Source organism: Macrotis lagotis, chromosome X, assembly GCF_037893015.1.
Source record: "Macrotis lagotis isolate mMagLag1 chromosome X, bilby.v1.9.chrom.fasta, whole genome shotgun sequence".
Taxonomy (NCBI): domain Eukaryota; kingdom Metazoa; phylum Chordata; class Mammalia; order Peramelemorphia; family Peramelidae; genus Macrotis; species Macrotis lagotis.
This window is the reverse complement of record NC_133666.1, coordinates 123,983,323-124,097,138: the sequence shown is the minus strand read 5'-3', so window position 1 is coordinate 124,097,138 and position 113,816 is coordinate 123,983,323. Positions and strand designations below refer to the sequence as shown.

The window sequence follows — 113,816 nt, the reverse complement described above, 5'->3', positions numbered from 1 at the left end:
AGAGAAAAAATACTAGAATTAAGAGGTATTAGAGAAGGCTTCCTGTAAAAATTAGGATTTTAATTGGTCTTTAAAGGAAGTCAGGGAAGTTCAGAGGCAGAGCTGAGGAGGAAGATAATTCTAGGTATGGGGGATAGCTAAAGAAGATGCCTGGAACTGAGATGTTGTTTAGTCCCTGGATTAACTAGGAGGCCGATATTTTTGAACTGAAGGCCACATGTTAGAGAACAAGAAAACTGGAAAGGTAAGAGGTTCTGGCATGTGAAGGGCTCTGAATATCAAACCAATAATTTTGTATTTGATCCTGGAGGTAATAGGGAGCTACCAGGTTTATTTCAAACAGCTGAGGGTGGCTAAGCATAGAGAAAAAATTTGGGGAGATTTATGAGAACTGTCTTCAGGTATTTGCAGGTTGTCATATGAAAGAGGGATTGAACTTGTTATGTGTGACTTCAGAGGGAAGAATGATGACTACCTACATCTCTAACCTGATCCCACCCTACAAACCCTACGCCTCCATTCTGGGCAAATGTATTAACCTTCATCATGTTATAAACATTCTTGACTCTTTCACTCTCTTCAAATGGATCTTCATTTCTTCTCTTAATCTGAACTCTACCTTCCCCTCAATAATTATAATAGCTCAAATTTCTTTTTCATTAAACTTTTCTCAAATAATCTAGTCTGAAATCATAGACTCACAATCCTTTAGAGTTGGAAGTAACTTTAGTGATTATCTTCTCCAATCCATGTCTGAACAAGACTACCTTCTTATCTATTCTTCATCTGAAGATTCCCTTGTAATAGGGAGTCTACTTTGTCTTTAGGCAGCCCAGTCTACATTTGAGTAACTGTGTTAGAAATTTTTTTCTCTTTCTATCAAGTATAAATTTGCAAACCTGCAACTTCTACTCATTGCTCCAAGGGGTAAGGGGGCTGGCAATGGCAAAGAGAATTAAGTCTAATCTTTCTTAAAGATGACAGTCCTTCAAATACTTGAGCACAGCTACTACATTCTCTTCAAGTCTTTTCTTCTTAAGGATATAAATTCACAGTTCCTTCCATTAATTTTTACATGGCATACACTTAGGGCCCATTTGGTTGCCTTCTTCTGGATAGTTTCCCACTTACCAATATTCTTGATAATATCTAGTGCTTGCAGAACTACATAATATACCAGATATGATCTGATTGGGGCAGATTATGTATAGTAATATTATCATTCCCTTATTCTTCAAAGCTATGCCTCTTAGAGAAGTCCAAGCACTCATTTGAATTTAGGGAGATGAGAAGGGGCTGGCATAATTGCGCTTTTGTTGAACCTGCAGTTCACTATAACCTCCAGATCTTTTTTTTCAGGATGCCATTGTCTAAAGATGCTTCCCCTATGACCTCAAAATTTCTTCAGCATTTATTACTTGAACATCTTATTTGGTATTTAGTTTATACTAATTGATTTTGGTTAGCTTTTTATAGCTTTAGCCTCTCCCTTACTGTACTATGTCTTCTGGAAGTGCAGGGTAGGGGCATGGCTTTAAATCAGTATAATTCACTGAGCCATCTGTACTTAGTATTTGTTGATAGTGGTGGGTAATGAAAAGACTTCCATTAATCACACATTGTTCCTTCATCATCTTGTGTGGAATGGAAAAATCTCTTCTAGAAGCATATGTGCTTGGGTTGTCAACAAAATTTTGTGTGCACACAACTTGGCAAAGGATATAGTTGGCCCCATCCTCTGGAAATGATGCTGCCATATGCTGTTCCTGCCCAGAGCTGCTTGCCCCAGACTGGGGAGAATTGAGTGCTACATTTGGCTTTACTAATAGTCACAAAAGTCAAATAATGGACTGATGGCAATTATCTTTATGACTAGACTATCAATAATGCTGGCATAAAAAGAAAGCCCTATATAGCTAAGAAAAGCATGGATCCCTCTCCATTTAGAGAGAAAGGGAAGAGAAGAACAAGCGCAAAGAGAAGGAGATGGGGGGGGATGATTTCACTTTTTTTTTTCTCAATCTTTCTTTGGACTTGAATCAAAACTGAATCTGTGATTAGGAGCACTGACTTTCTGGTGTTCTGAGGAACCCTCCCTCCCCCATGGTTAAAAAAAATGAACATAAATTAACTGATGAACTGGATAAATGTTGGCATTTCTAATGTAATAGGACTGTGTAGGGTGAGTAACTATTTGTATGATCTTCATTAACATCCATCTATTTGCTAGGGGAGCAAAGTTGATGGAGCACCAGCCCTAGAGTCAGATGAGTTTAAATCTAGCCTCAGACATTTACTAGCTCTGTGATCCTGGGCAAGTCACTTAATGCTGTTTACCTCAGTTTCCTCATCTGTAAAATGAACTGGAAAAAGAAATGGAAAACCATTCCAGTACTTTTGTCAAGAAAATCCCAACTGGGTTGACAAGTGGAACTACTCAAGCACAACCACCACAACAAATCTCAATGAAATGCTGAAATGAAAGCTTTCATAACTTTCGAATAGGAAATTCTTATGTTCTAGAGACATTGTTGTCTTATTCTAAATAGAAAAAAAATTAAATGAATATACAAATCTATTTCTTGATTATATTCCTCTAACGAAGAGATAGGTCTATGAAACAAAAACGCTTGCTTTCATTTCTTCCTTAAGCAAATGTCACTGTACATTCATGTTCTGTTTCTTAATAAATTACGGGATTAACATAACCACATTTCTGGAATTAAATATTCTAGCTTAATCCAAACTGAATTCCCACTTCTCACATACAACTTAATATTTTCCTAGAAGAACTGTGCAAAACGATTATAAAAGTGGCATTGAGTGATTGCCAACATAGACTTTCCAATAACCCCACATGGATTTTGACATTTATATAGTATTTCAGCTGAACTTTAATTCTAACCAAAAAATTACTCTTTCTGCACTGAGAGTCCAGTTTTATGTTACCTTAAACTCAGAGTTCCTTTTTTATTGCCAATTCAACCAAAGTATTAAACTACTATCTTCAATCTTCTTGAAATATCTGGTTCATAACTGATAGCCTGAAAAAATATCTTGAAGACATGGAAAAACTAATTGTGAAAGCAGTAAAAGTTGGTCTTTGGCTTGTGAGACCTTGGAATTTTGTGAGAAATTGCAAAGATTTTGTGATAAAACTAGTTGAACAAGTAGTTTACTGTTTTATATCAGTCTATTTTGGGGGGTAGAAGTTTTAATACAAACAATTCAGTGAAATAATTTCTAAAACCAGTCAATTTAGGGAAGAAAATACTTAAACTTTTTAAGTGGATACCTTCTAAAAAGGTGAGTGCATTTGGAGATTCGGACTTTAGGAATTCCACCTAGTCTAAATTTTTTTTTGGAAAGGGCCCAAGAGTCCTCATGAGTCTGAAAAATTCCTCTTCTAGAAAATATCATTTAATTTTCATATTGTTCTTTGAAAAATAACAAAGCAGTCTACTTCCATATCAAAGGGGCAAGGTAATGAGGATTGTATCTATGCTAAAAAGAAGTGATAGCTTTCTTGTATTAGGAATGCCTTAGGTTTAAAATCTTCATCTAGATTCTTCTATGTATTACCTAAAAGAGTTTTGCTTACCAGGAATTGTTACTGTAGGTTGAAAAGATTGCTCCTCCACAAAGACCCTTCTCTGTACAAGTCAGAAACCAGTTTCTTTTTTTCCTCTGTGTGTAAATTGTTGTAGCCCTGAGCCTCTGGTGCTCAGTTGGGAGGACTGTCCTCTCTTGGGAGTAAGGCTTTTTTGTTTCTCTGGACAACACGTGGTTAAAATGACTCATAAGGCAAAAAAGGTGAGAACAGAAAGGGAAAATATAAGGCTGGCCTCCCCTTTTGGCTCAGTGCCAAAACATGAATAATCTATTTTACAATAGGTTATTATTTTCTTCAATGGAACTGATATCAAAATTTAAAAACTTCTCTTATATATTTATTTCCTATATCATGATTTTCTTTCTTTTCCCTTAATCCTAATTTCCCCATACCAAAAATGACATCTGTAAACATGTTTAACACAAAAGTATATGTACAATATTTCCTGACTGTTCACCTCTGAGGGAAGGGGATGGAAAGGGAGGGTGGAAGGATATTATGTAACTTAAAAATATGCATATGCATGCGTATGAATGTTGAAAAACTTTCATAATATATATAATTGGAAAGACAAAATAAATATCAAGTTAAAAAAAATTCAGCTCAAATTCCATCTTCTGCAGAAGGCCTTTCCTGATCCCTCCAATGGATAATGCCTGCTCTTCTAAGAGCACCTTCCATCTGCTATGTATATACTTTGTATGTATATAGACATTTACATATTATTTTAGCTATTAGAATGTGTGCTTCTTGAGGATAGTATATAATATATAGTAGTACATAGTACATAATATGTAGTATATAATAAACACCTTATGAATACTAACTGACTGACAGCATATAAATGAAGAGAGAAAAACACATGATTGTCATGAGAAGGTGCACTACTCTACTAAGAATTGGGCAGAAAAGTTGAGACAAAGAAAAGATGTAAAAGATATGTATCTTCAGAAAAGAAGGTGAGGGTGATTATGTTGATTCTTTCATCTATTTCCCATGTAGAATAGCATCTTTAAATATTCCATATTTATTCAATATCTTCAATTTATTCCATATCTTATCCTTTGCCCTTTAATTGGCATTGATATTATTCTTTGCTTTTACTTTTTTCTTGCCTGGGACCAAACCTCCACATCATTTCTTACCTGTTCATCATTCTCATTCTCTTAAAATTCACACTTTGCCCTAGGGACCCTGGGTTCTGATAGATGAACTTTCGTCTCAACTTGATCCTGGACAGGACTTCCATGCCACTTCCTGGATAGTTCTACACCATGCCAGCCCATGCCTGCTTTTGATGTGTTGTCCTGTTCCATTAGAATGTTACTTCCTTGACATTCAGGGAATATTTTGTTAGGAAGGAATTGTCTTGATGGCTTGAATGCATATTTAACACAATGTTTAGCACATCACAAATATTCTGCCTTTCTATCTATCCAATCCATAGTCTGACTATAGCAGGTATTCTTAACATTTTCCTGTGTCATGACTCTCTTTCACAGTCTGGTGGTCTATCAAACTCTTCTCAGAAGATTATTTTAAAATTAATAAAATAAAATATATAAAATTTAAAAGTAAACCAATTATATTGAAATAAGAATGTAATGTTTTCCCATCCAACTTAATAGAACCCCTGAAATCTATTGATGGTCCTTGGACTATACATAGTTAGCTGATTCAGAAATGGATCCTACAAAAACAACCAACTGTTTCCTTTCTGTTTTCCCTTTCCAAATGTTGTCCCTTTCTGAAATGATATATGTAACAGGTATGGAAGAACTCGCTCCCTCAACTCTACAGGATTTGAAGGAAAACTAGACCCTCAAAGAGTATATAGAGATGTTGAAATCTGGGGAGATATATATGTATCTATATAGCTCTTATAGGAGACATTTGCACAGAGAAAAAAGAAGTCATAAAGTCATAATATGGAGAAGAAACCCAAGAACCTCCCTCTTGCCTGCTAGAGAGGTTGGTATAATAGGGAATAGTAGGCACTAAAGAATCATCTAGAGAGAGCTATCTTCTTGTTGATATTGTATCATGTGGAATATATGGATACTGAAGAAGGGTAAAAACTGTAAAGGTGGATGGTGGCTTGATTTCCTATACAAAGAAGAGGTTTGTTCCCCCATGGCTAAGTCCTTTTAAAATTTTTCTTGTATTAAATAAGCCTTTCTATATTTGATGTCTTATTATGTATGTACAGGTAAGCTAAGTGTCCTTTGAGAAAGAAAAAAGACCCTATACAAATGTTTCCAGGTTTTTCCTTTGGGGAGACACGAGTTAGACAGAACCAGCCAGAAAAATTTTATAGGAGTTGTGAACCAGACATTAGTGTTCCCAGGGTTTCCTTGAATGAAGATATAAGCCAGAGAGATTGTATGAGAGAAGAACCCTCCCAAATTGAACATGGATACTTGTGCTATGGAGTGATATTTTGATATCTATGTACTATTTGGGATATCATCTGTTTGTGGAAATCCTTCCTCTAGGAGTCTCCCTTTTCCAGACTCTTCATGAAAACTTCCACCTGGAAAGTTTTGGACTGAAACCATTGAACTTTGCTTACCTAAGGCCCATGTGGCTGCACGGGCATTTCTAGGATGTTTCTAATCCTCATTTAAGACTCAAGAGAAAGATGAAGAATAGACACAGTTCTTGATTTTGTGCAGTGTTGTTCTGACACCCTGTGGGAAAATCTTGTCTGCGTTGAAAGCTAAGATAACAAGTCACCACAGGATTGTTCTAGCCATCTAATAACCATTTTAAAGGGATCAGGTGCTTCCAGTGACTAGGCTAGTGCATCTGGGGCCTTGTTATAAAGAAAACCCAAGGGAAAGTGTGGACATGGAGCCTGCATCATTATCCAGTCCTTTAAGGACTACAACTCCTTTGTAACAAAATGGGAAACAGATTTACCATTACAATTCTACAATGGGAAGTCAAGAGTTGTGACACAGAAGAAATTTTTACTTAATCCCTTAGTCCTGTTCCTTAGACACAATCAATAGAAAGAGGTTGTGAATTCTGTCTGGGATGATTAGGTACTCCTTGATTACACCTAGCTCCAAACTAAACAATTGAAGAAGCTCAGTTTTTAATTTCTTTGTTTTAATGTCTATGAGGATTGTATTGAAAGATGAGGGGCAGACCCACAGTTGTGTTCATTTCAACTGTTTTTGGTTTTATTATTGGAAAACAAATCCTCTGATTGCAGTTTATGGGCCTGAGAGATAGAAAAAGACCTGTTGAAGTTGAGGGGTGTTTTCCATAGTTGTCAAAATGAGATTGGCTAAACCTAGAATGGTGTAGACTGGTCAAAAGAAGATCTACTAGCCTGTATTGAACTAGTAGAAAGAATCTATGATTATCACTGCAGACCACATCTTTAAAGCCATACCACTTATTGGAACATGAAGAGAAAATAATATTTATCTCTATTTCCTTTTTTTTAGGTTGACCAAGGCCACACAGCTAGGTAATTATTAAGTGTCTGAGGCCAGATTTGAACTCAGGTACTCCTGACTCCAGGGCTGGTGCTCTGTTCACTGTGCCACCTAGCAGCCCCTGTATTTACTGTTAATGAACTTTTTTTTTTAAAAAGCATTTGACTTGGTAGAATAAAATGTATCCTTGAAAGTACTCTTCAAATTAGAAATTCCTTATTTCTGTGGAAATTATATGAGACTATGGTAGTCACTACTCTAGAGATAACTTTCCTCTGTAATTTGCTGAGTTGGACTCATCAAAGAAAGTACTATAAAGGGAAATGGCTTGTTGTGGCATATGTATTCCAGGCTAAGAGCTATGAAGGGTTAACACAGAAATAGTTATGTGCTTTAATGAGCAAGATGTACTTTAGAGCTTAGATAAGGGAGTAGCTGCATGTCTGAGCCAACTAGGTGTATTCCCAGGCTCAGATAGATAGCACATTCTGAGATAATTACCTTCTGCACTTTGTTTATCAAATCACTGTTTGGTTCTCAAAACAATCTTCTCTCTGTTTAGCAGAACACTGTTTGGTTCTCAAAACAATCACCTAAGACATATACAAGTTATGCATGTGAAAAAATGCTTGCTAAAACATTTATGTAATTGGTTACGTAAATGTAGAGTATAAAAGTATGTATCCTGTGATCAATGAATGAACCAGCTTATGCATCATATTGATGTCGGCCTGGGTTCCCTCCTCTGGACTCAACAATGGCTTGTCAGCATCATGGAGATATGCTGTTCGTATTTCCTATTCATTGATGAGATATTACTGATGCTTCTAGTCACAGAGGAGATACTGCTAATGGCATCAAACCCAGAAAGCCTACACAGAGAAATCCACATCAATGTAAAGAGAAAAATTTGGCCAACTATATTAGAAATGCAAAGCATATGGAAAATGCATTTTGTTGATTATTTATTACTAAGCAACATAATTTCATGTATATATGCATATACATACACTTGTATATGTGGATAGTGCATAGATAGGTATGCATATATGTAGGTATGTATATAAATCAACAAGCATATATTTAATACCAACTATGTTCAAGGAATTGTGCTAAACATAGGAGATAAAAGGAAGCAAAAGATAGCTCCAGGAATTTACCATATATTGGGGGAGACATAGGCAAGCAACTATTTAGAAGCAAGCCATATCCTGGATGAATAGGTAGTAACAGAAGGCACTGGAATTGAGAGGAGTCAGGAAAGACTTCCTATAGGAGGTGGGATCTTAGTTGTATATGTATGTATATATAAATGTAAATATGTATATGTGTGCATAGACTTGCATATTTATGCACCTGCACAGTATGTATAGGCATGTATGTGTGTACATAGGTATGCAAAATTTGTATATCTCTATCCAGTGACTTTGTCCTCCTGACTGTTCTTAGAACAAGATGCTTCATCTCCCACTTCTCTGAATTATTGACTAAATGTTCCCCATGCCTGGACTGCTCCCCCTCCTTATCTCTGCTTCCAGGCTGCTCTGGGCTTTCTTCCAGACTCATCTACAATCTCACCTTTTGTAAGATTTTTCATGCCAATGTCTTCTTTCTCAGATTGTCTTCCATTAACTTTGCCTTTTTTTTCTTTTCGGTTTTTGTGGGGCAATGGTATTGAGTGACTTGCTGAAGGTCACACAGAAAATAAGTGTCAAGTGTCTGAGGTCAAATTAGAACTCATTTCCTCTTGACTCCAGGACCAGTGCTCTATCCTCTGAGCCATTTAATTGCCCCTCACTTCCATTCACTTTGTATGTATCTTGTATATAAATAGTTGTTTACATATTGACTCCTCCATTAGAATGTGAGCTCCTCAAGGACTGGGCCTGTATCTGCCTCTTTGTGTATCCTCAGTGTTTAGCACATATTTGAGACATAGGCAGTCAGTCAATGAATAAATATTTATTAAGCACCTACCATTTAAGTGCCAATGGGCAGGGAAATGGCTCAGTGGATAGATTCCTGACCTTGGATTCAAAAAGATGTATAAAATCTGGTCTCAGACTCTAACTGCGTGACCCTGGGCAAATTCCCTAAACCTGTTTGCCTCAGTTTCCTCATCTATAAAATAAGCCAGAGAAGGAAATGGCAGACCACTCCAATATCTTTTCCAAGAAAACCTCAAATGAGGTCACAAAAAGTAGGACACAACTGAAAAATGACTGAACAGCAATGTTAAGTGCTTATTAAATTCTTGTTGACCCACTGACTGACTATATGTATATGCTTATGTGTATTCATAGGATAGGTACTGTATCTATGATTTCATTGATATAAAAAACTCCCAAGTGAGGAAAGTCTCTTAGCTAAAGCCAGTTAAGTTTCATCTCTGAAATTTAGTCTTGAAGAGTTTCCTAGATCACTGAGAGATTGTGATTTAGTGTCACACAGGTAGTGTGTTTCACAGGTGAGACTTGAACCCATATCTTCTTATTTCTAACCACTATAATATGTTGTTACTCATGTATGCATGCACATACATGCATTTGTATATTTACACACATGTGGTTACATAAGCATATTTTTATGGAACATTTTTACGTGGATAGGCAATGCAATTAACTAGTGGTCTTGACTCAGAAATGAGGACAAGAAAGTGAATGAAACTGGGTTGCATCACATTTGAGAAAACACAAAATTTTCAGTGAACTGAAATTACACATTGCTACAAAAGTCCATCTCTTTAAAACCAATATTTTCTCAGTGACAATATAAGACTTTAGATTGGATCTCAGTAGAATCAAAATTAGAAATAATCCAAAGGGTAATGTAATAAAATATGGTGGGTATAAGGAGGTTTTAGGATTTCACCAACAATATACAACATATGAGAAAAGGTCAACGACAATATTGAGGCCATATATACCAGAATAGGAGATTGGCTTATTATATCATGAGAATACATAAAAGATAGTCTAAACAGTAGTTTGTGTGAAGTATAAGTATGTGTCCATCTGCTATATATGGCTCAACCCACATATGACATGGATGATAATATGGTCTGGGATCTAATCCAATCTGTTCAACCCTTAAGGGAAACAGTAGCAGGGTCATTGTTGGAAATTTGTTACTTTACTTGCCTATTTCCAAGAGGAGAGTAACCATATTGAGGGTAAACAGTCCTCAAATTTGTCAATGAGTTGGGGAGTTTCTACCCCAAGCATGTGAAGACTTTCCCTGGCAATACAGGCAGATGAGAATAGTTTGTTCCAATGACTATGAAAGTGGCTAAAGAAGGTGTTTTAGGTCTTGACCAGACATCGAAGACTCCAAAGTCGTCCACTGCATACAGGGTTATCACCATTTGTCTTGACTTTTGTCTTGCCACTATACTTCGATAACTCTGGAATAGAAAGTAAAGCTGATGACTTTGTGCAACTCTGTTTCCCTTAAATCCAATTCTTGCCCAAGTCAAGATATCACTCATGAATAAAGAATGTCTTCCTTGAAAATGAATCAAACAATAGCATATCTATTTGTCAAATATTGGTAGTCCAAGGGATAATACTTTTTGACCCAGAACAAATGCCATTTTCCTTATTGCTTTCTGGGAGAAGGTAAAACTTTAACATACTATTATTAGCTTATCTCTTTTCCACCAAAAACTGGTTATACAAAAAATCATCTTGTATAACTAATAAGTAAAATAGTAAGCAGAAATTGGTGAAGTTACACTGATTGGAATAGACCAAAGAATATACAATAATAAATGAACTCTTTGGCTGGGAGAGAGATAAGATCTTAGTCCAACAAGCAGACAGACAGCATTTTCACTGAGAGGAAGTCTATGCTTAGTGATCTTTAGAGAGGCAGGCTCTGGAAGTCAAGGAATGTTTTGGGGGGGATGGAGGAGAGTCCAGCTACTCTTACTTCTCTTTCTCTAAGGTTCTAAGGGATTACCTACCTTAGATACTTATTAGTTTTGAGACCCTGAACAAGTTATTTAATCTAATCCAGGCTCATTTTCCTCCTCTGCAAAATGGAATAATAATAATGATAGCACCCAACTCCTAGGTTGTTTATGAGGATTAAAAATATAATGCGTTTTCCTTTAATTTTTCTTTATTTTTCCAATTATATTTGAAGATTGTTTATGCTTTATTTTTTAGAGATTTTTTTCCTCCCCACCCTTTTCTACTCCTAATCTAGTTATCTGAGTAGGTTCTACATGAACAATTATGTTACACATATTTTCATATTAGTCACACTGTGAAAGAACAATTAGAATAAAAAGGGAAGTAGGTAGTTCATAGTTCAAGGGTTTATAGTTGACCTTATTAACAAAATAAAAAGTCTTATTATTTGTTAAATATTCACCATTCACCTATGCTACAAAGTATGGGTAAAGGTAAAGTCAATCTAATTAACCACAAAACTCATAGGAAATCATCTTTATCTTTTTAGATTGCTAATATTAAAGTTTGTGCTCTGAAATAAAAATTATCAATATAAGCTACTGATAAACTCAGTAGAGCTAATTTAATAGAACTTAAAAATATAATAAGATTAGGTTCAACATTAATTTATATTCCTTATGATATTTCCTTTCTGGCACTGAGTCTAGGGCTAAGTATGCAAAATAAACTTCTAAGGCAAATGGAAAAAGATTTGGCACTTTGTAGTATCACATAGTTTTTAGGACATTTCCCACTACCACCACTGAAAAAAAAATTCAATGCATATTTTCTTTTGATTAAGGCACTAACATGAAATATGCTCTTTTATTTTTTCTATTTGATGCAAAGCATACTAGTGGTTTTTCACTTCATAAAACCTGGTTAGTAGAATATATCTCAAAGATAAATATAAATATTAGCTAAATGCTTATTATTTCTAATAATGATAATAATAATTCTCTGAATAACAGAGCTGACTTATATAAGACTGAGCAAAATTTTTTATTGTCAAACTCTAAATGAAAATTCAATTAAAAATTCTAAATATAGAAATAGGTTATTAAATTTTGTGTAAGGCAATGAACAAATGATAGAACAAATTTTCTTTAACTTCTGAATTGGTTTCTTCTATTAGATTCAAGCTCTACCCTCAAATATTTAGTAATTTCTAGCCCCAATCCTCATTTTATTCCTCTTTTAAATTTCTAACCCCAAATTATTTTCAAAGAAACCAGGTACTTCCACCCAGTGTTAGCCAAAAGTATCTTTTCCTCCATTAAGACTACTTGAAAAAGATATATCCATATATCAAGGAAATCAATCAGATTCTAATTTACTGAAACCATTCAAAACTTTCTCTTGAAAGAAACTAAATCTTGCAACATAGTCTTAGTTTCTAAATAAACTGTTTCAGGATAATAGCTTATGTTTAACAGTTGCAGTAGTAGGTGATATATCCCACTTGAGACTTCCCTGTCTTAGAAGTTGAATTAACTTGAAGTATGAATAACTATGCATGTTACCTCAGCAGTTCAAAGTAAATATTATAAATAGCAAAATCAACCTACTTCTTAGTATTACTTGTCAATAGGATGGAGTAAAATCATAAACCAAATTACTTGTTTCTTAATATATTCCCTTTGAGGGAAGAAAGACATTTAAATAACTTAATATATTAAATAACTCAAACACTTTAAATTCAAAGGGCTTGGGGGAAGAGGGAAAGGAACACCCAGAGTTGTGGGGTTTTTTTTAACCAATTATGCTGTATTTTATCTTCATATGTATATTGTTTCAGCAAAAAAGTGAAAAATTGAATTTAAGTTTGACCAACCAATTAATCATTTTGTATATATATTTGTTTAATGCCTGTATGTTACAAATTTAGATTGAATAAAATAAGTTTGCTGTGAAAAGAAAGAATAAAAAGGGAAAAAACATAAGAATAAAAAAGCAAAAAAAAATTTTAAAAGGTGAAAATAGTATGTTTGATTTGCATTCAGATTTCATCCATTCTGGATGCAGATGGTATTTTCTATCATGGGGCTTTTAGAATTGCCTTTGATTAATGTATTGCTGAGAGGAATTGAGTCAATCATAGTTGATCATCACATAATTTTTCTATTAAGGTGTATAATGCTCTCCTGGTTCTGCTCATTTCACTCAGCATCAATTCGTGTAAGTCTTTCCAGGTTTTCCTGAAATTTGCCTGCTCATCATTTCTTATAGAGCAATAATATTCCATTGTATTCATATATCACAGTTTATTCAATCATTTCCCAAGTGATGTGCATCCCCTCAATTTCTAATTCTTTGCTACCATAAGAAGAGGTTATGTAATGTATTTTTCAGTCTTAGATCATATATATAATAGCTATCATCAACATAATCATCACTAATACTATTACTGAAGGATACAACATGAGCACAAATTTGTATAACTTGAGGTAAATTGAAGAGGTTATATATAGCTAATTGGAGGGATAAAGAAAACTTTTTCAGAATATATGATAACTAAATTGAACTGTGAAAGAAGGGAAGGATGCTGAAAGGCTGAGATTAATAGGGATCTGGATTTCAGATAACTTGTGATAAAGTACTGAGGCAAGTGGCAGGAGATGAAATATCCAGTTTGGAGAATAGTGGCTTTGAATGTAAAGTTTGTGAAAGAGAGGACCATAAAGCAGAGTTGAAAAGGTAAACACAGAATCACAAAATTTGAGATCACTAGGAGAGTTCTGTGTTCAATTAGTCAATTCAAGCTGTTTTTGCTTGTCTTTCTTTTTTTTTAAGTTTTTTTGCAAGGCAAATGAGGTTAAGAGGCTTGCCCAAGGCCACACAGTTAGGTAATTATTAAGTGTCTGAGGCTGGATTTGAACTCAGGTACTGTATTTTCAAAGAGGACCAGTGACATCATGGGTATTATTTTGACTTGCTCATGAAAAGATTTAAGTGAGTCAGAGTTACACAAAGGCATCAGTCTCACTCACTCTTCCAGACTCATCTAAAGTCAAGACATCTGGTGATCTCCTGGGAGGCAATAGACCTTGGCTACTACTGTCCAAGTTCTAAGCATCCTGCAGCTATCTTCATAGCCATTGTAACAAATTATTCTCATTTACATATTCTGCCTGGGGAAGTCTTCAAATGTTGGGGGTAGATATCACCTCCTAATTTTTTTGAGGCCAGTTGCTTACCCTTAACCTGGTTTAGCCCATTGCTGAGATGGTTTTACTGCAATGTGGTCACTGTGCATGCTTTAGCTTCTTAGAGCCACAGGGAGAGTTGGGTGAATGGTAGTACCAAAGGTGGTTGAGTTACTCTGAAAAGGTTCAGTAAGCCCCTATAACAGAGTTGCTAGCTCTATCTGAACATCCGAATTCATACTTCTAAGGGATTAAACACTAGAGTATACTCAGCAAGTCTAATCTTTGCCTAAATGCATCTTATAAGAAGGAAATCATTCCTTCTTAAGGCAAACCATTCCAGTTTTGGACATTTCTAATTGTTACAAAGAGTTCTTAGATTAAACCTAAATTTACTTCTTTGTAACATTCAACTATTTTGTTCAGTTCTTCCTTCTGGGGTCAAATGGACCAAGTTGAATCCTTTCTCACATGACATGAAATGGCAATCCTTTCAAAGTTATTATACCATCTCTCCTCTGTTTTGGTTTCTATAGTCTAAATGTCTCCAGTTCTTTTGGCCAATTCTTATATATCATGAACTCATGTTCTTTCACTATTCTGAACACTTTCTAGCAACAACATTGTGAGTTGATCAACTATGATGGCTGTAGCTTCTCTCAGCAGTTTAGAAATATAGGACAACCCTGGGATTTCTGTTGTGGACAAAGTCATGCACGTGAAAATGAAACAAACAGATGAAAAAACAACAAACTTCCAAACCACTTTCTAGTTTATCAATGACCTTCTTAGACTGTAGCACACAGTAAGCTGTAGAACTCCAGATGTTTTGTCTAAATAATTAGGGTAGAAGTTAGTAAGACTAAAATCTCACCATTTCTGGATGCTTTGCCTCTGTTAATGCTTCCCCAGAAGCAATGGCTTTTTTCTTGAAAGCTGTATCACACTGCTGATTTATATGAAAACTTTGGTCCAATTTATTACACATTTATTATATTCTACACAATGTGCTAAGTTATGAGGATACAAATAAAAGCAAAGTAACTTCACTAAAACTATAGCCTTTTTCCCTCAGAAAAATTACTCTTTAATTATGACTCCCTCATCTTGTACTTGTGAAGTTGATTTTTTAAATATAATATGAGGTTTTACACTTATTCTTCATTAGAATCAACTCTATATTCTAGTTGTCAAGATCTCCTTGGATCTTTGTCCTATATGATAACTCTTCTTTCCAACTTGGTATAATCTTCATATTTGACAGGCATATTGTCTATGCAAATATCAAATAGTTTTGAGTCAAGCAAAGATTCCTGGGATACACCACTGGGCTCTCCTATCAGATTGCCATTAAATCATTAATGACAATTCTTTGACTTTGGTCATTCAACCCCCCCCCCCCCAAAGAATCAAGGTAAAACTCACTGACTTATTATTTGCCAAATCTGTTTCATCCTTTTTTTAAAAAAAATCAGAACATTTACCTTTCTTTAATTCGATGGCACCTCACCCATTTTCCATGTTCTTTCAGGTATTACTGACTAGTGTATCAACAACATTTTCAGCATTTATATCATGGCAACTAATCCTGTTAATCTGATCCAGTACTCTTTTTTTTAGTCTTATTTATTTTATTTTATTTTACTTTTGGTTGTGTTTTGAACTTTAAATTGTCTTCTTCCCTCCCAACCCTACCCTAGAGAAGGACAACATTTAATATATAAGTGTGGTACCAAACAACACACACTTCCATATATTAATTCTTTCTCTGGAGGTGGATTTTCCTTCATAAGTCCCTTGTAGTTGATTTGAATATTCATATTATTCAGAACAGCTTAGTTATTAATAATTTTTCTTAAGATGATATTACTATTACTGTATACAACATTCTCTTGGTTCTACTCATTTTCTTACAGCACAGTAATATTCCATCATAATCAAATACCACAGCTTATTTAATCATTCCCTAATTGATGGGCTTCCTCTCAATTTCTAATTCTTTGCTACCACAAAGAGAGCTGCTATAAATATTTTAAAATATATAGATTCTTTGCCTTTTTCCCTTATCAATTTGGGAAACAGATGTAATAGTGACATTTCTGGGTTGAAGAGTATACAGTTTTATAACTCTTTAGGAATACTGTCAGATTGTTCCCCCAAACAGTTGGATCCAGTTCACAGCTCCATCAACAGTGTATCAGTGTCACAGTTTTTCCACATCCTCTCCAATATTTACATTTCCTCCCTTTATCATATTAGCCAATAGATATGGTTCTCCCACCTTGAAGTTAAAAAGTTATTAGCTTCTCTGTTTTGAGGGAAGAGAGAGAGACAGATAGACAGCTAGATACAGAAGGGAGGGAGAGAGACATAGATTGACGGAGACACAAAGAGAATGTTTCAGAAGATACCCAAATCTTTGAAGTTCTATCTCTATTATAAAATCACCATGGTAGAGTGAATAGAGAAATGACCTTAGAACCTAAGGTTGGATGATGTCCTGCCTCTGAAATATATACTGGCTTTGTGATACTGGCAAATTGTTTAATATCTCTATTATGCTATGAATACTTCTGAGTCACATTGAAGTTGCTGACCAACATTTTGCATTGGAAGGGGGAACATCCCTATATGGAAGTTCTGTACTAAGGAAATCATAGGTCCAGTCTGTGTCCCTATCATTACTGTTTTCCACACATCTTTCATTTTTATATCTTTGTCCCTGACATCTCTCTGCCTGGAGTGCCTTCTTTCCTCACCACTTCCTCTTAGAATCTCAGATTCCTTCATGACTCAATTCAAGAGCTATCTTCCACATGCAACTTGTTCCCTTGAGTTGTTCCATCTACACAATTATTTTATATTTATCATTTATATAACCCATGTATACTTCTATATGCACATGTCCTCTCTCCCCTAGGAAAGGAAACCCTTTGAGAGTAGAGATGATTTGACTTTTGTCTTTGTATTTCTGGTATATATTTTGCAACATGTGGGATTTTTCCCATAGCATGATACCTTGGACATAATAGGTACTTAATAATTTGCTGATTGACTTGATTTCCTTTGAGTGCCCCAATGGTATTATCTCAATGGCAATAAACTACATTGAAGTAAGTTCATTTCATCTAGACAATAATAGTGAAAACCCCTGAAGTTCAGGGGTGGGGGTAGATGTAAAGGATGAATGTATGAGACTTGGCAACTGATTTAATATGGGAGTAAGAGACAGGGAAGAAAAAAGTAGAAGATGACTCCAAAGGTGGGGGAGCAGGAGTGAATAGAAGAATAGTGATGTCCTCAATAGAAATAGGGATTTTTGGAGCAGGGAAGATACAAGTGAAGGAGACAATGAGTTCTATTTTTAAACATGGTGAACTTGCAATGATGACAACATATCCCAATGGAAATATGTAGCAGATCGTTGTTAATGCAGGCTGAAATTCAGGGTGGGAAATCATGTCCATCATTTCTATGGAGATACTAATTGAACTCTTGAGAGTAAATTAGATCACTCAGAGGCATTTTAAAGGCAACTGGATATTATTTTTGATACTTTTATCCTGTGTAATTAGATTTGTAGAAATCAGAACCCACAACTTTGTTCCCTACCACCCAATGTAAGTGATGCAGGATAGGAAACATATACTTTATATGTGAATTGACAAATAATTAAATGTTCAAATGATTATAGGAGATAAAACTTGCAGATCATCTAATCTAACTGCCTCATTTCACAGATAAAATGGTTCAAGGAGATAAAATGAAGCCACAGAGGCTATGAGAAATAGTTGTTGTTCATTCCTGACTATTTACCCTATTTGGGATTTTCTTGACAAAGATATTGGAGTGGTTTGCCATTTCCTTCTCCAGCACATTTTACAGTTGAGGAAACAGAAAAAAAGGGTTAAATGATTTGTCCAGGGTCACATAGCTAGTGAGTACCTCAGTTCAAATTTAAACTTAGGAAGATGAGTCTTCCTGACCTCATATCCAACAGTGATAGTTTCAGGTTTCAAATTCAGATCCTTTGACTTCAAAGCCAGTGTTTCACTCACTGTAGCACAGAATCATCCTCTTTCATCACTGGGTTAGAAGTAGGAGGGAGAAACGAAATGCACATTCCAGATGCAAAGGTGAAAACACCACTCATTTTCTCCATTCAGCAGATAAGTGCACAGGATCAGGTGGTTGTTATCGAAAGCCCCACAGGTGCAGTGAAGGGAGAATGAACCTTTGTTTCCCATGAATAGAAGCTGAACACTAGTATTTAAGGGTTTAAACCAATAGATCAGTCTATATTTGGGGGGGGGAGCCCAGAATATAGGTTGGATTTCAATATTGATTTAACTTTATCAGTACCTCATGCACTGTTTTGAACTTTAAGATGCAAGTTCTTGGCATAGGTAGCATAGCTAGCTAGTATATTATTATTTCTCATTTACTTAGCAAAAATCTCACTTAAATTTTTTAGAACCTGGGGCTTCTTTCTTTGGGTATTGGGGAGTAGAGTGGGAAAGAAGATCTCATAGTCAATCTCATTATATGAAAAGTCTTCTTTTGGTGTCCCCAGTTTTGCCCTTTGCTATTATTTATTTTATTTTCCCAAGAAGGGTAATGAGTATTTGAATTGGAGTCATCATGGTGTAGAGGAGAGAATGCTAGAATCAGCAGACATCTCTGTTCAAAATCTGCCTTGGATACTTCTTTGCTGTGTGATAATGGTCAGGGGAAGATCACTTAACCACTCTAAGTCTGTTTCCCCTTCTATAAAATGAGGATTAAAATCTATAGTGTCCCCTTGTTGGGTTATCATGAGAATTAATTGAGAATATATTTGAGGGGTGTCTAGGTGGTGCAGTGGATACAGCACTGGCCCTGGAGTCAGGAGTACCTGAGTTCAAATCTAGCCTCAGACACTTAATAATTATCTAGCTATGTGGTCTTGGGCAAGTCACTTAACCCCATTGCCTTGCAAAGCCTTAAAAAAATAAAGAGAATATATTTGAATGCTTTACAAACTCCAAATTAATATATACATATAAACACACAATGCATGTATTTATGTATGTCTATGTTTTTAAAATGTTAACTATTATTATTATTATTCATGAGCTTCAAACCATACCAGCTCTGTTGAGTCATCATCTCTACCTTATCTTCAAGGGAAACTTAGACTCCAAATCTAGAATCACTGGAATAAGTGATCTTTTATCTTTTCTTGCCTAGAAGCACTTTACTTTTTGGTCATCAGATCCAAAACATCCTGTGTGTGGCTCCCTCTCTTTTCCACTTCCAGTTCCTTTTTATAGTTTTTTTCTTATTAGAATGTAAGCTCCTTGAGGAGAGGAACTGTCTTGATTTTTATATATTCTTGAGCATAGCACAATGCTTGGAACTTACAGTAATGACCTAATAAATTCTCTCTCTCTCTCTCTCTCTCTCTCTCTCTCTCTCTCTCTCTCTCTCTCTCTCTCTCTCTCTCTTTCTCTCTGTCTTTCTCTCATACCTGATATAAAAAGGGAATAAGAATGAAAATCATAGTCCTTTCTTATATTCTGTAAAGATTATTTTGCCTTCAAAGTGACTAATATAGAAATGTTTTACAATATTGCAAATGTATAATCTATGTCAGATTGCTTACCATCTTAAAGGGGGAGGAGAGAGAGAGAGAGAGAGAGAGAGAGAGAGAGAGAGAGAGAGAGGAATAGTCTCTGAAACTCAAAACTTAAAGAAAAACAAAACTCTACAAATGCTGAAAATTGTTTTTGCATATAATTGGAAAAAATGAGATATAATTTTAAAAAAGAAAAAAACACTAAATAAAAAAAGATAATTGTGTTTTGGGAACCTTGGAGATAGTTTTGGTGAGCTCTTTGTTTAGCTCCCGCCCCTTTCCCATGGAGCCATAGTGGATTTCTTCAGACTATAAGGTTAAAGTAAAATTTGAAAAGGACAAGAAATGGGAAAACACATTCATAAGCAACCATAAACAATATTAGTATTCATAAGATGTCTGATAATTCAAGGAAATAAAGGATCATTTGGACCTGGCATTATTTTATAACTTACTACTCCATTTACTCATGTCTTCCTCCTCTCTTTTCTGATGATAAAGAGGCTCTAGAACATGCCCAAATAACTGGAGATAGAATCTCTCATTTGGAGAACTGGGGAGCTTAGTTCTGGGAGAATTGTGATGATATGTCAAATCAATAAATCAACAAGCATGATTAAGTATTCCAGGCACTATGCTTAACACTAGAAATGCAGCAAAAGATAGAAACAATTGCCATTCTCAAGCAACTTCAGGTGTTAGGGAAGTGCCTTTGAGAGACTGACTGTGGAGCATGATTAGTCATTCCTAGCTGGTTCTGGATATCCAAACATGTATGGAAGAGGAGGCATGTTGATTGGTTGCAGAAGTATTCTAAAAGGCCTGTAAGCATCAGCTACAGTTTCTTGGTCCAAGTGTTCTAGGAACAACTTGGTGATATGGGGATTGAGTGCCTGGCCTGAAGTCAGGAGGACCTGAATTCAAATTTGGTCTTAGACATTTATTACTTGTGTAATCCTGGGTAAGTGATTTTACTTCTATTGGCCCATATGTTCAATGCTAAAATAGGGAATAATAATAATAGTAATAATAATAGTGATGATGATGATGATAGTACCTATCTCCTAGAGTTGTTGAGGAGCAAATGAAAAAATATATATCTCCTAGTATAAAGCTAGGTGTTTCTGTGGATAGAGCACCAGCCCTGGAATCAGGAGGATCTGAATACAAATCTGATCTCAAACATTTGATACTTACTAGTTGTGTGACCTGGGGCAAGTCACTTATCCTTATTGTCTCACATCCAGTCATCCTGATTCATATTTGGTCATTGAACCCGGATTGCTCTGGAGGAGAAAGTAAGGCTGATGACTTATCTCAGCCCCCCCCCCCCCCAATCCAATTCACTTGCCTGTCATGGCAGCACTTCCTTGATGTCATGGTCCTCTCCAAGAATGAAGGACAAATATCATAGAGCAGAGGTAAAGGTAAAAATATCTGTTCAGCACTCTCACAGTATCTCACGATATTTTAACACTTTTAAATATCAACTTTGTAGGAGTATGTAATAGTAGTTAATGGGTTACTGTTTCATAGTAAGTATTTCAAAGTTCACTTATGAGGTTTTTGTTGTTGTTGAATTTCACTATCTTAGGCAATGGACTAACACTTCTCTTCCTAATCTAATTTGTCCATTGAGTGTTTTCTGAAAGATACTCTGGGAGTCTTTTGGAGAGACCCTAGACATAAGTCATTCCTAAGCTATACTTAAGAGATTTCTCCCAGTTATACTCTGAGGTGGGAGCAGAAGCATCAGAAAAGACTTAAATTCACTCTTTGGAGATTGTTCTCACTTCAGAACTGAAGCTGTTTTTTCAAAGGGTTGTTTTGTGCTTGTCCAGGATTTAAGCCTAGGATCTCTCATATTCATTAGCTTATTGTCAAGACAAGGCAAGAAGCATTTACTAAACATTTACTTTGTGTCAGAACCTAGGTGCTAAACTTCCAGAAAATAAACACAAACAAAAAGGAAGATAGTTCCTGAACTTAAGGAATTTATATTCTAATGATAAAGACAGAATACAAAAGGGACCTGAAAAGTGTGAAAGTGTAGGGGCCGCTAGGTGGCACAGGGAATAGAGCACCGGCCCTGGAGTCAGGAGGACCTAAGTTCAATTTCGGCCTCGGACACTTAATAATTTCCTAGCTGTGTAGTCTTGGGCAAGCCATTTAACCCCATTGCCTTGCAAAAACCTTTAAAAAAGTGTGAAAGTGTGGGTATGTGGCAGAGAGGTTTGAAGTCCAGAAATTCAGGGACAGAACTAGGAGGGGAATGAAGGTTGGACCTCTCCACAAAATAGAGGTCCCAGGAGGAAATCAATAATGAAACAAATGACTTTCTGATGAAAGAATATAGCAGGGTGAGAAGACCCTAGGTCTTCAGTATGCTATATCAGCTGAAACAGGCTTTTGAAGTCCAGAAGCTCAGGGGGCAGAGACTGGAGGAGAGAAGGGGATCATCCATGATCAGAGAAAGAAACAAAAAACAGAATAGCAGGCAGTCAAAACTTTGAGGACTAGTCTCAGGCTCATCTAAAAAAATTTGCTTTTACAGCCATCTGTGAGCAGTTGCTCTACCTGCCTGAGGCAGGGAAGTGAAAGGCATCTCCTTTCTACCCTTGGAAGTTCAAGGAAGAGCTTTTGGAGTACGATCTTCAGAGGAGAGGAAGGCAAGAGAGCTATGGCAGAATAGTTTTCTCCTTTTAAGCCTTCTGAGTGGACAGCTTTTTCTGCTCAATGGCCCTCCCACAAGAATCAATCATCATCAGTAAGGGATAGCTTTGTCAACTCAAAGTACAAGTTCTTCACACTTGAGCTAGAACACTTGTCTTTCAAGAAGTGGGGAAATGGTGGTTCTTCCTTCTGTCCTTCCTTCTCCTCTTTCTCCTTTTTTTCACATTACTACAATAGTCATGGTGTAAAAGCAAACATAATTTCCTCCCAACAACCCCCCACCCCGCGATCCCAAGAAAGAGAAACCTCAAAAAATAAAATGAGAGAAATAACAGTGTGCTTTGAACTGTATTCAGATACCATCAACTCTGTTTTTTGAATGGATAACATTCTTTTTTAAAAATTGTATTTCAAATTTTACAATTTTTCCCCCAATCTTGCTTCCCTCCCTGCCACCTTCCATAGAAGGCAACTTGATAGTCTTCACATTGTTTCCATGCTATACATTGATCAAAATTAAATATGTTGAGAGAGAAATCATATTCTTAAGGGAAAAATTAAATATAAGAGATAGCAAAATTACATAATAAGATAACTTAAAAAAATTAAAGGTAATAGTTTTGGTCTTTGTCTAAATTCCACAATTCTTTCTTTAGATACAGATGATATTCTCCATCACAGATATCTTAAAACTGTCTCTGCTTGTTGCACTGATGAAATGAGCAAGTCCATTAAGACTGATCATCAACCCCATGTTGTTCTTGGGTATACAATGTTCTTCAGTTTCTGTTCATCTCAGCATCAGTTCATGCAAATCCTTCCAGGCTTCTCTGAATTCCAATTCCTCCTGGTTTCTAAAATAACAATAGTGTTCCATGACATACATATACCACAGTTTGCTAAGCCATTCCCCAACTGATGGACATTTACTCAATTTCCAATTCTTTGCCACCACAAACAGGGCTGCTATGAATATTTTATTATGTGATTTTTTTTTACCCTTTTTCATGATCTCGTCAGTATATAGACCCAGTAGTGGTATTGCTGGATCAAAGGGTATGCATATTTTTACTGCCCTTTGGGTGTAATTCTAAATTGCTCTCCAGAAAGGTTAGATAAGTTCACAGCTCCACCAACAATGTATTAGTGTTTCAGATTTCCTACATCCCTTCCAACATTGATCATTGTCTTTTCTGGTCACACTGGCCAGTCTGAGAGATATGAAGTGGCACCTCAGAGATACTTTAATTTGAATATCTCTAATCAGTAATGGTTTAGAGCAATTTTTCATATGACTATGGATCATTTTTATTTCCTCATCTGTAAATTGCTTCTGCATATCCTTTGACTATGTGTCAATTGAGAAATGGCTTTTTTTAAAATAAATTTGACTATATATTTTAGAAATGAGCTCTTTGTCAGAAATACTAGTTGTAAAACTTGTTTCCCAATTTACTGCATTTCTTTTGATCTTGGTTATAGTGATTTTGTTTGTACAAAAGCTTTTTAATTTAGTGTAATCAAAATTATCTAGTTTGTTTTTTAATGATGTTCTCCATCTTTTCCTTGGTTATAAACTGCTTCCCATCTATAGATCTGACAGGTAAGGTATTCCTTGATCTCCCAGTTTGCTTAAAATATTGTCTTTTATGTCTGAATCCTTCCCCATTTTGATCTTATCTTGGTACAGGGTGTGAGATGTTGGTCTAATCCAAGTTTCTGCCATACTAACTTCCAGTTTTCCCAAAAGTTTTTTTTATTGAAGAGAGAGTTTTTAATACCAGAAGCTGAACTGCTATTTCTTTTAGCATCTAGTCCATTCTACTGATCCACCACTCTATTTCTTTATAATATAATTTTAGATTATAATGCTTTATATATCATATACATTTTTAGATTCTGATGCTTTATAATATAATTTTAGATCTGGTAGGGTTAAACCACCTTCTTTTGCACTTTTTTCATTAAATCCCTGATATTATTGACTTTATTTCTCCATGTGAATTTACTTACAATTTTTTCTAGCTCATTAAAGTAATTTTTTGGGAATTTGATTGGTAAGGCACTAAATAATAGTTTAATTTAGGTAAAATTGTCATTTTTATTTTATTAGCTCAGCCTGTCCATGAGCAGGATAGCATTCTTTATCATAATCCATTAGAGAAGTTGCTTCAATATTTTTTCCCCACAGTTACTATTGCTAGCTGTATTTCCCCCATCCTATTCTTCCTCATCCTCATTTATTCTATTCTTATTATATACCCTCTTCCATGGCTTTCCCCTCTCTCTTCTACCATCTCCCCCTCCCCACCCCTCACCCTGTTCCTTTTCTCCCATCCCTTTCCTTTCCTATTTTCCTCGAATAGGATAGATTTCTATACCCCATTGAGTATATATGTTATTTCCTCTTTGAGCCACTTTCAATGAGAGTGAAGACTCACTCACTCCCCCTCACCTTCCCCCTTCCACTTCAGTTCAAAACCTTTTTCTTGCATCTTTTATATAACCTAACTTATCCATTCTACCTCCCCTTTCCCTTTCTCACAATACATTCCTTTTTCACTTATTAACTTCATCTCTATAATATATTATACATTCATATTCAGTTTCCTCCTGTGCCTTGTCAATATATACTCCTCCTAACTACCCTAATAAATGAGAAGGTTCATATGAGTTATTAGTATCATCTTCTCATGCAGAAATACAAGCAGTTCAACATCATTAAATCCCTTGTAATTTATCCACAATTATGCTTCACCTGAATCCTGTACTTGAAGGACAGACTTTCTATCTCTGGTCATTTCAACAAGAAAGTATAAAATTCCCTGTTTCATTGAATATCCATATTTTCCCCTGAAAAAGGATGTTCATTTTTGCTGGGTGGTTGATTCTTAGTTGTAATCCAACCTCTTTTGCATTTCAGAATATCATATTGCAGTCCCTGCAAGCCCTTGATGGTAAATCCCTTTTGATCCTGACTGTAGCTTCATGATATTTGAATTGTTTCTTTCTGGATGCTTGTAATATTTTCTTCTTGACTTGGGAGTTCTTGAATTTGACTATAATATTCCTGGGGGATTTCATTTTGGGAATTTCTTTCAGGAGGTGATCAGTGGATTCCCTCAATTCTATTTTACTCACTGCCTCTAGGAAATCAGGCTAAATTTCCTGGAAAATGAAGTCTAGTCTCTTTTCCTAGTCATAATTGTGAGGTTGCCCAATAATTTTTAAATTATCTATCATAGATCTGTGTTCCAGGTCAGTTGTTTTTCCAATGAGATATTTCACATTTGCTCTAGTTTTTCATTCTTAAATTTAATTCATTTATTTATTTTCACATTATTACAATAGTCTTGTTGCAAAAGTAAACATAATCTACCCTTCCCCTATCAAGATAGAGAAGCCTCAAGAAAAATAAAATGAGAAAGGATAAAAAAAGTATACTTCAGTCTGTGTTCAGATACCATTAGCTCTGTATCTAGGATGAACAGCATTTTTTATCTTAAGTCCATAAGAGAAGTTACTTCAATATTTTTCCCCATAGTTTCTATTGCTAGTTGTATATCCCTCCATTGTATTCCTCCCTACCCCTATTTATTCTATTCTCTCTCTCCTTTCACCCTGTCACTCCTCAAAAATGTGTTGTATCTGACTACCCTCTCCCATGATCTTCCCTCTCTTTTATGACCTACATTCCCCTCCCCCTTCCCCTTCTTCCATCCCTTACCCTCCTATTTTTCCTTTGGGATAAGATGTATTTCTATACCTTATTAAATGTGTATGTTATTTTCTCTAAGCCACTTCCAATGACAGTGAAGGCTTACTCATTCCTCCTCAACTTTCCCCTTCCACTCCATTGAAAAAGCTTTTTCCTTGCTTCTTTTATGTGAAGTATCTTAGGTTATTCTACCTCTCCTTTCCCTTTCCCCCAGTACATTCCTTTCTCCCCCATTAACTTCATCTTTATAATAATATATTATACCTTCATATTCCTGTGCTTTGTCTATATATGCTCCTTCTAACTACCCTAATAAATGTGAATATTCTATGAGTTATCTGTATCATCTTCCCATGAAGAAATACAAACAATTCAACATCATTAAATCTCTTTTAATTTGCCTTTCCCTTCCACCCTCTCTATGAGTCCAATAATTGAAGATCAAATTTTCTGTTAAGCTCTGGTCATTTCCACAGGAAAGTTTGAAAGTTTCATTTCCCATTTCATTGAATGTTCATCTTTTCCCCTGAAAGAATATATTCAGTTTTTCTGGGTAGTTGATTCTTGGTCCAAGCTCCTTTTACCTTCCAGAATATCATAGTCCAAGCCCTACAAGCCCTTAGTGTAGAAGCTGCTAAATCCTGTGTAATTCTGACTGTAGCTTCACAATATTTGAATTGTTTCTTTCTGGTTGCTTGTAATATTTTCTCCTTGACTGGGAGTTCTGGAATTTGGCTATAATATTCCTGGGAGTTTTCAGGAAATCATCAGTGGATTCCCTCCATTTCTATTTTACTCTCTGCTTCTAGGATTTCAGGGCAATATTATTGGATTATTTCTTTAAAAATGAAGTCTAGGCTCTTTTCCTGGTCATGACTTTCAAGTAGCATCATAATTTTTAAATGATCTTTCCTGGATCTGTTTTCTGGGTCAGTTTTTTTCAGTGAAATATTTCACATTTTCTGTTTTTCATTCTTTTGGTTTTGTTTTATTGTTTGATTTTTCACAAAGTTATCAGCTTCCCTTAGCTTCATTCTACATTTGAAGGAATTATTTTCTTCAGAGAGCTTTTTTATTCCCTTTTCTATCTGGTCAATACTGCTTTTTAAGGCACTCTTCTCATTGATCTTTTGAACAGCTCTTTCCATTTGACCTAAACTGATTTTTTAAAAAAAATTTTTTTTTCTAAAATGATTTTTAACATGTTATTTTCTTCAGTATTTTTGGTATCTCCTTCACCAAGCTGCTGACTTGGTTTTCATGATTTTCCTGCATTGATCTCATTTCTCTTCCCAAATTTTCCTCTATGTTCCTTTCTTGATTTTCAAAATCTTTTTGGAGCTCTTCCATAAACTGAGACCAATTCATATTTTTCTTGGAGTCTTTGGATAAAGAAGCTTTGGCTTTGTCAACTTCTAAATGTGTATTTTGATTCTCCATGGGGCCAAAGGAATTGCCTATGGTCAGATTCTTTTTCTTCTGTAGTTTACTCATTTCCCCAGACTATGACTTGTTTTTAACTCTTTGTTAAAAGGAGGTTCTGCTTCCAGGGTGAAGGACACATTTTTCCAAACTTTTGAGGGTTACCTCAATTCATGAGAGGCTCTGATAGCTCTCCTAGCTTGTGCTCTGGTCTGTGAATGACCACAAACACTCCTCTCTGCCCTGGAACTGTAAGGAGGGCCCCTGCTCCATTAGGTCAGTAACGCTCAACCTAGATCTGAGTATGGGTAAATCAACAGAGTTCTGCCCCAGGGAGAGTGGAGAGACTTCAGCAGTCTCTCTTGACCCTCTTACCATCCATGGACTGAGCACTCTGGAAGCAGCTGCTGGTTGACTCCCTGATGAGCATAGGCCTACTTGCAGTTTCTGAGTTGGACTGGACTCTGCATTCACTCTGGTGTGGCAGAGTTTTTCTGCAGATCTTTCAAGTTGTCCATGGCAATATCTGGGCTGAGAGGTCTGGAAACTGCCCCCCCCCACTTCCCCAGACCCAGGCACCCCAGGGACCTAGGTGTCCCATGAGCTGTTCTTGGAGGGCTGACCGGTGCAACCTAGGCTGTGCTGTGGCCTTTTCTGACCCTGTTGTTACACATCCTTCTAGTGGATCTTCCAAGTTGTCTTGGGCTAGTAAATTGTTTTGCTCGGTCTTTTTGTGGATTCTGTCACTCTAGAATTTGGCTAGAGTCATTATTTAAAAGTACTTGGAGTGGTCTGAGGGAGAGCTCCTGGGATTTCCTACCTTTACTCTGCCACTTTGGCTCTGCCCCCTAAAATAGAGTCTTAATAAATATTTATCAACCAACCAACTGACTGACTACAGAAATTAGCAAGCAGGTAAACAATTTAGACAATATAATTTATGCAAGTGAGTGAATCAGGAAAACAATTTATACAATGATGTTTTGGTTGGTTGTTTCAGTTTTGTCTCATGGTCTCATTTGTTTCATGATCTCATTTGGGGTAAAAAAAAATCCTGGAGTGGTTTGCCATTTTTTTTCCAGGTTCATTTTATAGATAAGGAAACTGAGATAAACAGGATTAAGAGACTTGCCTAGGGTCACAAAACTAGTAAGTGTCTGAGGCTACTTTTGAACTCAGGAAGATGAGTACAATGTTGTAATGGAAAAGGGCAAAGAACTCTGGCCAATGCAGTCAATTATCAAATGGACTGATGATGAAAGATGTTACTCTCCTCCTCCTGGCAGAGACAATGGACTCTAGATGCAGAATGAGACATACAATTTTGGACATTGACTATGTTGTTTTGTTGTTCAGTCATGTCTATCTATGTTTTCTTTGCAAAGAGACTGGAGTGGTTTGCAATTTCCTTATCCAATACACTCCCATTTTCCAGATGAGGAACTAAAACAAATATGGCTCAAATGATTGTCCTAAAGTCACATAGCTAGTAAGTGTCTGAGGACAAATTTGAATTCAGATCTTCCTGATTCCAGGCCCAGAGTTCTATCCACTGCCTTAGATAGTGAACAACAGAGCTGAATTTGAATCCAGGTCCTCTGAGTAAAAATCTAGTGCTTTCCCTTTTAATTCCAAGACCAGTACCATATCCATTTTGTTCTGCTATCTTTCTAGAAATGATTGTCTTAATTTAAACAGATATATTAGAATTTTCTTCTCATTCTTCTCAACCTGAACTTTATAAGGCAAACATGGTTTCCCATGGAACCCAGCTTTATTTTAATTCTTTTGGATGTAACACAGATCAGTCCTTTTTTAAACAATGGGTGAAAGAAAGTGGAAAAAACTCATCTGTACATTTTAGGGAGATAGAGGCAGACCTCATTATAGGAAAAGAGTATATTCTTAAGAGAAACATATTTCTGAATAGCAAGGAAGAACTTTTCCAAAGCTTCTTCTTGTTTCTTTCACCCTCCCTAACATGGAGAGCCTCCTGAAAGAATGAACATAATCCTTGCTCCATAATGCTCCTTTTAGACCCTCCCTCTGCCATAGTCATCAGTAAACACATTTCCTTTAAAGTTCATTGTACCCTGGTCAGATCCTTGTTGCTGTCATCTATAGACCTAAACAAGGTCAGCATCTTTCTCATAGTCATTATCTCCACCCCTGCTCTTTTCATATACCTTGGTTTTCCAGTCCCTCAATTATTCAACTTCAATTGGCATAACCACACATAGAAATGTCCTTACCTTACAATACTAAAATTGTTCCAGAGACAATAATTTCTAGTTAGGCCTCAGCCCTTTCTAGTCTCCCAGTTGTAAGCACTCTATGTCTTTCTAAATTATGATTCATTTACTTACTGACTGGATATATGCTATGTACTCAAAGTAGACTGGGAGACAAGAGACCCTTTTAGTTTTTCTCTTTGTACCCCAGCACCGAAAATATTGTCTTATTTATACTAGGTACCTAATAGAAGTTTGTTGAATTGAATAAGGAAGCAGAGTTCCAAAACAGGTCAAAACTTTGGAGATCCTTTAACTTGTCTAGTAACTAATAGGACAAGAGGAGTGGGTTTGGTCCTAGTGACTAGGTATTCAATATCCCAGTTCTGGTTTTCTTCTTCCCAAGCCATAGAATAGGACTCTGAAATGCTGTGTTTTTAATTTGCAAAATCCAAATTCTAGCCATTTTCTTCTTGAAGACAATGTAGTGATTGAAACAGGTTGTTAGAAATTTACCAGCTGACAAGTCCGGTAGGTTTTGTACTCTCTTTGCTAGCTCAGAGAAAGAAAGCAGAACTTAAATTTGAAGTAAGATAGAGATGGGTCACTGTGGAGAAGAAGCTTGACTGAAGTCATTGAATCAACACAGAATTCAAATTAGAAAGTATCTTACTGGTGCAATGACTCCATTTTACAGATGAGGAAACCAAGACCCAAAAAGGTGAATTGACTTGAACAACACCACAGAGTTTTTTGGTTGTAGAGTTGGGACCTGAACCCATGTCACCTTTCTCTCAGGCCATTGCTCATTCTACTAAAACCTGTTACTTCAACAAAAGTGGATCAGTAATATAGAGTAATATAGATAGTCATAAGTACATTCCAGGACCAGATACATTGTAGACCCAATGCAAACAGGGATCTTCGGAATGTAGCTTTAGAGATGAAATGGATTTAAAAGACAATCTAATTCAAGATTTTATAAATGAGGAATCCAAGAACCAGTGAAGGACAGCTAGCTGACTCAATGGATATAGAATGAGGTCTGGAGTCAGGAAGACAGTTAAAATTCTTCTGACACTAGTTGTGCCAGCCTGAGTAAGTCACTTTAACATTTGCTTCAGTTTTCTTATCTGTAAAATAGAATAATAATAGTACCTATCTCCCAGTATTGTTGTGAAGATCAAATGAGATAATAATTATAAAGAGTTTAGTCCTTGGCACATGGTAAATACCACGTAAAAGTTAAACATTAGCTATTATTATGAAGGGAAATGATTTGCCTAAGATCACACAGATAGCAAGCATGAAAGGTAAAACTTGAATCTAGTTCTTCTGACTCTCTAGCCAGTACTCTTTTCATTATCTCACTCATACTCCTGCTACTCACAGGATGGTCAAGGTTAACCACTGCATCCTGGTCCATCTGTTGTCTGGCCACTGGACCCAGATGGCACCAGAGAAACAAATGAGGGTAATGACTTTGCACAGCCTTCCCTCACTTATTCACATGCAAATCATAACATCACATCCTGGCAGAACTGGAATTTGAACTCAAGCCCTATGGCTCAAGTTCTATATGTTCTTCTATATTAAGCTCTTCCAATTTATTTGACTTCAAAATGAAGTTGTAAATACAAAAAGAGTTTAAACATATATATATATATATGTTTAACAATATATATGTAAACATCATGTATATATATGTAAACATGCATATATAGGCATACATACTGAGAGCGAAAGAGAGGGGGACAAAGAGAGAAAGAAAAGGTGCTATTGGAAATGAAGCCATATCATTACTAAACATGTATGAACCTAGTGGTATAGCATCCAGATTCCTAGAGGAAAAACTGAGTGAATTACTAGGAGAAATATATAGCAAAACTACTACTACTACTACTACTACTACTACTACTACTACTACTACTACTACTATTATTATTTCAATTTTTTCAACTATCTGTTTCCCCTCTTGCCATATTCATGGGTATAATTCTTAAAGTCCTAGTAATGCCAGTTCAGTGAGTCAGGGTTCATGTCTAGTTTAGAGATGCAGCTAACTAAATCATCACAACATTGGAATTTTAGGTGAGATACATTTCAAGAACATACATGCAAGTCACATCATTTAGCATAGTATCCTAAGAGCATAGAATTCTTTGAACATAGGGTACACAGTGGGTATTACCTAATGGAAATGACCCAACATGATTAAGGCAATGATGCATAACCGAGTGACCTGCTCATTTTGGGAGTGAAGAACTTTTATGTCCAAAAGAGAGGCTGAGAGGGGAAGTACTCAGCACTCTGGTGGTCCTAGCTGGGGATTTTATTATTATATTTCATATCCTTTTGTGCAAAAAAATTTAGGGGAGACTGGAGCTCAGGATAAGTGGTATATTTCTCCATACCTGTGGATATGTAGTCATATACTGGAAAAAAGGGCAAATAGTTCAATTTGTCTGATTCATAGATTTTATAAAGGGTAGTAATGTGAAATAAAGCTAGAAAGGTAGGGTGGGTCAGATGAACAGGACCTAGAAAATCAGGTTATGGAGTCTATAGTTTCTTGGGCAAGTTCCAAATACAATTGGCAACTTGTGAAGGTTTTTTGGGTAGGGAAATTATGTAATATCAATCATTCATTAAGGAAATTATTTTTGGCAGCAGTATTAAATATAGATTAGAGGCAGTTGAGAGACCAGACAGAATGGGATCAGGTAAGTATTATTTTTACTAGCGGGTGGGTGAGTGCAAAAAGGTTTTGTCTTTGGTTAAAAGAGTTTCAGGTGACAAGGAATGTGATGAAGAAAGATTTATTGGGTGGGGAAGATATTGTTTTGTTCCTGAATTGTTATTATGCCTAACTGCAACCCTGAGGATAAGCCTTCTTTAACCATTTTGGTCTAACTGAATAAGAAATAACTGGTCTATCTTTCTCTCTTCATATTTTTTTATTCTTCAGTTTTTCTTTTCAATATTCTTCAAAATTTCTTCTCTCACTCAGAGTTAAGCCTTTCTGACTCAAGGGATGTAGAATTCTACTCCTGTTCTCCACAACTTCTATTTTGAGTCTCTCCTCCCTTTCTGTAGCTTGATTATTTTGCTGTTGTTCTCTCTGAATAGGCCAACAGTCTTGGCTTCCCTCAAAATCTTGGCTCCAAGTCTTTTTTCCTATAAAACTCTGATCTACAAACATTACCAGTATTGTTTATTGGTTCTGTGAAAGCAGTGGATTAGGAAAAATAATGTTTCAAGGAATAGTTTGTTCCATAAGAACAAAATTGAGTCAAACCTCAGTGAAGATGGCATTATCTGGATCATAGACTAAACTAAGAAGGAAGAGAAAAAGCTGCATTAGTAAAGACTGGGTTAAGTGGGTGGTCTAATGTTATAGTAGGGGTGAAGAATTAATTGATTAAAACTGAATATAGTAACAATGACTTTATTGTTAAAATACTTTTTTGGTTATTTTTGATTTTATCTCTTCTTAGACTTTCAGAAAGTCTCTTTTTGTTTCTACTTGGGTTTTTTGATTTTTTTGTTTTTCTGCTTTTTTGAAATTTATGAGCCCAATTCATTAATTTGTTCTTTTTTAAAAAAAGGTGCTAATAAAAATGATTATATATATAATATACATATAATATATTTCCCCTTAATGATTACTTTGACTATGTCCCCCAAATTTTGTGTTATCATCTTATTATTGTCATTTTCTTGACTAAAATTATTTATTGTTTTATGTCTTTTTAATTCACAATTTTAAAGAATTATATTATTTTTTATTTAAATTTGCATCTTTACTTCTAATACCTTTCACAAATTATAATTGCTATTGCATTGTACAATAAAGGATGTGTTTAAGTATTATACCCTTCTGCATTTGCATGAGATTTTTATTCCCTAACATATGTTCATTTTTTTGTAAATGTGACATGCAAAGCTGAGAAATATTTATAATCCTTTCAATTAGGATTCAGTATTTTCCAGAGATCTATCAAATCTTACTTTTCTAAAATTCTCTTCAGATCTTTAATTTCTTTTTTATTTGTCTTTTTGTTAGATTTGTCTAGGTATACACAGAAGTATTCAACTATTATAGTTTTGCTTTCTATTTCATCTAGTTTATTAGCCTTTTCTTTAAGTACTTAAATACAATGCCATTTATAGCACAAGTATACTAAAGTATTGATGTTATTTTATTATCAATGCTATCTTTAAACATAATGTAGTTTCTATGCTTATCTCTTTTTAAAAAATAATTTAAAAATATTTTTTCCAGTAATATGCAAAGGTGTTTTTTTACATTCATCCTTTTGTAAGCTTCTGAATTCCACATTTTCCTATCACCCTGCCTTCCCCCTGACCCCCTTCCTTTGGATGAGGATAGCATTTTCCATAAGTGGTCTCACAGGACTGACCTTGGTCTCTGAACTACTGAGAAGAGCTGTGTCCATTATTTCATAACCATGTCTATTTTTTGTGTTCTTTTGTCTGAAATGATTACCTTTGCAGTTTTAAAAATCCAATTGAGACATATAATGAATTCTGTATTAATCCCTCATTGTAGACTTTTGTTTCAAATGAGTTCCTTGTAAATAATAAACCGATGGATTGATATTGCTTTCTAATCTATTCTACTACCTTCCTCTTTTTATGAGTGAATTTATCCCATTTATATTCATGGTTATGATTATTGTGCTTTTTTTCCTCCAGCATATAATCTTATATTTTTTTCCCTCCCCTTTCTTTCTTTCAAAGCAAAACAAGTCGGGGAAAGAAAAAATGAGATAGACTCTAATAATTATAATTGAAACAGTCTATACTTCTTGGCCCTTTTCTTTTTACTCAAAACTAGGAGCTGATCACTGATTTTTATATTTTATTCCCATTTCCCTTCTTCACTCCTCCCACCCTCCAGTCCCCTTTATGATTTATCTTCTGGTGTTGACATTTCTTCTACATGTGACTATTTCTTGCTTGACTCTACTCTTTTTCTCTCATGCACCACTCCTTTTTTTCTTGTCTATTTTTATGTTGAATATTCTGAATCCTTACATCAAATTCTCTCCTCTCTGCTTTCTCTCTGTCTCTATCTTGGTATTTGTCTCTCTGTTTCTCCCCATCTTTTCCTGTGTTTGTGTGTATTTATGTGTCTGTCTCACTAGGTGTGGTTAAAAATGAGACTCTGGAGATGGCCACTCCCTTTTCTCCTTCCTTTATGTTTTTTTACTCTTCTTTGTTCTCCTTTTTTTCTTTTGACTAAGTTGAATCAACATCTGACACTTTTTTTTTAAACCAGATGGAGGGAAAGGTGAGGAAGTTATTGAGGTCAAAGACTCTCCAGCCTTGGAATCCCTATCCTAAGGTTAGACAGTCAGAAGGTAGAACATCTCAACCTCTCTTCCTCCTTATTTTACATGTGATTGATCAGAATGGGTGGGGGTGGGTTCTGGTAGAGTAACTGCCATGGAAGTGGGAGAGGGGATCCCAAAATAAGTTCTAGGCACAAGCCTTCAAGTCAGTTTGTATTTCTGTTATGGGCATGATAATCCTTTAAAAATCAGAGTTCTTCAGTGCTAATTAATATGAGTTTTTACTTTGTCTAGGTTTTCTTTTTTCTTTGTTCTTTGAATTTGGATTGATGGGAAATGAATAAGTATTTTAAAAATACTGTGTTAAGTACTTTGAATGTCTCATTTGACCTCACAACAATTCTATTTAGTGTTTTTATTATCTTAATTTTTACAGTTGAGAAAAGTGAGGAATCAGATGTTAAATGACTTGCCCAGGGTCATATAGCTAGTAAATGTCTGAGGCTGAATTTGAAATCAGGTCTTCCTGACTGCCGGTTCAGTGATCTATCTACCACACTAACTAGCTGTCTCTACATTTTGCTTAATAGCATTTTTTCCCCTGAGAATTGAAGAATTAAAATGTTCAGAGAAAGTAGATAATTCATCATTTCATTCTATAATATATGGTTTTATAGTATAGGTTATTTTGATTGTAAGCCTTTTTTCTTTTGCCTTTGTCAACATTAGATTCCAAGATTTCTTTGTTAGTTGCAGCATAGATTTTTGTGTTTCTGACTATAGTTTCTTGATACTTAATTTCCTTCTGTTTGTTTGCAGAATTTTTTCCTTGATCAGGAAGATTTTGGCTATGACATTCCTTGGTGTTCTCATCTTGGAATTTCTTTTGGGAGGTGACCAATTGCCTCTTTCTATTTTTATTGTGTCTCTAGTTCTAATAGATCTGAGCAAGATTCTTTAAAGATTTCCAAAAATGTAATATCCAACTTTTTTGTTGGGTTATTGTTTTCATAGAGCCTGATGAATTTTAAAAGACATCTTTCTTATGTATTTCATGATCAGCTTTTTTATGAAATATACCTTAAATGTACATAAAAATTTTCAGTCTTCTGACTATCCTAATATTCTTTGTACTTTCATGAAATTATTGAGTTTTATTTGTTTTATTCTATTTTTCAGAAAGCATGCTACTTGGACAAGAGTTTCTACTTTTTGTTCAGTTGTTTCTTCTCTTTCCAATTTTTCCCCTAAAGAGCTTCAATTTTGTTTTTAAGTTTTGGTTGAGTCATTCTTTTGGTTCTTATGATCAAACCACTCTTTTTTTTGGGGGGGGAGAAGTTCTATTTGTACTTTATGTATAGTTATTCTGATGTCTCAGACTTTTCTTAACTCATAGTATTTTGTCATTATATTTTAAAGCTTTTTTCATTGTATGTTTATTTTCCATTCCCAGATAGAGTATATTTATGTTAGGGCCTATTTACCCCCCTCTCTACTCAGACAAGTTGATACCCATCAGAAGTCAGCCCTGTCTCCCAGTTTGTTTTCGAAAGGAATGTTAGTTTCTGGCTTCTTTGAGGATCCTAACATGTGCACACACTACTTGGCCCAGTTACTGTACCTAGTGACCTACTGGGACTTGGCTCTATACTCATTTGTGGTTATGGTAATACAGAGCCAAGATCCTGCTGGCTTCAGATCTGTTTACTGGAAATTGGGTTTGACACCTCTTTTCATCACAGCCCCTTCTAGAGCACCTAAAGGTTTTTGGAGAGATTTAAGAATATCATTATTCAGACAAACCTAAGATTTAAATGTGCTTGCTCTCTCTGAAAGGGTCAACAAAACAATGACCTTCAAAGGCACTAACATTTATAAGACATTCTAAAAGAGATAAAAATAGTAACAAGTGGTAGAAGATAAAGATGAATTCTGACTAAGGCAGATTCAATAAGGCGGTGACATTTAACTCAGTCTTTAAAAATCAGTTATTAGTAAATAAGTATTTATAAAGCACCCACCAGGCATTGTGCTAAGGACTGGTTATACAAAGAAAGGTCAAAGATAGTACATGCTCTTGCAAATAATTATGTCATGTAAATACATTAATAATATGAATTCAGAGAAACTTGGGAAGACATGAAATGATGCAGAAGTAAGTAGGAGAACAGAATATGTAATTATCTTAATTTAATTATCTTAATTATCTTAATAATTTAAATAACCTTGCATACAATTCCTTCAGTAACATAAAGAAAAACACTGAAACCCATTAGAATTTTGATCCATACAGTGACCAGTCATGACTTCAAGGGACTGATGGTGAAGCATGTCTCCCTCCTCTTAGCAAAAAGGTGGTAGACTTTAGGTATAGACTGAGGATTTCATTGTCAGGAAAGTGCTGATTAGTTCTGAACTATGATTCTTTGTTTCAAGGTGGAGGTGATCAATCTGTGTGTATTGGGCAAGTTCTTAACTTTTCTCTACTAATTACCACCTGGGTGATATGGACCAAATATTTAACAACTTTGGGCCTCAGTTTTCTCATCCATGAATGGGTGTGATGGATTGGATATCTTTTTGGGTCCCTTCCAGTTTAAAATGTATGATTCTAAGTGATGTAAATAAATAAAAAATGCATCAATAAAACACTAACTTAACACAATTATCTGTCAAAACCTTTGCTTGGCTGAATAAAGTCAATGATCCAAATCTAGCAAATATGTTGATGGAGCTACAGGAGCAAAAGGAACAAAGTCTTTTTTCCTGCACATAAATATATCATGTGTCAGAAATAAGGAATGGAATGAAGGTTCTTGTGTACTAAAGAGAAAATTTTTAGGCTAGAAGGAAGTCATAATTAGGTACCAAAGCAAGATAATGAGTAACTTTGACTTTTTTGTTTTGCAAGGCAATGGGGTTAAGTGACTTGCCTAAGGTCATACAAACTAGGTAATTATTAAGCGACTGAGGTGGGATTAGAACTCCGGTCTTCCTGACTCCAGGGCCTGTGCTCTATCCACTGTGCCAACTAGCTGCCTCCATAACCTTGGCTTCTTGCAGCAAAGCAGATACCAGTGAATAGAAATTTAAACTAAGAAACTTAATAGAACTGTGACCAGATGGTTCAATTAAGAGCAGTGTGGCATAGTTAAAAGCACATTGACTCTGAAATCAGATGATCTGAATTCAAATTCTGTCTCTAACACTGCTTTTGTAACTTCAGGCAAATTGTTTAACTTCTCTAGGTCTCAGGTTCCTCATTTTTAAAAATAGGAGGTTTAACCAGATAGTATCTGGGGTTTCTTCTAGTTCTGTACCCATAATCTTATGAACTCCATGCATCCTCACTGTCATCATTACACTGGGTATCCTCACCAAGTCCCCAAAGCCTAATTCAATTCAACATACTTTATTAAGTACTAAACACTGGGTCTATAAAAATCAACAGGTCTTTATCCTCAAGGATTGTATAGAAGGGGATAGATACAGTGTGAAAACACTTTAGCAAATACTAGATTATTTGAGGAAGTATAGAGGTTTCAGCAGAACAAGGAGGCTTTAATTAAGGGGTATTCTGAAGGTATTTGAAGATTCTAAGTCAAAGAGGAGGGCATGCATTCAAGACATGGGGACAGTAGGTTGGATAAAAAAACGAAGAAGCAAGGAGCTGTGGAGTTTGAACAAAGTTCAAGGACTATTCCCTATAATTTAGAAAAAACCAGATATCTTATCTGATCTTGTTACCTCTTAGACTTCTAGTCTCTTCTCTAAGGATATGATTTCTCTCTCATCATACCCAATGTGGATCAAGGTAACAAAGTAAAGACTGACAAATTGCTTTCCGTGGGGGGTGGGGTTGGGGGAGGGAAGTAAGATTGGGGGGGAAATTGTAAAACTCAAATAATATCTTTAATAAAAATTAATTAAAAAAACGAAGGAGCAGGAGGTGGAATACTGAGTTTGAGGAATGGTTATTCAATGAGTTAGGCAGGAATGGAGAATTAAGTTCTCTTGATGTGGTTAAGTTATGACTTGATGATGAACTCCCTTTCATGTATTCAAATAACCTTTTTTCTTAACTGGTTTTGTTGTTCTTGTTCAGTCACATTTGACTGTGATCCCATTTGGTGTTTTCTTGGCAAAGACAGTGGAGTAGCTGGTCATTTCCTTTTCCAACTTATTTTACAGATGAATGAAGTGAGGCAAACAGGAATAAGTCATACAACTAACTGGTAAGTGTCTGAGTCTGGATTTCAACTCAGGAAGATGTATCTTCTTGTCTCCACACTCAGCATTCTATCTATTGTACCGCCTAACTGCAATATTATAGTCAACTTTTACTAAATATAAAATCATTGTGGCACTCTCACAATCACTAATGGAAATGACCATAAACGATCAATGATAAAGCTGGGAAGAGAACAATTGCCCTGGTCTCTTTTATTCTAGCCAAAAATTGCTTAAGTGCTTGCATATAGCTGATAAAGACCCCACTTAAGAGAGATACAGGTTCCAAAATAATCTGACCGGAGCCCAGAAGAAGAATACAGATTAAGCTGTTTCTCTTTCCCGGAGCTGGCTTCTCTTGATCTTCCCTGTGATGGTTTTGGGTAGGTCTGGAACAAACTCCACCTGGTCAGGAAAAGACAAAATCTTTTCAGATTCAGTACCTGCATTTTCCATCTCCTTCAGTGAGTTGAAGAAGTGACTGTTAAAGTTGATGAAGAATGTGCATTATAGCAACTATCACCATTTCACAGTCATAGTAGTTTGAGGTTTACAAAATGCTTTCCTCACAACAGTCTTTTAAAAAAATTTTTCTTTAATTTATTTACACATTACTAAAATATTCTTGTTTAAGAATAAACATAATGTCCCCTCCCCCACAAAAATATAAAACCTCATGAGAAATAAAGTAAAAGAAAGAGAGAAAAAATGTGTTTCAGTATGTGTTCTGATACTATCAGCTCTGTCTCAGGTGGATCACTTTCTCTATCATAAGTCCATCATAGTAGTTACTTCCATATTTTTCCACAGTTGCTGTTGCTGATTGTAATTCCCTCCATCCATTCCTCCCCACTACCATCTATTATATTTTTTCTCTCCTTTCACTTTCTCTTCAAAAAGGTGCTGTGGGGCAGCCAAGTAGTGAAGTGGACAGAGCACTGGCCCTAGGGCCAAGAGGCCCCAAGCCCACATCCTGCCCTAGAGACCCAGCAACCACCCAACCTCACGGTCCTGGACAGGCCACCAAAACCCAGCACCTTGCAAAAAGTAAAAAAAGAAAATGTGTTATATCTGACTATCTTCTATGATCTACCCTATCCTCTATCACCCACATCCCTCCTCCCCTCCTCCCTGCCCCTCTTATCTCCTTTTTCTTCTAGATGTCTATACCCTATTGAGTGTATATTCTGTTTCTTCTTTGAGCCATTTCCAATGAGAATGAAGGTTCCCTCATTCCCCCTCACCTTCCCCCTTCCATACCATTGCAATAGCTACATGAAATATCTTAGTCTATTTTACCTCTTCTTTCTCTTACTCCCAGTACATTTCCCTTTACCCATTGACTCCATTTTTACAATTTATTATATCTTCAAATTCAGCTCTCTCCCATGCCTCATCTATAAAAGTTCCTTCTACCTGCTCTATTAAATGAGAAGGTTCATATGAGTATTATCAGTATCATTTTTCCATGCAAGAATACATGCAGTTCATTGTCATTAAGTCCCTCATAATTTACCCTTCCACTCTCTATGCTTCACCTGAGTCCTATATTTGAAGGTCAAACTTTTTGTTTAACTCTGGTTGTTTCAACAAGGAACATTTGAAATTCCCCTGTTTCATTGAAAGGTCATCTTTTCACCTGGAAGAGGATGTTCAGTTTTGCTGGGTATTTGATTTTTCAGTTTTACTGGGTAGTTGATTTTTCAGTTGCATTCCAAGCATTATATTCCAAACTCTATGAGAACTTAATGTAGTTGCTGCTAAGTCCTGTGTGATCCTGACTGCTCTTCTACAATATTTGAATTGTGTTCTTCTGGTTGTGTGTAATATTTTATCTTTGCCTTGGGAGTTCTGGAACTCAGCTATAATATTCCTGGGGATTGTTTTTTTTTTGGATCACTTTCTGGGGGAGATTGGTGGATTCTCTCAATTTCTGTTTTACCCTTTGCTTCTAGGATATCAGGGAAATTTTCCTGTAGAAATTCTCTAAAAATGAAGTCAAAGCTCTTTTTTTGATCATGACTTTCAGGTAGCCCTATAATTTTTAAATTAACTTTTTTGGATCTGTTTTCTATCAGTTGTTTTTTTTCAGTGAGATATTTTACATTTTCTTCTAATTTTTCATTTTTTTGGTGTTGAATTATTGTGTCTTGATTTCTCACAAAGTCATCAGTTTCCTTTAGCTCCATTCTACATCTTAAGGATTTGTTTTCCTCAGAGAATTTTCTTATCTCCTTTTCCATCTGGCCAATTCTGCTTTTTAAAGCATTCTTCTCAATAACTTTTTGAACTGTTTTATCCATTTGACCTAAGCTGATTTTTACCATGTTGTTTTCTTCAGCATTTTTTTGGATCTCCTTGACTAAGCTGCTGACTTTGTTTTTATGCTTTTCCTGCATCTGTCATTCCCCCCCCCCAATTTTTCTTCTACCTCCCTTACTTGATTTTCAAAATCTTTTTTGAGCTCTGTCATAGTCTGAGCCCAACTTCTATATTTCTTGGAGTTTTTAGATGCAGAAGCTTGGACTTTCTCATTTTCAGTGTGAGTATTTTTGTTTTCCATGGGACCAAAGTAATTGTTCATAGTCAGGTTCCTTTTTTTTTCTGTTTATACTCATTTCCCCAGCCTGTGCTTTGTTTTGGGGTGCTTCCTGAGCTTCTGAGTATTATTGGGAACCCTTGCAAGGACCTCAATGTGTGAGAGTCTGACTGCTCTTCTAGTCTGGGAATGACCACTAGCTCACCCCACCCCCACCCCGGGGCTGTGACAGGGTGGGGTCCTTGCTCTATGGGGGGCCTAGATTGCAACCAGGGTCTGAATGTGGTCAAAGCCCCAGAGTCCAGTTCCAGGGACAGAGGACCTTGGCAGTCTCCCTCCACTCCCTTATCTTTGTTGGGTTGAGCACTCAGGGCACAGCTGCCTGGAGGCTCCTGCTGGATGGTTCCACAGGCCTGCTTCCATTTCCTGGCTCTGGATTGTGCTAAGTGCCACAGGCATGGCCCTGCTGAGGGCCTGGGCTTCATGCTTGCTCTGGCAGAGGTCTTTCTGATGAGTTGAGCTTGGTGCTCCCTGGGGTGCAGGTCAGGAAATGGCTTCTGCAACTATGAGCCAGTGCTCCCAGGTACCTTGGGGCTGTTCCCAGGAGGCTGAAGTTACTTCAGTCCAGTGTGATGCTGCCCTTCCAACTCCATGGAACAGAGTCTTCCCACTATTTTCCAGGTTACTTTGGGCTGGAGAATTGCCTCACTGGATCTTTCTGTGGGTTCTGTCTCTTGATAATTTAGTTAGAGTAATAATTTTAAAGTTTTTGAAATATTTTGGACAGAGCACCTAAGAGATGCTGTACTTTTGCCACCATCTTGGCTCTGCCATCCTCCCGACGCAGCCTAAGATTCTTGAACTAAAAATTAGAGGGTTGGAGTAGGCTAGTTCTAAGGTTTCTTATATCTCTAAGTGTTATGATACCATATTCCTACTCCAGCCTCCACCATGAACTTGCATATAGCTAATCTTATCCTTAGTTTTCCCATAGAGAAAAAGATGGTTTGGATTAAATACTTCCTAAGGCCACTTTCAACTCTCACATTCTGAGATTCTAAATCTGGTTCTACTGCATCTAAGTATCTTTGTAGAATTGACCTGTATGGGATTTTGATATGCTAGAGAATTACATTAAACCTTCTCTCCTATGAATAAACTCCTCCCATGCTCCCTCCCTTGGCCACATGGTTTTGAGAAAAACAGAAGGCCAGTACAGGTCCAGATTTCCTCAGAGAGTCACTAAATTGAATTTCAGACAGGCTGGATGATGATAGAGGATTATACCCTCCCCCAACCCCATCCCATCCTGATCTTACCTTTCTGGGGTATTTGTAGGGGGCAGTAACTTTCTTAACATGTTGCTGCAGCTCCTGAGCCAGTTGGTCATGGTCATGGGATCTAAACTTTGGGTTCAGGACTACAAATGCCTTCACCACCTATAGGATTGGAGCAGGTGAGGAGTGACTTGTGGGCAGATGGGCCAGGTATAACATAGGACATGCATCTCACTTTGAAGCCAGAATAAGGAAGATCTGTGTGCAAAGAACTATAGAGTTGTTAAAGAGGTCAGTTGATTAGGCATTGGGCTAATGGCTAAGTATATAAAAAGAAATAAAAGAAATATCTTCCCTCAAGAAGCTCACAATCTAATGAAGGGAATCAGAGGATCTGAGTCTTAGTCTTAACTAATTAAAATTATGATGTTAGGAGATCATGCCATTTTTGTGATCCTCAGTTTTTAATCTATAAAATACAAATAATAATAATTGTGCATCTATTTCATAGGGGTACACTGATTTTTAATTTTAACCCTTCTATGTCATAGGATCATAGATTTAGAACCAGGAAAAAACCTCAGAAACCATCTAGTCTAACAATTTCAGTTTGTAGAAATTGGCCAAAGCCCCACAGGGAATAAATATGAAAGGCAGAATTTGGACCCTTGTCCTTTGACTCCTTATTACCTGAAAAATAGAGGTGATCTGTCCTTTGTTTAGTTCATAGACTCAACTGAGACTCATTCGATATAATAGTTGTGAAAACATTTTCCCCCAGGAAAGGGGGAAGGAAAGTTTTGATCCTTGTATGGAAATTTCTCTCCCAATGCAGACTGGCAAGTCAACTGAAATTATAATCTTACCAAAATTCTATGGGGTCATAAAACTATGTTAGAGTTTGAATTATTAGAGGTTGAACTTGAACTCAGGTTTTCCTTATAAAAGCCAGTTTCTATGCACTCTTTCACCATGCCTGTAATGAAAACTTAAACTATAGTACTATCCAAATGTAAGGGATTAGAGGCAACTAGGTGGCACAGTGTTTAGAGAGCACTGGTCCTGAAGTCAGGGTGGACCTGAGTTTATAATTCATCCTCAGAGACTTACTAGCTGAATGCCCCTAGATAAGTCACTTAAGCCCATTGTCCTTAAGTCAACAAAGGTTAAAGGATTATTATTATTATTATACAACCCATCACTGTGTCTCTAAACCTTTCTGTGTTCCTTTAAAATGTAGACAATAAATATGGTTATAGACAGAGACAAGAATCAAGATGGACAAGTATTAAGTCACCTTCAGGAATTGTATAGTCAAGTTTGGTTAATATAGTCCATTTTTAGCTCTTAGTTTCAGTCAAATCACTAATTCATTTGCTGAAAATGAGCCAACAATATAATTCGGTTGTCAAAAGTATTAATAAAATCTTAGATCAAATGAATAGAAACACAGTCTGCAGATCAAGGAGGATAATGGTTACATTATCCTCTGGTCTGAAACCTTATCTGGAGTTTATCTTGAGTCCAGTTCTGGATGCCACCTTTTAAGAAGGGCATTGCTTTAATGGCATGTGTTCAGGAGAGGTTACTGGGATGTTGCAGGACCTGGAAACTAGGTCATAAGAAAATAGATGATGGAACTTGGGACTTATAGCCTGGTAGAGAGAAGACTTGGAAGGACATGCTCATTGTCTTCAAATATTTAGAGAGTTGTCATTTGAAAGAAGGATTGGACTTGTTCCAAGTGACTTCAGAGAGCAAAACTAGTACCAATGGGTGGATAGTAAGAGTCAGAAAATAGATCAACATAAGAAATAACTTCTGAATAATGAATAATCTTTACCAGTGAAATTATGGTGTTAGAGTCAGGAGGATGGGGTTCAAATTCTACCTGTCATGCATGTGGTACCCCAGGGACAAGTCACTTAATCTCTCTGTAACCAAGGTAACTCTCAAAAAAATCTGTATTGTAGAATAGATGTCAATTTATATCCTCAAATAGAATTTCCATGAAAGGGGTTCCTTAGATCAGTGGTGTCAAACTCAAAAATAAGTAGTGCCACTAAACTGTTGTACATAAGGATCCCCAATCTGCATATTGACTTAGAAAACCACATATTAACATTATTTAAGTTGTATTGTATTTTAATTTATGTTGTGAAGTATTTCTAAATTACATTTTAATTTAGTTTGGGTTATTCTTAGGAACACTATAGCTGTGATAGTTTTCAGACCTCTTGGTTGGCACAGATCAATTTCAAAAATAGAATGTTGTAAGAATTTTTAGGATTATAGATTAAGAACTGGAAGGGGCCTTATACATCATTTTACCAAGTCTTATTTCTTATTTCTAAATAGGAGGACACTGAGGTCCAGGGATATGAAATAATTTGCTCCCAAAATAGTAAGCAGGAGTAGAAGGAGCTGGAATTTCAATGCAAGTTCTGCTGTCCCTTTTCTTTGACGCAAGACTGGTTAGCAATTTGTTGAGGGTTTTATAAAGAGTGATATATATATATATATATATATATATATGTATATATATGTACATATTTCTACCAGGATGGGGAGCTAGATGAGGCACTGTTTAAGACTATTCAGATTTAAGATTTTCTGAGTACCTACTTGGGACATACATTATGCTCTGGATGCAAATATTAAATCCAAACTAACAGATGCATTTCCTCTTACCATTAGAATAATAAAAAACCTTTGTCTACTCCATCATATTTTACTTGGACAGATATTAAAGTCAATTCATTCATTATTAGAATATATTCTACCTGTAAACAGCACGGAAATGGGTTTCAGGAGATCTTGATTTGAATTCTAGCTTAACCAGTTGCTATATACCTTAATAAGTAATTATACTTTAGTTAATTAATTTCATCTCTCTGTGCCTTACTTTCCCCTCTTGTAAAATAGGAATAATAATGCCCCTACTGCCTGTCTTACAGGGTTGTGAGAATCAAATGAATAATGTGTATATATATATATGCATATATATATATATATATATACTTTGCAATTATAAAAACATTTTTGAGGATCATTTGAGATAAGTAAAAGTTTTACAAATATTAAAGCACTTTATAAATGTTAGCCACTATTAAATTATGCCCACCCAGCAAAAATTCTGTCTCCTGCTTAAATCCTTCCTAGATTGCATCAGTCCACAATATTCTGGGAGATCCTTTTCAGATTTGAAATTCTAGGATGTATCTTGGCTCTAACTTACTGGCTGAATGGCCTGGGGAAGTGTTAAGGGAATTTCCAGTCATCATGTATGTGATCTTTAACCAGATTTGTTTTGTAGAAGGAGAAGTTAATAAGCCTTGAACTGTTATTTAAATGTGAATTATTATAACCATTACTAAAATAATTCTCTTAACTCCCTTTGCTTCTATACTCATATGGTTTAGGACTTTGTTGCTTTTTGAAAGTCATAGATGGCCTAAATCTACCTAAGTTGCAAGTTCTATGAAGGTAGAAACTATGTCTTATACATATTATATCAATTATACAATGCCTAGTCCAGTATTAGTTGCATGATAGGTGTTTAATAAATGCCCATAGATACACTGGAGGAAAAAAAAGAAAAATCAATCATATAAGATGCAATACTGCCTTTTGGTCACATGGGGGAACTATACCCATGGCCATGCCATGCCCCCCCCCCCCCCCTTCACTCTTGGGCTTTGGTTGGAATGATTTGACTTGGAAATTCTGACCTCCAAGTTAATAATTATTTAGATATACAGTATGGGCTTCTATGGACTCTGTATGTCTCTGGTCTTTTCTCACCGCTCCTCGGAGTGGGTCTGGGATGCCAATGACTGCTGATTCTGCCACAGCTGGGTGTTCTGCCAAGGCATTTTCAACTTCAGAGGGACCAATCCGGTACCTGAAGGAGGAAAGAGATTTTCAGAGACTCTAAGGCTATTGTCTCTACCACCATGTCCCAATACTGTCCTGCTAGACCCACCTTCAAATATCCCTCTTCCTTTAAATCTGTCTTCTAAGAGAGGACACTAGCATCCTAAGACAAGGACTGACTCCTTCTCTATTCCCATGGTCAAAGACAGATGAGATAGATTGTCTTGAGCTCTGTACATTGTAAAGTCTTATGATTCAGTGTCACAGGGATGCATCTGATGCGGAGGAGAGGAGAAAGGGATGGCTTTGGATCAGTTGCTAAAAAACCAAAATCCTTAGCAAGTACTTAATATAGAAGGATTCTTTTTCCTCATGTGTTTATTATGTGACATTTTTTTCCTCTTCAAAAGGTCAAGTGATGTCCATTTTAATCCAATTTTACTGTGATAAAAAGTTTGCAGGGGGATCCATACAAATATATTTACCATTCTTTGTAGTTCTCTAGAAAGAGCTCTGAATCCTAACAATTTTCCTGAAACAATCTCTTAACATTTAAGTGCAAATCCAAGACTCATACCACCTAGATTGGTCTTAATTCTAGCACATACCCTTAGGAACTGGTAAGGCTGTAACTGTGAAACCTGAAAGCCCTCAGCAAACAGCCTACCCAGAAGAATTAATGATGTCATCCATTCGACCAAGGAACCAGAAATAGCCATCTTCATCTATGGTGCCTCTGTCACCTGTGAGGTAAAAGTCACCACGTTCTGATAAGGAGGTCTTCTCTGGATTATCCTGAATGGAAGAAAACATTTTTTTTTTGGAAAAGTGATTTAACCCTAGGAGAGGATTAATTCATGGTAAAAGTTCCCAGACCATTCTCCAGCTAGTCTGTCAATTCCTAGTCACTCCTTTCTTCTGTTAGTAACCTGAACACTTTAAGGAAAAATAGACCTATGACTTCATTAAGGCAGGAAACCCCTGGCAAGGAAATACTCTTCTTTGATTTAGATCGCCAATTTTTCTGCAACTTATAATTTTAGAGACTTGTTTGGGTTCCACTAAAAGTTTAAATGAGTTACCTGGGGTCATGCAGGAGAGATCCAAGGAAGGACTTGAAATCAGGTCTTTCTGATTCCAAGGCCAACTCTTTGAGCAGTTTTAAAGCTTAAAATGTTTGTGTGGATAGCTCCTTAGTGATCCTGTTCTCCCTGTATGATCCTTTAATGCAAGGACTGAATCTCTTAAGTATACTTTCCATTCCATTATATATTTTTGCTAACTGGGATCTCTAATTAAAAATCATTAATTAAATCACAAAAGATTCTGTCCTTTACATAGAAGGAAGATGCTACAGTTATGTTGGTAGTGTCACAGGTTCAGGGTTTTTTCAGGAATGGGGATGGGTAGAAATGAGCCAGTCCTCTGAATGATCAACAAGATAAATTTTTTTTTTAGGATTTTGCAAGGCAAATGGGGTTAAGTGGCTTGCCCAAGGCCACACAAACAAGATAAAATTTCAGAAAAGCTGACTGACATCTGAGATAGATCAAAACTTTCATAGAGTTAGTCTATTTGACTGTTTGAAGTTTGAGCCTATCCCTTCCAAGCAACAGCATGGCATAATGGGCAGGACACTAGACTTGGAGTCAGTAAGACTTGAGTTCATATTCTGACATGATTTTAATACTTATGTAATCTTAACTTCTCCTAAGTTTCTTCATTTTTTAAATGAGAAGATTGGCTTCTAAAATACTTCCCAGCTCTAGTTGGTACCATACTCTTTTCAATTGACTTTTCAGACTGTTGATCTTCTTTTATCATTAATTTGGAATTGAAAAAGATGTACCCACACTCATAAGAACTGGTTGGATACTTTTTCTCCATCAGGGTTCTGCAATATTTTTAATGAAGGATTGAAAACAGAATAGGATATAGATAATATTCTTGATAAACAGGTACTAAATTGTTGCCTGAACCAGATTAAAATGAAATTGTGAAATGTTTAACAAAACAAATAAAAATATAATGCAACATGGATAATGTTAATTTTTGGTTTTCTAAATTGATATGGGACCTGCAGGCCATTTCTTTTAGAGTTTGACACCAATGTTCTAGAACGATAGAATAGAACCTTGAAAAATAGATTAATTGATTAAAATTCTTCCTTCTTTAAATCATTTTCTGCAAAGTTTTAGTGTTTCATTATCAATAATAAAATTTTGAGTGGCCTGTTAATCTGTAAATACTATACTAAGTCCTTAGATTAAGTCACGTTGCTTATTCTCCACTTAGGAGTAGAACTGAACCTTAACATATGATGCTTTCCTGGGTCTATCCTCTAAAATGACATTTGCACCAGCTCTTGTCATTAGAGAGGTGGTCAGGAACTGAATAATCTTAAGTCCTATTTTTAATTTTTGTCTTAGATGCTTAATAGCTGTGTTGCCTTAGGCAATTTTCTCATCTTTTTTTCCCCATCTGTGAACTGTGAATACAAGCTTCTCTTCTTAGTCTCTGTAATGGAGATGACTTGAGCTTTGGAAAGCAAGAAAAGCAAGCACTAGAAGCAAGAAAAGCAAGCAGACTGAAGAAAACCCAGAAGGATCTACAGTAGTTCATACTTTGGCTATGCCAAATTAGAATGGGAAATTGTTGAAGAATGCTATAAAGAAGCTGCCTTAAGTTTGAGGTCACATTCCCCAGAGGCGGAGAGAGAACACTAGGAAGAAATATTTTGTAATTTTTATTCTTGATATTTTTGCAATAGATATCTCGTTGTTCAAGCTAATTGATGTTCATTGGGTAAATGATACTGAATCACTTATCACTAAAAGGTTAACATTGTTGGTATGGGGATTCAAGTAAAGGGGATGGAATAATGATCTGAGTTTGTGGGGCCTATTAAAATTTTTCTTACATGTATTTATATTTCTTTTATATAAAAACAAATTATTAAAATCTGTCTTGGAGGCAATAGGGTTAGCATATAAAAGAGAGGAATACTGTTATGTTCAGATAGGAAAATGATAAAGAATGATAAAGAGAAGCAGACTCACTTTGCTTCTGATTTGGCTACTAAGTAGTACAAACTTAAGACTGGGAATTCAGAATCAAAATGGTTAAAGGGAAATTGAAACCCCGAATAAATGTAGAGACATTTAAGGAGAGCTATAGTGTATTAAATCCAGGATTTGGAGGCAGGGAGACCTGTGTTCAAGTTTGATTTACTGGCTAAATAAACTTCTCTAGGTCTCATTTCCCTTTTTTTTTTGGTAAAAAATGGAGGAGTTTGAGTTGATGGACACTAGGGCCCCTTCTAACTCTAAATCTCTGACCTGCCAGGTCTCAATGTTTACAAAATCTCCAGATTAAGGGAATATCCTGGAATACCAGGGTAGTTAAAGAACTGGTAGATGTGAGTCACAGACACTGAGGTTGAAAAACCTAAATATGAAACTTGCTTTAGGATTGGAGAAGGAAAAATGATTTGATTTACAATAAAAGGAAAGAAGGTAAATTCTTTAAGGTTTGTTGAATTTAACTTGCATTCTTGTAAAGTCCTAAGATCTCTTATCAAAGAAATTACCTTAGACTAGCAGAAGACCACAGTGTGGGAGGTTAAAAGGGAGTGAGGCTCTTCACATTCAATTCATAAATTGCTCACTGAGAAGAAAGCAAAATTGCTAAAAATTCATGCAAAAAAGAACCCATAATTCAAAAGAAAATGATCAAAGCAGAGTAGTCACCATGATGCTGAATTTTGAAATTTTCCTCTTTCATTAAAAAAAAACTCCTATCCCCTATTATACAATTGAACCATCATCACTATAAGTTAAAACTTGAACTCTTTCTTGATTGACTCTCTTTTCTGCTTCCTTCAATGATCATTCAAATTTCCTCTTCTCAAGCCACCAAGACACACCTCTGATTTTGTTATCTCATCAAAATGGAAGTCATCCATCATGAGCTCCCTCATATCTCAGTACTACTTCTCCATCATCACTAGCTCTCTTCTCCTTTACTTCTGTCTTTGAGTAGTTGGCAGTATTTTTCTTTATCAAGACCAAGGCTGCTACCTATATCTTCAATTCTATCCCTTCTATCTGCCTCATTTACTATCAATCATTTCCTGTCTTTGATCTTTAATTATTTACTCTATTAGCTTTTTTCCCAGATTCTATATACATGCTCTATATACATATATACAAAGAGAAAAAAAGGGTGGAAGGGAAGGGGATGAAATGATCTCCAAGCTAAATTTCTCTCTTTATTAAAAGGGGAATCCAGAGGTCATGGGAGTTACCTAATTGATAGTATAAGATATTAGAATTTTATTTAGTATTTCACTGTCAATTTTTGTTTAATAATAAAAGTAGTGAAATGAGAAAGTTTATGTTCCTTTATGACAAATATCAAAGAATGATAGAATAAAAGATAAATTTAGCAATGCTAAATACAAATGGACTAAATATACCCATAATAATAAACGACACTATAAGGGAAGGGAATAAGTATATGCATTTGTGTGTATATACATATATATATATATATACATAAAAATTTATATATTTTCACATAAACACACACACATATAGTAACTATTATGTTGCAGAAATTATGCTCAATGCTTTATAAATAATATCCAATTTGATCCTTACAGGAATCCTGTGAGGTGATTGCTGTTGTTTTCTCCATTTTAAGGTTGAGGAAACTGAGAAAAAATGAGGTTAAATGGTTTGCTTAAGATCACATAGGAGGTAAGTATCTGAATCTGGATTTGAATTCAGGTCTTACTAATTTTAGACAAAGCTCTCTAAATGCTACACAAGCTTGTTGCTTATGATACAAAATAGATGAAAACCAACATCAAACTATATTATTTATAGGAAACACATTTAATGCAGAAACACTTAAAGAGTTTAATGAAACATTGTACCAAAATTTATATTACTATAGTTAACTCAAGTAAAACAGGAACATCACTGATGATATCAAAGTCAAGTTTAAACCAGAAACTATTAAAAGTTATGCGAGGAGTATGTATTGTTTTCCAAGGTACTGTTCAAAGTGACAACATGTCTGTTTGAAGTATCTATGCCCTTAGTTTCTTGTAAGAAGGTTTATAAACTACAAGTTCACAATGTTTCAAAGAGAAACAGGACTTTTTCCTAATGAACTCCACTGTTGGAATGAGACAAAAGAATGGATCAGAATGGGTTCATGTTAGATTATTCTTATTTCCTTTTTTTTTTCAGTAGATTCAACTTCTCAATGATAATGTGTGACACTCTCTTCTTGTAGCAAAATGGAAAGATGCAGGATGAATAATCTTTTTATAGTTAGTTAGATTTAGCCTTGGTTGATTGGATTAACCCAGAGAGTAAGAGTAGTGATAAATGGATTTGATTCTTTGATTTGAACCTGGGAAAAAGTGTCCAGTAAAATGTTCCTTGTCTCTGTCTTTAGCTCTATTTTGTTCAGCATTTTTGCTAATGACAGCTTTAGATGAAAGTAGAAGGCAGATTTTTCTATTGCATATGTCATAACAGATCTTTATCTGGGTAACAATCTCCTTATAATATCCCCCCAGCATCTGCTTGCAAATGTTCAAATACTTCCTGAGGAAGGTTATTCTATTTCTGCGCAGAACTTATTAAAAAGAAGTTCTTTATATTGTCCTGAATTCTGCCTTTCTATAATTTCTATCCATTGTCCTCAGTTCTACCCTCTGGGAACAAATACAATAAATCTAATTTTTCTTTCATATGACAACCTTCTTCCACTGGAAGGGGATGGACTTACCACATAGCAAGAGAATATGCCGACAGGTCTAGTAGGTTTGATCCTGATGGCTATTTCCCCCTCTTTCCCTGGGGGAAGGATATTGCCTTTCTCATCTATGATCTGGAAGAAGAAAAAAGTGACAAGATGTGATTATTTCATAATAATTAATTAGAATCTTATTTAATATTTCACTGTAAAAGGTCATGCAAGAGAGAGAGAGGTGTAGAGAACAGTAGAGATTTTGGAACTGAAAATAAAATTCAATTAAAATTTAAAAAAATACTTTGGAGAGTTCAGAGAAAAAATAGATATTTCAAAGTCATTTTTGATATACATCCTCCACATAAAGCCAAACATGTGAAATGATCCCTACCTCCTTATCCAGAATCTATACTATCTAGATTTCAATAATATTCTGTTCATAGAAAATATTAAATATAGAAATATTCAAAGAATTTAAATAAAAAAGTTGTACCAAGATTTATATATACTACAGTTAACTAAAGTAAAATCAGAGTGTCACTGATAATATCAAAATTAAAATGAAAGTAGAAACTAATAAGAGAAATATTCAAGGAGATTGTATCAGTTCCAACATGAGCCAAATCCTGAGTTGCTGTTTCTGAACTGGAATATAACTGTCTTGTTATATTGATTGCCCAAATAAGGTAATCATTAAAAAAAATCAGGGAAAGGAATTGGAGAAATGATGGAAGGAGGTCCAACTTGTAAGGGTGTTACCTGCTCTTTATATCTTTTCTATACTGAGGTTGACCCCTCTCTGGGCATAAATCCATGATGGAAACTTGAATGATTATTACAGTACTTCAGCTCTACATGCTATTATTAGAGAGGCAATGGAATAATAATAGTAATAGCTGTGAAGTAGAATCTATTATTCATTATCCCCATTTTAAGTTAAGTGGTTTCATCAGGGTCACAAATTTAGTCAATACCTGAGGCTGGATTTGAACTCAGGTCTTCCTGTCTCCAAGTCTTGTGCCATGTCACCTAAATACTTGAGTTATTGTGGAAATAGCATTGGACTTGACATCAGAAGAACAGGTTTCAAAACTTGTTTTTGTCTTTTTTCAATTTCACTTTCTTTTATGAGATTTAGTTTTCTCATCTACAAAATGGGGATAATAACGTCTGCAAAATCCACTCCATAGGGTTGTTGTATTGATTACAGGAGCTAATAGAACTCTGCCACTACAATAAATTTCTTGACTTTCCTTTACCCTCCAAATTAAAATTTGGACAGATAAGTAATTGACTGGATCAGAAAATTTGGTTGGGGATTTTCCCATTCAGAGCTTTTAAAGCTGATTTCCTTAGTTTTAGTCAGAATTGTGAGTATCAGTTACATTTTTGAGTTGATTTCATAGTAGAGTGCTTAAGGTTAAGGTTCCACCTCAGGACACAATAACTGTAACTGTTTGACCTTGAGCAAATCACTTAATCCCTTTGATCTCAGTTTCCTCATTTTTATTTATTTAGTTTGCTCAGGTAATGAAATTAAGTGGTTTGCTCAGGGTCACACAAAGCTAGTAAGTCTCAACTCTCTAACCAAATTTGATCTGTCTTCTGACTCCACTACCTGTGTCTCAGTTTCCTCATTTGTAAAATGAACTCTAAGATGCCTTTCATATCTACCATATTTCCCCATGTGGAAGATACACCTTAATTTTGGGACCTGAAATTTGAAAAAAATATATTAAAGTTTTTGAACTCATTTTACTCATCATAAAATTCATACAACTCCTCATCACTGTCAAAACTCCCATCCATTAGCTCATCCTCATCTGTGTTTGATGATGAATCACTGTTTTAGGAGAGACTCTTACTGCTCTTCTGCCTATGCTCTGGTCAGTCCACAAACACTCCCTGGGCAAGTCTGGTGTGTGTATGGACACATGCTCAGTCCATTCCATTTCATGAGCCTGAAGCACTAGTTGTGTCCTCCTTTGAAATCAGTCACTTCTTTTTCATCAGCAGTTCTTGCCTCCTGCTGAACCATCTTTGTGGACACAGGAATTCCAATGGCCCTTTGCTTTTCAATACATGTCCTCAATTCTCTCTCTAACTCAGGCCATTTGACTGACTTGCCTCTCCTGGCCTTCTTTTGCCAGGTTGTTTTCTGTAGGGTTTCTTCTTTCCCATGGCCAGTCCAGGTAACAGATGTGAAATGAGTGGGAAATGCAAATAAAAAAATCTTCAACCACTGTATAAAACACTCCCAGTTTTTAGATTGCAAATTTTTCAAAAAACAGTGCATCTTATACATGGGGAAATATGGCAAATCTGTGATCTTGTGACAATTTCCTTGCTAAACTTATGTAATTTATCTCAAAATTAGCTAGGCTCACAGATAGGTTGGTTGCACTTTTCCATTGCTGGTCTGTCAAGAAATCATAGTATTTAGAGCAAAAAGAAACATTAGGGACTTGTAGTTCAACCTCCAATCTTCCTTCATAATTTTACACATGAGGAAGCAGATCTAGAGAGGAAAAGTGACTTTCAATTATACAGGAGGTAAGTATCAGAGGAAGAACTTGAAGCCAGGATCTCTGAATCCAAAGTTACTTTTTTAAATATCTTTTCTAATAACAAATGCTAATCTTTTATATTTCATATCTCACTTCAAATAAGCCTGCATTGTCCAGGAAGTAAAGGGAATTTAGATCATCTTTTTCAATTCAATTCAACCCAGAAAATATCTATTGTTCTTTTACCAACCATGTACCTGGTAACTGTGGGAATATTGATAAGAAAGATAAGGCATGGATTTTGCTTATAGGAATCTTATAACTTGTTGAATCCTTATTTACCAGGAAGACAAAACAGAAGTACAACACAAAGAAAATACAGTAAAAATATTTTCTTGTATATAGCAGTAATGCTATAGTCACAAGACCCAATGGCTCTGGAGGAGAAAGTGAGATTGGTGACTTAGCACAGTATCCCTCACTTAAATCCAATTCACATGTCATGGCATCACCTCCCTGATGTCATGGTCCTCTTTGAGACCAAAGGACAAACAACGACTACAATAGCCAAAATATATGAAAATTGGAGAAAGGATAAATCAATGAATTCAGAATAATCTGGAAAAAGTAAAACTGGAGCTCAGTCTTGAAAAATAAATTAGGATTTAAATCAGCAAATGGAAGGAGGGAAAGGGATTCCAAGTTGGGATAAATAGCATGGCAAAAATAGAGGTAGAAATAATCAAATCAAAGCATTTGTTGAGAAGATTGTATGACAGAAGAGAAGAAAAGGTGGCTGTATTGGAGAATATCAGAGGAATGATTGAAAAATTCATCCCTAGATTGGATGCCAGGTTGAGCTAGAATCTGATTTGGTACATTTTATTATGGCTTCTTTTAAAAAAAAAATATTTCTTTGGTGTCTTGCAAGGCAATGGGGTTAAGTGACTTGCCCAAAGTTACATAGCTAAATGCCTGAGGTCACATTTGAACTCAGGCCTCCTGAATCCAGGGCCTCTGCCATTTAGCTGCCCCTCTTATAGATGAAATCATTTATTTAAGTGATAGGTAGAATAGATAAGAACCTGAAGGAGAAAGGCTACTAATAATTCAAATATAAATTGATGAATGTACACTGGAATGGTGGTATTGGGAACATTTTGTGAAGAATCTGTAATTTTGGCCAACTCTGGAACTCTAGCCTAGAAAATCCACTAATGATCCATATGAGAGAGAAGTCCTTAAGAGTTACCTGAGGAACATAAATTTAACTCAGAATTCAGCTCTGAATTCATTGGATCTCTCTTTTCTCATTGCCACCTTTTGCTTTGTGACTGCTATTAATCTACTTTTTGAACTGAGCCTCCTGAGACCATATCCTGGAGGATGTAAGTTACTCAACTTGTTAGACCCTGGTGTGCCATCTAATGTCCCATGCCTACCCTATTCCCTCTTTTTCCTCTTGGTCTGAGAACTGATTTCTAATTGGTATCATTATGATTTCCCAGACCAAAACATTCTTGTTTGCCACCACTCTCTCTATATGTGTTATTTGCCCTCATTTGAATGTGATTTGAGTAGTCTTGAAGAATAGCAATTGTTTTGCTTTTATATTTGTGTCCCTAAACCTTAGATGAGTGTCAAATAAATGCTTTTACTTATATTCATTCAGGGGCCTTGTGTGGGAGTCACAAAGTTAGTGGCAGGGATAAGATTGAAAAATTACTAAGAAAGAACACCACTAAGTGGTGAATGATGGAATTTAGGGGAGAATAATTCTAAGATGACTCCATGGTCCTCAGTTTGGGTGGTTGAAAAAACAGTATGGATAGAAATGGGAAAATTGAGAGGTATAATTGATTTGGGGAGGATGATGATAAACTCACTTTTGGACACTGAAACTTTATTCAGAATTTGATGTTCAATTTTTTAGACTCCTACTATGTTTTAAGCACTATACTAGATGCTGGAGATACAAGAAAAACAAAAAATGGCTCCTGTTCTCAAAGAGCTTACATTCTATTGGTGATGGTGGTGGTGGGAACTTTTTCACCTATGAATAAATTTGAAATATAAAGAAAGTCAATAGAATTTTAGGTGGTCTAAGGAGATCTATGTTCTATAAAATGTGAGGGTTCTGTAAAATTTATCCAACATTACCCAAAAATAGTTGATGGCAGATGTGGGATTTGAGTCCAGGTCCTTTGATTCCAAATCCAACACCCTTTTCTCTAAACCATTTTCCTCCCTCTTCATTTCTTCATGGAATGCATTCTCTTCTTTTTTCCAACTCTCAGTCTTTCAAAGCTTAGTTGTCCTAGCCTCCTTCCCCCATCCTCAGCTCCCTTCAACCTTATGAAATCTTCTCAGAAGAATGGTTTTAAATGTAAGAAGAGGGATACATATTTTTATTACCAGTGTGAAAAATAGTGCTTCATGAATAGTAGGCACTTTAAAAATATTTATTGAATGAAATGGAGAGACAGACCTGCATGTCAAAGGGTGGAATAACTTTCCCCATGGAGCCTTTCTTGATCTTCATTCCCCTGAGTACTGCACAAGTTAGTCCCTGTTGATCATAAACATACAAAATAAATACATTTAATGGAAAGTGTCAGAAGCTTCTATTGAAGGCCTAAATAGTTCTCTTTAATATGAAATCAGATAATCAGAAAAGATATTTTTAAAAGATTCTTTCTAGCAGTAAATCCTATGACATAAATCATTCCAAAATGTCAACATCTCTCACAGACCATTTTTATTTTTGGTGCTTTTCCAGGTTTTTTCTTTATAGGATCCTCCTCCTCCTCCTCCTCCCTGCCCCACCCAAGCTCCTAACCTTTGTTCCCTTCCCATTTGTTCAGTTGTTTTTTTCAGTTGTGTTTGACTTTCACCTCATTTGGGACTTTCTTTGACAAAGATGTTAAAGTGCTTTGCTATTTCCTTGTACAGATTGTTTTACAGATGAGGAAATGGATACAAAAAAAGGTTAAGTGACTTGCCCAGGGTCACATAACTAGTAAGTGTCTGAGCCCTGGTTTGAACTCAGGAAAATGAGATTTTCTGACTCAAGGCTCAGCACTCCATTTTCTGTTTCATTTTCTGCCCTCTCTTCCTACTAGTCTTGATCTTTAGTTAGTTGTTGGTTCTCCTTAGCAAGATCCTTTAGGAAGGATCAGGTAAACCAACTAACCCTCAAGTATTAATAACAGAACTCTTTCCAGTTCCTACATTTTCTTAAGAAATCAATCAAACTCTAAGAAATGATTCTTTAATGACAGAGTCTTCTTCTGTTTCCTAATCTATAAATCTGGGGGTAAAGTTTGAAATAATTTTATCTCTAATGTTCCCTTTGACTCTAATAACCAAGCATTTTGTTAGGGCTTTAAGATTTACAAAGCATTTTACATATTGTTCTCTCATTTGATCCTTATAACAACCCTGGGAGATAGGTGATATTATTTTCCTCATTTTGAAGATGAGGAAACTGAGATTGAGGGAAGTTAATTAATTTGTCCAGGGTCACAAAGCGAGTAAGTGTCTAAGGCAGGATTTGAACTCAGAGTTTCCTGCTTCCAAGTACAACACTTTGTTGTGTTACCTAGCTGCTTGAAATCCTATAAAACAAATCACAGGTTGGTGATGAAATTTTTTGGGAGGGTGGGGTAGGTAGTTGGTTTCATAGTATTCTTCAGTCATCCCATATGATAGAGATTAAGCATTTACTTCACATTATTGAGTTAGGCACTATGCCAGACTGGAGATAAAAAAATTCAATAATTTCTGCATTTAAAGAGCTTACATTGGGCATATCAAACTGCATGTCACATAGATATTGGCTATAGAGGGTGGTGATGAGAGAAAATGAACAATTAAGGATGACTTTGCATGACTGCAAAGAAAATACATTTCATTTTTGGACCTGTTGAACCTTAGATGTTCATGAGATTTCCAGTTAGAAATGTCCAATCTACAGCTGGAACTGTGAGAATGGAGGTCAGGAGAGAGGATAGGACTGGAAAAATAGAATTGAGAAGCATCTACAAAGAGATAATAATTAAATCCATGGAAGATGATGAGATCATAAGGTGAAATAATGTAAAAGGAAGAGAGGACCCAGGACAGGGACTTAGGGCACACTTGTGGTTAACAAATGTGACATGGATGAAGATTCAGCAAAGGAGACAGAGAAGGTGCAATCAGATAGGCATCAGGAAAAATAGGTGAGAACAGTGTCACAAAAACTTGAGAAGAACGTAAAAGGGTGATTGACAGGGTCAAAGGATGCAGAAAAGTAAAAAAGGATGAGGATTGAGAAAAAGTCATTAGATATGACATTTAAGAGATTATCAGTACTTCTAAATTGAGCAGTTTGAGATGAATTGATGTAGTTGGAAACCAGATTGCAGAGGTTAAGAAGAGACTTAGAGGATGAGAAATAGAGGCACTGAATATAGATAGTCTTCTGAATGAGTTTAGTCATGTGAAAAGAGATGTGTAATAACTTGTGGGGATGGACAGATCAAGTGAGGGGTTTTGAGGATGGAGGGGACATGGACATGTTTGTGGGCATTGGGAAAACATTTCTCTTTCCATCATTTCCACTCTCACTTATCTTCAATCTTTCCCTGTCTACTTAATGCATAGTTTTAACTGGGTGGTGATATATTAGAAAGACCTGGACTTGGAGCCAGAAGACCTTGGTTTGAGTCTAATTCTGTCACTTATTATTTGTGTGGAATTAGTCAAGACTATGGATCTCTTGGTATTTTGCTCATTCATTTATTCAACAAGTATTTAACATATATCCTTTGATTATTGGACTTCAAAATTGTTACTAAGCCTGTTATGTCTACTGGTTGCTGAGATTCAAATGAGCTAACAGATGTGAAAACTCTTTGAAATGTTTAAAGTTCTTTATATGTACATATGCATAATGGAATTTGACCCATCTCAACTTTTCAGAACAACCTTATTTTTTTTGTTAGATTTTTGCAAGGCAAATGGGGTTAAGTGGCTTGCCCAAGGCCACACAGCTAGGGAATTATTAAGTGTCTGAGACCGGATTTGAACCCAGGTACTCCTGACTCCAAGGCCGGTGCTTTATCCACTACACCACCTAGCCTCCCCACAACCTTATTTTCAACACTTGGATTGTAAGCTTCCCATGATCAAGGAGATATCTTAGGTTTTGCTCACGTGAAATAGGCACTCAATAAATATCTAAATAAATATATACATAGGAGGATGATAGGATGCATGTGTAAATATATTGACAGATGGATAGAAGGATGATTGTACAAATTGATAGTGTTGGTGATTCTTTCATTGACCTCTAATAACTGAGGAGAGATCTTCCCACCTACCGTTTCTGACTGTCCATATAGTTCATGGATAGCTAGACCTGTTGCTTGTTTCCACTTGTCAAATTCTTCTGGCAGCAGTGGTTCACCACCACCAATACAATGCTTCAGGGTTGGGAATTTGTAACTAATACAGAAGGAAAAAAGTAAACAAAACATGAAGAGCATAATAAATATATTGCTGAAATATCATTTTGAAGTATCTGGAATTTGACCTATAAATAAACTCTTTTCCTATGTCTTTGGGTTTCTGTTTCTCTCTGTCTTTTTCTTCTCCACCTTCTTACTCCACTCTGTGTCTCTGACTGTATTTCTCACCTCCTTTCCCTTCTCTTTTTCTATCTCTCTTTTCTCTCACTTTCTTTTTCTTCATTCCCTCTCTCCCTTATCTCTCTTTTTCTTTAGCAAAGAAAAACAGTTGAGTTAGAGTAATTAATGTAGCAACTGAATTTTACAATGTGTGCAACATTTGATACTCACAGTCCCCCATCTCTCTTTGTACCAGGAAGAAAGTATGTTTCATTATTTGTTCTCTGAAATCCATTGCAATCAATCAATGCTTCTCTTTGTTAGTTGAGTTGTTTATTTAATGATTGAATTTTGATTGCTAAGGGACAGTAAAAGGTTATTTATTAGCATTTTTTCTCCTATGCTTCTTATCTGTTGGATAGGATCTTAGAAAAGACTTCAGAGGTCATTCAGTACAAATTTCTCATTTTATAAATGAGAGAGTGAAGCCCAGAGAGGTTGTGATTTGTCCAGTGGCATATCAGCACCAGAGCTAGGATTCAACTAGAGGTGGTCTGATTCCGATTCTTTTTAATACACTATGTGACTTGCTTATTAACTGAATGTTTCACTTTTTACTGGTCATTTGAATAAGGTTCAGGGTCAAGGAGAAAAAGTGAAAGGCCTTTCACATTTTTAGTATTTGGTAAAAACACAGGAACAAGAAATCAGAAGCCTACTATAAACTTTGATAAGTCATTTGCCATCTCTAACTCTCACATCTTGTGAGCTGCTGTTAACAAAGACTTATTGGAAAAGATACTATTAGTTATTGTGACCGTTAGGTGAGAGGTAGGGTTTTTGTGGATTTGACTAATCATGTTCCCATCTTCCATGACCATTCCCAGCATCTTGGGAAAAGTCAGAAATTTGTTTCTTAAATTGGCAAGATTTGGATAGCAAAGAGGAAATATGAAGAAATGATAAATTTAAAACAAGTTCTAAGGATCAAATCATAACAAAGGTAATTGAAATTGAAAATCAGAGAGCTTTTTTGTAATGAGGGAATAATCAGATGTACATTTTTTAAACAATTTATAACTTTAGTTATGATTTTTGAAACAGTTATTGAATATAGAATCTTAAGTTTACTGAATATCCACAATAGGCAGCAGGTAACTTGCCCTTTTTTAGATGTTGCTCTAGGTTAAAACAACTCCAAGTCTTAAGGGGAAAAGATGAGAACCATCTGGTTGAGTGTGGCTACTGGATCCTCCAATTATACCTGGAAACATTGAATTGTAGAAGCATTCGATATACGGATGAGCCAGATATCATGCAAGTGATGGGATAACTGGAGAGAGTCTGGCAAATGAAAGCAGAAATAATATTACCAGAATCCCAATTTCTTTCCCATGAGATTTATTCATTCTTCATTAATCAATTGATTCTTTCATTCACCTTAACTCAAATACTTATTTTATTAATAACTTAAAAGGTTAATCATGAATAAGAAAAATTAAAATCAGAACAACTCTTAATTTTCACTCCACACACTGCAAATTGGTAAAGATTACAAAAGATGAGAATTGTCCATTTTGGAGGGAAAATGGAAACATGGGCATAATTTTGCATTGTTAGTGGGAATGTGACTCATATAATCATTTTAAAAAATAATTTAAAATTAAATAGATGTCCATAGTCTTTGACCCAGATATACCCGAGATGGCAATTGATAGAAAAAAAAAAACTCCTGTTATATATCAATACACACTTATATCAATATTTTTTGATGGCAAAGAATTATAAACAAAATGGATGCCCATTGATTGAAAAATGACTAAACAAAGTGTGATACATGAGTGTACCTTCCCATGCTAATTACCTAGCTTTTCAACTTTGGGCAAGCCACTTAATTCAATTGCCTTTAAACGCCACCCCCCCAAAAAGAAAAAAGACAAATAAAGCAGAATTCTTCTCCCTGATTGGAGAAGAGGAAGACATATTAGGAGAAACTATGTTCATATAACAAAGAATATCAGACATCCAAAAAAGCTAAGTTAAAAAAAGGAGCTACTAAGCTCAAGATAAAAATAGTTCTCACCCTCAAGAAGCTTACATTTTGGAGCAATTTATTTATTTACAATGATCCAGGAGCTAGTTACAGAGAAATTACCACATAGAATATGAAGAATGCTGTAAGAAATGTACAAACAAAATGCTTATGGGAGTTCATAGGAGGAGAGATTTCTTTTTTTAAAATTTTTTTTATTTAAGGCAGTGACTTGCTCAGGGTCACATAGCTAGGTAATTAGTTGTTTTGGGTTTTTTTTTAGGTTTTTGCAAGGCAAATGGGGTTAAGTGGCTTGCTCAGATCACACAGCTAGGTAATTATCAAGTGTCTGAGACCCCATTTGAACCCAGGTATTCCTGACTCCAGGGCCGGTGCTTTATCCACTGTGCCACCTAGCTGCCCCCCCCCCCCCCCCCCCCGCCAGGGGAGATTTCTTATGGTGGGAAGGCTTTATAGAAGCAACAGTATTAAACCTGGACCTTGAAGAATGGCTAGGAATTTTACAGATATCTGGCATAAGCAAAGACTCAAAGGGGAAAAGCACAAGAAATGTTTGGAAAATGATGCATATTCTGGTTTTCCTGGTTAAAGTTTGAAAAGAAGGCCAGAGGGGTTGCTTTTGATTTTTTTACACAAAGATTATTAAATCGGGCATCTGTACATGCACACACACACACAAATAATATATTTATCACATATATTACATATTCATATATTATAATATAAATATATTACAAGAATATTATATTAATAAATAGTTATCACTCTAAAACCATATTGTATTATATTATATTACATTTTTAATATATTAAATTGCATTATATATTATATAAAGGAATTATGCATAATATATAATGCAATGCAAAAAGTTTACCATATTTTATATATATTATGTAAATTGCATATATGGACAGTATATTTTGATAACTATATTACAATATTATTTGTTTCCTTTATAATATTTTATATTTTATTTTATGCATTTAAAAACATTATTCTGAGAAGAGGTCCATAGGTTTTAGCAAGAAGACTATGATACAAAAAATTTAAGGATCCTTAGCTTACAGTATGGCATAAAATAGGCTTCTTAAATTTGAAAATAGAAAATAAAAACAAAAGCAAAAACCCTAAATCTGTTGTTGTTGTTGCTGCTGTGAAGAAGAAAAACTCCAACTTGCTGTGAGCAAGACAATATAAAATCTGGAATACTAAAGCACATATTGATGAGACTCATTCTTTCCATTTAAGTTTATGATAGAACTGCTGACAGAAGTCCAAATGAGCTCCTAATATCTACACATTTTCATTACACTGTAAAACATACATCCCAAAAAATGTTTGGGGGACTACTCTTCCAAACTTCCAATGTTATTACTATAAGGCATAATAATATCCTTATTGAGGGAATAATGAAATTTAATAAATATATTGAAATACTGAGAAGTTGAATTATTCAAGAATTGCTTCAATGATCAGGAACTTGATTTAAATTTCCTAGAAAATCTTACTTATAAGCAAGGCTGTCATTGTTTGTCCTTCATTCTTGAAGAGGGTCATGGCATCAGGTAGATGATGCCACAACTTGCAAGTGAGGCAGAGTAATATGGCCAGTCACCCAATCTCACTCTCTCCTCTGGAGCCATCTGGGTCCAATGGTAAGATATAAATTAGGATGACTGGAGTTGGACCTGAATGCAGTGAGAAACCTTGGCCTTTTAAAAAAATTACTATTTTATTTTTCACCAGTAACATATTGTGTATATTTTTACATTCATTTTTACAAGATTTTGAGTTCCATATTTTCCTCCCTCCTTCTCTTCTTTCCCCTCTTCTGAAAATGGTAGTTTATACATATTTAATATATTTCCATATTTTAATCTCAATTGTGAAAAAATAAACATTGAAAGAAAAAAGTAATTGAGAAAGAATAAAGTAATTGAAGAAGATATGCTTTGATCTGCAATCAGAATCTATCACTTCTTTGTCTGGATATGGATAGTATTTTCCTTGGTGAGTCCTTTGTACTTTTCTTGGATCCTTTGCTGGAAAAAAGCTAAGTAATTCACAATTGATTATCAATGTCAGTGATATGAACATTGTTTTCCTGATTCTGTTCATTTCATTTTGCACCAATTTATACAAGTCTTTCCAGGTTTTTCCAAACCCTAACTGTTCATCATTTCTTAGTGCTTAATAGTATTCCATTACATTTATATGCCACAGCTTGTTCAGCTATTTCCTAATTGATGATCATCACTTCAGTTTCCAATATTTTGCCACCATGAAAAATGCTGTTAACATTACTTTTGCACATGCAGGTCCTTTTCCCTTTTTTATCTTCTTTGGGATACAGATCCAATAGTGATATTATTGGATCAACTTTTGCACGATTTGGTTGCCCTTCAGGGATAGTTCCAGACCTTGACCTTTTAAACTGTGATTTTTCCTAAGTCTCAGTTTGATTGAGACAAAGCCCACAGAGTGATTAAGGCTAGTTAAGATATGTGGCAAAGAATAACTTCTTTGGAAGGGGAGGGGAAGACCCTCAGGGTTTCTGGACAAAACAGGAACAATTGCATTTTAAAAAAAATTTTTAAAAATTTTAGTTATTTAAGGCAATGGGGTTAAGTGACTTGTCCAGGGTCACACAGCTAGGCAATTATTAAGTGTCTGAGATCAGATTTGAACTCAGGTACTCCTGACTCCAGGGCCAGTGCTCTATACACTATGCCATCTAGCTGCCCTGAAACAATTGCTTTTTACATTCACTCTGGGTCAGTAAAATTTTTTTTAAAAAGAACAAATTAATGAATTGGGATCATAAATTTAAAAAAAGTAGAAAAACAGAAAAAATGACCAAATGGAACTTTGGCTTGGAATTATTGTTGGCCAGTCAATGAAAGCCAGAGAGATTTAGGTTTAGGCATGTTCCTTAAGAAAGAAATCTATCTTGCTAGGTTTCAGAGATTAAAAATTTACATTCTTTTGGACAGAGTACCTGCAGGTAAGGGTACCATACTCTATGTGGGACTGAAGGAGAGGAGAAAGTGGAAGGAAGAAGAAAGATAGAAAGGAAGGGGAAAAAAGTAGTGTGGGAAGGAAGAAAGGAGCCACAATATCCAATTGGAGCTGGCTAGTTAGGTGGGATCCAATGACCTGAGACCTCACCTGATTTAAATTACATTGAAATTTTTTTGTGTTATGAAAAATGGTCTACTCATCAAAAGTAAACTTAATATTCAATGTAATATGTGGTGTAGAAAAGCAAAGAACATTTATATGTGCATTGAACTCTGGTAAGAAAATATAATCCCATTTAATCCTTACAACAACCTTGGGTGGTAGGGACTATTATTATCCCCATTCTGCATTTGAGGAAATAGAATCAGAAAGAGAGTAAGTAATTGGGAACCAAAGTCTTTGAGTTCTGAGTAGAATATGATGGCAAAACTGAATTAAATAGATCATCAAGAGAAAGGTTAACTTTACCCTACTGTTGAAAGTTTGTCACCAAATAACTGGACCGTTGAGAGACAGGTCAGATTTACCATCTGTCAAATGTTTATCATCATGAAAATAGACTACTCAGAGTCTTAGTAATGGTTCATTTGGTTCTTGTCCTTCGAGATTGAAGAAGACCAAAATGACATCACTATAAGACAAATTCCAGTATGTCTGAATGGCTGATCAGACCAATATGAGTTCAGGAAGCTCTGCCACAGGTTGGGCACAAATAGTCCATGTGAACACCTGGGGTGGGTACTCTAAACTTATGGATGTCATGTTTCCTTTGAGCTGCTTCAATTCTACCTTCCTCATAGAACACAGCACCCTCACTGAAGAGGGCATGCTATGCTGGGCAGTCCTGTGCCAGTGTCTCCCATGTTGTACAATCAATTCTAAAGTTCTTCAGTGAGACTTCAGGGTATCTTAGTATCACTTCTTCTGACCCCATTGTGAGCACTCACCCTGTGTGAGTTCTCCATAAAATAGTTTTTTGGGGGCAAGTGTGCATCTGGCATTATAATGTTCCAGCATATCGTAGTTGCACTCTTTGTAGCAATGTTGGAATGCTAGGCAGTTTAACTCCTGACAGGTGACCTTCAGAATCTTCTAAAGGCAATTTAATTAGAAGTGATTCATTTTCCTGACAAGGTGCTGGTAGATTGCCCAGGTTTCACAGGCATATAGCAATGAGGTCAACACAACAGTTCTGTAGACCTCCAGTTTGGTAGTCAGTCTAATGCCTCTTCTCTTCTATATTTTCTTTCAGATCCTCCCAAATTCTGAGTTAGCTCTGTCAATGCAAGTGTCAGCCTCATTGTCAATATGTACCTCCCTGGATAGAAGACTGCCAAGGTAAGTGAATTTATCCACAGTACTCAACACTTCTCCATTTGCTGTAATCACTCTCATATCCTGTCTGTCTTTTCTCCTTACAATCACATAGTCTAATAGATGCCAAAATTTGTTATGAGGGTGCATCCAGGAAATTTTATTGCATTTAGGTAAACAGAAGGCAGTGTTTGTGATGAGAAGATCATGAGATGCACAAGTCTTCAGCAGTAAGCGACCATTGCTGTAGCTGTTTCTAATTCCATTTCTCCCAAGGTCTCCCTGCCACATCTGGTAATCTGAGCCTACTCTAGCATTAAAGTCACCTAGAATTATAAATTTGTCCTTTTGTGGTACATTGATGATAAAGGTCTCCAGGTCTTCATAAAATTTTCCCTTAACTTCATTGGTGTTCATCATGGTGGGAGCATAGGCACTGATGATGGTGGCATGGCATTTTTCTAGTGGTGGCAATCTTACTGTCATGAGCTTGTCATTCAGTCCTTTTGGCTGGCATTCAAGAATGTTGACCAGATTAGTTTTGATTGAAAAACCTATCCCAGCTTCATGGTGTTCCCTTTCACTGTGACCACTCAAGAAAAGTGTGTGTCAAACTTGAACTTCAGTAAGCTGGCCTTCATTTGCCAGCCTTGTTTCACTCAGGGCTCCTATTTGGATATGATACATGCTGAGTTCTCTCACAACAAGTACTGTTCATTTTTCAAGTCTATGAGTTATCTATGAGTGTGCCTATGTTCCACACACACACTGATAGTAAGTAGAATCTTCTTTGAAGAAGTTTTTGTAGACTTTTTTTGGTGTTTTGACCATACTATGGGATCCCCACCTGCCAATGTAATCGGGCCAGGGTTAGGTAAGCAGACAATTTTTGGGGCACCTTTTCTAAAGCTCCTTCCTCACATCAGGAGGTGAGCAGTGCAATCCTTAAAGGGGCTGCCCAGTCATCCAAGAGGTTGCCAAATCCCATTGCTGATTTCAATGGGGAAATGAGCCTGACCATGGGCCACCTGTATGCAGGGTTGTTACTACAGCTTCCAGTGTATCTTGCTCCTGCTTCTTCATCACTTCCTTGATACCATAGGACTTTGAGGAATGGTTATGAGTAATGTCTTTTGTTGTGTGTGTAGATTGGATTTAAGTGAGACAGAGCTGCACAAAATCAACTGCCTCACCCTCTCCTCCAAAGTCATCATGATCCAGCATAGCAAGTCAGAGTCAAGACAACTGGTGATGGCTTTAGATGCAGTGGATGACTTTGGCCTCTTTGATGTCTAACAAGTGCTCCATGCTCTAACAAGTTGGCTTCATGACCATTGGAATGAATTGTTCTCCACCCATTCCACCAGTGGAAGACTTCACATACTAGGGGTAGACACAAAGAATTTGAGACTCCCTTGTTTACCCTCAGCCTGGTTTAGCTTGCCTGCCAAAGCAGTTTACTGAGATGTGGCTCAGCATGCCACAGCTTCTTGGAACCACAGGTGAGAGTTAGGTGGCTGGGGTAGACATCAAAGGTGGAAAGCAGCCCTGAAAAAGCTCAGCAGCTCTCCCACCAATCTAACTCTAGGTCTTAGTAATATCTAATTCTAAAAAGTCAGGGTCTTCCATTGATTACCAACTGTGTGGATCTTCCTACTTCCTACTTCATATTAGACACCAGCTGTCCAATCACTGGGCTCATGTAGAGTAATGAGAATGGCACCATTGCACAACACTCCCTCACTTTAATTAATCTTATTGTGCATGTCATGGTATTATGTTCCTGATGTCATGGTCTTCTTCAAGATTGAAGGTAAAACAACTACTTCAAAGTAAGTATCTGAGGTCAAATTTGAACACAGATCTTCCTGACTACAACTCTAGCACTCTATCTAGTATAAAAATATTTCATGATCAAGAATTAAGGAACATTTGCCATAATCTTGTGAATACCATGACAGATCATGATGATGTTTGTCTTTTGTTCTTGATGAAGACCATGACATCAGGGAGGTGATGCCATGACAAGCACATGAATTGGATTTGAGTGAGGGAGGGCTATGCTAAGTGATCAGCCTCACTGTCTCCTCCAGAGCCATCTAGGTCCAGTGGCCAGATATCAGTCAGTATGACTGGAAATGGCTCTCAATATGAAGCAATCAGGGTTAAGTGACTTGCCCAAGGTCACACAGCTAGTAAAATAAGTGACTGCAGCAAAAGAGGTAATCATATTGCATATTGAAATTTTTTAAAGATGTAAAAACAAAATGGGTCAAAATTTATACTTTAGGCAGTAAGGAGCTATTGAAATAAAAATTTTTGAGCAAGGAAACAATATCATAATATAACAACCAGACTTTAGAAAGGTTAATCTAGTAGATGAAAATGTCGAATGGATTGAAGAAGAGACTGGAGGTAAGAAAATCAGTTATGAAATTGTTTCATTAGTCTGGGTTGAGAGATATCTAGGTTAGTGGCAGTGGGAATATAGAGGAAGAGAATTAGGTCTTTGATCTAAAGATATTACACATATGTGATACAATCATGGGATTTGGAAGTTAGAAAGAAACTTAGTACCTATCTAGTCCAATCCATATACCAAAGGAATTCCCATTGCAATGTTTCTGAGATGTATTTTTGGCCTTAACTTCTTGAGGCAGCCTATCCCACTTTGGGACAACTTTAATTGTGAGGAAATATTTTTCTGAAATCAAGTCTATTTTTGTCTTATTGTGCCTTTCATCTCCTGTTCCTGGTTCTGCTTTTAGGGACCAAATGAAGCAACTCTGATTCTCTTGCCAACTGACAGTTTTTCAACACTTGATCACAGGTATTATATGCTTACTGAGTATTTTCTTCTTTTTTCCTAAAAAAAAAAAAACCCTAGTTCTTTCAACTGATTCTCATATGACCTGGACTCAAAGTCCTTTATTATCTAGATTGTTTCTTCTGAACACACTCCAGTTTAAACCATATCCTTCTTAAACCCTGATGTCTAGAAATGCAGACAATAATTGAAACTAGAGTGGAAGATATGACTCTTAATGAAGTATTGAATTGCATTAGCATCTTGGTTGCCTCATCAGATTGCTTTATCTTAATGAGCTTGCAGTTTCTTAAAACTCCCAGATCTTTTCCAAACAAATCTCTGTTTAAGCATTACCACCGGAATTTGTACTTGTGAGTTTGATTTTTTGAACCCAAAGTGTATGAATTTACATTCATCACTTTTAAATTCCATTTTATTAGATTCTGTCCAGTTTTATATATATTGCAGTTACATGTACAGTGGATGGAGCGATGCAGGAAGAGAGGTAGGAAGACCTGTGTTTCCATCTGGCCTTCAACATTTGCTAGTTTTGTGACCCTGGACAGGTCACTTCATCTCTGAGAGCTTCAGTTTCCTTTCAGTTTCTTCTGTGGGGGAAAATAGGGATAGCTTGGTGACATAGTGGATAGAGCACCAGCCCTGGAGTCAGTAGGACCTGAGTTCAAATTTGGCCTCAGAAACTTAATAATTACCTAGCTGTGTCCTTGACAAGTCACTTAACCCCACTGCCTTGAAAAAAAAAACCCAAATGGGGATAATAATAGTACTTTCTTCTCAGAGTTGTTAGTACAAAATGAGATAATAATTGTTAAACTCTTAGCATAGTACCTGACCCACAGTAAGTACTATGTAAATATTTGTTGTTATTATTATTAAAGTCTGTCTCCAACATTTCCCAGTTTTGGAGCACAGTTACAAAAGGAAATGAGGTTAGCCTTTTATTACCTATTCTTGTTGAAGTAATGCTGACTTTTGGTAATTACCTCTGACTTTTTTTTAATGAGTTGCTCTGAAATTTTTCTAGGAATTGAAATCAAGTTCACTGACCTAGAGTTTATAGCTTCTATTCTCTTCCTTTTTTTTTGAAAATCAGGAACAGATTTGCCATTCTCTCCTTTTTAATGACAATTTTGCCATTTTCTATAGTCTTTTATAGATCAAGAGAGTCATTTCTGCAAGTCAAATTTGCCAATGCTTTCAGTGCCTAAGGACATGGTTCATCCAGACTGAGGGACTTTGATTGTTATCAAAGGCAATTTTCTGATTATTTCTTTGTTTATCGGTAGCATTAACTTCCCATTATTCATTGTTTGTTCTGCATTTTCAATGCAAAGGTCATTCTCCTTGGCAAGAAAAAATCCTGACAAAGAATTGACCTACAAGATACGGAATGAATAGACCTGGATATGGGAGAGATAAGGTTAAGGGAAAAATCAAAGATGAGATGGAGATATTGAATGTCCTTGCTTAAGAGAAGGATGGGTGAGTGCCATTGAATAAATAGGGAGAGTTAGATGAAAGAACTGGTTTGGGGAATGGTGATTCATTTGTACTCATTCACTGCTGGCAAGACATCTGGTTGGACATGTTTAACAGGCACTTGGAAATTCAGGAGAAGGATTAGTGCTATTCATGTCAATTTTGGGGTCTTCTGTAAAGGGAAGATCATTGGTGCTGGGGGGGGATGAAATTGTTAAAAGGGATCATTCTTCCTATATTTATACCTTTGCACATTCTGTGTCCCCCATTCCAGGAACATACTTCCTCCTTACTACTGCCTCTTAAAATCCCTATTTTCCTTCAAAACTCAGCTCAAATGTTGCACTGGATAGCATCCACCTGGTGAACTGCAAAAGTTTACTAGCTGTATAACCCTGAATAAGTTACAACATCTGGCTGCCTCAGTTTCCTTAATAATAAAACAGGGAGATAAATAGCTTACCCCTTGGGCTTGTGAGGATGAAATAAGATATTTGTAAAAAGCCCTTAGCAACGTGCCAGACAAATAATAGAACCTTCATAAATGTTTTTCAACTCATTATCACAATAAAGAGCAAGTCCAGTAGGAGAGGGAGATTGTGGTTAGAAAGGGGAAAGTTAGAGTTCAGGATCTAGGAGATGGAGCAATTCTGAGTGATATTGAGATTGATTGGTTGAATGAATGTTGTCCTTTGTTTTCCAAGAGAACTAAAGTGACATCACTCGGTTGGGGTCAAGGTACAGTGTGTCTGACTGTGGCTGGCCAGACCAATATTAGCTTGGAAGACTCTACCTGTAGACCAGGCACTAATATTCCTTAGGAACATTTGGTGTGGGGATGTCTCTAAATTTGCACATCTTACTTTTCTTTTAAGTTACTGTAATTTTTCATTGCTCATAGAGCACAAAGTCCTCTTTGATATGGGCATTCCATTCTGGGTTGTTCTGTGCCATTGTCTTCCATGTCATACAATTTATTCTAAAATTCTTCAGAGAGATCTTAAAATTATTCTCGAATTGTTTCTTCTGATCTCCACGTAAACAGTTATCTGGTATGAGTTTTTCATAAAATAGTTATTTAGGCAAAAGTTTGTTTGGCATTTGAACATAGTGGTTAGCCTATTGGAATTGTGCTCTCTGTGGTAGTTTGAATGCCTAGCAGTTCAACTCAAGAAATGACTTCAGTGTCCTGTACCTTATCTTGCCATTTAATCCTCAGAAGCTTCCTAAGACAATTCAAATGGAAGCAGTTCTGTTTCCTGGCATGGCATTAGTATATTGTCCAAGTTTCACAGGTATACAGTAATGATGTCAGCTCAATGGCTCCATAGATCATCAGTTTGATAGGCTGTCTAAAGCCTTTTCTCTCCCCCATACTTCCTTAGGAGTCTCCTAAACCCTGAGCTAGTTCTGGCAAAGAGCATGCCAACATGATCATCTGTGTAAACATTCCTGGAATCTATATTTCCAAGATAAGTGAACTTATACATAGAATTCAAAATTTCTACATTTGCTGTAATCAGTGGTTCTATGTATAGATGATGTGGTGCTAGTTGGTGAAGAACCTCTATTTTCTTGGTGTTGTTAGGTCCAAATGAGCAAAAGAAATAGAGAATCAATCCAAACAAAATTGGCACAAATAACAGAGGATGGATCCATACTCTATTCCATCTCAGCCTCAGAGACTACATTGAGTGCACAGTCATCTGCAAACAAAAAGCACAGACAAACCTCTCCCTCCACTTTAGCCTTGACTTATATAGCCTTTTCAAGTTAAATAATTTACAGTCAGTATATTAGCTGACCTTGATTTTTTTAACCTTGGTGAAGGTGTCTGACAACATTGTTGAAAACATCATGCTAAAAAACACAGGAGCAGGATCACAGTCCTGCTTCATTCCACTGGTGGCTGGGAAAGCATGAGAACATCTTCCATTATCCAGAGCCTTTGGAAACATGACTTCATGAAACTGAAATATAAGACTTTTTCAAAAAAAGTTCCCTTTATTTTACTATTTCAACAGAGCCATTATCTTACTGCTGCTCAAATTTTTCTCCATTGGTTCAAGATTGCAACTTGTGTATACTTTATCATTCTATGTGATATTATTTGAATCTCTCCATAAATCCTATGCCAGAGACCTTAATCTGGTTCTTAAATAAAAAATTCAAGCTGTTCATGATTCTTGATACATGATCTGTGAGCTCCCTTTTCCAGCCACACACATATATATATATATCTGTATATGTATATGTGTATATATATATATTTTTAAAAAATAAAATTCTAATGATATATTCTCTTTATATTATCATTTCTTTTCTTTTTCTTTTAGTTTTTTTTGCAAGGCAATGGGGTTAAGTGGCTTGCCCAAGGACACACAGCTAGGTAATTATTAAATGTCTGAGGCCAGATTTGAACTCAGATACTCCTGACTCCAGGGTCAGAACTCTATCCACTGTGCCACCTACCTGCCCCTATCATCTTTATTTTCAAATCTTTTTCAGTACATTTCTACTTCTTTATCTCTGCAACCAAGGTTGACACATAAGTTGTAATTATCTTCTTGATAGAATCTATTTGCTTATGTTCATTTTGAAGAATGCAATGTGAGATGACTGTTATATGAAATGATCGTATTCTCTTTGGGTGTTTATTGAAACCATTTTTTTCTAATTTCCTTAGTTATCTTTCTAGGAGAATCTTTGAGCCATCTTTCCACTAAGCTATGATTTCTTTTTTTTCCTGTTCAAGTTTTTTAAAATTTTTTAAATTTTATATTATTACAATAATCTTGTTGTGAGAGTAAATATAAGGTCCCCACCCCAAAAAGATGAGAAACCTCAAGAATAGTGAGAGAGAAAAAAAGTGTACTTCAGTTTGTGTTCAGATTCCAACGGCTGTCTCTGGGGTGAGTTGCCTTCTTTATCATTAGTCCACCAGAGAATTTGCTTCAATATTTTCCCCACAGTTGCTATTACTAGCTGTATTTTCCTCCCCTCTATTTCTCCCCACTTTCATTTATTCTATTCTCTCTCTCTCTCTCTCCTTTCATCCTGTCCCTGTTCAGAAGTGTGTTGTATCTGAATACCCTCTCCCATGATATTCCTTCTCTTCTATCACCTATTCCCCCTTCCCTCCCCCCATTCCCCCTTATCCCATCCCTTTCTTCTCATTTTTTTCTAGAGTAAGATGGATTTCTATACCCTATTAAGTGTGCATTTTATTTCCTCTCTGAACCATTTCTGATGAGAATGAAGGCTCACTCATTCCCCCTCACCTTCCCCTGTTCCACTCCATTGTAAAAAATTTTTTCTTGAATCTTATGTGAAATATCTTAGTCCCTTCTTCTTCTCCTTTATCTTCTTCCCAGTACTTTATCACCCATTGACTCCATCTTTTTACTATATTATGCCATTATATTCAGCTCATTCCTGTGCCTTGTCTATATATGCTCCTTCTAACTGCTCTTATGAATGAGAACGTTCATATGAGTTAACAGTATCTTCTTCCCATGCAGGAATGCAAACAGTTCAACATCATTAAATTCTTCATTGTTAGTCCTTCTTGTCTACTTCCTCTAATGGTTCCCCCTGAGTCCTGTACTTGGAGATCAAACTTTCTGTTCAGCTTTCATTGTTTCAATAGGAAAGTTTGAAAGTCCCCTGTTTCATTGGAAGTCCATCTTTTCCCCTGCTCAGTTTTGCTGGGTAGTCGATTATCAATTGTAAACCAAGCTCCTTTGCCTTCTGGAATATCATATTTCAGGCCTTACAAGCCCTTATTGTAGATGCTGTCAGATCCTGTGTAATCCTGAATATAGAGCCATGGTAGTTGAATTGTTTGTTTCTGGCAGCTTTTAGTATTTTCTCTTTGACTTGAGAGTTTTGGAATTTGGCTATAGTATTCCTGGGAGGTTTTTCTTCAAACTCCCAGGGATCTCTTTCAGGAAGTGATCAGTGAATTCCCTCAATTTCTATTTTACCCTCTGCTTCTAGGATCTCAGGGCAATTTTGCTGATTTATTTCTTGAAAAATGAAGTTTAGGTTGTTTACCTGGTTGTGGCTTTCAGGTAGCACAATGATTTTTAAATTCTCTCTCTTGGATCTGTTTTCGAGGTCAGTTATTTTTCCAATGAAATATTTCACATTTTCTTCTAATTTTTGTTTTTGCTGGTATAGTTTTATTTCTTCCTGATTTCTCACAAAGTCATCAACTTCTTTAGTTCCATTCTGCATTTGAAGGAGTTATTTTCTTCAGAGAGCTTTTGTATCTCCTTTTCCAGCTAGCCAATTCTGTTTTTTAAGGCATTCTTCTCCTCATTTGCCTTTTGTGTTGCTTTTTCTTTTTTGGGCTAAATTGATTTTTAACATTTTATTTCCTTCATTTTTTATATTTCTTTCACCAGGCAACTTACTTGGTTCTCATGATTTATCTGTATCACTCTCATTTCTCCTCCCAATTTTTCTTCTACCTCCCTTAATTGCTTTTTTTGATCTCATTCATAACCTGAGCCCATTTTTTATTTCTCTTGGAGGTTTTGGATACAGAAGCTTCAATTTTGTCATCATCTGAGTATGTATTTTGGTCCTCCAGGGGAGGACAAAATTTTTTTTTCTGTTGTTTGCTCTTTCCTCAGCCTATGACTGATTTACTGTACTACCAAGGCTTTGGGGGATTTTGGGGACAATCCACTGGGACCTTAATTCATCCAAGGTCTTATGAGAGGCTCTGGTTGCTCTCTTGCCTGTGTTCAAGCCCTCCCCTCTGCCCTGGAGCTGTGAGGAGGGTCCCTGTTCAGCTATGGTAGTGTTGTGGGAGCCCAGATTGTAATCTAGATCTCAGTGTGGGCAAACAGCTGAGTCCTGCCTCAGGGAGAGTGGAGAGACCTCTGAAGTCTCGACCCCCTTGCTGTCTGTGGACTGAGAACTCTGGATGTTCTGGGTGGCTCTGCATACTCCTGCCGCAGGTGCTCACCGTAGGGCTGCTCTGAGGCTGGTGCTCCTCTCTGCACTCACTCTGGTGTGGCAGAGTTCTCTCACCACCCCTTCTGGCTGTCCCCATGATCCCTGGGCCAAGAGGTCTGGAAACTACCTCCTCTGCCATGGACCCAGGAGTCTGGCCCAGCTGCACTATGCTGTGGCTGTGGCTCTTTCCAACCTGGAGTCCTGGTGAAATAGACCTTTCCTATGGAACTTCTAAGTTGTCTTGGACTGGGAAATTGTATCACTTAGTCTTTCTGTGGGTTCTTCCCCTCTAAATTTTGGCTAGAGTCATAATTTGACAGCTTTTGGAGATTTTTGGGGGGAACAAGTTTCCTGGAATTCTTGCCTTCACACTGCCATCTTGGCTCCACCCCACAAGCCATGACTTCTTTATTTCCTATGGTTCTGTCTGTCTGGTCTGTCTCACTCTGTGAGGTTTTTATATCTCATCCAACCTGGTAGTGTAGCAGTCACTCAAGAGCTATAATTGGTTAGCACATAAATTTTGTTTTTTTTCCTGTATCTGACCACCACTCTTTTTTTTTTTGTTTTTTTTAGTTTTTGCAAGGCAAATGGGGTTAAGTGGCTTGCCAAAGGCCACACAGCTAGGTAATTATTAAGTGTCTGAGGATGGATTTGAACTCAGGTACTCCTGACTCCAGGGCCAGTGCTCTATCCACTTGCACCACCTAGCTGCCCCTCTGACCACCACTCTTTAGGGAGTCTGCCCCATCTCCCCTTAACATCATTCCTGGATACTCACCGACTGACATCCAATACTGATGAACTTCTCCAGATAAACAAATTTTGTCATGATTTTCTACCAGCCCTCATGAATAACAGTATCAAAAAACTTATCAATGAACACTGTATATAGACCTCTGTTCTGCTCCTGGCATTTCTCCTGGAATTGTTGGGAAGCAAACACCATATTGACCATTGTTCAGTCCTTTCAGAAGTTATACTGACTCTCAGGTATATGGACATCTTCCAAGTGAAGGATCAGAGTATTAAGGAAGTCTCTGGCAAGAATCTTGCCAGCATTAACTAAGAGAGAGATCTTCTTGTTATTGTCTCAGGATAACCTATTTCCTTTACCTTTATAGAGCTGGACAGTGGAGGCATTCTTGAACTCCTGGGGATAATTTTCTCTTTCCATATATAGTATAACATAAATAGTAACATGTAAGATTTCAGTCAGATTTTGTATGAGCAGTGAATCCTTATAAACCTCAGCTGGACTAGAATCAGCACTCAAGGCTTGGTAACATGAAAGGAGTCTGGTGGCATTCAAAACCTTGTCTTTACTTGGAAGTTTGGCTAAAGATGAATTGACTTCAACCTGAGATCAATGGTTCAGCATTGATTGATGATGATCTGTCAACAACACTTTGGAAGTCTTTATCCTATTTCTCCATAATAATATTTTTATCATTAATCAATGGGATTCCATCTCCACTGAGTAGTTGAGATGTTCTTTAGGTCCTTGGCACATAGACAGGTTTCAGGGCATGTTAAAAGGGGTTTCAATTGTTACCATCAGTCACAGCTTTTATTGAATGAGAATGTTTAGCATGGAAAGAATAAGTGTGTGATCAGTACAGCACTCTGTGCCACACATTGCCTTTATCGCTCTTATATCTTGCCTGTCTCTTCTCCTTATAATTATTGGTTTATCAAATTCCAGTTGGCTGTGAGAGTGCATTCTGAAATTTTATTATGTTTAGGTAAACAGAAGACAGAGTTGGTTATGAGAAAGTCATGAGACACAGGTCTTTAGTAGTAAGTGAATGTTGTTGCTGTTTCTAACTCCATTCCTCCCAAGTTTTCCCTGTTATGTCCAATAGTCTGTACCTACTTTGGTGTTAAAATCTCCTAGAATTATGAACTTTTTCTCTTTTGGCACAGTGATGATGAAAGTCTCTAGGTCTTCATAAAATTCATAAAAGGTTCATCACTGTGAGGGCATATACAGTGATGATTGTGGTGTGGTGTTTTCTTGACCATGGCAATTGCATTGGCATGAGTCTGTTATTTACTCCTTTAGGAGGCATACAAACTTGGTGACTAGGATTGATTGAAAAATCTATGCCTGCTTCATGGTGCACCCCATCACTGCATCTATTCCAAAAAAATTAATATTACTAAGCTCTAAATTATATTTAGATATAATACTTGCTAAATTTTCACAAAAAAGTTTGCATTTCAGGTCTACTAGATTATATATTGTCCATAAACACCAAAATGATTCATTCAATGTGCTGATGGAGAGTGAAATCATCTTCACACAAGTTTTTGTGCATATTTTTGTGTTTTGATGCAGTGTGGGATCCCTGTCTGCTGTGGTAAATAGGCTATGGTTGAGTGAAATAGACAAGTCTTAGGGTACCTTTTCTAGCCTTTTCCTCTTGCAAGGAGGTAAGCAGTGTGAGTCTTAAAAAAAGGTTGCTCAGATACCCAGGGGACTGCAGAATCCTACTTCTATTTCAGTCCAAAGAGATAGCAATGTTATGAACTAGGCTGCCTGTGGGTTGGGTTCTGGATATAATTCCGATTATATCTGCACCTGCTGCTTCATCACTTGTCTTTCACTATAGACTTTTTATTTTTGTTTTTTTTTGTTTTTTTTTTTTGCAAGGTAGTAGGGTTAAGTGACTTGCCCCAGGTAACACAGCTAGGTAATTATTAAATGTCTGAGGCCAGATTTGAGCTCAGGTCCTCCTGACTCTAGGGTCAATGGTCTATCCACTGTGTCATCTAGCTGCCCCTGCCACTATAGGACTTTGTGAAGAGTAAAAATAGTAAAATGGATGTTTTTTTGACTCTTGGATAAATTGTATTTAAGTAAGGCAGAGTTATGTGCAGTCATTGGCCTCACTCTCTTCCAGAGTTATTTGAAGTCCAGTGGCAAGACAATAGTTGTGATGAATGATGATGGCTCAGGATGCAGCAAATGACATTGGCAACTTTGATGTCTAAACAAATTTTATGCCCTCCACAGCACCTGCTTCAACTGCCTTCATAGATAGCATCTACCAATTCTTGCAGGGAAAATCTTCCCAAGTTTCACCAATGGAATTATTCTCAACCTAGTTTAGCCCATCTGCATGTTGCACATGCTATAGCTTCTTGGAGCCACAGGTGAATCAGGTGGATACCAAAGGTGGAAAACAGACCTGAAAAGGACTCAGCAGCCCTCACACCAGATATCCTAGTCTTTTCTGAACACTTATCTACCCTGGTTACTGAGTTTCACATGGGAGGAATTACTTGCTTAATGTCACAAAGGCAGCAAGGATTCAAACTCAGGACCCTTAGCCCAAAAGTAAGATAATAGAGTAGAAGATGAAAAGTTAGAAGAGACCTTAGAAGCATTTAGTCTATTGTCTTTATTTTCTTGATAAGGAAGTGAAGCCCAGTGGCAGAGCTGGGATCTGAATCTATGTCCTCTAGCTCCTGGCACAGCTAGGTGATAAAGTGGATAGAACATTGGATTTGGAGTCAGGAATATGAATCTTAATGTTTTTTTTAGGTTTTTTTGCAAGGCAATGGGGTTAAATGACTTGCCCAAGGTCACACAGCTAGGTAATTAGTGTCTGAGGTCACATTTGAACTCAGGGCCTCCTGATTCCAGGGCTGGTGCTCTATTCATTGTGCCACCTAGCTGCCCCCCAAGATGCATCTCAATGAGTTCAAATCTTGCCTCATTTACTAATTGTGTGATTTGGACAAGTCACTTCACCCTGTTTGCCTCAGTTTCCTCATCTGTAAAATGAGCTGGAGAAGGAAATAGTAAGCCATTTCAGAATCTTTGCCAAGAAAACTTCAAATGGAGATGAAAGAGTTGGCCATGACTGAAATGACTTAACAACAACAACAAGAATTAAGTCCAGACCTTTCTAACTGCAAGATCAACCAACCCTCTTGCCAGTGCAGCTTAGGTGGCATGGTGGATATAGTGCCAGGTTTGGAATCAGAAATATCCTTTTCCTGAGTTCAAATTTACACTTACAAGATGTGTGACCTTGGGAGAATCACTTAATTCTGTTTGCCTCAATTTTCTCATCTATAAAGTGAGTTGGAAAAGGAACTGATAAATCAGTCCAGTGTCTTTGTCAAGAAAACTCCAAAAGGGGTCATGGAAAGTCAGACAAAACCAAAAAATAACTGAACAATCACCTCTTGGCTCTATGTTCACCAAATTACATGGTTTTGACTGTTCCAGTTAGGATGAAGTTTTTATTCTTCTTACCTTCAGAATGGTTTCAGGGTTGAACTGGGGCATGTCACAGATGAAGCTGCAGGCTCCTGAGTTCCAAGGTTCTATCATCGTTCCCACAACTGATAAAATCCAGCCAGGGTCTGACAGGCACCATGAGATATCAGAACTTGTAAGTTTCATCAATTTCCTGCTATCTCCAAAATATAAATATTAGTGTTTGAGGAATGAAGTGATAGAGAAAGAACTATGCAGTGGCTAAGAAGCTGGCCTCTGAGACCAGAAGTTCTGGGTTTAAATTCTGCTTCTGCATCTTAGTACCCCAGGCAACTCTTTTACCACCTAATGATCAAGTATGTATTAAATATGTTCTTTTTATCTGCCAGATACTTTGCTAGACTGGGAATATAAAGAAAAAAATCTTTGCCTTAGCTTATATTCTCATGAGGAAGAAAACATGTGTATGTATGTTTAGGGATTGGACCTGTGATATCACTGATATAAGTAACTCCCAGGTGAGGAAATGACATCATCAATGGAAGTTTACACCTTTCCTGTAACATACAAAACATATACAAAGTAGATAACAAGGTAACTCTGGAGAGGCAGGCACTTGAAGTGGACGGTCCCTAGGGACCATGAAATAATTCAGGCAGAAAGTGGTACCTGAGTTAAATCTTAAAGGAAACTAGGGATTCCCAAAGGCAGAAATGAAACTCTAAGACTTTTATCTACAGATCAATTGTTGATTTGACATAGTAATAATAGGGAATAATAATAATAATAGTAATTAACATTTATATTATGCCAGTCACCATGTTAATTAAAAATATTATCTCATTTAATCTTCACAACAACTCCAAGAGGTAAGGTCCCTATACCTATGAATCACAGGCATGGTTTAAAAAATAAGAGGGAAATAAAGATCAATGGGAATAATAATAAAATAAAAATAAGTGGAAATCTGTAGTCTGTAGAACTGAGGAAAGAAGGATTACTGGATTCAGACTGTATGGATGCACCTACTGAGGCATTGCATAGAGCTCTTATTGGTGAGATCAGGGTTTATGATGATGAAAGTATCTTTGATTGACTGGAGTCATCTTGAGGGTGGGAGTACTCACTCATTTAGCAGACATTTACTGTGTGGGAATAGAAAGATGAATAATATGTGTTCAAAGAATTTACAATATAGATAAACTGTACACAAAAATAGAGTGAGAAATAACAGAAAGGTTTAGATTTGGGGTAAGCAAAGGACTGGGCTTGAATTCTATCCTCAATTTATTCATCTGATATTGAGAGAATCAAATATGGCAACATTTGTAGAAGTACTTGGTAAACCTCAAAGCCTCACAAAAATATTTGTTATTATGGTTAGTTATAATACAAGGAAAAAATTAGAGTGCTTTGTTAGGAGAAAGGAGGGAGAAATCGGCTTCAACTGGGGAAGAGACAGGGAAAACTTATGGAGAAGGTGGTATTTTGAACTTAACTTTGAAGGTCCAGGATTTGTTGTATGTGAGGCAGATAAGGGCATCTTAGGTGGAGAGAATATCATTAAGCAAATGTAAAAGAAAAAAATGAAAAATGAAAAATTACAAAATATATTCATGGAATGGCAAATAATCCAATTTTACTAGAGCAAAGGGTAAAGGAAAGAGGAATAAGGAAATTAGTTTGTGAAATTAATAAGAAATTAGAATGCAAAAATAAATTAGAATTAGGTTGTAAGAGGCCTTGAATGTCTACTGACAAGCTTTTGTATGAATCAAAAAGTAATAGGGAACCATTGAAGGTTTCATAATGGGAATTTGGCATGATCAAGATCAGTACTTTAATTTGACAGCAGTATAGTTAGATTGGAATGGGAAGAGAAAGGAAGACCTTTTAGGAAGTAGTCCAGGGAAGAGGTTAGTATTATACTGTATTAGTGATAGTAGGAATTCAGAGGAAGTGATGATGTTAGTGATCTGTTTTGTCTAACTCAACAAGAACATGGCAACTGTTTGGACATGGAGATGGTAGATAGCAGCAATAGTCAAAGATGACACAGACCTTTTGCACTTTTGCATGGATGGTGATATGTTGAGTTTGTTCAAAGTAGTGACTAGGAATATAGAAAAACCAACAGAGAGTGGGGGTGGGGAGTGTTGGAAGAACCAGAGTGAGAGTTTCACCTTTTCCCTACTTTACTGGTACCTTCATCAAACCTTTTCTGAGCTCAGGTTTTGCTCTATACTATGGGTTGTCATTGACTCATGAAGATGAAGTTTTTGCCCTAATAATAAAGAACAAGGGAGGAGTTGTGAGATATAGTCATATATTTTTCTTTGGTTGTTTTGTGAAACAATGGTAGAATGGTAGAAAGCTTGAGGAAGTGGGTCAGGGACTTGAATGAAATGGAAATTCAAGTCTGACTCTTTTTGAGGCTTTGGTTCAATGACTGGAAAATAAAAAGAATTTTATAGAGACATAGAAAGTAATGGGTACTGGACTCATGCTTTTCAATGATATAGGGATCTCTCTGAAGTAGAAAATCCCTTTTCAAAAAGTCTGCACCCTCTCTATAAATCATGGTCTTAGAAAGTTGCCTAGAACTAAAAGGTTCAACATCTCACCCACAGTCTTGCTATCTATATGGATCACAGGCAGTACTTGAATTCAGGTCTTTATGGTTCTTAAACTGGCTCGCTATCTATTACATCACTGTGCTTTTCAGAGTCATATATAATATTATAGGATGATAAAGCTTTAAAAGATTTCATAAGTTATCTATTCTGTTGTTGCTCATTCATTAAAGTCATGTTCAACTCTTTGTGACCCCATTTGGGGTTTTCCTGGCAAAGATACTTTCCATTTGCATCTTCAGCTCATTTTACAGATGAGGAAACTGAGGCAAATAGGATTAAATGACTTGCCTAGGGTCATGCAGCTAATAAGTGCGGATTTGAATTCAGGAAAATGAATCTTCCTGACTCCAAGCCCAGTGGTTTATCCACTACAACCCCTAACTGCCCTATCTACTCTAATCCACTTCTTTTAAAGATGATGTGATAAAGTGATTTTCCCAAGGTCACATGATTACTGGTAGAACTGAATCTTGAACTCAGGTCTATTTGATTTCAGGGCTAATTCTCTTTGCTCTGTGCTACATGTCTGACTATTTTCATTTGATCCTTTATATGTCTCTTGGGATCAAAACTAACTAGTTCATAGTTTAGCCACCCCCCCCCCCAAAAAAAAAAACAACCAAAACCAAACCTGAACCAAACAAAGCAAGAATATTTGGGTATAGACTTCATCAAACAAGTTCTCTGCTGTTTGTTTTGGTTTTAGGTTGAGGGGAGGGAGAAGACTAGATTAGTTCTAATCTTTGGCTCGGAGGCAGGTCTAACTTGACCATAGGATAATTAACATTCTAGCCTATTTTTTTTTTTAGTGCTGTAGGTAGTACAGGACTTGGAGTCAAGGATACCTGAGTTCTAATCCTGTGTCAGATACTTTCTAGAGGTATGACTTTGGGTTATCTCTCTCCTTTTCAGTTTGCTACCCCATGAATTGGGCATGATAATAGTTCTCATCTCATATGATGTCATATATTAGGTACCTGGTGAACCTTAAAGTGCTGACTATGATTATTATTTCAAGTCATACCTTGGAACTTCTCATTGAAATGTATAAGGTCTTCAATCAGGCTGTTTTAATTATAGACTCTTTTAATCGATATTATCCAGTTTGAAAACACAGTATCTGGCTTTAAAAGTCATTCCAACCTCACCCATGTTGCTACATCTCAACTTTCTCCTCCCAGCCTTTACTCCCAATCTTGGGCTTCAGTTTTATAGGTTCCAGCTTCAGCAAACATTAAAAATTCTCTTCTATTAACAAAACCATTAGGAAAATACAACCAAAGAGAACAAGGGGAGAAGCATAATTGCTTCATATTCTTTTAGACCTGACTTTTATGGATCTGCTTTAGTTTGAGCCTAGGGGCCTGGGCTCTAAGAGGGTCCCCTTGCTCTGTCTTTCACTGCCTCCAACACCCCCCTTACGTGGATGGAAGACATGATCTCAGTGCAAGTCCAGAGGTATGCAAGGCCATCTTGGGTAGATCCGTGGTTCCACTAGTGAAGAAGATGGACATAGGCTCTTGTGTTTTTGTCTTTACAGAAGTGTAATCCACAGATGCTGCCCTGCAAGGCATTTGAGATGAATGACAGTCATTAGCTTTGTTCTGTATCATCTTGAAAGGTATGAAGTGGATCCTAGAGCATGGTTAGATGATAAAATAGATAGAATGCTAGGTCTGAAGTTAGGAAAACTCATCTTCCCAAGATTAAATCTATCCTTGTTGTATGACCCTAGGCAAGTGACTAAACTTTGTCTGCCTCAGGTACATTTGTACAATGAACTGAAGAAGGAAATGACAAACCACACCAATGGTTTTGTCAAGAAAACCCCAAATAGGATCCCAAAGAGACAGCAATGACTGAAAACTACTGAACAATAAAATTCCCAATGTGTTTAACATAGTTCCTGGAACATAACAGATGTTTAATGAATATTTATTGAATAGAATTTTCAAAAATAGTGTTTTAAAATACATAAATAAAATAAATAGGATTATAAAGGAGTTCAATTATAATTAAATACTTATCAAAAATTTTTTTAAAATATCCACTAACATTCTGTGCTAGGAAGTCTCATACTAATTGACTTTATGGAAAAATTCCAAACAATGCAGAAGGCTGTATTTGTTTTCAGAGGACTTTGTTTCAAATCTTAGCTTAGCTACTTCTTTTCAATTCTGATTCTATGATCCTATGATGTAGAGGATAGATAGCCACATTTTCCCCAAGGTAGGCCATATGAATAGAAATTCACTGTCATGTGAGCTATGTGAATTTAGTCATATGGTATATTGCATCTTTTGGTTGTTGTTTAGTCATCTTAGTCATCTTAGTTATGTATGACTTTGTGACCCCATTTGAAATTTTTTGACAAAACAGAATGGTTTGACATTTCCTGCTCCAACTCATTTTTTAAATTGTGTTTTGAATTTTACAGTTCCCCCCACCCATCTCACTTCCTGACCCTTCACAGAAGGCAGTCTGATAGTCTTTACATTGTTTCCATGTTATACATTTATCAAAATTGAATATGTTGAGAGAGAAATCATATCCTTAAGGAAAAAAATAAATATAAGAGATAGCAAAATTAAATAATAAGATACCCCTTTAAAAAAATTAAAGGTAATAGTCTTTGGTCTTTGTTTAAACTTTACAATTCTTTCTTTGGATACATATGGTATTCTCCATTGCAGATATTCTAAAATTGTCCCTGATTATTGCACTGATGAAATGAGCAAGTCCATCAAGGTTGATCATCACTCCCATGTTGCTGTTAGGGTGTACAATGTTCTTCTTGTTCTGCTCATCTCACTCAGCATCAGTTCTTGCAAATCCCTCCAGGCTTCACTGAATTCCCATCCCAATTGGTTTCTAATAGAACAATAATGTTCCATAACATACATATACCACGGTTTATTAAGCCATTCCCCAATTGATGGACATTCACTTTATTTCAATTTGTTTGCCACCATAAACAGGAGTGCTATGAAAACTTATGTACAAGTGATGTTTTCACCCTTTTTCATGATCTATTCAGGGTATAGACCCAATGGTGGTATTGCCAGATCAAAGGGTGTGCACATTTTTATAGCCCCTTTGGAATATTCATTTTACAGATGAGAAATCTACAGCAAATAGAATTAAATGACCTGCCCAGGATGACACAGATAGTAAATGTCTGAGGCCATGTACAAATGACTTGCCCAGGGTCATACAAATAGTAAATGTCTGAGACCATATTATAACACAGGAGGATAAGGCTTACCAACTCCAGGCCTGGCACTGTATCCAGTGTATTACCTAGCATACACTTGTTACATTTACCTTCAATTATAATAACAACTAATTAATGAAAACTTCCCCAGATTATACCTGGTACAATCACTCATACAATGTCCAAGTACTTAGCAGGTTAAGTTTCTGAGTTGATATATGCTAGTAAATTAAGTTAAACATTTTTTCTTCTTTAATTAAGAATCTCTAAAATATTCAATGTAGTAACTAGCAATTCTAGGGAACCCTGGACCCCAAATAAACTTTTAAAGGCAGATTCAGTTAGTGGAGGAAGGGAGACTTAGAAAAATAATAACAGGGAGAGACCCTAGCACATTGCCTTCTGGTAGGGAGTTAGAAACCTCAGGACTCAGAGTGAGGAAAGAGTAGCTTCAATTCATGGAGGAGTTCACCTTTTACAAATCTGTTAAAGGAGTGGTAGAAAATATGCCTTCTGGTAGCTTTCCATACTAAATAAGTATTCTTGCAAACTAGGTGTTAAACTCTTTGTTTCAACCTACTAAAGAAGTCTAAATATTGTTATAATTCCATAGACAAAGTTCCTGCTGCTCCACTTGACATACAACTCAGCACTATTAGATACTGCTGTTTTAGAGGTTAGGAAATTTAGATTTTAAAGGGACCTTGAGGCAGAAAACAGACCCTGAATCTCTGAAAGGGGAAGTGATGTTCCTAGTGTCATACAATTAATCATAGAAAATTTGACATTCAAATCCAAGATTATTTCAATGACACCATACTGCTTCTTAGTACAAGTTTCCTAGAGCTCCCACAATCAAATTAAAAGGGTCACAGACTCACTTATACAGTGTCTTAAAGTCGAACCACCCATCACGACTGTTCTCAGATACCAGAAGCTTGGTTTTCAAGTAGGGGCAGTCAGATGCCACAGAATCCACGGCTGGGGCCAAGGTTTCATTGGTCACAATACCTTTGGCCTTTGATAACTGTAACCGGTAGAGAATGTCTCTGCTTGTCAACTGGATTGTTCCAGGTAGGAAGACAAGTCCTGAGCAAAATAAATATTATACAGTTTTTACAACTGGAAGAGGCCGTAACTAAACCTTTCATTTTCTAGTAGACCCAGAGGCAGGAGATGACCAACCAGTTTTTCCCAGTATTTGTGACAAAGGAGAGATTAGAGCATAGTGGATAAAAATACTAGACTTGGCTTTAGGAAAACCACAGTTTAGATCATCTCTGACACTTGTGAAAACATGTGACCTCTTAATCTTCCTGAGCCTTAAATGGGGCAAGAATGTCTATAGCACCTAGCTCACAAGATTCTTTGTGAGCTTCCAATGTGATAATGCATGTGAAATACCATATAAATGTCAGATGTTATTAATCCAGGTCTATTCAACGTAGCACAGTATACTTTCCCTTAACTTTTTCATTTCCTAGTTTCCCTCAGGTCATGCTTCCTGGTTACTGGCTCATAGATAATAATTGTAGACCTTAGATAAAAGCCAAATCTTGCTCGCAAGCAAGTTTCTCATTTTCATTTTCATCTTTCTATTCAGAATTTATACCAGAGTCTGTTATACAATACATGCCTAACAAAATGTTTGTTGATTGAGTTTTATGTATCATTTTGAAAACAAAACCCTAAATATATAATCCATGAGAGGTGGGAGGTATAATGAAAAGAATACCTCTTACTTCCTATGTGACCTTGGATAAGTTACATTACATCACTGGATCTTAGTTTTCTCATCTGTTAAAGAAGAGAATTTAATTAAACAATCCCTTTCAGTCCTAAATCCCATAATCCAAGGATTCAAAATATCCAATGAATACTATAGAGAAGAAGGATAATAAGACCTTAGGAGAAAGAGAGAAATCATGCTGGTTTGGTACCATCAAGAAGGACTTCTTGGAACTGGTCATTAAAACAAGGATAGGATTCCAAAAGAGAGAAGGGAATGAACTGCATGTGTTTAAGGGACAATGAGGGACTCAATTATTTTGGAGAAAAGGGATTGTGCAGGAAATTAGTAGGAGATAAATTTGGAAGGGTAGATTGAGATAAATCATGAAGAACATTGAATACTAGGATAAAGAGTTTGTGGGCATAATAAAAGAGGATTGGATTTGAAGTGAGAGGCCTGCTTCAAATTCTGATTCTACATGTACTGTATGAATGTGGACAAATCATTTCATTTCTCTGTGCTCCACTTTTTTCATAATTTGTTGTTATTAAGTTGTGTCCAAATCTTTGTAGCCACATTTGGCATTTTGTTGGCAAAGTTACTGGAATGGTTTGCCATTTCTTTCTCCAGTTCATTTTACAAACGAGACAAGCAAAGTAAAGTGACTTACCCAGGATCACACAGCTAGTAAATGTCTGAGGCCAGATTTGAATTCAGGAAGATGAGTCTCCCTGATACCAGACCCTGTACTCTATCCACTGTCCTGATTAGATGCCTTACTAACTATAGCTAACAATTATTTACTACTATGTACTAGGTAATGGGGTTAAGAACTTTTCAATTATTACCTTATTTGATTTTTATATGCCAAATATTATTCTTCCTATTATAAAGATGATGACAGTACAGTGGATAGAGTACTAGACCTAGAACCCAGGAAGACCTGAGTTCAAATATGATCTCAATCACTTAATTGTGTGACCCTGGGCAATTCACCTTGTTTGCCTTGGTTTTCTCATCTGCAAAATGAAAATACTAAAAACATCTGCCTCTCAAGGGTTGTGGTGAGAATAAAATGAGCAACAATTGGAAAGGGTTTAATAGCATTACCTGACACTTAGTTAAGAATTGTATAAATCCAGGTCTGACTCTATCCACTGTTTCACCTAGCTGTCCTATATAAATTTGCTGAGTTGTGTTTATCTTTTCATGACCCTATTTGGGGTCAAATATATTGGGGTGACAAATAAGGATAAATGACTTGCCCAAGGTCACACAGCTAGTGTATCTGACAATTTCTATCTGACTGTTAATCCATAACACTTAATATTCTACAGACTATTACACAGGTGGGAAAATAACTGATTTTAGCAGTTGAATAAAAGCATTAGGATATGAGCTGCCCCTCTGTAGGTGCATTGTAAGCATCCTTAGAATAACTCTGGCAGCAGATAGGATGATGGGGAATGATACATATCTCATTCTATTCTCATATGCTATGATCTTCTTAGGTCTCTATACTTTGAAATCTTAATTCCATGTAGCTTGTAGATTGATAATCAATGATAATCAAAATATATCACTAAAATTTATTTCTCAGTGATTTTGGGCAATGGCTCACACTGAGATAATGATCTATTTCCAATACAATTTATTGATTGAACTCTCAAGGATATTTTGAAGTCCATATTATTCCAGACAGATCTTGAAATGGGTAGAGTGTCATGCCTGAAGTTTGGAAGACCCAAGTTCCATCTGGCTCCAGGCATTTACTAATTGTTCCACTAAGTGATTTCTTCAGTTTCCTGTTATCTAAAACAATGACCAAGAGAAGGAAATGTCAAATCACCCTAATATTTTTTGCCAAAAAAACTCAAAATGGGGTCATGAAGAGTCAGATACTACTGAATAACAACAACAACTTGTAGTACAGAGCTTTGTCATCCTTGTATTCTAGCCAACATTCCTTTGACTCCTTAGATAGCTTTAATCTCTTGACTTTGATTTCCAGTTGTTGATTAAAGGAAGCTATATTTCTAATATGCCTTTTCTTTCTAGATTCCTTCATTTTTTTTACTTTATTACTTTATTTTTTATTATTTTATTATTTTAATTGGGCAAAATTGTGTTCAGGTTTTTAACTGGGTGTCAATAGTTCTCTCAAGTCACTTCTGCCATGATAGTACTTGATGCCTGCACTTAGGGGTAACTCACCTCTCCTCTTCTGACTTTTACTATAATATATACTACTATGTTCTGGTCCTGAAAATTTTTCACAGTTTCTATTAAACACTATGGCACCATGAATTTACTCATGATGGCTATAGTTGATACTGGCTTTTAAAAATTAGACTTGGAGGCAGCTAAGTGGTGCAGTGGGTAGAGTACTGGCCCTGGAGTCAGGAGGACCTGAGTTCAAATCTGACCTCAGACATTTATGTGCATAGTTGTCTGACCTTGGGCAAGTCACAGACCCATTGCTTTAAATAAAAAAAAAATTTAGACTCCTTGTGTAAAAGAGTTGGAGTATATCAAGATCTCTCTCATTCTCTTTCTGTCTCATCTCTCTGCTGTCTGTCTCTTTCTCTCAATTTCATGTTGGACATGGCCAATGCAAAATACTGTTTTGCTTGACTGACAAAATTTGTTTGTAATCAAGTTTTTGTTTTTCTTTCATTCTGTAGGAAAGTTAAAGGGAAAGTAGATTTTTGCTGACAAAAAAATTTAAAAACTATTCTTTTTTGGTATAGAGTATTGATTTACTCAAATTCTATAGGAGGGTTTTTTCTTTCATTATTCTGGGGGTTAGCATGTCCATTTAAAAAATCATTTGAGACTTCAGTGCATTTTTATGATCTTTCTTAGGCATTATTTCTGGAATATGTATTGAGTATTCTTTTACTTTTCTCTCATTCATATCTTATTTTCCTTTATTTAGGTTAAGGTTTATATTTATTTGTTTGGGTTATTTTTTAGGTTTTTGCAAGACAAATGGGGTTAAAGTGGCTTGCCCAAGGCCACAGAGCTAGGTAATTATTAAGTGTCTGAGGCCAGATTTGAACTCAGGTACTCCTGACTCCAGGGCTGGTGGTCTATCCACTGTGCTACCTAGCTGCCCCTAAGGTTTATATTTGAAAAAATTATTTTCCTACAGTGATTGTCAGTATAGTGTTGGATGAATTGGGACTGAGAGTGCTTGTGACAAAGAGCATCATGAAACCCTTACTTATAACTGATAGATTTGTTTCACGGAGCCTAAGCTTGATTACTGACCTGCCCGCATACAGGCCACTGTCAGCAGCCACACCTCAGGAACCCGGGGTAGGATCATAATGAGTCGGTCTCCTCGCTGTAGGCCACAGGTGTTTGTTAGAACATTGGCTGCCTGACGTGTCAAATCCCCCAGTTCCTGGAAATTCCATTTCACTTCATTTCCTTTGTCATTCACCCACCATAGAGCAGGGAGTGGGTCTCTTTTGCCCTCCTGTTGTCAAAACCACATATTAAAATAGGTATTTACAATCCGGGATGCTTGTTTTCTTTCACCTGGTCTACTCCAATAGTTTTCTAATTAGTCTGCCTGTCTGCAATCCAGCCTCCATTCAGATCCCAAAATGGTGTTCCTATAGCATGTATAGGTCTGATCATATACAGTGTTTCCCAATTACTTTCAGAATAAAATATTAAGTCTTTTCATATTCAAAGCACTTCATAACCTGGCTCCTTTCCTCCTTTCCAGTTTTCTTATACATTGTTCCCTCTCTATTCACTCTACAATCCAGCTATACTATTCATGATATCCCATTTCCCATCTCTATGCTTTTGTGTTTGTAGTACTCCAGGTCAAGAATATACTTTTTTTTTCTCTTCGCCTCTGCCTCTCCTTTTCCCTTAGTTTCAAATCTCTGCTCCAATATCTCCTTCTGCAGGAGGCTTTTTTTCCTGCAACTGTTTGTGCTTTAATCTCCTATCTACTCTGCTAGAATTTTATTTAGAATTTTTGAATCAATAGTCATTAATTATATTGATCTTTAGCTCTCTTCCTTTAGTTTAACCACCCTTAGTTTAGATAGTAGGACACTATTACTCTCACAAATGGATTTTGTTAGAGTGATTTCTTTCTTAATCTGATGAATAATTTGTGTAATATTGTTATAAATTGTTCTTTAAAAGTTTGATAGAAAGCTCCTGTAAATCCAACTGGGTAACTCAGAGGATAGAACACTGGGCCTGGAGCAAGGAAGATCTGAGTTACAATCTGACCTAAAAAACTTACTAGCTGTGTAACCTAAGTCAAGTCACTTAACTTGTCTTCCTCATTTTCCTTGTTTATAAAATGGGAATATTAATAACATCTACTTCCTAGGGTTGTTGTGAAGATCAAATAAGATTATAATAATCAGAAAGTACTTATCCCAGTAGGCACTATATAAATGTTAGTTATTATTATTAATATTATCATCATATTACTGTTGTTATTTATTCTTTATATTTCTTAAATATTTCATCTTGAGAAGATGAGTTTCTTGAAGGCAGACTGTTTTTATCTTTTTCTGTGTATTTCTAGTGTTGAGTATAATGTTTTGTTGTTGTTTAGCCATTTCAGTTTATCTGACTCTTTGTGATTCCCTTTAGTCTTTTCTTGGCAGAGATACTGACATGATTTACCATTTCCTTCTCCATCTCATTTTACAGATGAGGAAACTGAGATAAGCAGGGTTAAGTGACATGCCCAGGGTTACATGAATAAGGACAGTTCTGAACTTAGGGAGAAGAATCTTCATGACTTTAGATCCAGCACTATATTCATTATGCCAATAATGCTTAGCACATGGTAAAAGTTTAACAAATTATTCTTGATTAATTGAAAAAATAAATTAAAAAGTAAGGACCTTTAGTAATAAAATATTTTGTGGGAAAGGAAAAAAATTAGAATATTTGCCTTCCATCTGTGAAAAAAAAGTCTACTTCTGCCCTCTACATTTTTTGTGGTAACCTGGTGGTCTCTGTTGGGCTGGTACTATGACTATCCTATTTGTTCAATATAATCAATATCTGTTATTTTTGTTGAGTTGTTCAGTTGCATACAACTCTACAATTAGTACATAGTAGATGTTAAAAGGAATGAATGAAAAAAGTCACACATGATTGTCAATTAGACTCACCATTCCAGAACATAGTGAACATGTGAAAACTTTGGTCCCAACTGCATCTCTAGAGACCTGTCTTGGTTCAACCCCACCTATATGTGGATAGGCTTAGGAGCTCTTAGGACACAGAGCTATGGGCAGAACATTTCTAGATGTTGTTATTTCTTGGGCATATAAACTCCCATTTACCATCAAACTAGATATAGTCTTCCTAGGTCAGAAGCTAGGGTATATCCTTTTATAGGAGGATGGTGAGAACTAAACTCAGTCTGAATCCCCTTTAGATCTAATTCCTTCCCTTTAACCCCCTCTCCCCCCAAGAAGTTCTCCATTACCTTTTCCATACGTGCCCAGTGATCCATCACATCACTTGCAAAATTAAACTCTTTGGGGATTTCATAGTCTCCCCATGTTGGTGTCTCTATCCTTGACAAAGGCTGGGCAAGGAGGTGTCTGTAATGAGGGTGAAGGAAGCCATAGCTTGGCCAAGGAACCCAAAGACCTCGGAACACTGGGGATCTCATCAGCAACTGCATGACTAGGAGGATTCCAGAGACAAGGACCACTTTATCTGTCACAGAAAGGAACAACTATCAAGTTAATTATTTCTTAGAAATATAGAAATACAGGTTAAAGGATCAAAATCTGAGTTACTCATAAAACAAAAGTCCTTGACATATGAAATCTGAAAATTGACTGTGTTTATCTCAAATGGAGGGTTCCTACAAAGTTATTTTTATATGTCATTGTCAAAGATAGGTGGTCCCCAGATTTTTGAGATCACACATTTTTATTAGTAAAAAAAAATAACTATGCAAGTCCAACATGTTGTACATTACTTATCTATAAATTATAATGAAGTGATATAGTATAGTAGATAGAAAACTCACCTTGGAGTGAGCTAGATCTGGGTTCAAGTCTCATCTCTGATAAATACTGACTAGATGAATCAGAAACTCTAACTACTAATTGCAGAGATCTAAGCTGACCTATGTTTGTAGAAGGAATTTCCTCACCTTGGAGTTTCTTCTATCAATGCAATCACAGTTCTTCTATAAATTATTTATATGCATTATTTGACTAAAAATTATCTCTATTAAAATACCCCAAGGAGAAATTAAAAAGAATGAGATAAAGGTGGATAATGTTTGATCCTTGAATCAATTTGGAACCCCTGGAGTTCAAGAAAAGGGGAGTGACATGGAATGAACTGCACTTTTGGAAAATGACTTTGATAACTTGTTGACAGATGGATTGGATTTAAGGGTGGGGTTGAGGCAGGGTGATCTATTAGGAATCCACTGTAATGGTATAGGAGAGGAATGAAGGACTGGATTTGGATTGGTGTCTGTGAGAGGAGAAGAGGGTATAGCTCATTGAGTATGTGGATTGAGTCAGAATGAGTAGCTGAGGATGATATTGAGATTCCAAACATTGGTGACTAGAAAATGGAGGATGATGTTCTTGACAGAAACAAGGGAAATTCAGAAGAATGGTTTTGAGAAGAAAGAGAATGTAAATAGATGTAATAGTTTCTTGAAGCTTATTTATACCTGTTTATCCTATAAGACATAGGATATTATTGTCTCACTTAAAACCAAAAGGAAGGAAATAGGACTCTTACTCACTGGTCACAGCCCAGAGCCAGATTCAGCTCAACTAGATTTGGAGCCAGAACCATGGAATGATCTGGTATACTCATTTACTATTAGAAAGGAATATTTTCTCAGTGGCACATGTATAGTTGCTGAAGATGAGGCTGACACTAGGCTCAGAAAAGGACTGAGAAACCTTAGGATTTTACATGTAGGAGTAAGGGAGTGATGGGAGATAAGGATAAATGTGGCTATAGTGGAAATGTTTCACAATTGGCTATTGAGAAGGGATGGAATGTGACCAATCTTTCCACCTTGCAACTGGTTGATCATATACCTTTTCATATCAGACCCTAAAATCCCTTTCCTCCCCCTTCCAGGTCCAAAGCTTGGTCCCTACTTAGGGGATGACTGATTTATCCCACACACCCATAATGGTTATCCATCTTTTCAAGGCCTCCAGAGGGAGTCCAATAAATTCTATTAGTAATCTTTCCTAGTTTCAAGATACTCTTTTCTTCTGACTGATTTTAAGGCCTTTATATGGTAATTCAAGGGGAAAATCACCAAAGACACATTATAAAATTCACCAGCATCCCAATATTGTCTAAGGTTGGGTGGCTAGGTGGCACAGTGGATAGAGTATTGGCCCTGGAGTCAGGAGGACCTGAGTTCAAATCCAGCCTCAGACACTTAATAATTGCCTGTGTGACCCTGGACAAGTCACTTAACCACATTGCCCTGCAACCCCCCCCATCCAAAAAATATTGTCTAAGGTTGATTGTGGGAGACTGAGTTTGGAAAGCAGCAGGGGACACTGTTATAAAGTGCTTTGGATTCTTGAGATGGCAGATGGAATCTCAGATTGTTGGAGGAATACCTAAAGGTTCTAGATATTCTTTGTAGACTAGGCCCTCCCCACATATCATTGATCCTGGTCTAAATGCCCCCAATTAATGAGCATCTTGTGGTTGATTTCAGTTATGAAGTATAGCCAAAAAACAACTCCCTAAAGTGTAAAATTTGCCAAATGGAAAGAAAACGCAAAAGATAATGGAGGAAATAACTTCTTAAATGTTAGAATTGAGCATGTGAAAGCTAATTATTCCAAGAGACATCAAGAACCAATCAAAAAAGTTCAAAAGAATGAAAAAATATCTCATGGGAAGAAGAACTGACTAGAAAAATAGATCCAGGAGAAACAATATCAGAATCATTGGACTGGAAGCCAGAGTCAAAAGGAAGACTTGAACTGCATCTTGCAAGAAATTATCAAGGAAAAATGCCCTGATATCCTGGAATCAAAGGGCAAAATAGGCAGTGAAAGAATTCATCAAATCATCTTAGGAAAGAGATCCCAAAATAAAAACTCAAATTTCAAAACTATCAGAACAAAGAAAAAATTGTACAAATTACTAGAAAGAAAAAATTCAAATATCAGGGAGCCACAATCAGGATTACACAGGACTTGGCAGCTACAATATTAAAAGATTAGAGGTTATAGAGCATGATATTCCAAAAGGCAAAGGAGGAAGGACTACAATAAAAAATCACTTACCTAGCAAAAATTAAGCAAAACACATCAAGGAAAAAAATGGCTACTCGATAAAATAGAAGATTTCAAGTCTTTATAAAAAGAACAGAGTTAAATGAAAAATTTGATTTCCAACATCAAGATCCAAGAGAAACATAAGTAAAAACAAGTAAAAAGGGAAAAGAAAACATAAGGGATTCAATAGAACTAAACTGTTTACATCCCTACTGGAAAGATAATACTCATAATTCTTAAAAAATTGTATCACGAATAGAACAGCTAGAAGGGCTATACATAGAGGGTATAGGTATAAAGTGAATTTGAGGGAATGACATAAAATTAATGGATGAAAATCAGGAGTATAGTGGGTGCAGAAGGAAGGGAGAGGCAGAAGGTAAATTATTTCACATGAAGAGATATGAAAGACCTGTTACAGTGGAGGTGAAGGTGGGAGGGTGTTGGGCAGCAAGATGGTGCAGTGAATAGAGTACTGGCCTTGGAATCAGGAGGATGGGAATTCAAATCCAACTTCAGATACTGTATATTCTTGGGCAAGTCACTTAACCATGATTGCCTCACATCTTCAGTCATCCTGATTTATATCTGGCCACTGGACCCAGATAGTTCTGGAGGAAAAAGTGAGGCGAGTAACTTAACCCAGCACCCCCTCACTCAAATCCAATTCATGTGCTTGTCATGGCATCACTTCCCTTATGTCATGGTCTTGGTCTTCTTCAAGAATGAAGGGCAAACATCACTCTTAACAGTGTTGGTCCAAAGAAGGAATATTATACATGATCAGTTGAGTCTAGAAATCTATCAAATGGGGAAGTGCGGGGGGAATTAAAATAAAGGGGTGGGGTGAGAACTGACAAGGAAGGCAGATCACAAGAGGTGGGAGACAGAAGCAAAACACTCGTGAGGAGGGAAAGGAGAGAAAGGACAAACTGGAGGAAGAATAGGATAGAGGGAAATAACAGGCAGTAATCATAACTGTAAATAGGAATGGGATGAACTTTCCCATAAAATAGAAGCGGCTAGCAGATAGATAAAAACAACTAAAATCCTACAATTTATTGTTTTCAAGAAACATTTGAAGCAGAGAAACACACAGAGTGAAGATAAGAGGCTGGAGCAGAATTTATTATGCTTCAGTTTAAGTTAAAAAAGCAGGGACAGAGGGCTTCTGGCTAAGATGGCAAAGAGAAGACAGGCAGAGTTCTAAAGTCTCCTGATATTTCCCCATCTATGATACGAAACAAACCTCTTAACAGAAATCTGGTCCATAAAACCCAGAAAGAAAAGCCAGGAGAAAGAACATCTACCTCAGGATTTGTCTTCCACAGTCGTGGGTGAGTCCCAGTGCAGACCGTGGATCAGCCTGATTAGCAGTAGGGTTGGAGTCTGGGGGGTTTGAGGGCCTGAGAGCAAGACCTGCTTGATCAGTGGGTCTAGAGCTTGGTTTACTGCTGGGACTTGGGTCAACGAGGGAGCAGAGGCATTGGTGTTGGCGTTGACCCTCTGGAGCTTGCCAACAGGGCTGGGAGGAGAGTTCCGGTGCAGGAGAGCTGTGGACACCATCCCTGGGCTCCTCTGGTCTATGGAAACCCAAGTCCAACACTCCATTGCAGCTGAGGCCTCTTCCCAGAACAAACACAATTATAGACTACTTCTGCTCCAGGCACAGGTGTGTGAGCAGAAGAACCAACTCAGCTGACAATAGAGGGGATGACCTTACCCCAGGTAGAGGCCACCACTGATTGAAGACAAAAGTATTTAACAGCTTCAATCACTCCTTCTAGGCCAAGGGAGAAGGTTTCAGTCAAGGTCACAGACACTCCAGAGAAAGAAGCCAGCACCTCCTACTGGCCAGTGGAGAAATTGCACTCAGTGAACAAATCCTCGAGCACCCCTATTGGACAGCTGGAGATATTGCACGCAGTGAGTAAAGCCGCTAGGGATTCTAACACCAAACCTCTGTGAACCAGCCCCCCCCACCCAACTCAAGGTCTTAGCAAGATGAAGAAAGGTCAGCAGAAAGGTGGATGTATAGAAAAATTCTTGGAAGTAAAAGACCCTAACTCAGAGAGACCTAGAACCTCTGAGGAGAATATGATCTGGTTTCCTGCACAGAAAGACTTCCTTGAAGAAATAAGGAAGGAGTTTAAAAATCAATTGGAAAATTTAGGAGAGTCAATTAACAACTTGCAACAAGAAAACACATCATTGGAAAATATAATTGGACAAATACAAATGAGAATAATTCTTTCAGATCCTCAATTGGGTAAATTCAAAAGGAAAATAATTCTCTCAAAACCTCAATTGGTCAAATGGAAAGCTCTTTCAAAAGTAGAATTAACCAATTGGAAAAGGAGTTGCAACAGGTAAATGAAGAAAACTCCTCTCTGAAAAAAAAAGAATGGAGTCTGTGGAAACTAATGACTTCATGTGTCTCATGAAAAAAACAGGAAAAAAAAATAGAAGAAAATGTAAAATACCTCATCAGCAAAACCACTGACCTTGAGAATAGATCGAGGAGGGGCAACCTGAGAATTATTGAACTTCCGGAAAACACTGAAGAGAATAAAAACCTGTACTTAACATTACAGGATCTAGTGATGGAAAATTTCCCTGATATCATGGAACCAGAGGGCAAAGTAGTTATTGAAAGAATCATTGATCCCCTCCAGAAAGAGATCCTAAAATGAAAACACCAAGGAATGTTGTGGCCAAATTCCAGAACTATCAGATAAAGGAGAAAATCCTGTAAGCAGCCAGAAAGGATCAATTTAAAGGAGCCACAGTAAGGATTATGCAGGAGCTGGCTGCATCAACATTAAGGGATCAAAGGACCAGGAATGAGATATTCTGAAGAGCAAGGGAGCTTGGAATGCAGGCAAGAATCCACTATCCTACAAAGCTGTGCCTTCTTTTTCAGGGGAAAAGATGGACATTTAATGAAATGGAAGATTCCAAAAATTCCTGATGAAAAGACCAGAACTAAATAGAAAATCTGGACATCAAACAGGAGGTTCAAGAGACACATGAAAAGGTAAAAAAGGTGGGGGGGGGGGGTAAAGAAAAAAATGCTGTCCAATAAGTTGAAACTGGCTATATCCCAGCATGGGAAAAAGATTCTCATAATTCTTGAGAATTGTAACTCTAACAGAGAGAATATACCTAGCCAGAAGTGATGGACACTCATGACTTATCCATGAGACTGCTATCCAATGGGATGAAACTAGCTATAACCCTACTTGGGAGAAAGACTCTAAAAACTCTCAAGAATTGTAACTGTATTAGATAGAATCTACTCAGTGATGGATACTCAGAATTTTCTATAACTCAAATAGAATGATTTAAAAACACTACTTCTTTAAAAAAGAGGGACAGGAAGGAGACAGGAGGAGGGAGGGGATTGAATGGGGTAAATCTCATTACACTAAGAGGTACAAAATACCTATGGTAATAGAGGGGAAGAAGGGAGGAGATGAGATGAGAAACACCTGAATCTTCTTATCAGACTTGTCTTGAAGTTAACTTAAACACATACTCAGTTAACTTAAAAAACCATCTAACCTCTCAAGTATTAAAAGGGGAAAAGGGGAGGGGGGGACAGAGAAAGGGAAGGAGAGAAAAAAAGGGGAACTAACAAAAGGAAGGGAAGGGAAAAGGGAAAAAAGGGAAAAGGGAAAGAAAGGGGAGGGGGTGGATATAGGAGGGAAAACACACTGAAGGGGGTGGCATTAAGAAACAAAACAATGGGGAATATGAATAAGGGGGGGAAAGGGTAAAAATACAAACAGAAGGAAGATAGCATGAAGGGCAATAAAGAATTAGTAATTATAACTTTTAATATGAATGGGATGAACTCTCCCTTAAAAACATAAGCAAATAGCAGAGTGGATTAAAAACCAGAATCCTACAATATGCTACTTACAAGAAACTCAGTTGAAGCAGAGAGATACATATAAAGGTAAAAGGTTGGAGCAAAATATATTTTGCTTCAGTTGAAGTGAAAAAAGCAGGGGTAGCAATCCTTATCTCAGACAAAGCAGCTGTAAAACTAGATAGCATTAAAAGAGATAAGGAAGGAAACTATATCCTCCTAAATGGTACCATAGACAATAAAGTGATTTCAATACTGAATATATATGCACCCAATGGGATAGCATCAAAATTTTTAGAGGAGAAGCTGAAAGAACTACAGGAAGACATAGACAGCAAAGCTCTACTAGTGGGAGACTTCAACCTCCTGCTCTCAGATCTAGATAAATTGAATCATAAAATAAGAAAGAAGTTAAGGAGGTAAATAGATTGTTAGAAAGCCTAGATATGATAGACTTATGGAGGAAATTGAATGGGGGTAGAAAGGAATATACATTTTTCTCTGCAGCACATGGCACTTATACAAGAATTGACCATGTACTAGGACATAAAAGCCTAATGATCAACTGCAGAAAGGCAGAAATAGTGAATACATCTTTCTCAGATCACAATGCAATAAAAGTCGTATGCAATATTAGACCGGGGAGATATAGACCTAGAACCAATTGGAAACTGAATAACCTCATTTTAAAGAATGAGTGGATCAAAAAACAAATTGTAGAAAGAATTAGTCATTTTATCCTAGATAATGACAATAATCAAACAACATACCAAAACCTATGGGATTCACTCAAAGAAGCAAAAATATTAAACAAAATCTTAGCAAAATAAGTTATTGGAGTGGCTAGGTGGCACAGTGGATAGAGCACTGGGCTTGGAGTCCGGAGTACCTGAGTTCAAATCTGTTAATAATTACCTAGCTGGGTGGGCTTGGGCAAGCCACTTAACCCCACTGCCTTGCAAAAATCTAAAAAAAAAGTTATTACTGGGATAATACATTTTGACCAAGTAGGATTCATCCCAGGAATTCAGGGTTGGTTCAATATTAGAAAAACTGTTAGTATAATCAATTATATCAACAACAAACCTATCAGAAATTATATGATCATATCAATAGATGCTGAAAAAGCTTTTGACAAAATACAGCACCCATTCCTACTAAAGGCACTAGAGAGTGTAGGAATAAATGGACTGTTCCAGAGAATAATTAACAGTATCTATCTGAAACCATCAACAAGCATTATATTCAATGGTGAGATGCTAGAAGCATTCCCAATATGATCAGAGGTGAAACAAAGGTACTCATTATCACCACTACTATTCAATATAGAATTAGAAATGTTAGCTTCAGCAATTCGAGAAAAAAAAGAAATCGAAGGAATTAGAACTGGGAAGGAAGAAAAAAAACTCTCACTCTTTGCAGATGACATGATGGTATACCTAGAGAATTGCAAGAAATTATCCAAAAAACTCCTGGAAACAATTGGCAATTTTAGCAAAGTTGCAGGATATAAAATAAACTCTCACAACTCCTCAACTTTTCTATATATGACTAGCAAGATACAGCAGGAAGAGCTAGAAAGAGAAATCCCAGTCAAACTAATCTCAGACAATATAAAATACCTGGGAGTCTATTTGCCAAGGCAGACTCAAAAACCTTTTGAAAACAATTATAAAACACTTCTCACACAAATTAAATCAGATTTAAATAACTGGGCAAACATCAACTGCTCATCGATAGGTAGAGTTAATATAATAAAAATGACAATTCTACCAAAACTAAACTACCTGTTTAGTGCCCTACCAATCAAAATTCCAAAAAATTAATGAGTTAGAAAAAGTTGAAAATAAATTCATATGGAGAAATAAAAAGTCAAGAATTTACAGGGATTTAATGAAAAAAGTACAACAGAAGGGGGCTTAGCCAGCCATACCTGATCTAAAATTATATTTTAGAGCATCAGTCATCAAGACTATCTGGTATTGGTTAAGAAACAGAGTGGTGGACCAGTGGGATAGAGTAGGTGGAATAGCAGGAAATGATTATAATAATATGTTGTTTCATAAACCCAAAGAGTTCAGCTATTGGGATAAAACCTCTCTCTTTGATAAAAACTGCTGGGAAAATTGGAAGTTAGTATGGAAGAAACTTAGATTAGAACAACACCTCACACCCTATACCAAGATAAGATCCAAATGGATACAGGATTTAGGCATAAAAAACAATACTATAAGCAAATTAGAAGATCAAGGACTAGTTTACCTGTCAGATGTATGGAAAGGGAAGCAGTCTATGACTAAGGAAGAGATGGAGAACATCACTAGAAACATTCTAGATGATTTCGATTATATTAAATTTTTTTTTGCTTTTGCTTTTGCACAGATAAAACTACTGTAACCAAGATAAAAAGAAATGTAGTAAACTGGGAAACAATCTTTATAACTAATGTTTCTGAGAAAGGACTCATTTCTAAAATATACAGAGAACTGAGTCATATTTTTTAAAAAAAGCCATTCCCCAATTGACAAATGGTCAAAGGATATGCAAAGGCAACTTAATAGATGAGGAAATCAAAGCAATCCATAGTCATATGAAAAATTGCTCTAAATAATGCAAACTAAAGCTTCTCTGAGGTACTACCTCACACCTCTCAGACTGGCCAATATGACCAGAAAGGATAATGATCATTGTTGGAAGGATTGTTGGAATCTGGGACACTATTACATTATTGGTGGATCTATGAATTCATCCAACCTTTCTGGAGAGAAATTTGGAACTATGCCCAAAGGGCAACAAAAATGTGCATACCCTTTGATCCAGCAATACCAATACTGGGTCTATACCCTGAAGAGATGATGAAAAAGGGTAAAAACATCACTTGTACAAAAATATTCAAAAGGAACCCTGTGTATGGTGGCAAAGAATTAGAAATAAAATAAATGTCCTTCAATTAGGGAATGACTTAGTAAACTGTGATATATGCATATCATGGAACACTATTGTTATTCTTTTTTTTTTTAGTTTCAAAAAGCTTTTATTGGTGGCTCCCTTAAAGGCAAAATATCAGAAAACAGAAAATTATCCACTGCAGAGACATCATTTTGTAATAAAGAAATAGTATCTTTATCCCTCTCTTTCCCACTAGTATACATACTTTCATCTTATTATGACAATTAAGAGCAGTTTTCCATGTCCAATACATGACTTGTTTAAAAAGGCACCCATTAATTATGACTGTCCACCAGTGCAGTTTCTTTCTCCACAGTCTCATCCACAGGCTGCAACATAATTAGAAAGCTCTTTTGCTCAATCTAGTAAAAATATTTGAACTGTATCCTGCTTTCCTCCTATCTGTTAGAAAGATAAGAATCTCCAAATTTTTTCTAACTATGTTTAGAACACTCAACAGTTGAGGGAAAAAACCCCACTATCTGAAATAGTTAAATGATTACAAATTGATGGTCATAAACTTAGGGAGGTGAAACTCAAAATCAGACAACCAGACATGTTAAACTGCCTCCTCCCTCAAGTAGATAATTAGAAAAAGAAATGATTTGTCTACTAGGCCAGATAAAGAAATTCTACTCCTGCAATGCTCCGAGGTAACCCCCTTCCCCAAATACCAATGATACTATGGCTGATGATGGAGCTTGCAACAGAGCTCACAGTTTAAGTCCCAAACAGAGAAAGTCAGCAGAATGACAAGTGAGTTCAATGACCCAAGTGAGAGGAATCATAGGTAACTTTTAGTGCCCTTTTCATTTAACAAGCCACACATTAGTAGAGCAGCCCAAAGACTCCTCCTGACTTTCCATCACTCCAAGATGTTTAAATCAATTACTGTAGAAGACTTGATTGGCAGGCTGGAATCCCCTCTGGGAGAGATCTTCAAGGGAGCCCCAGCAGGTCCTGCTGGAGGAAGCTACGGCTGAGGGGTGTACCGTAGGTATTTCTTGCCTGAAGGGAGCTCCTTGGTGAAGACCCCTTTAGGAAATAGTTGTTTAGCCTCCTCTTCAGAGATAGTTGGAATAACCATTACACTATCTCCACATTTCCAGTCAACAGGAGTAGCAACCTTCTTGTATGCTGTCAATTGAAGGGAATCAACCACTCTGAGGATCTCATCAAAGTTCCTGCCAGTAGTTGCAGGGTAGAGGATAGATAGCTTCAACTTCTTATCTGGGCCAAAAATAAATACCACTCGAGCTGTCACTGGCATGCCCTGCGCATCCCGCTCATCTGGGTCTAACATGCCCAACTTGATGGCAAGGTCCCGTTTGTGATCATCAATGATGGGGAAAGGCAGCTTCTCCAAGGGCTCATCACCATTGTATGCATTGATATCCTTACTCCAGGCAAGATGGTCTTGGACAAGAGTCAATAGAAAGAGTGATCATCTTAACATTGCGCTTGGCAAAGTCTGGGGCCAGTTTGGCAGCTTGGACCAACTCTGTTGTGCACACCGGAGTGAAGTCCCGAGGGTGGGAGAAGAGAATGCCCCATGAGTCCCCGAGGAAGTCATGGAAGCGGATGCGGCCGGCCATGGCGTAGGCCTCGAAGTTGGGGGCCTCCTCTCCGAGCAGCAGCCCTCCGGGCATGGTGGCTGTGCGGGGTGGGGGGGGCCCCCGGGGCCGACGTGCACGCTCATGGGTGCCCAACACTATTGTTCTATTAGAAACCAGAAGGGATGGAAATTTAGGGAAGCCTGGAGGGATTTGCATGAACTGATGCTGAATGAGATGAGCAGAACCAGAAAAACACTGTACACCCTAACAGCAACATGGGGGTGATGATCAACCTTGATGGACTCGCTCATTTCATCAGTGCAACAATCAGGGACAATTTTGGGTTATCTGCAATGGAGAATACCATCTGTATCCAGAGAAAGAACCATGGCATTTGAATAAAGTCCAAGGACTATTTCCTTTAATTTAGAAAAAAATACCTGATATCTTATTGTCTGATCTTGTCATCTCTTATACTTCATGCTTCTTTCTTAAGGATATGATTTCTCTCTCATCACACTCAATTTGGATCAATGTATGACATGGAAACAATGTAAAGGCTGATAAATTGCTTTCTGTGAGGGGTGGGGAAGGGGAGTAATATTAGGGGAAAAATTGTAAAACTCAAAATTAATACAATCTTTAATAAAAAAACAAAGGATAAACAAAAAAAGCAAGGATAAGCAATACTGATCTCAGGCAAAGTAAAAACAAAAATAGATTATTAAAAAGAGAAAAGGAGCAAACATAGTCTTCTGGCCAGCCCACTTGGAGTTACTAAACCCAGTGAATAAAGCCTCTAAGGATCTCAATACCAAACCTCTGTGAACCAGTCACTCCCCCAACACAAGACCTTAGGAAAATGAAGAAAGGCAAGTGAAAAGTAGGGTTCATAGAAAAATTCTTAGAAGGAAAACACTCTAATTCAGAGAGACCTAGACCCTCTGAGGAGAATATGATCTGGTCTCCAGCACAGATAGGCTTCCTTGAAGAAATCAGGAAGGAGTTTAAAAATCAATTGGAAGATTTGGGAGAGAAAATTAACACCTTGCAACAAGAAAATAAATCATTGGAAAATACAATTGGACAAATGCAAAAAGAAAACTACTCTCTCTAAACCCTAATTGTTCCAATGGAAAACTCTTTCAAAAATAGAATGGACCAATTAGAAAAGGAGTTGAAAAAGGTAATTGAAGAAAATTATTCTCTAAAAAAAAGAATTGAGTCTGTGGAAACTCATAACTTCATGAGACAGCAAGAGCCTGTTAAAACCATAAAATTAAAAAAAATAGAAGAAAATGTAAAATACCTCATCAGCAAAACCACTGACCTTGAGAACTGATTGAGAAGGGACAACTTGAGAATTATAGGTCTTCCTGAAAACAATGAAGAGGAAAAAAAAGCCTGAACTTAATATTACAGGATTTAGTGATGGAAAATTGCCCTGATATCATGGAACCAGAGGGCAAAATTGTTATTGAAAGAATACATCGTTCCCCTTCTGAAAGAGATCCTAAAATGAAAACACCAAGGAATTCTGTGACAAAATTTCAGAACTATTAGCTAAAAAAGAAAATCTTGCAAGTATCCAGAAACAATTTAGATACCAAGGAGCCACAGCACGGATTGCATAAGACCTGACTGCATCAACCTTAAAGGATTGAAGAGCCTGGAATGAGATATTCTGAAGAGCAAGGGAGCTTGGATTGCAGTCCAGAATCCACTACCCAGCAAGACTGAGCCTTTTCTTCTAGGGGAAAATATGGGACATTTAACAAAATGGGAGACTTCCAACATTTCCTGATAAAAGAGCAGAGCTTAATAGAAAATTTGGACATCAAATAGGAGGCTCAAGAGAAATATGAAAAGGGAAAAAAAGGTGGGGGTAAAGGAAAAAAAAAACTTCTATCCAATAAGATGAAACTGGCTATATACTCACTTCGGAGAAAGGTTCTTATAACTCTTGAGGATTTTAACTCTATTTGAGAGAATATACTTAGCCAGAAGTGATGAACACTCATGACTTTTCTGTGACTCAGAAAGATTAAAAAGCAGGACAGTAAGGAGATGGGAAGAGGGAGGAGATTGAATGGGGTAAATCTCATTACATTAAGAGGTACAAAAGGCTTATTGTAATAGAGGGGAAGAAGGGAGGAGATGAGAACCATCTGAATCTTCCTCTCATCAGAATTGGCTTAAAGTTAACATACACAAACATTCAGTTAAGTTAAGTTAAGAAACTTATCTTACTTTCAAGTATTATAAGGGGAAAAGGGAAGGGTGGAGATGGGGAGGGGCAGAAAAAGGAGAACTAACAGAAGGAAGGGAGGGAAGAAGGGGAAAAGGGAAAGGGGAAAGAAAGGGGAGAGGGTTGACATTAGGAGGACAAACACTGAAGGTGGCAATATTCAGAAGCAAAATACTGGAGAATATGGATAAAGCGGAAAAAAGGGGAAAAATACAAACAGAAGGAATATAGTATGGAGGACAATAAAGAGTTAGCAATTATAACTTTGAATGTGAATGGGATGAACTCTCTGTTACAACATAAACAAATAGAAGGAAATGATTTCTTTCTCATTACATTCAACTTAGATCAATGTATACCATGGAAACATTGTAAAGACTAACAAACTGCCTTCTGTGGGGGGGAGGGAAGGAAGATTGGGGGAAAAATTGTAAAACTCAAAATAAATATAATCTCAAAAAAAGGGTAAAACTTCATGGATAAAACTAAAAAAGGAGAAAAGGAAGGAATCTACCTCTTGCTAAAAGGTACCATAAAGCAATATCAGTGCTAGACATATGTGCATCAAGTTGTATAGCATCCACATTCTTTTTTTTTAAGATTTTGTTTATTTTGAGTTATACAATTTTTCTCCTAATCTTCCTTCTCCCCTACCCCCCCCACCACACAAGGCAGTCTGTTAGCCTTTACATTGTTTCCATGGAATACATTGATCTAAGTTGAATGTGATGAGAGATAAATAATACCTTAAGGAAGAAAAATGAAGTATAAGAGATAGAAGAATTACATCATAAGGTAAGAGGGTTTTTCTCCCTAAATTAAAGGTAGCAGTCTTCGGTCTTTTTTCAAACTCCATGATTCTTTCTCTGGATACAGATGGTATTCTCCATTGCAGATACCCCCAAATTATCCCTGATTGTTGTACTGATAGAATGAGCAAGTCCATCAAGGTTTGTCATTACCCCCATGTTGCTGTTAGGGTGTATAATGTTTTTCTGGTTCTGCTCATCTTGCTTAGCATCAGTTCATACAAATCCCTCCAGGCTTCCCTGAATTCCCATCCCTCCTGGTTTCTAATAGAACAAGAGTGTTCCATGACATACATATACCACAGTTGGTTAAGCCATTCCCCAATTGAAGGACATTAACTTTATTTCCAATTCTTTGCCACCACAAACAGGGCTGCTATGAATATTTTTGTACAAGTGATGTTTTTACCCCTTTTCTTCATCTCTTCAAGGTATAGACCCAGTATTGGTATTGCTGAATCAAAGGGTATGCACATTTTTGTTGCCCCTTTTTGGTGTAATTCCAAATTTCTCTCCAGAAAGGTTGGATGAGTCCACAGCTCCACCAATTATGTATTAGTATCCCAGATTTCCCACATCCCTTCCAACATTGATCATTGTCCTTTCTGTTCATTTGGCCAGTCTGAGAGGTGTGAGGTAGTATCTCAGAGAGCATCCACATTCTTTTTTTTTGTATGTTTTATTTTTGTTTTTGTTTTTTTACGTTTTTGCAAGGCAAATGGGGTTTAGTAGTTTGCCCAAGGCCACACAGCTAGGTAGTCATTAAGTGTCCGAGTCCACATTTGAACTCAGGCACACCTGACTCCAGGGCTGGTGCTCTATCCACTGTGCCACCTAGCTGCCCCTGTGCCACCTAGCTGCCCCTGTGCCACCTAGCTGTCCCAAACATCCACATTCTTAATGGAGATGTAAAGTGAGTTAATAGAATAGGGTAAGAAGTAGTCATGCAAAATTCCTTTTATGACATAAATTTGGTACTTATACCTAAACCAGGAGGAGTTAAAACAGAATAAGAAAATTATGAACCAATTTCCTAATGAATATTGATGCAAAATTTTTGAACTAAATACTATTAAGGCAATAGAAATTTCTCACCAAAATTATACACTATGCAATATTAGGAAAGCTATCAATGTAATTGACCAAGAGCAACCCCACCCCCAAATCATATGATCATCCCAAAAAATACTGAAAGAGCTTTGGATAAAATAAAGTTTCCATTCCTATTAAAACATGAGAGAACATAAGAACAAAGGGAGTTTTCCTTATATGATAAGCAGCATCTATCTAAAACTCTTAGCAAGTATGATCTGTGATGAAGATAAGCTAGCAGCCTTGCCAATAAGATCAGTGGGATGCAAGGATGCCCATTATCCCCACTATTATTCAAAATAGTACTAGAAATGTTAACTATAGCAATAAGAGAAGAAAAAGAAATTGAATAATTAAAATAGACAATGAGGAAACCCAACTATCACTCTTTGCAGATGATAGATAGTATACTTAGGGACCCTAGAGAATCAATTTAAAAACTACTTGAAATAATCAATAATTTTAGCAAAGTTATAGGACACAAGATAAACCAAAACAATTCATCAGCATTTCTTTACTTGACCACCAAATCCTAGCCACAAAAGAAAGAGAGAAATTCTATTTAAAATAACTGCATGGGGCAGCTAGGTGGAACAGTGGATAGAGCACCAACCTTGGAATGAGGAGGGCTTGAGTTAAAATCCAGCCTCAGTCACTTAATAATTACCTAGCTGTGTGACCTTGGGCAAGTCACTTAATTCCATTGCCTTGCAAAAAAATCCTCAAAAATAAGATACAATAAAATAAATAAAATAAAATAACTGCAAGGAATTAAATAAAAATACTGCCAAGAATAACCCAGGAACTATAGAAACACAATTGCAAAACACTTTTCACACAAATAAAGTTAGATCTTAAAACTTAGAAAAATATCAACTGTGCATGGATAGGCTGAGCCAATATAAAATAAAAATGGCAGTTCTACCTAAACTAACTTACTTATTCAGTACCATGCCAACCAACCTATCAAAAATTATTTGATACAGCTAGAAAAAGCAACAACAAAATTAATCTGGAAGAACAAAAGAAGAATATCAAGGGAATTAATGGAAAAATACAAAGCAAGGTAGCCTAGCAATGCCAGATTTCAAAATGTATTATAGAACAGGAATCATCAAAATTAGCTAAGAAATAAAATAGTGAATCAGCAGAATAGATAAGCTACAAAGACATAGGGGTAGGTAGCTAGGTAGTGCAGTGAATAGAGCACTGGCTCTGGAATCAGGAGGACCTGAGGTCAAATCCAGCCTCAGACACTTAATTGTCAAGCTATGTGACCTTGGGCAAGTCCCTTACCCCCATTTCCTTAAATAAGTAAAATTTTTTATAAAAAGATACAAAAATACAGAAATCATAGTAAAATAGTGATTAAGAAACCCAAAGACCTCAGTTTTGGGAATAAGAACTGACTGATAAAAACTGCTGAGAAAACTGGAAAACAATAGGACACAAATTAGGTATAAATTAACATCTACCTAGGTATAAACTAGCATATATCAAGATAGGTCAAAACAGGCTCATGATTTAGACATAAAGCATGCCAGTATAAGCCAATTAGAAGAGTTAAAAGAATAGTCTACCTGTCATAGTTATGAGGAAAGGAAAAATTCATGTTTAATCAAGAGATAGAGAACATTATAAAATGTAAAATAGATAATTTTGATTATATTGAAAACCTTGCACAAACAAAACTAATGCCACCAAGATTAGAAGGAAAGTAGAAAACTGGGAAACAATCTTTACAACAAGTATTTCTGCTGTTTCCATTTCTCAAATATATAAAGAATTGAATCAACTTTATAAAAATACAAGTAATTTCCCAATTGATAAATGGTCAAAGGATATGAGTAGGCAGTTTTCAGATGAGGAAATTAAAGTTGTCTATAGGCATCTGAAGGAGAGTTCTAATTATTGATTAGAGAAATGCAAATTATGACTCTGAGATGCCACTATACACCTATTTGATTGGTTAATGTATCAAAAAAAGAAAATTATAAATATGGAGAAAATGTGAGAAAATTGAGACACTAATGCACTGTTAGTGGAATTATGAACTGATCCTACCATTCTAAAGAGTAATTTGGAAATATACTCAAAGAGCAATAAAACTGTGCATACCTTTTCATCCAGCAATGCCATTACTAGATCTCTATTGCAAAGAGATCAAAAAAAAGGAAAAGGATCCATATGTGCAAAAATATTTGTAGCAGCTCTTTTCATGGTAGCAAAATAATGGAACTAGAAGGGATGCTCATCAAATGGTGAGTGTTGTATAAGGAAGTAATGCAATAGAATAATGTAATGATGAATAGGCAGATCTCAGAAAAACCTGTAAAGTATGTGAACTGTTGCAAAGTGAAGTGAATAGAACCAAGAAAACATTGTACACAGAATCAGCAACAATGTATGATAGACAACCAATAGACCAATGACTCAGCTCTTCTCAGCAACACAACAATCCAAGACAAGATCAAAGTTCTCATGAAGGAAAATGCTATTCACAGAAAAGTGATGAACTCAGATTGCAGATCTAAGGATTTTTCTTCATATACTTTATTCTTTTCCATGTTTTTCCCCTTTTGATCTATCTCTTCTCTCATAACTGAGACTAACATGAAAATGTTTTACATGGTAATACATGTATAACCTATATCAAATTGCCTACCATTTTCAAAAGAGGGGAGAGAAGGAAGAGAGAAAGTGAGAAAAATTTGGAACTCAAAATATTGTAAAAATGAAAACTAAAAATTGCCTTGAGAACTTAATTCCAATGTCCAATCTAGGACACCCTCAAAAGTTTAACAGTTTATAAAACTACAATTAGACTGCTAGTTAATCAATATTCTCCTAGCTTCCTACACATAGAGACAGAAACATCTTTTGCTGAAAATTTTAAAATTTTGACAGTGTAATTTATATATCTGCTGTCAACTTCAATCATTTGTATGAATTGAATTTTACTTCCTTTATTCTGTGTCTCTTATAACAAGAGAATGTATTTGAATTTTGTCAGAAAGAATTCCAGACGCAGTCAATACGTTCACCCACAGATGTTTGTAGTAGATGCACAGGGACTTCATTAATTTGAGGAAAATATGTAAATTAATAAGATTTGTATATAAGGGCCACCTTCATCTAACTGCCACCTACTTTCCTCATATTATTTTATACTTTCTCTTATTCTATATTCCATTCAACCTGGACTAATAACTGCTTCCTGAATTCAAGGTTCTATCTCCCTCCTTTAGGCATTCATAGAATCCTAGTTCCCACACCTTTGTTCATTTTTGCCTTTCTGAATCCTTATCTTCCTTGCAAGCTCAGCTCATGTGACTCTTCCCTCTACTGTGAGTACTCTTGCCCTTCCTCAGTTTTTCTTTTCCTATACATATTTGTATATTCTGTATCCTTCTTGTAGAATGGAAGCTCCTTGGGGACTGTCAAATTTTTGCCTTAAGCCTCCAGGGCTACATAGTGTGCTATATCTTGTAGGCACTACATGTTTATTGATTTGAATTGGACTCAGCTTTACTCAAGGTAACAAAAGTATGGTTCAAATCCTGGCTATATGTATATATGAATGGAATGCCCCAGGAGTCAGTGATTCTTATCTTTCCTGTTTTCTGCCACTTCCTTCCCATTTAATGTGCACACCAGATTTGTGGTTAAATGAATAGCTAGAGAAGGCTAAAACAAAGAGGAAAATGATTTAGTGGCGAGGCTCAGAGGACTAGACAGGCAGTATATATAGTGGTTTGACTCTTGAACCTGGAATCAGAAAGACCTGTTTCAAATCTTACTGTTGACACTTATTGACTATGTGACCCTGGTCTTCATTTTCTTCAGATGTAACATTGAGGTAGAAGAGTTGGACTAGATGTCCTTTAAGATTTCTCTAAATCTATCAGCAGACCCATAAACAGAAGCAAAACTGTTTCAGCCTACACTTCATAAAAATTGGGTTTATTCAAATACTTTTTCTTTACCAATATCATTTATTCCCCATTCCCTCTGTGTAAGAGCTAACCCTGCTTAATTACTTTTCTTGATACTAGAACAAGAAATAAGGATATTGGGATTAGGTTGCTGATGTTGCCCACCTGACTTGCAAAGACTTTAAAGAAAAAAATACCTTTAGTCAGCAGTTGAGAATGTCTCAGAAGATTTCAGGAGGTTTCTAGAAAACCCAGGAGATCAAGGAAACACGATAGGTGGAATGACAAGGGCTTATCAACTAGTAGGATTCTGTGGAAATATTTGGCAAACAGAATTTTTATTAGAAGAAGAAATGGTGGGAGGAGGGATAGGAGAATTGGCACATCTTTTGTGAGTTAACTATTAAGTAGAAAAGAGTATCAAAGTACAAAAAGTCAAAGAAAACTTAAGTGAAGATATAATTCATTGCAAGGATAGGATGCATCTGAGGTAGAATGGCATCATTTAGTCTGAGAATTCAAAGATTTGCCTGCACATTTTTCCTCTTCTTTATCTTTGATGCCCTTTTGGGTCAAAAAAGTTATTAGATCATAGACCTAGAACTTGAAAGAACTTCAGGGCAGA

General features: G+C 36.5%; 2 protein-coding genes across 5 annotated transcripts; both read right to left on the bottom strand.

Annotated features, from left to right (window-relative positions):
* Positions 1-22,900: 22,900 nt before the first annotated feature.
* LOC141502400 (acyl-coenzyme A synthetase ACSM1, mitochondrial-like) lies at positions 22,901-113,524 on the bottom strand. 4 transcript variants are annotated; one of them, XM_074207121.1, is made up of 15 exons: positions 113,389-113,524; positions 93,920-94,155; positions 91,708-91,918; positions 87,584-87,791; positions 84,911-85,051; positions 80,889-81,048; positions 62,218-62,297; positions 60,708-60,831; positions 57,830-57,910; positions 52,871-52,972; positions 47,733-47,860; positions 46,994-47,093; positions 43,232-43,351; positions 39,674-39,778; positions 22,901-23,308 (listed from the first exon to the last, which is right to left on the bottom strand). In XM_074207121.1, exons 2-14 carry the CDS (start codon positions 94,118-94,120, stop codon positions 39,698-39,700), a joined length of 1,737 nt encoding a protein of 578 aa, XP_074063222.1. In that variant the 5' UTR covers positions 94,121-94,155; positions 113,389-113,524; the 3' UTR covers positions 22,901-23,308; positions 39,674-39,697. The 4 variants fall into 4 exon arrangements, with proteins under 4 accessions (XP_074063222.1, XP_074063220.1, XP_074063224.1 ...); XM_074207119.1 differs by lacking the exon at positions 22,901-23,308 and having other exon boundaries at positions 35,266-39,778; XM_074207123.1 differs by lacking the exon at positions 22,901-23,308 and having other exon boundaries at positions 35,266-39,778; positions 80,889-81,045.
* Positions 104,396-105,200, bottom strand: LOC141502401 (peroxiredoxin-6-like). Its single transcript, XM_074207124.1, is given in 2 exon segments — positions 104,396-104,974; positions 104,976-105,200. Coding segments are annotated over 2 exon segments (675 nt in total). The 3' UTR covers positions 104,396-104,524.
* Positions 113,525-113,816: the final 292 nt, after the last annotated feature.

What these genes read in the sequence shown, in the direction of transcription:
- LOC141502400 (XM_074207121.1), bottom strand. Translation starts at nt 94,120, where the DNA reads ATGCAGTTGCTGATGAGATCCCCAGTGTTCCGAGGTCTTTGGGTTCCT. An exon ending in ACTGGGCACGTATGGAAAAG is followed by an intron (nt 91,919 to 93,919) that starts GTAATGGAGAAC and finishes TTTTGACAACAG; the next exon opens with GAGGGCAAAAGAGACCCACT. An exon ending in CCTACAAATACCCCAGAAAG is followed by an intron (nt 39,779 to 43,231) that starts GTAAGATCAGGA and finishes TTTCCTGACCAG; the next exon opens with GTGGAGTTTGTTCCAGACCT.